At 50.1% G+C, this 141,006-nt stretch overlaps 4 protein-coding genes across 5 annotated transcripts; 2 read left to right on the top strand and 2 right to left on the bottom strand.

Annotated features, from left to right (window-relative positions):
• Nucleotides 1–9,342: 9,342 nt before the first annotated feature.
• On the bottom strand, nt 9,343–19,848 carry USB1 (U6 snRNA biogenesis phosphodiesterase 1). Of its 2 annotated transcripts, XM_047078496.1 has the most exons (7): nt 19,694–19,848; nt 18,676–18,842; nt 16,428–16,611; nt 13,685–13,738; nt 12,782–12,887; nt 11,481–11,564; nt 9,343–10,436 (listed from the first exon to the last, which is right to left on the bottom strand). In XM_047078496.1, exons 1-7 carry the CDS (start codon nt 19,795–19,797, stop codon nt 10,332–10,334), a joined length of 804 nt encoding a protein of 267 aa, XP_046934452.1. In that variant the 5' UTR covers nt 19,798–19,848; the 3' UTR covers nt 9,343–10,331. The 2 variants fall into 2 exon arrangements, 1 of the variants encoding a protein (XP_046934452.1); XR_006961867.1 differs by lacking the exons at nt 9,343–10,436; nt 11,481–11,564 and adding an exon at nt 14,602–14,938 and having other exon boundaries at nt 12,849–12,887.
• A 702-nt stretch (nt 19,849–20,550) lies between these two features.
• On the top strand, nt 20,551–24,994 carry ZNF319 (zinc finger protein 319). The gene is made up of 2 exons (XM_047078494.1): nt 20,551–20,865; nt 22,862–24,994. The coding sequence occupies exon 2, from the start codon at nt 23,114–23,116 to the stop codon at nt 24,869–24,871; it is 1,758 nt and encodes a 585-aa protein (XP_046934450.1). The 5' UTR covers nt 20,551–20,865; nt 22,862–23,113; the 3' UTR covers nt 24,872–24,994.
• A 9,122-nt stretch (nt 24,995–34,116) lies between these two features.
• TEPP (testis, prostate and placenta expressed) lies at nt 34,117–40,374 on the bottom strand. The gene is given in 7 exon segments (XM_047079337.1): nt 34,117–34,231; nt 35,368–35,400; nt 35,778–35,926; nt 36,034–36,095; nt 36,533–36,707; nt 36,973–37,034; nt 40,150–40,374. Coding segments are annotated over 7 exon segments (735 nt in total). The 5' UTR covers nt 40,373–40,374; the 3' UTR covers nt 34,117–34,200.
• A 5,310-nt stretch (nt 40,375–45,684) lies between these two features.
• Nucleotides 45,685–112,081, top strand: CNGB1 (cyclic nucleotide gated channel subunit beta 1; the record flags this gene model as incomplete). The annotated part of the gene is made up of 33 exons (XM_047079247.1): nt 45,685–45,876; nt 48,227–48,405; nt 50,475–50,532; nt 50,831–50,903; nt 51,726–51,846; nt 51,951–51,993; nt 52,192–52,228; nt 53,849–53,924; nt 54,214–54,253; nt 54,609–54,792; nt 56,307–56,382; nt 57,937–57,973; nt 63,748–63,910; nt 64,839–64,922; nt 70,710–70,797; nt 71,491–71,527; nt 77,501–77,660; nt 80,611–80,718; nt 82,832–82,989; nt 84,040–84,198; nt 85,169–85,377; nt 86,344–86,394; nt 86,657–86,743; nt 88,674–88,738; nt 89,576–89,698; nt 94,754–94,895; nt 95,629–95,788; nt 97,483–97,580; nt 97,680–97,763; nt 100,807–100,925; nt 101,161–101,307; nt 108,347–108,563; nt 111,629–112,081. Coding segments are annotated over exons 2-33 (3,828 nt in total), but the record flags the coding sequence as incomplete, so codon positions are not given.
• Nucleotides 112,082–141,006: the final 28,925 nt, after the last annotated feature.

Raw genomic sequence — 141,006 nt, 5'->3', positions numbered from 1 at the left:
GGAGGTTATGTTGGACTCAGTGATGGCTAGGTAAGTGTGACAATGAATGTACATTCTCAGAAAGGGGCCCGTGATAAAACTACAATGGAGGGGCGCCTGGGTGGCGCAGTCGGTTAAGCGTCCGACTTCAGCCAGGTCACGATCTCGCGGTCCGTGAGTTCGAGCCCCGCGTCAGGCTCTGGGCTGATGGCTCAGAGCCTGGAGCCTGCTTCCGATTCTGTGTCTCCCTCTCTCTCTGCCCCTCCCCCGTTCATGCTCTGTCTCTCTCTGTCCCAAAAATAAATAAACATTGAAAAAAAAATTAAAAAAAAAAAACTACAATGGAAAGGACAGGACCCTTGTGAGGATAGACTGGAGCAGGTGTGGGGTTTTCTCAGAATGCCTAGTTGCAAGGTTTAAAATGGTGGCGGGGGAGGGGCACCTGGGTGACTCAGTCAGTAAGCTTCAGACTCTTGGTTTCCTCTGGGGTGATGGGCTAGGGTCATGATGATGCCAGGCCCTGCGTCAGCCTGGGGCCTGCTTGGAATTCTCTCTCTAGCCCTCTCTCTGTGCTCCTCCCCTGTTCACGCTCTCTCTCCCTCAAAATAAATACGTAGACAAACTTTAAAAAAATTTTTTTTTTTAAATTGCCACACCTTTATGGTTTTTCTAGGCTTATGTTTCTGGCCGTTGAGGTAAGGGGCAAGTGCTTGGTCAAAATAAAAGCCAAACAGTCCAAACCACTGTTTGTCTACTATATCCTGTATTTTGTCCCTTTCCATGTGAGCTGTGTTGTTTAAACCACACACAATGATTTGAGAGATAAACTTGGGGCCTGTGGAGCAGACGTCTTGGTATTTCCAAAGTCCACCTGAATGGCTAAAATATCCAACTCTTCCCCATCCAATTCTTTCTGAGTCTGAAGCTATCCTTTGGGTCATGTGGATTTCTTTTATGATTTCCTTAGGAGTCATCCTAAAATAGTTTTCTCTCTCACAAGGGAAGGTGAATAATCCTACCAGGGATCTAGGTGCTCAAAGAGGATACAAGGGTGTAATCCCAAGGCCTGGAGACTGCTTGGATTTCTTGGGTGGTCAGGGAGGGGACTGCTGATTTAGCATACTCATCAGTCAATCTATTTCCTTAGGTCTCCTCTGAATTTTCTGTACAGTGTCCCTCAGTTTTTACCATAGTAATCTGCTGGGATAATAACAATGCCTCTAGGGGTGCCTGGGTGGCTCAGTCGGTAAGCGTCAGCCTTCAGCTCAGGTCATGATCTCATGGTTTGTGAGTTTGAGCCCTGTGTCAGGCTCTGTGCCAACAGCTCAGAGCCTGGAGCCTGCTTCAGATTCTGTGTCTCCCTCTCTCTCTCTGCCCCTCCCCTGCTTGCTCTGTGTCTCTCTCTCTCACTCTTAAAAACAAATAAACATTAAAAAAAACCAACCTAAAAAACAATGCCTTTAGAAGTCCTGCTATTTGGGGTCCATTTTTGACTGGGGTATTGGCTGCTGTCAGGAGTCCTGTCTGTTTTGCATACCTGAATCATGTATTACCCCAAGGGCATAGCAGCCATAAGTATATGTTAACCTTTATTCCTTCTGCCTTATGCAAGCCACAGTAAGAGCAATTAACTCAGCAACCTGGGCTGATCTGACATTTGGCAGGGCTCAGTATTCTAGAGGTTTATGTTGATCAGTGATGGCATATCCAGACTGGAAGGCCACATCCTCCTTCCAGAGGTAGGAGCTATCGAAATGAAGAGTAAGGTCAATGTGTGTGGGGGGCGGGGATGGGCGGGGGGGTGGGGGGTTCTGATTAATCTCACCTAGGATGGGACCAGGGACTGGTGTTAAAGACACCATCTTGAGGCATCTCATTAGTGGGTAAGGGAAGAAAGGTGGCAGGGTTTTTGGTGATGTGAGAGAGAGAGAATAGTAAGATTTCATAAGAGGTAAGTCAAGATGCAGAAAAGTACTATGTGTTTTCATCAAGCAATAGGGTCTGTGCAGTAGGAGGAACATGTATGTCGAGCAGATGAGCTAATGCTAAATCAGAGGTAGGTCGGACAAACTTGATGGTTGTAGCCACGACTCATAGGCAAGGTGGATATGTCTTAGTCACTGGGTCGAGGTCTTCCATGGCCATTATGCTTTTTGGACAACACTCTGAGAGCATGGCCCTTTTGTTCATGCACAAAGAAAATGGCAGGGAGTAATTGGTAAGCCTAAAGGTGGGAAATGAAAGTAGAGAGAGAATCCTCAAGGTTTTCAAAAGCATCTTTGGATAGGGGGCCCCAGACTTCTGGGTCTGAGGATGACTCCTTAGTCATGACATAGAAGGGTGAGGCAATCATAGAGAAGGTAGGTATATCTGCATGCTACAATATCCCACAAGACCCAAAATCCCTATCAGTTGTCGTCCTCTTTCAGGGAGAGGAAAATGTCGCATAGGGGAGCCTTGGTCTGTGAAGATAGTTTTTACCCTACAGCTGAAACACCATGACCCAGATGTCAGACACACAAAGAGCATAGCTGAAGTTTGTCTTTAGCCACTTTGTGGCCCTTTCTTGCTAATGCCTTAAGAAGATAGCTGTCAGAAACGTCGTCATAACTGTCATTCTACTCTTAGCACCACATTGTGGCCCTTTCTTGATAATGCCTTAAGAAGGTAACTGTCAGAACGTCGAAGGAAGATATCTACATGCTGGATTAAGGTGGAGTCTTCTGGGAATTTTAGTTCCCTCAAACTGCCATGTGGGGTGTGTGAGAAGTACTAGGAGCCTCCGCAAAGCCTTGGGGCACAACCGTCCAGGTACATTGGTGGTTATTTCCCGGGTGAAGGCACACAAGTATCGGATTCCTTACGAAGGGGAATTCTAAACAAGGCGGAACACAAATTGAAGACTGAAATATTAGGGGTTGGAAGGAATAGCAGACAGGATAGTGTTAGGATTAGGAACCAAGACAAATCTGGGTTTAACTGTTTTATTGACAGATCTTGGATCTTGGGCCGATAGTTTTGCCTATTTGGTTTGTTTGTTTGTTTGTTTGTTTTTAATGGCCCAAATGGGAGTATTACATGGATTAGAAGTGGGGATTAGAAGTTTTTTTTTGTCTAATAAACCTTGGATTATTGGGTGGGGACCCTCAAGTCCTTCTAGCTCTAAGTGATATTGAGGAATCCTGGGGAGGGGCATGGAAAGATCTATTTCTACTTTAAGGGGTTCTGTATCTATATGCGTCCCTATTAGTGGAGTTTTGTGGGGTTTTTTGGTTTTTGTTTTCATTTTTTTCCATAAAGAAGAAGGAATCCTGTCTAATAGTTGATTTAAATAGTCAGTGACATAGGTATTAGTTGAAGGGAGCAAAGGACCCCAGGGAAGTCAGACACAGCTATTAGGGGACATAGACGTGAAGGGGAGGAGTCAGGGAGCTGTAGGAGGAGTCCTTCCAGCGCAGGATAAACTTTTATATCCCACCTCATGAGAAGATTCCTTCCTAACAGCCTTCCGCGGCCGCAGAACTGAGAAGAAAGTAATGCTGAGCTTTAAGAGGTCTCATGGAAATATTAAGGGGTTGAGACAGAGGCAGTTTATGAGGTAAATTATCAAAACTCACCACTGGTAAAGTTTGGTGACTCCGAGGAAGGGGGGCAGGGGGCAATGTGGTGCTAAGGGTAGAATGTGTTGCCATGGGGGGGTCAATGAGAAGTGTGGTGGGTGTCCTTTAACGTGGAGGGTTATTTCTCCTTGTGAGTTTGGTGGCAGTTGAGGGCACTGGACGAGAGTCCAGCATTTTCTGGTGAGGAAGGGACTTCGGCTTTTTCCCTCCTCTTGAAGCCTGACACTCCCAGACCCAACATCCTTTTTTCTTACAGTTTCAGCAAGCGTTTTGATCAAAGGGAGATCCTGATTTCAGAATTTGCTGTAGATTAAAAATTTCAGGTCCTCCTGGCTGTTTTAACTGCAATACCATAAGCTTGCTTTCTGGATTTCCCAGTGTTTTTGAACTAGTATGTTCTTAATACTGGGCTAATGTCTGGCACTTACACACGTCTGCCTTTTACCAGTTAATATTATTTTTCTGGAATGTGTAATGGAGCTCTAGTCTGAGACCATTTCCAAAGCTTGTGGCCGGAGCTGAGGCTGTTTGGAAAGGCGGGTCCAGCCCCGAGTGCTCTTTCCATGTTGTCTCTGATTGATGGTGATCATTAGGCACATTGAGTTTCTTTGTTTATAACTTTGAATACATGACCAATCAGTTTTGGTGAGAGAGACCTGAGGGGTGGCTTCTAGTAATTTTTCTTTCCTCATTTTCTAATGGGAATTAGGGGTAGTCTGAGACCCTTGATGACCTTCAGGTAGGGTGTTCCTTTGGCCTTTCCAAACCGAGGGGTGGCATCCCCCAGGCCAAAAGATAGGTGGATAAGTTGATGTAAACCAGGGAATCTGGAGAGCGTGCTCCCAGAACAGTCCTAAAGTATTCAACACATCTTTTCCTTTTCTTTTGGGAATTAAGAGAGTCCTTGACGATGACAGATGACATGTTAATTCTGAGATAAAGGTTTAAATTGGTTGCACCCTGCCTTCCTCCGTAAGAGATGGGGGTGCACCTTACAGTTACAGGGCGTTGAAGGACTGGGGTGGTCTTGGTGAAGAACATTTTGGGAGAGCATGACGGATATGAAGGAGAACTAGGAGGGGAAAATGGGGGTGCTGTGAGGAGTTCTAGGGGGTTTACCGAATCAGAACAAATTTTCTGAAGACATTGTTTAAGAAGTTCTATGGTTTGAATGAGGTTTGAATCACTTTGTTCTGTTCAGCTTCATACAAGTGAACAAAGCAGACCATTGTGCATCAGAGACTTTTGTTCCTTTTTGCCCTAGGGCTCCCCTTAGGTGGACTAATTTGGTCCTATCCCAAGAGCCCCCCAGAGGGCCCATTGTAGCTCAAGAGAGTTTTTAGTAAAGTTTTGCTAATGAGAAAGAAAGTGGACAGTATTCCGCTGTACAAGCATATAGTCAGCAGGAGTTTGAGGAGAGGTTTCAGTTGGTTGAAAAGCTCCCATATTCTTCTTCTTCTTCTTCTTTTTTTTTTTAAACATTTATTCATTTTTTTTGAGAGAGAGAGAGAGAGAGAGCAGGCATTTGGGGGCAGAGAGACACACACACACACACACACACACACACAGAATCCGCAGGCTCCAGGCTCTGAGCTGTCAGCACAGAGCCTGATGTGGGGCTTGAACTCACAAACCGTGAGATCGTGGCCTGAGCCAAAGTCGACTGCTCAGCTGAGTCACCCAGGCGCCCCTTCTTCTTCTTTTTTTTTTTTAATGTTTGTTTATTTATTTTTAGAGAGGGAGAGAAAGCATGAGTGAGGGAGGGGTAGAGAGAGAAGCAGAGACAGAGTCCCAAGCAGGCTCTGTGCTGTCAGTGCAGAGCCCAACGCAGGGCTTGATCCCACAAACTGTGAGATCATGACCTGAGCCAAAACCGAGTTGGATGCTTAACTGACTGGGCCACCCAGCTGCCCCAAAAGCTCCTATGTTCTTGATTAATGAACTTTATACTTATGAACAGAAATCCCTGGGATTCTAACCCAGCCTCTGTTCCTTACAGAATCTAGCCTTTTATAATCAGAAAGGCCTAGGACTCACCCAGCCTCTGTTTACCCAGGACTCTAACCCAGCTTCTTACAAACAGCTGCTTGGTTGGGACTCTGACCCAGCTTCTAGAGTTTATTCAGAATCCTGAGAATCAAAATCTGGCCTCCCCCTTCATGGGACGTTTATCTGGAGTGGTGGATTCTAGAGTAGGATTCATCATTGAATACCCAAACCAGCAAACAGACTGGAGACGAAAGGTCTCTGTGTGTACCACGAAGCCTAGTTGTCATGTCTAAGAGTCCAGTGGTAGTTCAGATTTGGGTCACAGCGCCAAAAACCATTAAAGAGAAACAGAATTGGATAGAAGTTAAAGCAGTGAAGATAGATTTTACTGAAAAACAAACAGACAAACAAAACCAACAAAACAAACTATTGCAATAGGGGAAGAGACTTCAGTGTAGACCTGGGCTCAATTCCCAATACAACCAGAACAAGGCAGAATTTATAACCAAAGAGCAAGTGGGGAGGGGGGCATTGGTGGATGGAAAATTACTAAAAGGAGACATTAAGTCTGTGGTGGGTTCTGGCTGAGGCAGGCCAAGCCAAGATCAGATATCACCTGGGGGCGGGGGGGTAGTGGGGATGGGGAGTTTGATCAGATTATCAAGGGTGGGGATTTCTCACTAAACTGATTTTGCAGGTTTCTTGCTAAAACTAGATTCTAGCAGGAAGTACACATAAAGGCCTTAGTTCTTCAGGGAAAAGGCTGGGACAATTGTGTCCATTTCTACTCCCTTTTCTATGGGATCCCTCCTTTGAGAAATGGATTTCTAAATGGTTTTAAAAGTTGAAGTATAGTTAATGACACAATGTTATATTAGCTTCAGGTGTAGAAATTCAGGTGTAGTGATTCAACAGGTCTATACATGTACTATGTTCTAAATTTCTAAAGTTTTTACTCTGAAATGTATAGTGGTTGTCAGAAATGGACAACAGGCTTATTCTTGGTTTAACTGAATGCATTGCAATCTTTCACTGTATTTATTGCCAATCAACCAATTAAAAAAGAAGGGTTGGAGGGGCACCTGGCTGGCTCAGTAGATAGAGCATGCAACTCACATTGTAAGTTCAAGCCTCATGTTGGGTGTAGAGATTACTTAAAAAAAAAAATCTTTAAAAAAATAAAAGAGTTTGAGTTTAGGAAGTTCTTAGTAAAGAGAGGGGCCCAAGAACCATCTTAGAAGCCAGACAGCTTGGTCATTGTTTTTTCTCTGTTGGAGGTTCCTCTCTTGGGGTAAATCCTACTTAAGGAGGAGGCATCCCTTGTGACTAGACCTTGAAGCTCCTGATATTTGGATTCTGGCCCCTACGGGCACCTCTGGGCTTCCAGGTGGGTTTGTCCATCTATCCATGACATGGGTCTGTGGTTCTGTCAGATATGGCCAGCACCCAAGGCCTGAGGGGACTGGCAGGACAGACCCATGTGGGCCCTAGCCTTCAGTCACCCAGCTTTTTTTTCTTTTTTTTAATGTTTATTTTTGAGAGAGAGAGAGACAGAGTGTGAGCAGATGAGGGGCAGAGAGAGACACACATATATAATCCAAAGCAGGCTCCAGGCTCTGAGCTGTCAGCACAGAGCCTGATGCAGAGCTTGAACTCACCAACCAACAAGATCATGACCTGAGCTGAAGTTGGATGCTTAACCAACAGAGCCACCCAGGCACCCCCAGTCACCCAGCTTTAAACATTACCCACGTTTTGCTAATATCATTTCATCTAGAACCTCCCCCTACTCCTTTTGTTTTCTTGGAAACTTTTGAATTAAAGCACAGACATGTGGTTTCATAGCACAGTTTCACTCTGAGACCCTGAGGTGCTGTGAGGGTCTCAAACAGCTGGGGATTAGAAGCCAGGCCTGGGGGCTGCCCAAGCACTAATTTACCAGGCAATCTTCAGCGAGCTGTTTCCCCTCTTTGGGTTTGCCTCCTCGTTTGTACAAGGAAGGTTCTGGCTCAGGTAGTGGCTGTGGTCCCTCAAAAAGGCAAGGAGCTGTGGGTTGGAACAAGGCCCAGGCCCCCCCACCCCCAACCCCACCCACCGTGGGCCCTTCAGGCTCCTGGTACCAAGACAAGGAATAAACAAACAAGCCGAGGTAATTTCCCTCTTCCTTGGAAACAAAGCTGGGGTGGTCTGGAGAGGCGTGTGGAGAGAGCCAAGAGTGCCAGGTGGAAATGGGCCAAGGAGGCCTCGATGATCACTTCCCTGCCCTGCAGGGAACATCTGAGGACACCGAGGCCAGATGTGTTGATTTTGCACTCTCTCTGGTGTGATAAAAGCCCCATCAAGAGCAATCTCTCTATTCCGAGCCAGCCTGGGGAGGGGTGGCCCCCGGCCTGTGCTGGTCTCGTCTTCTGTCTTCGAAGCACATCTCCTCTTATGGAAGAGCCCCAGCTGCTTCTGCACTGTCAGCGGAGCGCTGGTGAGCAGGCGGCTCCAGCAGGCACACTCAGTGTCTGGGCTCCCGCCAAGCCCCTGACGCCCAGCCTTCTTCTGCCCAGCCTCCTGCCCGGCCTGCCGACCCTCCCCCCTCAGTGAGTCTCCTACTTCCTTCCTCTGCCACCACCTGCCATTCCCCACTGAAGAGCCCTTTATTGATCTTGGCCCATTTCTCAAAGTTGCCCTACTGTAATTCCATCCGGGCCACATCCTCCCCTGGGACCAGCCCAGCCAGTCCTCTTGGGTTTGTTAATGGTGGTGGGGCTCTCCTGGGGAGAGCCAGTGCCCAAGATGGGGGAAAATCAGGTGGTCTGTGCCCACAGAGCCTGCCTTGAAAGAGGCTGGCTTCCACGTTGAAATCGGAACGTGCAGGAAACCGGGTGACTCTGCTTGCACTTCCCAGTCTGACAAGGGCGAAGTCGGGAGTGGGGATCCTGCTCTGCACACCCTGCTTGCCCCCTCACCCTAAGCATCCAGACACAGAGCCGGTAGCGGTAAGTGCTGTCTGCACAGCAAATTCGCTGTGTTCCTTGCATGCCAGGAAGATGCCTGGCTGCTTCTGCCTCTCCAGTGTGACCTCAAAATCCAGCACTGACTGAGCAGTCGGAGTTGAATCAGCAGATCAGTGCAGTGGGGTTGGGGAATCACAGGATGGGATTTCCTGCGTGTCTGGGCACTGAGGGGGAACTTGCCTTGGAAAGTCCGGAGGTGCAGGAGGCAGAGCGGGAGCCAGAGTAACAGGTCCCCTTGCCTCAGGCCTGGGGTGGTGGTGGCGGGGGGCGTGGGGGGGGGGGGCAGCGGGTTGTGTGCACAGGGAGAGCAGTCCTGACCAGGAGCCCCAGGGCAGGATCGAGGTCAGGGTGGACCAGCGGTAAGATATTTAACCTGTTTCTCTTGTCCAAGTGGAAGAGTCATTCCTCCCCATCTTACTTTTCCGGGTTGTCACTGGGAGAACAGATGACATGACCCTAGAAAGGGCTGCATTAACAGCAGTGTCAGGTCTGAATGTCACTGACGAGGGGTGGCCGCCCCCACCTCAGGCCAAGCCCTGGGCCGGATGTGGTTTGTGCTACTCGTAGGCCCAGCAGGCCGGGTGACCCCACTGTCCTGAGGCTCTGTCAATGCCTCTCACAGCCACCACCTTAGCAGTCATAACGGATTTCCAAGAGTCCCTCCACACCGTGAAGCAGGCTGGGGAAGGTGGGGGCAGAGGAAAGTCCTCTTTTCACCTAGTTGAACAGAAGCAGTCCCAGACAAAAGCCAAAATTAAAATTGCAATTTTCATTTGTCGAACATAATTTAAGACTACCACATAAAAATATCTCTTTATCCATCACCAAAGATCCAGGTGACAACCAGGGAGGACTGGCCTTTTGCTCTGGTGAAGGCTTGATGAAAAATAAAGGCCCTGGGTGCCCCCTGACCCCACCTCCACGGCCCCCTCGGAACGCCTGCAGCCCACAGCAGGCAGCTGAAGGCAGCGGAAAGAGAACTTTGGGGGAAGGCGCCTCTCTGCCTCTTTGGGAAAGCTGATGAGAAGCCAGAGGTCACAGAGCGTTGGAGGCCTGGCTTAGAGCCACCAGCCAGGCCAAAATGAAACATCTGCTCACGTCTCCCCAGGCACCTGGCTGGGGGCGAGTGGGAGGCAGGAATGGAGAAAACCGATGTAGAACCACAAATTAGCACTCTGTACCTTGGCCCTGAAATGCCCTCTGCTGGCACAGGAGGGGTGAGACTAAAAATAAATAAATAAATAAAAGTGACACGCTTCGAGGAGGGAGGGTGACAGACCCATTCGAGCACCTGTGTCTAGCTTGAGTGGGGAAGAGCCAGGACATGATGGTTTTAAAAGCCCTGGTGGCGGCCAAGGGCATCAAAATCCAAACAGCTGAAGGGGGAAGGGTGTGGGAGAGGGGCCATTTGTTGGAGGGGCTGCAGTGGGGATTCCGGCTGAGTCTGGGCGGGCTCATCGGGTCACCCTACTTTCTTTTGTGCGGGGCAGGTCCACAGACCTAGAACTAGGAGGCCCAGGCTGCCCTCTACTGGTGGTTCCTGACAATGACCACACGTACCAGCGCTGGACCTGTGACCCAGAAGGGCCAGGAGAGAACCAGCCCCCAGGGACCCGGGCACCCAGAGACCGCGGCCAGGCCCCCCCAGTGGGAGGCTGGGAGCGTCCCCATGGACTGGAGCAGCCTCTTCCATCTCCACCCAGCCTGCAGAGGGGCCTGGGACGAGGGCCTCTGGTGCTCACTTCAAAGGCATCGAGAAGAACTTGTGCCCAGACTTGCAGCGGACCTGCTCGGCGTGCACACGCAGCACCATCTCGGAGTCTTCAAACTCGTCCACAATGGTCTTCCACCGGGAGCCGAGAAAAGACAGTCACGTTAAAGGGAACCAGGGACCCAGAGGGCACTGGAAGCCAGACCAGCCTACTCAAATCCTTCAGAGGTTGGGCCCGGTGGAGGGAGACTGAGGGCCGTGCAGGCTCTAGGCTCTGCGCTTCGGTAATCTTGTGAGGTCAGTCCTATCGCCCCAACTTGGCACAGGAGGCAAAGGGTGCTCAGAGCCCCGGATTACGAACCCAGTAGAACTGGAATTGGGGTCGGATCTGCTGGAGCCTGAAACCAGGGCTGTTTGCCCCCACAGCATGATTAGGCCAAGGGCAGAGGTGGCTGCTTGACGATGGCCCAGGGGCTGTATCCCTCCTGCACATGCTTTGTTTGGCTTGCGACATGTTTTTTTTAAAAAAAATACACATTAGTTCCACATAAAAATCTGGACTTCTGGCCTCCCTTGAAAAACAAGTGCTAGCAACACTATGTCCGCATTCCCACACGACAGCCCTTCCCCGCTCTCTCCTCTGCCGGAGGTGGTGTATCAGCAACTCTGAAGGCACCGACGGCAAAGTGAGATACATCACCTACTTATCAAAATACGAAAGCTCCCCGGGTGGACGTTCCCTACGCCTGGCACGTTTCACTCATTTCCAACACGAGCCAGGCCCCTGTGGGCACCCAAGCCCTTGGCCTCTGGGTGAGGGGCAAGGACTTCGGGAGAGGCTTCTGGCATTCTCTCAGACCAGTGTTCTAGGGTCGTGCTTCTCAAATTTTAACGTGCACGCAAATGCCTAGACATCTTGTTCAAAGGCAATTCTGATTTCTTAGGTCTGGGTTGGGGCCAGAGAGTCTGGATTGCTAACCGGCTCCCAGGTGCTACAGCCACGGGACTGCCCTTCAAGCAGCAAGGAAAGGTGAGGAGGCCCCCTCCCCAGTCAGCTATTTCTAGGGATTCTGGTTTGCATGCCTAACCCTCAGGGCCCGTCAGCTCCCCTGCCACTCCCGGCACGCATCCCGTCACCCTCTCAGCACCCTCTGTGCTCCCGTAGCGGTAATTCACCTGCAGCTCCCGCAGGCACTGCCCTTCCAGCTGGAGACGCGCGTCACCCACACACCAGGCCAGACTGATGTGGAAGGAGGGGTCCTGTGGAGGAATAGCAGGGAGTAGGCGGTCACCCGGATGCCTTGGCAGGTCCAGACGTGACCGTAGGTCTGTCACAGTGTTGTCACAGGATCCCTGCTGGATCCCTGGCCTGCTTCATGAGAGACCAGACCCTCAGTGTTGATCCCAAGCACCCTCTGCTGATAGAGAAAACAGCCCGGGGCTGGCGCTTGCTATGGGCTGAATTGTGTCCCTCCCCCCCCCGCCCAAGTCATATGTTGAAGCCTTAACCCCCAATGTAATGGCATTTGGAGGTGGGGCCTTTGGGAGATAATTAGGTTTAGAGGAGGGTATCAAAATGAGGTGCTCATGATGGGGTTCATGCCTGTGTGAGAGCAGAAAGCTGGCTTCCTCTCTTTCCTTTGTATGAGGACAAAGGGAGCAGACAGCTGTCTGCAAGTTGGGAAGAGAGTCCACGCCAGAAATGGACCATTATGGCACCTTGATCGTGAACTTCTAGGCTCCAGAATTGTGAGAAAATAAATTTCTGTTGTTTAAACCACTCCATCTACAGTGTTTTGTTATGGTGACCTCAGCTGACTAAGACAGTCCTGTTCTGAGAGGCTTTCCTTTACACAGAGTCATTAGATCTGGGACATGGAAGAGAACGCAGGCTCCAGCTCTTTTTTCTGTCTAAAGATTTCAATAGGTGACATACTTTCTAAGATGAAATGACAAAAACTAAAATGTCTAAAGTTATAACTAATAATCTCCACTGACACTCATGCTCCTATACGTCAGGATGGTTTTAAAAGACTGTATCAAACCCTTCAAAAACCTGATACTCCATTTGGAGTTCAAGTACCCCTGGAGGGCACAGGGCGAGGGGCAGGAAGGCCTGTGAAGCTACAACTCTTCCTGGTGTGTCAGTTTTACTAAAAAAAATTTGGGAGAATTACTACTTCTTAAAAAATAGATAAACACGGATCCATATGGAGTACAATGGGTAAGTCTTGTGCATATCTGAGATATAACAAAGAGTTGTAAGAAATGTTGGACTTTCCATGGGCTGCACCTGATTACACCTCAGACCCCTCAACCGCCCCCGAGGTGTGTCCCCTGAAGACTGGCATTCGGGACACTTCACATGGGCCAGTTCTGGAGGGCTTGCTTCAGTTTGCCTCCAACAAGGGCTTCTTTAAGGATGGTTTTATTCCAGTTCTAGGTGGGCTGGTGGAGAAGAAAAGGCTGTTTGTTACCTGGTAGAAAGTGGTGAGGTCAAATTCCTCCATGACTCTGTCTACCTCTGAAACCAGGTCCAGGAACTGGGCGTGCCCTGAGGTGACCTCGAGCCCAACAAACGTCCTGGGGAAGGCAGAAGTGGAGACAACACGGGCATGAGATGCAGCCTCTGAGAACATAAACCATCCCCGCTGGGGCAGAGGACGTGAGAGAAAGCAGTTAGGTCGGGGCCACAGGTTCTTGCCCCATCTCCTGGCTGGCTCTTTCCTCTGTCTGTAACCCTACCCCAGGGTCTCACAACCCTTCAGGACCGCCTTCATCTCCCCCTGCCATGTCTACAACCCCCAAGCTTCTGTGGCCCTGCTCTCCGCCATCGCATCACTCCTGAGTCTGGACCCTTGGCTCTTGGGTGCCAGCTACCCTCCCCTCAGCTCTCAACATGCTCTCATCTTTAAAAACCCTCCTGTGAGCCTATATCTTCAGCCACCCCCCTCCTGGCCTCAGTAAAACTTATTAGTTGACTTGCCTACTGTCACTATCTCTAATCCATTACCTCCCAGCTTCAACCCACTCCACCACTTACGGAACACGGTTGGCTCATTCAAGCTTCATGACTGCCCACTGATGGATGTATCAAGGACAGGCGTGTGACAGTGTGGAAATGAGAGGTCACGGAGGTGAAGGTACGAGCTAAACGTTCAACTGGAGACAGAGCTGGGCAGGGGCCCAGGTTTTCTTCCAGTGGCAGGCTTTTGTTCACTTTACCAAGATGTTTTTCTCTACCTCTGTCCCTCCCCCCACGTTCCTCTAGTTATTTTTCTTAATGAAAGGTTCAGATTTGGGAACAGATGCTTTTATAGTCATAGAGTTGGTTAAAGCATAAACAAAGAAAAAATTGGGGCAGACAAGGCCAGACCCACCTTGTTTTCTCTTGGTTGGTATAAATCTTTACCCGGTTGGCAATAAAGAAGAATCTGGAATTTAGAAGAGGAAAGACCACATTTCAGAAAGAATAATTTTAAAAAATCAGAAAAAATTTGTATTTAAAAAAGAGGATTTTGAAAATACAGTTAATTCATTTCACACTTCATTTTGTTACCCTATTATACAGATGATATAACTGAACACTAAAATATTAGAGCAAGATAAGACCTTACATAATCACCCAGTTAAAGTTAACACATAGCTTCACTCAGATGCTAGCAAAAATTTTATCTTATTTATTTTTAAAAGATTTTAATTTTTTTTTTTAATTTGAGAGAGAGAGCATGCATGCAAGTAGGGGAGAGGGGCAGAGAGAGAGAGAGAGAAAGAGAGAGAGAGGGACAGAATCCCAAGCAGGTTCCACTCTCAGCATGGACCCCAACTCGGAGCTTGGTCCCACCACTCTGGGATCATGACCTGAGCTGAAATCCAGAGTTGGATGTTCAACTGACTGTGCCACGCGGGCGCCCTTAAGATTTTATTTTTAAGTAATCTCTACATCCAATGTGGGGCTCGAACTCACAACCCTGAGATCAAGAGTCAACTGAGCCAGTGAGGCACCCCAATATATCTTTTTGAAATTATCAAATATATTTTATTTATTTATTATTATTAAAAAATTTTTAATGTTTATTTATTTTTATTTTTGAGAGAGAGGGAGAGAGAGAGAAATACACAGGATCTGGAGTGGGCTCTGCGATGACAGCAGAGAGCCTAATGTGCAGCTTGAACTCACTACCCATGAGATCATGACCTGAGCCGAAGTCTGACGCTTAACAGACTGAGCCACCCAGGTACTCCTTTTTTATTTCTTTAAAGTAATCTCTACACTCAACATGAGGCTTGAACTCACACGAAGTAGGAAACGCCATGCACCAGCAGGTGAGCATCAGGGGGAGCCAACTCCGTGATCTAGGCGCTATTCTCTGGTCCCAAAATGAGCAAGAGGATAACGTACATCTGTGCCCCCTCAGGGACCATTATCTCCTGTAATGGCCCTTGGGTCAAGTTTCCAGAGGTCCCAGAAAGGGAGTTGTCCAGTCAAAGAACCACCGCATGCAGGGAAGCCCAGGGCCACGGCTTCTTGCCAGAAGTTTCGTTCATTCACAGTCTTCACAGCCCAGATGCAGGGTGCCAACAGGTCATTTTTACCACGAGTAACATGGCCCCAAACACAGCTGACATTCCACCTTTATCCAGAGAACAGAGCTGGAAGCAGGGGAACGGAAGCATTCTCACGGAGAAGGGGAAAGGGTTTTGTTAACTGTACTCACAAATGGAGAGCATGTTAGCCAAGTCGGACCAATCAAAGTCATTCCCGTGACTTTTGCTGAAGCCATTAGAAAAAAGGGCTGTCTCCCCAGGCTGGTAGACCAGCAGCCCCAATTTGCCGGTAGCCTTCTTTGCCTTTGTGAGAATGAAGCCCAACGTGGAGAGGGCCTGAGCTAAGAGATGGTGACAGTCAGGTGCCATCTGACATCTGCTGGTCACCCCAATCCACGCATACATGAAGCCAGCACTATTTTCAGCTTTTTACTTATAACAGCCTATAAATTCCCCCTCCCCCTCCAGTTTAAGCCACTTTGGGTTGGATTTCTGGTACCTGTGACCAAGAGAGTAGTGACTAATATACATATTGCTCAATAAATTTGGTGGCGACAATAAAAAAGGTCAGGGGAGGGAGTCGAATGAGGCAGAGAGAGGAGTTTTAGTTCTGATTCTCAGGCTAACCTCCTCCCTTCCTCTTCTGGCCCTCAGAAAGGGCTGAACCAAATGGGCAGTTCCCTACCTGGGCAGAGTGCATCTATGGACTCCCTGGGCCTAAGGCCTCCTGCACTGTGGGAGTGAGGCTTGCGCTAGAAGATTTCTGTGCTTCTCTCGTCCATCTACACAACGAGGCTTTTGGTTAACACCTCATTTAAGAAAGGCTCTGCAAATAAAACCACCACTTGGATGGCTTCTTAGGCTCCTTCCAGAACCAACATTTAGAGGATCCCTCTCTCCTCCTGTTCATTGGCTCAGCAAACATCCACTTGATGCCTACAGTCAGCAGAGCACCTGGAGGAGAGATGCAGGGGATTCAGAGAGAAGTCGCATTCCTGGGCCTGTGGGCGCTTGGCTCCATAGAGGGAAATGGACATGACAATGACTGGGTATGAATGAAATAAGCACAAGGGTATGCGCCGCCACAGCATGGGATGATCCCTGGGACTGAGGAACTCTGGGGGAGACGCCAAATCGCGGAGCCCCAGTGAAGGAGCAGGGCTTTGAGCTGCCCAAGGGTAGGAGGAAAGGCTCTCTGGTAACAAGAGGAGAGAGATATGAAAAGGTGAGGAAGAAAACGTCTTAGGCTGGCAGACAAAACCGGAGGCAGGGTTCAGTTCTGATCCTTCGCCAAGTGCCATGCTGCTCACAGGTCCCCTTGGAGGCAGCCACTACCGCTCCTGTGACCTGCCCACAGGTAAGGACTCGAGTTTTCCAGAACTTAGGTCACATGCCCAAGGTTGCTCACGATGAGGCATATGGCAGGCGGCTCCAGGAGATGTGCAGCGTTCTAACCTCTACGTCTGGCCTGCCGGCTGGGGTAGTACCCCCCACACCTGCCCCCCCGCAGGAGCTGAGGACAGGAAGAGGAGCGTGGAGAGGAGGTGAGAGGCAGATGAAACACTGGGCACTCACCCCTGGAAGGAGGCCATGCGGTCTTTCAGAGCCTGCACGAAGGGGAGGATCCAGTGATGCCGCAGAACCACGCTCTGGGACAGGCTGAGGTGGAACGCCTCCATCCGAACCAGCCGGGGGACGTAAGTCTGTGCGCGGGGCAGCAACATGTCGAGCAGTTCCAGGAACTCCTCCTTGGCTTCATCTGGAGGGAAGAGCGGATAGGGTGGGCCATTCTCTTAGCCAGGGTGGTGTGACTGAATGAAGAATCCCAGAAGGCAGAGGAAGGCCTTTGTTACTCTGCGTTTTAGGAGGAAATGACTTTGAGAGCAGCTTAGCTGTATGTATTTTAATAAAACTTTAATATAATTTAATGGTTAAGGAAGTAATACACATATGCCCACTGTAAAGAATTTAAGTGAAAAAGGAAATATGCAGGGGTGCCTGGGTGGCTCAGTCGGTTAAGTGGTAGACTTAATTTTGGCTCAGGTCACAATCTCACAGTTTGTGAGTTCGAGCCCCGCATTGGGCTCTGTGCTGACAGCTCAGAACCTGGAGCCTGCTTCGGATTCTGTGTCTCCCTCTCTCTTTGTCCCTCCCCCACTCATGCTCTCTCTCTCTCTCAAAAATACACAAATATTAAAAATAACTAAATTACAAATATGTATGTTACAAAATTGTGTGTTGTAAAATGTACACTCTCAAGAACAGAAATTTTATTTTATTTATTTAAAGCATTTTTCTTTCTTTTTTAGTAATCTCAATGAGGGGCTTGAACTCACAACCCCAAGATTGAGCTGCGTGCTCTTCTGACAGAGCCAGCCAGGTGCCCCAAGGACAGAAATTTTAAGAGATGAGAAAAAAAGGAATATGTAAAGAGGTTCTAATATTTTTCTTCCAAATGGATCATCTTGACCTCTCCCCCAAGGGGAATATACCCCACTTTCAAGATCACTACCCTAGGTATCCAGACTGCCAAACCTGGATGCCTATCTCCCCAGGCTTTAATTTTATTTTAAATGCTTATTTTTGAGAGAGAGAGAGAGAGAGAGAATGAGCAGGGAGAGAGGGAGAGAGAGAATCCCAAGAAGGCTCTGCACTGTCAACATAGAGCCCAACGCAGGGCTCGAACTCATGAACTGTGAGATCATGACCTGAGCCGAAGTTGATGCCTAACCAACTGAGCCACCCAGGGGCCCCTCCCCAGCCTTTTCTCAGTGTATGTACTAATGTATGTATTTTATTTGTTGAAAAGATGACAGTGTACCATTCAAACTGTTCTTCCACTGGCTTTCTTCATATAACATGATATGCTGGATGGCCTTCCTCTCAGCGCAGAGGGCAAGCTCATGATTACAGCCCCATAGTTAATCCATAATCACAAACAGCACTTTTTATCAAGCCTCCTATTAGATGTTTAGAATCTCCTGATAAACACTTGGAATGCTCCTAATTTTTCACAAAGACAAACATCACTACAATGACCACCATTGTATGTTCACTTTTTTTTTTAAATCAAATGTATGACTAGAGCTGCATGGTTAACAGTCTGCTCACACCCAGTACGTTACTCGATTTGTCCAAATGGCCTGCTGAGTAGGCAGTATAGGAATCATTCTCATTCTGTGGATGGGGAAATGGAGGTTCTAAGAGTTGACCTGATCTAATGCAAAATACTAAGAGCCATCACTTACTCTGTGTATGGTGCTAAGAGCCTGACATAAACGATCTGATTCAATCTTCACAAAAGTCCTAGGAGATACGTGTTCCCCATTTTAGAGATGAGGAAACTGAGGTTCTAAGAAGTCCAATAACTTACTAATGGGTACCCAGAGCAGTGGGTAGTAAAGCAAGGTCTGACTCCAAAGCCTGGGCATTTTTTGCCTGCCATTCACTCATGAGGGCTGGGAGGAGAGGGGGACTTGACCCCAGCACATCTAGGGCCCTCTTAGAAATAAACTGCCAGCTGCAGCCACACTCTGGGATGGCCTTCACACTCTGTCCTAGACCTTCCCTTGGTCACCTCCTCATGAGTGAGAAAACATACCCAGGGTTAATAAAAAATATTTCAGGCAATGAATTTGAAACTGAAACCAAGTTTACAGAAAAATTCCCCAATTCTTGAAACTTGTTCTCTCTCTGCTAAGTCCATCTCTCTCCTACCATCAATGTCAGAGGTTTCTGGTTTCTTCCTTCTGGTTGGGGCCAGCTTCCTCCCATCAAGAGGCACCTATCAGTCTCAGCCACTCGTCTTTTACACGCTACTCACACGGCACATAGACGTGGGTGGCCCAGTTGCCCCGCTCGTGGGGGAACGTGCGCACCCGGCCCCCATGTTTTGCACTGTCATCTTCAGGCCCCTCCTCGGTGCCCAGGAACATGTGCAGCACACTGTCAGGTACTGGCAACCTCTGGCTGGGAAGGGGGCTCTGGGCACTGCAAGAGAAAAAAGGAAAACGAGCACATTTATCCTCCTAGAATTCTCTACTGCTGTACATATAAAAGTTGTAACCCCTTATACGGGATGACTGTGTGCACCTACTTCCCACCAGGTGCTGTAAGCAGCTTCCAGATAACCACAGAGCTCTTTCCCCAGGGCTGTCTCACGGGTCGCTCACCAACCCCAGGAGGCGGACTTTAGCTGGGAGCATGGTTTCCATGGGAGACAAGTGGGCAGGCAGCAGTGTGTGGTTCAGAGGTCACATTCCCTAACTGGACAAGACTGAACTGCAGTAGCACTTCTTAGCTTTGGGGTCTTGAACAGGTCATGTGCACTGTGTGGGCCTCAGTTTCCTCATCGGTGAAGTGTACCTGATAAAGCTATCGTGACATCAACCCAGATACTGCTTGAAAGGCGCTCTTCAAAGCACCAGGCATGGCACTTGAGAACTGAACCTCCACGAAATAAAGGCTTCGACGGTTTTGTTCACTGCCGAATGTTCCAGTCCCGAGCCTGGCCCCGAGCGGGTGCTCAATGAGTATTTACTGGATGAATGAAAACACTCTCCGAATGAGGAAACAGACCCAGGGGTGGTGTTGTGGTGCACCCCAGAGGCGGTGGCTGGACCCGAGCGCATGTTACCTGCCTCCTAATCTTGGCCTAGCCAGGAGGGGGCACTCTGGGGCTTTGTCCAGGGCTGTCCACTGGATCCTCCTTTCCCGCTGCTTCTCTTGTCCTATCCTGGAGAGCCGCCCCGCACCATCGCCCCTTCTCCCCAGACGCTCGGGTCCCGTCGGGGTGTCGCGCTAACCAGCACCCTCCCCCAAAAGACTTCTTCGCTCCTTACCGAGGGCAGCTTCCAGCCCCCGGCTGCGCCTGGGCCCCGGCCTTGGCCTCATCCTCATCCTCCGAGCTGCTGCTGCTGTAGCCCACCAGGGGCGCCGCACTCATTGGGCCTCCTCCAAGACCAGAGGCCGACTCAGAGATCACTCGCACCCGGAATTCCGCTGCGCCGGAAGTGCCCTCCAGGGGCGGGGGCCGGGTTAGCACCGCCTCGGGGCGGGGCCTGGAGGGGCGGGGTCCGGCGGGACTCGGGCGAGACTCTACCACCGACACCACGCTGCCTGCCCGATTGCAGCGCCTGGACCGCTACCTGGAGCCTCCCGGAACCCCACCCCCAGCCTTCGTGTGCCCATTTCACAGATCGCTCTGGGCCCTGACCTCTCTGTCCGTTGCTCTGTCTGCAGCCATCCGCGACCAGACCTCCCAGCCACGGACGGCCCCTGGGTCAGCGGTCAGTGCCCTAGATCCAACGGAGATGGGATCAGAAGTCCGGGAGCGCCCTCCTCAAGCGGGTCCAAAGGCCGAGCTCCAGGGACCCGTCCCCTAAGAGCAAGCTGAGCAGTCAGTGGCGGGTCAGTTCCAGAAGATCAGAGGGTCTAGGAGGCCTCTCTTCTCAGGTGCTGGCGTCGGGCCCCCGGTCGGGCCGCTGGAGCCTCCTTCCCCTGAGGCCAAACAGGTTGGTCGGAAGAGAGCGCCCTCCCTGGGTCGGCTGAGGATTGCCGACCGGGTAACTGGAGAGCCACCTCGCACGCCTGACTGTCCGACCCAGCCTGGCCGCGGGGTCCCCAGCAGGGGGCGGCCTCGCTCCGCGCCGCCCGCTCCTCCCGCAGCCGCCGCCGCCCCGGCTGCCGCTCCTCCCCCGGCCCCGCCTCCCTGGCCCCCGCGCCGCCCGCCTGTCCGCCGGTCTCTGCAAGGCCGTCGGTCCGTCCGTCCGCCCTCCCGGCGCTCCTCCGCCCTGGCCCCGCTATCCCGGCCGCGCACATCGCTTCCTCGGTCCCGGCCACCGCTAGCTGGTTCCCCGCCCCCGGGCCGGCCGCCGCCGCCGCTACTCGAGGCCGGGGATTGGCAGTGCGCGTAGGCCGCGCCGCCGCGGCTGGAGCCGGAATAAAGGGGCAGCCGAGAGAGCAGCCGGACGCCACTCGCCCCGCGCCTGACCCCGCGGGCGGCCTGGAGCAGGTGAGCTGCCGGGGCGCCTGGGGCTGCGTCTGGGGGCTACTCCCGTGCCCGCCGCACCCCTTTCCCAGCCAGTCCGCCCGCCCCCCCCTACTTCCCCCCCACCTCCGGCCCGACCCGGCGGCCTCCTGGGCCTCTGGGCGCGTTGCTACTAACCGGGCCCAGTCTGCGGCCCTGGGGCCTTCCTCGGGCTCAATCGCCCTCGGGGCCGGCGCTCTGGCCGTAGCGGCCTGGCCATTCTCGGTGAGGGCTGACAGGAGGCAGCCCAGCTGGGCGGGTAGCAGTGCCCGCGGTGGGGAGGTGATCGCCTTTCATTCGGTTTCCCAGGGAGGAGGAAGGGCTGGCTTGGGACGCAGGTGGGGGGCCTCCCTTTGCCTCCTTTACACTCGTCTCTCATCTTTGCGGAATTATCAGGCCTCCCCGCTGTACCTTCCTGGAAAGGGCAGGGGTGGGCAGTGCAGCTGGGGGCCCAGGACCGGGGATCCTGGTTCTGGCAGCCATTCATAACGGAAAAATAAAATCATCTGGGTTGGCGCATCCGGACCTAGACTGCGCTCAAAGTAGCCCCACTCCCCACTTTCCTGGGGGAGGCTTCCTACCTGCTTGCTCATGCAACCTGCTGCGTCGACCCGGAGCAGCGACTCCTTTCCTTCTTTCCTTCCCGGAAGATGCTGTGGATGACAGTTTTTCCCCTGATTCTTATGTTTCTTTGGCAGAACAGTTAGCAGCAGGGCTGGCCTGTGAAGGCATTCCCCCCCCCCCTTTTTTTTCTACTCTTTCCCTCAGGAGAAAACTTAGAAACTTTTTGATGTTTGAGGCAGAGGAGCTGAAAACCTGAAAGTGGGTTGCCTGTAATTCTAAAAGTTCTTCCCTCTCACTGTTGTTACCTTATGCTGCCACAAAGTGGTGAGTTAGAGATTTGCCTGGGCTGGGTGGTCTTTACCTTCCATTGATAACCCAAAATGTTATGTACTTGGAGCAAGGAAACAGGGCTGTCTCTGGAAAGGTTGTCTTTTCCAGGTTGTCCTGGAGAGAGGAGAAATGCTCTGTGGTTAGCATGCTACTTCCCACATTGTAGAGGCAAACTTCTAATTGCTTACCTTTTCCTCTAGGCCTTGGTATTGTCAGATTCAGAGGATTCAGGAGTTTTTTGGTGCTCAGGCAGATAACTAGAGTAGGGGCATGTTCTGTGGAGACCTCCAGGCTGGGTGGGTCTACAGCCCTATCATCTACCCCCCATCTTACAGTGGCTAAGGTCTCTGCCAGGCCAACCAGACTGTTGTATGGAGAAAGAACAGGCATATGGTCAGGATAGAGGGCCTGGGGAATACTTGAGAGGGATGTGGTTCGGTCCCTCACAAAAGAAGGTTTTTGAGATGCTCCTCGGTTCCTGTAGCTGTTTTAAATAGTGACTGTGAGGCTGTTTGCTTTGGGCCCTCAGATCTGGGAGGCCTGGTTCTCTGTTCCGGCAGGCTATTATCTTGAGCACCAATGTCCTGGGTTGAGATTGAGGGCTCTCAGGAGCTGGAAGGCCTCAGGGAGTCCTGCACCAGTGCGTCTCTGTTTTTATCTAATATATTGGGCTTCCAAGTAAGAATCTATTTGCAAAAAAAAAAAAAAAAAAAAAAATAGAAAAAGTTATGCTGCTAAAATTATTTTGGCTTAACAGGTCAGTCTTCCCCTCCCTCTTCCTTTGGAGCATGAGCAGAATTTATGACTTCTTGTATTATGGGAAGATCATCCCAGCCCCTTATCTGTGAGACAGCTGACTGAAGAGGGCTGGTCATAGGCTGGGGAGCTGGGAGGCTCTCTGCTGGAGGAGCTGAGCTGCCAGCAGACTTCTGTGGACTTGTGTGAAGAGAGCACATCTTCCAGCCCTGAACCTCTATCCCTTCCCTGATGTGGCAGTGGTGTGGCAAATGCAGGCAGAACAGGGAGAGGGCCCAGGGACCAGCTGTGTATCTCTGCCTTGAGCTCACGATTTTTCTCTTCTCTACAGAACCAATCATCGGGGAAGGGCAGAGCCTTTCTGGCATTGCTGGCATCCTGCCTCGAAGAGCCCCCTGTCCTGCAGGCAGAGCCTTGTAATCTATCTTGGTTAATGACTTGGGCGGTCTGACCAGTCCCTCTTCCGTGCCTTGTCTGAGGTTTTTGTCCATACCTGATCCTAGGCAGCTTCTGTCTGGGTTGGATCACCTTAAGTGGGAAACTGAAGCCATTACTCTCCAAACCCTGTTTCATCCTCCCAAGCATGTCGGAAAGCTGGCAGCAGCCACCACAGACGCAGCCACAGCAGCCTCAGCCACCACAGCCTCAGCACCATGCAGAACCGCCGCCGGCCCTGGCTGAGCACGCACTGCCCCCAGGCTCAGCTGAGAACCCCTTGGGCTGTGCTGTCTATGGCATCCTCCTGCAGCCCGACCCGGGCCTCCAGCCCCCGCAGCACGCGCCCCTGCAGGCAGCTGGTGAGCCGGGCCCCAAGTGTGGTGTGTGCGGTCACGACCTGGCACACCTGTCCAGCCCGCATGAGCACCAGTGCCTGGCGGGCCACGACCGCTCGTTTCAGTGCACGCAGTGCCTCAAGATTTTCCATCAGGCTACCGACCTGCTGGAACATCAGTGCGTGCAGGCCGAACAGAAGCCTTTTGTCTGTGGTGTCTGCAAGATGGGCTTCTCGCTGCTCACCTCGCTGGCACAGCACCACAGCGCACACAGCGGCACCGGTGGCCTCGTGAAATGTTCCATCTGCGAGAAGACCTACAAGCCCGCCGAGGCCGCTGAGCCCGCAGCCACCGCTGCGTCTGCGCTGCCCCCGGCAGCCGCGCCGCCCGCCGTGGCTCCCGCCGAACAGGCCGACAAGCCCTACAGCTGCTCCATCTGCCAGAAGCCCTTCAAGCACCTGTCGGAGCTGTCGCGGCACGAGCGAATCCACACGGGCGAGAAGCCGTACAAGTGCACGCTGTGCGATAAGAGCTTCAGCCAGTCGTCCCACCTGGTGCACCACAAGCGCACGCACAGCTCCGAGCGGCCCTACAAGTGCGCGGTGTGCGAGAAGACCTTCAAGCACCGCTCCCACCTGGTGCGCCACATGTACGCACACTCGGGCGAGCATCACCTGTTCCGCTGCAACGTGTGCGAGCTGCACTTCAAGGAGTCCTCGGAGCTGCTGCAGCACCCGTGCACGCCGAGCGGGGAGCGGCCCTTCCGCTGTGGCGAGTGCCAGAAGGCCTTCAAGCGGCCGTCGGACCTGCGGCAGCACGAGCGCACGCACAGCGCGGAGCGTCCCTTCAAGTGCGATCTGTGCCCGATGGGCTTCAAGCAGCAGTACGCGCTGATGCGGCACCGGCGCACACACAAGACGGAGGAGCCCTTCAAGTGCGGCCTGTGCGAGAAGGGCTTCGGGCAGCCCAGCCACCTGCTCTACCACCAGCACGTGCACACCCTCGAGACCCTCTTCAAGTGCCCCGTGTGCCAGAAGGGCTTCGACCAGTCGGCCGAGCTGCTGCGGCACAAGTGCCTGCCGGGCGCGGCCGAGCGGCCCTTCAAGTGCCCCGTGTGCAACAAGGCTTATAAGCGGGCGTCGGCCCTGCAGAAGCACCAGCTGGCCCACTGCTCGGCAGCCGAGAAGCCTCTGCGCTGCACTCTGTGCGAGCGCCGCTTCTTCTCATCCTCGGAGTTCGTGCAGCACCGCTGTGACCCAGCCCGCGAGAAGCCACTCAAGTGCCCGGACTGCGAGAAGCGCTTCAAGTACGCGTCAGACCTGCAGCGGCACCGGCGGGTGCACACGGGAGAGAAGCCCTACAAGTGCCCCAATTGTGATAAGGCCTTCAAGCAGCGGGAGCATCTCAACAAGCACCAGGGTGTGCACGCCCGCGAGCAGCAGTTCAAGTGTGTGTGGTGCGGCGAGCGCTTCCTGGACGTGGCCCTACTGCAGGAGCACAGCGCGCAGCACAGCGCGGCGGCTGCGGCTGCGGAGGGCGCCTACCAGGTAGCCGCCTGCCTGCCCTGAGTGCGCGCCTTGGCCCCCATCCTGTCCCCGCCCAGACTCCTCGCATTGAGCCCTCTACCTGGCCCGTGGTCTGAGGCCCTGGGCCTTGAGTGACCCTGAGGACAGATGGCACTGGGCAGCCAGGGGGTGGGGGTGGGGGAGTGGGGACCTGGAAGTGGGGGAGCCAGATTGCTGGGGCTGGTCCTGATCCCACAAACCTCTTTCCCATTACAAGATTCCTTTTCTTGAGAGCCATCGGCCTCTCTTGTCTCTGGCGGCCTGGGACCAGGCTGGAAGTCAAGTGGCCTGTCTCTACCCTGCGGAGGGATTGGTGCCAGCCCAACCTTCCCAAACTTTTCAGCCTAATTAGAAACCAGATAGTTCCTAGGAAGGAGGATGGCCATCGTAGGGCCTGGGAGAAGGGCCAGACCCCATAGGTGGGTTGGATGTAGGGCATCCTCCTTCAAGTTGCTGTTTGAGGGAGAAGGCCAGCTTTGTGATATGGTCCTGGGGACCAGGAGGTGAGCCACAGGCCTGTTGGTCTGCTCCAGCTAGGGGTGATGTGCCCTTCTGGTTTCTGATCGTGAGACATAACAGGAGGGCTGCACGTCTGTGAGCTGGGTCTGCCTGGAGAGAACTGGCCCGGCCCAAAGGGAGGAGGCAGAGAAGTTCTCCTGTGACACATTCAGCCAGGGACAGTGCCATCCACAGGGAAAGGAGGAAAGGCAGCTTTTGTACTGAGGGCTAATCCTGCTGTTCGAGAAGTGCCCCTTCCTACCTTTGCAGCATAGTTCCAAGCTCTGGGGAATGTGTTCTCGGCCAGACAGGACCGCTGATGTGAAAGGAGGGGATTGTTAGACCACCTTGGTGCCTGGGAGGAAGCAGGGCCAAGTGCATGATCTTACCAGTGGATGCAGACAAGTGTCCTCCCCCTTGAAGGTGTGAACCAAAGTGTCAAGGGCATAGCCCCAATCAGCTTGCCTTTGCTCTGCTTCTGGGCCAAGACCAGGCCTGGGCACCGAGGGTGGGGGAGGTGAAAGGACTCTGATCCCACAGTGCTCTCCCAGCCCGTGGGCACCCTCCCCATCAGTCTGGCTGTTGGCCTGGACCCCAGGGGTCTTGCACTGCCAAGATGCCCTGGACAACATCCAGTGACTTCCAAATCCAGAGCATTCCCTCAGGGGTCCTCCTGGGGTCCCTCTAGGTCTCTGGCTGACCACCAGGGGTCAAGGGTGTCTGGGGCAATAGGGAGCAGGCTGGGGAAGAGGGTTAAGGGAACCAGTAGGTGGCTGGAGTCGACTGAGATCGCTGGCCAGCGATCTCCTCCCCTCCTTGGGAAGCCCAGAGGACTTTTATTATCAAAATGATTCTTTTGAACCCGGCTGTGCCCCTGTGCTCTACCAGCCTTCCTCCTTGGGTGTGGGTTTTGAAAGACTTTAATCAGTGCTTGCACCAAGGGCCCAGAGGAGCAGAGAGGCCCCCTTGTCTCACTGTCACCTTGAGAAGGCTGAAGAGCCCACATCTGCCTCTTCTATGAGACTGGGCTCCCTTCCTGTGCCTGCGGAGAGGGGCCGTTCCTTCCCCTCGGTGCTGGCTCTCCGTCACAATGCCTCAAAAGACATGGAACCCAGGCCGACCACAGGCCCAACTGCTCATTTTCCCCCCTTTCCTTTTGCTTTCTAAAAGCAGTTGTTATACTGTTCATAACATTGTATAGTTTAATTTCATGTCATTTTGGATCTTCTATTAAAATGTGAAAATTTGGATTTTTAAAAAGAATGACTCCATTTTAGATAGCCCCTTTTGATGTTAATATATAGTGAGTCCAATGTATGCTTTAGAAGTAAAGACATTGACCATCACAGACCAAAGCACTGCTTATTCTGGTCATTCTCCCACTGGGGGATGATGGGGCATGGAGAGGGAGAGAGAGGTGTGCAGGCCTGGGTGGTAGGCTTGGGGCTGCGACATAAGGCTGGGTTTGAATCCCAAGTTTTGAATGCTCTGGTCACACAGCTTTGGGCAAGTCACTATACCTCTTTGGGACTCAGTTGTTGCATCTGCAAAATAGGGAGGTAACCCTTGCCTTGCTCAGTTGCAGTGAGAATGAAAGGGCCTCACGTGTGGAGGCCCTGGTGGGCAAGCCGTGAAGGTGCTCACCAGGGCCCCAGGGAATAGGCCTGCAGCCTCTTGGCCTCCCCAGGGGTCTAACTGCAGCTCCTGCAAAGGGAGCTGGGCTGTGAGGGACGGGCAGCTTGTGGATGGTCAGAAGCCAGAAACCTGGCCTAGGAAGCAGGAGCGCTTGCTCAGCCCCAGGGGAAAACCAGGGCTTGCCTGGGGCAGCAGTGGCCCCAGGCAGATGCCCTGCCCCAGAGGGTTGCCTGCTCTCACCCTACTTGTACTCACCCTGTCACATGGCCATCTGCATGTCCATGTCCCCTCTCGGCCTTCCAACCCACCTTTCTTCTGTTCCCCTGCCCCAGTGTCCCAGTGGGCCAGCTGTGACTTGGCTCCTTCCATTTCTCAAGGGCAGGGGTAGAAGGGAGAGAGGGAGAAAGCCTGCCCAGGTCTGGGCATCTGAGAGCCAGTGGAGGGTGGCTAGCTGGGTGGCCAAACACCCTGCCCTGGAGGTGGGGGTGGTGAGGGCACAAAGTCAAGAGGACAAGGAGCTGCCCGGGCCACAGGGGGCTCAAAACTGTGTGCAGAAGTCTTAGTAGAAAGGCCAAGAGGAACCTCAGATGTGACCCAGAACTAACACTCCCCTTGTCCCCTCTTTGTGTGCCCATGGGAGGACCTCCCTTGAGGAGCCATGTGGCCCTTCCTGCAGGTGTCCACCTGTCAGCAAGAGGACACCCAGGCCCCTTGTCTCTGTGTCAGGTTTGAAGCCTGGCTTCCTTTCTAGCTGAGTGACCTTAGGCAAAACCCACCCACGTCGCAGAGACACATGCAGTGCAGAAAGCACTGGCATGTGTTTGGTGCTTAATAGCTTCAGGTTGCCCTTCCTGAATGGAGTGGTCTTCATGTGCCTTGGGGCAGGAGGAAACCTGGCTGGCTATAGCTGAGCTCATGTGGGGCCTATGATGACGTTCTCTTCTTCTGTCCCCACCCCCACCTCTTCACACAAAACAGCCGGTCTCCTAAGGCTCCCACCTGGCCCTCAGCCTCAGGGCTCCAGCCTGTGTCAAAACCAGGGCATTGAATGGAGCCTGGGAGCCTGAGTGTATGTCCAGGTTCAAGTCCTAGTCTTTTGATAAAAAGTGATCCCAGGCGTTTGTTGACTGCCCCTCCTGGGGCCCCAAATCCCCATCTGAAACAGAGGTCTTGACTCTGATCTCTGAGGGTCCTTGGAGATCTGACACTCTGATTCTGGGAAGGTGATAGAATCAACCCGTGTCCTCTTTTCCTCTGCCTGCCTCTCCTGGCCTCCAGCCTGCTGTCCTGCTGCCTCAGCCTTGCTTCAGTCATAAGTGACAGAGACAGCATAGACTGGCGTAAGCAACTGCCCACTGCAGCTGACCGCACCTCCCACCTACCTGCCCAGGAGCCCCACAGCCCCCTGTGTCCCATAGCTGATGTGAGCCTCCCTCTTGTAGAGCATACCGTTTTCGGGAGGGCACTCCTGACATTGTGACTAGCTGTGTAAACCAGCACTACCTCCTTTAGTCTCTGGGCAGTCATTCCCTTTGCCCCAACCACTGACAGGATAGGAAGAGGGTGGTTGCTTGGGGTGAGAGGTGACACCTGGATGACAGAGCTGAGAGGAACAAGAGGGAGAGGCTGACATAAACCCCCCATTTTGGAATTAGTACCACCCCACCCCCCACCCCCTCCTGGGGACAGACGTGCTGCACTGGTGGGGTGGGGCAGGGGTGGTGGCATTCTCCCAGGTCCTAGAAGTCATTGCCAGGGCAGGCTGGGCCCTCAAAGATGACTTTCGTAGGAAGCCTGTCATCTCAATAGCTTTGTCACTCTCCCACTGTGTGGCTGGCTGTGGGCTTGGCCCTGCACAGGGGTCGGGGGGGGGGGGGGGAGGACCCTGCTCTCTGGGGGTGGAGCCTGTGCTCGCAAGCCATGGTGGCAGTGGTGTGGTGTTGTGGTGAAGAGCACCACAGTCAGACCTGGCTAGAGTCCCGCTCTGCCACTCAGCAGCAACAAAGCATTGGGCAGGTGGTGGGACTTCTCAAGCCTCATTTTCCTCATCGGTGAAATGGAGCCAGATGCTGCTGTCCTCTGGGTGTAGGGTGAGGGCACAGTGAAATGGCCTATGTGGAGGGTTTGGCATGTAGCGGCCACTCAGGAAAGCAGAACAGTGGGAGGCCAGAGGCCGAAGGGAGCTGGCCTAACTCTTCCATCTGAATGTCAGGGCTCTCCCCACCCCTACACACCATGCCACTCATAAGACCCTTTTCTTCTGCCGGCTGGTCACAGCCTCATATCATCTCCATGAGATGGGCAGGGCGCACTTGAGTATGCCCTTTGGGCTGACCCCTGAGATCCCAAAGCCATGCATTTGGTGATGAGAGAGGCCTGGAATTGTGGGGTCTGGCCTGGTGGGGAACAGATAGAGAGGCTGGGACAGCCCTCGGCTCTGAACTTCATAAGCCTCGAGCTCTGGCCGCTGAAGCCTGGGGCTCTGGTTCCAACCCACTCTTTGTGGGCCAGGAAGCCAGGCACAATGGCTGGGATTGGTGCCGGCACCCGGTCTGGCCAGGGCAGCAGGAAAGCTCTTCACCATCCGGCAGAGGGGGCGGCCAGCCCTCTGATGGGCCCTTGACTCCCAAAGGGATTAAAGCTGCTGTGTTCTGTCTCCCCATCCGTGCAGAAGCAGCTCCATAAAGAGCCTAGGCCTCCTCAGACGCCTTTGTGGAAACCTCTGTCTCCAGTCCTCCGTCCTGACTTTCTACCTCCCCACCTCGTTCCCTCCTCTGGAGCAGGCCTCAGCCAGGACCATGGGCTGTTCAGGCTTTGGACGTTTGCCCGGGGCCTCCCACCCTGGGCCAGGCTCGCCTGTGATAAGTTCCACATCCCATCCTCAAACGGGTGCTTTCTTTGTTCCTTGAAGGTCACGGCTCCAGGAAAAGCCTTGGCCGCTATTGATTTTCACAAATCTACCAAGATTCCAGGCCCAGAATGCCCAGTCCTCCTCAGGGCCCTGAAAAGGAGGTCAAGGGAAGGGGTGAGAATAGGGGGTGCGCTCGGGGTCTCCCCCTTCGCTGTGTGTGTGCAGCCCCAAACCTAGGTCTGCATTCCTGCCTCTGTTCATCCACAAGCATTACCAGTACCGGCAGCTTGCTGGGCACTGAGAGGGTGCTGCAGGGCATGAAACTGAAACTTCAGATGAGGGACTTTTGAGGTTTTCATGTATCAAACGGTAGGGTCAGAAATGTCAGAGCTGCTGACTTTTAGCACAAAATATCATATGTGAGTCCTCCCTGACCCTTGATCCATCCCCATTGCCCGCCCCAGGCCCTGGGTGAGGATGTGTATTGTGTTACTTTGTAATAAACACAACTATTACTTTGTAGTAATTGTTTCATTTAGTCCAGATCTGACTGTTGGTGTTGGGGGGCCCCAGGCCCCATTCCTGAGCCCCGTGTTCACTCAGAGAAAAGGAGCCACCAAGTGCAGTATTTCCTTAGAACCAACTGTGGGCCAGAGGCTAGGAGTCAGTCCCCCCAAAATAGCTACCGTCAGGTCCTCACCTGGAGGGAGCCCTGCTTGGGAGAAATGGTAGGATTTGGTTAGGAAGAAGTGCAGAAAGCATTTCAGGTAGGATGAAGGCTTTGAACAAAGGGCAGACAAGAGCCTGCTGTGTTCAGAACAGCAAGGAGTCTGGTGGTGGGGGGGTTGTGTTGGAGTAATGCCTTGAGGCCCAGGGCCAGGGAGGTGGGCTGGGGACTGGCCAAAAGACCTGCAGGTGGGGCCATGGAAGCTGGACAGTCTCCAGGGCAGAGGCTAACGTGATTGATTTTTAAATTATTGCTTTCCCAACAGAAATTATTTAAAAAAATTTTTTAATGTTTTATTTATTTTTGAGACAGAGAGAGACAGAACGTGAGCAGGGGAGGGGCAGAGACAGAGCGAGACACAGAATCCAAAGCAGGCTCCAAGCTCTGAGCTGTCAGCACAGAGCCCAATGCGGGGCTTGAACCCACAAACCGTGAGATCATGGCCTGAGCTGAAGTCGGATGCTTAACCGACTGAGCCACCCAGGTGCCCCTAACATGATCTATTGATGAGTAAAGAGCCTCCTGAGGCTGAGAGGGCTTTGAGGCCAGGGCACAGTGGCCCCAGGTTGGGTAGGAATGGGGCTTTTCCCATCTCTTGGCCTCTGGATGGGGTTAACAAATGTGTTCACCCCCAGGAAGCCCCCTCTGGTTTCTTCCCCACTCTTGGCTTGTATCTCTCTCATCGCAGAAAGGCGGTAGAATGTGGTGGCTGCAGGCTCGAGGGTCAGGGATGCTGGCTTCAATTTCCAGCTCTGCCAGTCACCAGCAGTGTGAACTTGGGCCAGTCATTTAACCTCCCTGAGTCCATTTCGTCATTCATAACACGGGTTTAAAATTACCCATCTCATGGTGTCTGCAAAGTGCTTACTTCATACATTATTTCGTGCTTAAAAACTAGAAAGTGCGGGGGTACCTGGCTGGCTCAGTCAGAAGAGTGTTTGGCTCTTGATCTTGGGGTCCTGAGTCTGAGCCCCATGTTGGGCATAGAGATTACTTAAAAAATAAATAAATAAACTTAAAAAAATAGAAAGTGCATAGCGAATCAGACTCGTTGATGCTCATCTCCTCTGTATTTTCTTCATTCTTGGGCACATGTTTTTATGCCTATGGAATCAGGATTCAGTGTATACCTGGTGGGCAAGAACCAAATTAAACTGCTGGTGTGGGTTACCATTCACAGTGTCTTGGGCTTGAGGAACGTGGCCTAGGTGTGCCCACATTCTCACCTTCTGCTTTCAGGTTTGAATCAGCTGGGCCTGCCTTCCTCCTACTAGGACTGGAAGCACCTCATAGGCAGGGATGGCATCTGGTCTGTGTCTTTCCCACACCCAGCACTGGGTGAGACAAGGCCTCAAATATCTGCTGGGCCAAATTCCTGGAGGGCCTTGCCCAGTCATTCAGTGTCAAGGAAGCAGGGCCAGGAAAAAACCCCCAGGGACTTGATTCTCACTGGAATACTGAAGCATGCCCTCTGGCTGTCCCAAGACCCACACAGGGCAGGACTGTTGTGATGTGAGCTTTGGGCAAATCTATCCATTCTCGGAGCTGTCATGCTGGGGGTGGCACTCAGGGCTGCAGAATGTGGCTCTGACACCTCACGAGGTTCTGCCTGTGGCTTCCCAAGGTTCAAGCCAGGTGGACTGCCCTTTGGGCTTGGAGGAAAGGGTTTCTTCCTGCATGAAATGGCAGGAGGCTGGGTGCCTTCTGAATAGGCCCTCAAGGAGGCAGGGACTCTGTGATCTGCTTACTTCTTCCTGTCTGCTCCTCCCCATGTTCCGGCTCTGTTGTCAGCAGAACCCCACACATGAGGACAGACAGACACCACGGTTCCTTACCTCGGTATAAGGATAGTACCCATCACCTCCACCCCTAAAAGAAATTTAAAAAAGCCTACTGTCTGTAAGGCAGCCTCTGTCTGCATTATCAGACAACAACACAACTCATCTCCTTGTTTTTTACCCGAGATTGAATAAAAGACTTCCCATTCTGGGAAATAATTTATTCTACAAATCTTGAGTGCAAACTATACATGAATACCGTGTCAAATACTGGGACTTTCTTTGAGTCCTGAGCCCTGGGTTTGGCTAGAGGTGAATGACTTCCTGATCCGGGCCTCAGTTTTCCCATCTGTGATATGGGATAGCGTTGGTTCTGGTCGCTTTGCAGAGTGTTTATAGGGCATGAGGTCTGGAGGAGATAAATGAGCCACATGGCATTGTGTTCTGAATAGTGTAATATAGGCTCCAGAAATAAGAGGTTGGTAGTAGTCTTTAAATTCCTTCCACATGAGGGGTGCCTGGGTGGCTCAGTCGGTTGAGCATCCGACTTCGGCTCAGGTCATGATCTCACAGTCTGTGAGTTCGAGCCCCGCATCGGGCTCTGTGCTGACAGCTCGGAGCCTGGAGCCTCCTTCTGATCCTGTGTCTCCCTCTCTCTCTGCCCCTCCCCCACTCATGCTCTGTCTCTCTCACTCTCAAAAATGAATAAATGTTAAAAAAAAAATTAAAAAAAAAATTCCTTCCACATGAGACCTGGCCTGTATGCAGTAGGTGCTCAGTAAATATTAGTGGAAGGAGATGGGGAGGGTGTAAGTAACCTAACCTTTGTGGACGCTGACTCTCCAGAAAATCAGATGACAACAAGGAGCCTCTCCATGAGAAAATGTATATGTGGGTGGACACATCATTTTGTTCACGATCTCACAAGGTTCGTGGATCCCTGAGGTTCCAGATCCTAGCAGCAGAGTCTTGTTCAAACAGTCTTTGAGCTGGGTGGCTATTTACCTGATTGGGATCTGTCCTTGCACACTGCCCACCAAGTGGGATGTGGATGGGGTATCTAGAAGGTCTGGGAGCTCAACATTTATCCTGGCTCTCTAACCATGCCAGAGACACTCTTCCTTAACCCCTTTGAGTTCGGTTATCCTGGCCCTGGCCCAGGACTGCCTATGGCTGGCCCCAGGACATCGTGCTTTCCTCTCTGTAGTTTGGATAGAGGAGGGCTAGTCCTAAAGCTCTGTGGATAGAGCAGACAATGCTTGCTCTACACCCAGAGGCTGCCTCTAGGCCACCAGAGCCTGCCAGGCCCAGAGAAGCCCCCCCCCCCCCCCAGAGTATATTGGTATGGTGGAAGCTTTTGAGAGAGGTGTCTAACAATCCCTTTTGACCTGGGCCCAAGTTCAGCATCTGAAGTGGAGGGAGCCTGGTTGTGAGGCTGCAAGCAGGGGATGGGGCATAGGGAAAACCCATTTTGCAGGCAGCCTGTCTCTATACCTCACCCCTGGCTGAGCCCTGGGGCTTAGACTCTGACTCTCTACCTGGGGTCATGAGACAGCTTTCTCCAGCCTCCCACCACTCCTCAGGAGTTGGCAGGAGACATGTAAAGGTAGGACATCATCATCCTGAGGTACTGACCCCTCTCCCAGTCCGTACAACACACACACACACACACACACACACACACACACACGTGCCTGGTTCCTTCCTCGGGGAGCATTAGGTTTATTTCCAGTCCGGCTGAACTCTTAGGGAGATGGGTGGTGCCACCATACCCGCTCTGTCCTGCTGGAGAACCGGAGATGGCACAGCCCAGCAGCCTGAGGACTGGCTTCCTTTTCACAGATTAATGCCAGGGGGTCAGGTAGTTGACACTGCTGTGGAGAGAAACAGGGGTGAGGCAGGAGCCTCCAGGGTGTCCTGGAAAGTCAGGCTGTCCTTCTCTAGGCTTTTCCCCCAAACCCACCACCCTGTCCTCGAGGCTCTGAAAATACACCTTCCATCCTGCCTTTCTATGGCTCAAGAGCCTTCAATGGCTCCCTGTTTCCTTTTATTTATATATTTTCGGTGACTCTGCTTGACTTTCAAGCCCCCCCCTCCTCCGCTTTCACTTTGCCTCATCTTTTGTTTCCCATTGATTACAAATAATGTACTGCTTTGCTCATTTTTCAAACATTTAGTGCACCTGCTCTAGCAGGCACTATGTAGCAGTAAGAAATCAGAAAGCATTCCCTTGTGTGTGCACAGGGTGGGTGAGAGAAGGCAAGCTCTCCAACGATAAGTATAATGCCATAGTCTGCATGCTGTCAGATATGCGTGCACATGTGGTGAGCGACCCAAGGGGGTTTAAGCTAGAGGGGAGAGGCAGGGGATCAGCAAAGACTTCAAGAAGGATGGAACATCTAGGCTGGGCTTTCAAGGGTGGGGAGGAATTTTCCAGGCAGAGAGGGAAGGATTATCTAGGCCCAGCAACAGCAGCAGCAAAGGTGTGGAGTGCCTGGTTGTGTTGGTCCTTTGGATGATACCCAGGAGTCTGGTACTGCTGCCGTGGAGGGAAGGGGGCTGGGTAGGTGGGAGATGACCAAATGATGAAGATGCCTGAATACCTTGCACACTCCTGCTGGGAACATGAGCCTCAGCCCTTACCACCTATCCACATCCTGGAAGGCAAACTCTCAGTTCTTTCCATCATGTGTCTTACGTGCCTGTTTAGTCTTCCAGCCGCTTTCCTCCCTGGTAAGCCCTCCTCCTTTTGGCCTAGTCTGAGCCAAATCTGGTGAGACAGGCACCCTGCTCCCCCCCATCTCCCAGCAGGCCATCCTTTTGCCTGGCGAGGATCTCTTAGGAGGGAGGCAACTCAGTCCCCCAATATCACCCAGGAGGTACCAATCCCTTGGTGCGAGGCCCTGTGGGTGCAGTGGGGTCTGAGAACCCCCAGAGTCCAGAGGCTGCCGAGGCACAGCCCCGACGGGCGAGTGGCTAGGTGCGAGCAGGGGCGGGGTCACTCCCCTACCTGTAGATTGAGCCAAAGCATCGGTAAGCATTCCTGCGAAAAACGGAGGAGGAAGGTGAGCCCGAGGTGGGGAAGGGCGACCCTATCCAGGAACCTCACTCCCATCTCCAGAAGCGCCATCCCACCAGAAGGATTACTAAAGTCCACCCTCGTCCCACCTAAGGCCTCCACTCCGAAAGGGTGGGGTTGCCAGGGGGGACTGGGCGACAGGGTGTTCCGTTTGATAGGAATTAAACACCCATTCATTTTGAAACTGCAATTTTTTGGAGGTGTATTGGAGCCCAGCAGTTCTTCCCAGGTCTCACAGTTTCAAGAGTCACTAACTGTACTCTGAAGAAGACGGCCATGTACTCTGAGGCCCATCCTCCTTCCCTGAGGTATGGGGTCCTGGGGCCTGTGCCGTCACTTACAGGGTGTCGAAAGGCAGGGGCTTCTGTCCGTAGCGGTCCAGGCTGGGGTTCTGGTTGAGACAGTACTGGCGCAGGGCCAGAGGAATGGGGGGTCCGTGAATCTAGGGGGACACTGACCCCCGCCCCCGCCCCGCACATTGCCCTGGGGACTGGGAAACCCTGCCTGGGCGTCCTTTCCCCTCCCCGACCCCCGTGTTAGCCTCTCCTTCCCCACCCCCTGGTCCCCAGGGACAGGTCAGCGCGCAGCCCTCCTTACCCGCCAGTTCTGGGTCACCTCGGGCTTCAAGTACCGCACCGCGTAGCCACTGAAACTCTCCACTGCGGAGAGACCGCCCATCTGCAGCCCCCAGCCCGCCGCGGACAAACTCCGCCCCCGCTCTTACCTGAGCCCGCCCCTAGATCAAACCACACCCACACACTTGTTATTTGAGCCAGTCCCGCCTCCCCTGCCCCTCCAGAACAAGCCCCGCCTCCAAACCCTGCTCCAAGGGCCCCAGAACTAGCCCCGCGCGCAGCCTCCGCCCCAATGGCGTCCTCTGGCGTGGACCTGGCCCCTGCCTCCTCCACAAGACGAACCCCACCTCCCTGTCCCTCAGCCCATTTCGGTCCCGCTCACTCTCTGTGCCCAGCTGCTCCTCAGCTTCCCCGCTGTCCTTGCCACAGCCCACCTGATGCCGCCCCCCTCAGCCCCCAGCCGCAGTTGGCTTCCCGGGTCTCTCCCGCCTTATGGCATCCTCCGCGCCCAGTAGACTGACCCCTCTTGTTCAGGCAGGGCAACTTGAACTCGCCAGCCGAGGACACGAAGCGGGACCAGTCCTCAATGGCGCGAGTGAAACAAGGCCAGTCCACCCGGTTGATGCCTGGCGCGATGGGTACCAGCTTTCCCTCATGACACCTGTTTCGGAGTCTCCTGCCGGTTTCGGTGATGTCCTGCCGGGCGATAGGAGTCAGGGCTGCGTGGTAGGTGCCGAAGCCTGGGGGGCGACCCAGACCGCCCCATAGACAGGAGCTGATAACTTGGCCCATCTGACCCATGGGCCTGGTGGAGGGCCTTGAAGCCCCTAAAGGAGATGGGAAGGGGGAAGGGCCACAAGCAGGCAGCTGGAGAACCAGAGGTACTTGGGGCTGGGCACAGGCAGGGCCTTCACACCGTCTCCCCTGAGCAAACCCAGGGCCAGAAGCAAAGGACACTCACCAAGCACTGCAGAGGTTTATTGGGGACACCGAAAAGTGTGAAGTAGGCGTTGTCAAAGTCATCTGAAGAAGAAAAAGGAGGGAAGAGGTAGGTGTCTCCTCTACTTTGGACCCGAGTCCTACTTCTGGGAATTTATCCCACATTACAGGTACACAACTGGGAAATGATATGAGTAAAAGATCTACCCATTTCAACATTGTTCATAAGAGAAAATGGCCGGGAATAGCTCAAGTGTCTCATTCAAGGACTTGTTAAATACACTCTGATACATCCTCGCTATGCAGCTACTTAAAATAAACAGGAAATTCTCGATACAAGACCTCCAAGGTGCAGAAGAGTATATGCTGTATGCTACTTTTTGCTTTAAAGCGTAAAACTGAGGAGATTGGAGGCAGAGAAGAATATACATTCAGGTCATCACCTTAACCATGTCATCAAACTTGGCATCACGAATAGCAGGATAACAACATTATGTGCCTCCTGCTGAAGCACTATGGCAAGCATGCAAGATTCTGGCCAGCGATGTTTTACCTGGTTAATCAAGCCTCCCCATCCAGCTTCTCGTTGACAGAAAATAGTCAAGGTAAACAACACCCTAAGGAAACAATCACTCGCATTCACAATGTAGGACTGTCTATCATGTAACTATTTTGAACTCTAAAAAGTCGATATGAGGGAAAAATGGAAAGTGGGCAGACTATTTCAGACTGAAACTAAAGATATGTAACACCCAGTTGCAATGCACAATCCTAGATTGCAGTCTGGTTCCAGAAGGAATTTTATTTTATTTTATTTTATTTTATTTTATTTTATTTTATTTTATTTTATTTTATTTTATTTTATTTTATTTTATTTTATTGTTTTTCTTTGTTTTTTTTTTGTTTTTTTAAAATTTTTTTTTAACGTTTATTTATTTTTGAGACAGAGAGAGACAGAGCATGAACGGGGGAGGGTCAGAGAGAGGGAGACACAGAATCTGAAACAGGCTCCAGGCTCTGAGCTGTCAGCACAGAGCCCGACGCGGGGCTCGAACTCATGGACCGCGAGATCATGACCTGAGCCGAAGTCGGCTGCTTAACCGACTGAGCCACCCAGGCGCCCCTTGTTTTGTTTTTTTGAGAGAGAAAGAGCACGTGGGGAAGGGCAGAGAGAGGGAGAAAGAGAATCCCAAGCAGGCTCCAGGCTGCAAGCACAGAGCTAGATGGGGCTCAAAGTCACGAAACTGTGAGATCATGAGCAGAAACGAAGAGTTGGACGCTCAACCAACACCCAGGTGCCCCCAAAAGGATTTTAAAGCTATGAGATATCTTTAGGGGTCATTTGGGACATTTAAATATAGACCACATATTATGTGTTAGGGAATTATTGTTAACTTTCCTAGATGTGATAATGGTATTGTGTCACAGAGGAGGCTGTTAGCAGTGGGAGCTGCTTGCTGAAGAGTGTGGGAGAGTGTGAGTGTGTGTGTGTGTTAGAGAGAGAAGAGTCAAATATGGTAATACAGTACCCGAAGCAGGTGGAAGGCAACCGGTGTCCATAGTATTATCCTTCCAACTTTTCTCTATGTTTGAATACACTCATAGTAAAAAGTTAGGGAGCAGAAGTATATATATTTGTATTTGCATTAATAAACAATGGAAGGATACATTAGGAACTAGATGGACACCTGTAAATCAGCAGAGGTGGAGAGTGGAGGCGGCGAGGTGTTAAAACGTACATTATTACAGCATTTTGAATTTTGAAGCTGTGACTTGATTACTTTTATTAAAAGCATATACTTGCCATAAAATACATATCTAAATCAAGAGCGTTCCCTAAAAATGTAAATTGCTGGTTTCCAAGAGCCTTCCCACGCAGCAGTTAGTGGGAGCCCCGTGGCTGCTCCCTCATAGAGGGACAGGTGGGGGGACCCCACTTCACCTTTCATCCCTCCCTCCTCCCCACCTCCCCACCCACCTCTGGCATGTCCCATCTTGGTCCCTGCAGGGCTCTGCATGGGACCTCTGGAGGTCTCCATGCAGTCTCTGACACCCTCACCTCACCTGTCACCTCAGCTGCAACCTGGGCCTCATTCCAGACTCCCTGCTCTTGCTCGGCACCCACTCTGTTACCAAATCCTGTTACTTTATCTCCTAAATACCTTCCCAAACCCTCTCATGTGGCCAAGACACTGTCACTCCTTCCTGAAGACTGTGTTCCCTCCCGGTGTCTTAACACCCACCCCCCTTATCCACCTCTGGTCCCTCTGGGCCATCCTCCACCCCCTCCCCACCCCCAGAATGCTCAGACTTCTTTTCTGCTTCAGGTCTTCAGAGGTTCCTCTTTCTCTCCCAAGTCCAGACCCCTGAGCTTAGCAACAGGGCCCTTTCTGAGCTGTGCCCTTCTCCCCTCCCCAGCTCCTACTGTGATCACCAACTTTACCCTTTGGCTCAACCACCCCCCCCCCCACCAAGTTCACCCAACACCTCCTGCAGCTTTTCTTTTCCAGGCCCCTGTACATGCTGTTCCCTCTAGCTAGGACACCTTTGCTTCCCCGCCGCCGCAGCTCAGTGTCAGGCACCAAGCAAGTGCTTAATAAATGTGTGGAAATGAATGTGTATTCCTGCATCCATGCATGCATTCATTCATTCATTCATTCATTCACAGGCACCCCCACCTCCACACCCAAGCCGCTCAATGGATGAAGACTTACTCCTTGGGCCTATGTGGCCTTTTCACCCCAAAGACGCTCAGGTCCTCCTCCCATTCACGGTAAGCGTGAGGAGGCTGTTCCTCTTTTCCATCTGGAGAGCAGGTTGGGCAGAAGCTGTCATTATTGCTTTTATTATCACTCCTACTACTGCGACAACTGACTTCTGCACAGCTCTCTCTCTCTGAATAACAACCGCCACATTATTGTTGCGCACGTACTATGTGCCGGGCACTACGTTAAGTGCTTCTCTTGGCTTGTTTTAATCTCACGATAACCTTGCGAGGCAGGCGCTGTTATCATCCCCATTTTCCTGATAGGGAAGCAGAGGCTCAGACCTAAGCAGGGCTGGGACTAGCCCTTTTAACGCTTTCATGTGCCACCGACGGCCTTGCCCTCTACCAGGGCTCTCCTTGAAACCCTCCACCCACTCCTTTCCCAAAGGCCCAGAAGGGCCGCGGACACCAGCGGCAGCCAGGTGGCCTGACCTTTGCGGCAGTAGGTGGTGGACCGGCAGTGCTCGTCCGAAAGACAGGCCCTGACAGAGTCCATGTCCATGCGGCGCAGGCTGGGCAGGGCCGGGTGGTACAGCTGTCGCTTCACGCCCGCCAGCTGGTTGCGCGTCCGCACCACCGGCAGCGAGATGGCCGGGGACGCGTACACGTGGGTGGAGCCGTCCTCCCAGGGCACCAGGTCGACGATGCGGGCCATGGCTGGGGAGCAGAGACACCCCGACCAAACACTCTCCTGTGGGGTAGCGCGACCTTGGCCAGTGCGGATTTGTCTACTCGCCCAACGGTTATGGACGATGTACCCTTGGCTAGGAGCTCCCCATGTGGTGTCAGGGACACCCGGACTCACGCACGCATGCGCAAACACACGACGTGCTCAGGGCTCTGGCAGGTGAGCACAGGGTGTGTGTGGTTGGGAACGGTCTAAAAGAGGAGGCGTAAGAGTCTTCTATTCTTAAGTAATGATCAGGAAGAAGCAGCAGCAAGTGGGTTCAGAATTTAGCTCAGTCTGCCTCTGGGTAGCTAATTATGGACTTCTGGCCTTAGCTAAAGTGCCTGGCATTTACTCAAAATTCTACAGGGAGACATAGGAAAGTTTTAAATAAGGGGAGAGGCATGAACTACAAGAGATATGAACTACAAAAGCATTGCTGGTTACTCAGTGCCTCCCTTTAAAGAGCGGCTATTCCCACAGCCTTTCGGTCATTTAAACGTTAGGAGAATTTGTTTTCTTCCTGACCCAGTTAGTTACAGGTGCGAGAGGGAGGTGGGCGGTAAGTGGGTAGGAGGAGCGAGGACCTTGGACCATGGAGGAGCAGGGAGAGGGCAAGGTGACTGGCCTGAGGAAGCTGTCTCAGGGGGTAGGCCTGCATGGGGAGGATGGGGAATGGGGCGGGGAGAAGTGGGGGGGGAAGGGACACACTGCTCCTCACCCACCGACAGTGGCTACCTTGTCTGCAGGGCACAGGCCCCAGATGCACAGGCCTATGAGGGTTTTCTGCTCTTCTGACTACTCAGTGGGGAGAAGAGGCAGGAAGATGGGCTGGCCTCAGAGCCTTATACAGTAGGAGCACAAAGGAACATTCTGCAGAGACAATGCCCACTGCAGCCTGATTGTGAGGACGCCTGCTCCTCGGCAACCCTGGCAACTGTAGGCTCTGAGGAGAGGAGCCAGCTAGCAAGGGTGCTGTGAACTGGCCCCCGCTTTCAGCTTTCCTGAAGGTTGCTGTCTCCCAAGCCTTAGCACAAGCCAGGCATGTTGAGAAATGTCCGAAAGGAAGTGGGCTCCCTGGAGGCAGCCATACCAGGGCTAGCCAGGGCAAGCTGTGTGATCCTGGACTAGTCGCTGTCTCTCTCTAGGTCTCAAGGCTCTTTGTTAGGCAAGACCCTAGGTCCTGCCATGCAGGGCGACTGTGGGCTCTCCTGGAAACCTGAGGGCACTGCCCTGCCTGCCTGCCAGCCCTTGGGTCTCCAAGGGTGGCGATTAGCAGTGGCCAGTATCCAGGGTCAGCATAAAGGGATCAGGGAGAGTGGTGGCCTCAGCAGGAGAGGGATTAGCAGGTGATATTCTAGCCCTGGCCCACTGGAGTCCTGCAGCCTCCCTCCCTCCTTCCCAGGAAACAGAGGTCATGAGTGCCTAAGCCCAGCACCTGAAAGCCCCGGGGCCTGCCCACCATCCTGGTCACAACCATTGGTGATGGACCCCACATGTGAGGAAACCCTGGGGAGAGTCTGACTTGTTTGCCTGTATTGGCATATGCCCCACATACACCTGTCCAGGTGCTGAGAGTGACAGGTCCAGAGACCCCTCCTGTGAGGTTCACGCAGGATTTGGCTCCCTACCTGCTCCACCTCCAGGGCTCCATACAGCCCCCAGACAGCATCCCCCAAGCCCTACTCCTCAGAGAAGACTTTCCCGGAGTTGAGTCTACTCACCACCCCACCTCCAGTTTATTTTTCTTTTAACGTTATAAAATATAAAAAAATACAGAGAATGCATAAATATAGAATGTAACTAATAATTTATAAAGCGAGAGCTCGTATACTATTATTCAGGTCAAGACAAGAGGTACTACTTTGCAAAACTGATTAGCAGTTTCTTAAAACATGAAACATAAAATTACCATATAACAGCAATTTTACCCCTAGGAATCTTCCCAAGAGAACTGAAAATATATAGGTCCAGGGAAAAACTTACATGCAAATGTTCACAGCAGCATTATTTCAAACAGCTAATAAGTGCAACAACCCAAGAGTCCATTGACTAGTGAGTAAATAAATTCCACCATGGAATACTCAAGAATTAAAAATTATTATTGTTTATTAAATTTTTTTATTGTTTATTTATTTTTGAGAGAGAGAAAGAGATACAGAGCATAAGCAGGGAAGGGGCAGAGAGAGGGAGACACAGAATCTGAAGCAGGCTCCAGGCTCTGAGCTATCAGCACAGACACCGACACGGGTCTTGAACCTGTGAACCATGAGATCATGGCCTGCACCGAAGTCAGACGCTTAACCGACTCAGGGCCCCCCAAATTTAAAAAAAATTTAAGTTTATTTGCTTCTTTTGAGAGAGACAGAGACAGTGTGAGTGGGGGAGGGGCAGAGAGAGAGGCAGAGAGAGAGAACCCCAAACAGGCTGCATGCCACCAGCACAAAGCCCAATGCAGGGCTTGAACTCATGAAACCGTAAGATCATGACCTGAGCCGAAACCAAGACAGATGCTTAACCAACTGAGCCACTCAGGCACCCCGGAATACTCAAGAATTAAAAAGAAATGAGGTATTGATATATGCTCCCATGTGGAAGATCCTCAAAGACATTTTGCTAAATGAAAGAAGTCCGACAAAAGACCAGTCTGCTTGTTGTATGATCCATTTATATAAAATGTCCAAAAAAGGCCAATTTTAGGGGACAGAAAGCTGATTAGTGGCTGTCGGGAGCTGTGGCTAAGTATGGGGAGTGATTCCCATGAAGCATGAAGGGTCTCATTGGGACAACAACGGCAATGTTCTAGAACTGGATGGTGCAGGTTGCAAAGCTCAGTCAATTTACTAAAAATCGTTGAGCTGTACAGTTAAAATGGGAAAATTTTATGGCTTATAAATTATACCTCAGTAAAGTTGTTTTAAAAAATTGATGCCAGCTAAAGAAAGCAAGAAATGATGCCAGCCCCTAGAAGCTTCCACCTGCTCCTCCCCAGTTCCAACCCCCTGCAAGAGGTAACCGCTCTCTGGCTGCATAACGTCACCACATGACTGCTGCTTTTCTTTTTCCTCTTACTACCTACGTGTGCAGCCATAGACAAGACAGGCTCATTTTGCCCCTTTTGAACTTTGTATATATGGACATTGGGGTCTTTTGAGCCTGGCTTCTTTCCCTCCATACATATATGCACATGAGGGTCATCCAAACTGGTGTGTGGCCAAAGTTTGCTCATGTTCCTCGCCCTAGAACCCCTTACTCTTCCCCCAGTCACATCTGGCTTTGCCCACTCCCCAGGGGCTCTGCTGCCTCCAGGTTGCTCAGCCCAGGGAGGAGGGCACAGACCAAGCCTCACTCATGCAGGGTCCCGTGCCATTACTCCTCCCCCAGTGCCTCACTCCCCTTGGCTTGCAGCATGCTCGCTTTCTGCTCTCCCATGTGCCAGAGGGCTCCAGGGGCCATCTTTGTCCCCTTCTCTTCTTTAGTTGCATTGAATTTCCCAGGGGTTCTGAATCTGGCTTGTGGCTTTACACAGCATGTAGAAGCTGAGCTCATGAGTCCAACATTTCTTTTCTTTTTTTAATTTTTAAAGTTGATTTATTTATTTTGAGAGAGACAGAGACAGCATGAGCAGGGGAGGGTCAGAGAGAGGGAGAGAGAGAATCCCAAGCAGGCTCTGCACTGTCAGTGCTGAGCCTGACGTGGGGCTCCAACTCACTGACTGTGAGATCGTGACCTGAGCAGAAACCGAGAGTCAGATGTTTAACTGACCGAGCCACCCAGGTGCCCCTAACATTTCTATCTCCCCAAACTCCAGACACACACGCACAGCCCTCGCCAGCTACTGCACATTTCTACTTGGACGTCTCTCAGACATCTTACCAAAGTAAAGTTCATGATTTCCCCTCCCCTCCAAACCCTTCCTCCCACCTCCCAGCTCCAGGCTTCCTCTTTTGGGTAAGTGGCACCACCTGCCACCCAGTTGCCCGAGCTGCACCCTCAACACCTCCCTTTTCCTCCCCCTCCCCTTTCTCTCTGCCTCTGCCACCCACCAGCCCAAGCCGTGTCACCTCTGCATGGGCCTCCATCCAGCTAGAGGCGAGGGTGAATATCACCGATCTCACTAGCCATTGCTTGGAGGCCGGGCAGAGTTGAAGAACTTGCTGTCCCCAGCCAGGGCCTGGCCAGAGGTGCTGTGGGAGGAGCCCTTATCCCCTGCAGCCTGGCATATTTATGGAGGACACACAGGGGCCACCTTGAGCTCCGTTATTGCTGTTGGTCCTCGCTGGCAGAAAGAACATCCTCCCATGCCAGCCACCTTGGGGAGTTGCATAACAGGGGCCATGCACGAGGCTCTGGGGAGGAGTGATCGCATGGGACTGTGTGTGAGTGAGGCTTGGTCTGTGGCTCCCTCCCTGGGCTGAGCAACCTGGAGGCAGCGGAGCCCCTGGGGAGTGGGCAAAGTCAGATGTGCCTGGGAGAAGAGAAGGGGGTTCTAGGGCAAGGAAAATAAACAAACTTTGGCCATACACCAGTGTGGATGACCCTCATGTGCATATATATGGAGGGAAAGAAGCCAGGGGTCATCCGGTCATAGAATGATTTGTTGCTCTGCAGGCTCCTGACCAGTGCACATGCTCACCGCACATCAGCTGGACAGGTGGTGCCTGGCCCCTGTTCAAAATCATCATGGGCTTTCCTGGTCCGTCCACTAAAACCCAAAGTCCTTACCATGGTTTACGGGCCCTATGTGATCTGTCCTGGCCGACCTCGATCTCCTCTCCCACCGCTCTTCATTATACCCACTAACCCTCCGACCCCTCCCTGTTCCTTGGGTGCATCCAGGCTCATTCCAGCCTCAGGACTTTACCCTTGCAGTGTCTTCTGTCTGGAACACGGTCCATTCAGCTCTTGCTTTTCATGGCTTGGCCCAAATCTCCCCCTCTGGATGGAGGCCTGCCTGCCCTCCTCCCACTGACACACTCGTGTCTCTGCCCTGCTTGTGCACACTGCTGGGCACACAGGAGGAGCTCAGGAGATGGTGTGGGTGACCTAGTCCCCATCCCTTGCTGGCTACCCCTCTCCTCTACTCTCACCCAGTTCTTGTCATCTCACTGAGCCCTTCTTCACTGGGCTGCCGTCCCTGTCTCCCTGAAGATCTCTGTCTCCCTGCTAGGGCCGGACCTCAGTTCGTGGGGCTAGCTCACACGCAGTCAGCCATCCCTCAGTCCTTGGATTCTTCCTGAAGGCCCAGCTCTGGGACCATGGCCGACCGGACAGAGCCCAAGGCAGGGGCTACTGAGGTCCTGCCAAGCTGCAGAAGACTCTGGCCCAGAGAGACTCTGCCTGAGTCCTGGATCTGAAGCTGGAGGGCTGGGGTGTGCCTCCTGCCACTGCTGACTGACAGTTGACAAGCCTCTGCCACCTAGAGTTTCCTAGGATCACATGGGGACATCAAGCTGTTATTCTCCCACCGGCCACCCTGTGGCTTGGTCAAGGTATGTGGCAAACTGGGCCCCTGGAACCTGGGGAGGTCCCCTGGTGACTCATGGTGTCCCAAGCAATTCCACATGGGGCTCCTTCCCTGGGACCTAGATCCCTGCTGGCCCCTGGAGGGTTGCTGCTGGCTGCCTGGGCCTGGAGCTCCTGTCTTCCACCACCACCTCCCCACCCCTGTTCGGCCCCTGCTAATCCTTTGCACACGGCACCACTGCTGCCTATTAATCCCCCCTGTGTCTGAGAGACCGGCCGCAAGTGTCAGGGACAAGGCAATTCCTGGCTCGTGGTTGGCATCTGAGCAGGTAACTTGGGATGAGGTGGTAGCTGGGTGTGGGGCCTGGTAGGACCCCCCATGCTCTCCTTCTAGCAAGGCATCTAGACTTGGAGAATAGGGCAAGGCAGGAAAACTGGGCTTCCCTCTCTGCCTGTGGGACTCAAACCTTAGTGAATCTTCAGAGGCAGCTTATGACATGCAGATTCCAGGTCCCGCAGAGGGTTTAGAGGGGCATAGGAACCTGTATTTTCCCTAGCTTTCCAGAAGATTCTGAAAAGCTGGTGATCCCAGCATCATAGTTACCCTGGGCTCTGAAGTCACCCTTCCCACCTTAGCCTCCCTTATCAATGTGGAATCAGCAGGGCCATGCAAATATTTCCATCCTGGAGGAAATGACTGGGTCTGAGGGAAGAAGAAAAATTGGGAGTGGGGAGAGCTTCCCTAATCATTTCCAGGAGGTTCAGAAACAAACTGGGAAAAGGTTTGCAGGACTGGCCTGCAGAAGCCAACCCTGGGCAAATGTCAATAGCACCGGAGGTGGATGTGAGACACCTGGAGTCCAGTGGACCTGAATGTAACTTGGCTTGGCTGCTTACCGGCTGGGTCACTTTGGGCAAGTCTACTCCTCTCTCTGTGCCTCTGTTTCCTGAGCTACAAAGTGGTAACAATTATTTTCCTGAGGCTGGTGGCAGGCAGGGAGAACGAGGATGAATGTGATCAAGGGTGGAAGACACGTAGCTCAGTCTTGCCTCATGGGGCTGGCTGGGGCTGGCTGGGGTTGGGGGAATCCTCCATCCTAAACACATGGCCTTGGGCTCTACCAACCCTGGAAATCACTGTGTCTGTGTCCCCACCCAACAAGGAAATGGAAGGCCGGAGAGGTTCATGTCTGGCTCAGGTTCACCTTTTTGGAGGCTGAGTCAGGGATCTGATTTCCCACCCTGAGCTCTGCCCCTGTAGCACAGCCTCTCCCAGGACAGCTGGTGCTGAGGCCAGAGCGGGGGCAGAAGTCGGGGCTGTGAGCAGAGCGCAGGAGGCACAGCCAAGGGGCTGTGGGGAACGGGCACTGGGGCATGGATCCTGGGCCTTGTGCCTGTCCTTTTCATCCTGGGGCCAGTGTCCTTGGCAGAGGAGGGACAGAGAAGCACTCTATCATGTTGGGCATCTCCCCAGAAGGGCCCTTTCAAGGGTGGGAGTTTGCACCTACTGCCCTGTGTGGTGCCCCTGGGCCAGGCCATCCTGCGGGATTTAGTCATAAGAGCGGAGGCCTCCCATTCCCAGAAGATAAATGTTGCCAGAAACTGTACCCATAGAAGGTAGGGCTGAAATATCACAGTAAATCTTGAAAAAGGGATTTAATTGTCATTTTATCTTAAAATTGTTTGAATCATGAAAACAGGTTAATTTTTATGTTAAAGCATTTTCTGTTCATATGCTATTCACAATGTAGTTTTAAAAATCCATGTTGGGATCATGCTGAATGTGATATTCTACAATTACTGTTCTTGCTTGACACCAAATAATAGTCATAGCCATTTGTTAAGTGCTCAGTGTGTGCCTGCCATGTTCTCACCAGTTTATTTTATCCTCACAATGATCTCCACGAGATAGGTACTGTAACATCCCCATTTTACAGACAAGCAAACTGAGGCACAGAGAGTTTAACTGATTTGTTCATTCCTGGAGTCCAGAGTATGTACATTTTTCCATATTAGTTCAAACTGATCCACCTTTTTTATGGCTCCATGGTATTCCATTATCAGATGTATTGTAATTTATTTAATATGCGTTCCTCTTATAGGTGAACATTTAGGAACTTTCTAATAACCAGATCCCTACAGGTAAATATTTGGGTGTTTTTCATCTTTTGCTATGACACTGTTGTGACCAAGCTCTTTATACACGTTTTTGGCCTCAGTATCTCTATCAGGTGAATACCTGGAGGAATAATTTGCAAAAATGTTTTTAAAGATGAATGAGAGAAAAGGGAAATGTGTGACCCACCTAAGTGGCGCCCAAATGGTGGGAGCAGCAGTGGACACTCTGGGGAGGCCTAAGGACTCTGTCTCCTACAGGCATCAGGATGTGGAGCTGGGTCCAGAGGGTGCTGCCTCAGCCCCCAGGGACCTCCCAGAAGACAAAGATGGAGGAGGAGGAGGAGGAGGGGGCAGAACCAGAACCGGAGGCAGAGCTGGAACCAGAGCCGGCGCCTAAAACAGCCCCGAAGGAGGCCGAGCTAGGGGACGAATCCCTGGTAAGAAGCTGCAGCCATGCTGGCCTTATGGCTCCGGAATTCCCAGCTTGGGTCAGCTGCCCCCCCCGGGGACCTTCTACGAGGGGACTCGAGCGCATCCAAACTTGCCAGTTCTGCATCCCATCCGTTCAGGAGCCTGATGACAACTAGTTCAGAAGCTCAGTTAAAAAGATTTGATTTAGCATCTAATGGATGCCAGGCCTGTGCACTGTGCTAGGAGCGTAATGGTGAATAAGACGTTGCCCCTGGGGGTCAGCAGACAAGTACCAGCCAGGTCATTCTACCAGGAGACAGAGGTGATGAGAGAATTTGGGGAGCTCCAACACTGGATTCAGCTCTCCCCTCCCAGGAGGGCCAAGTGAGTATATCAGACAGAAGTATGCGAGCTCAGAGGAGGGAGAGAATCATCTTAACTTTGGAGAGTGGAAGCTGGTGGGGTTTGCTCCTAGACACAGAGGGTGAGCCCACTTGTGACTGGAGATGGTGAGGCGGGGCGTGCCTCGTAGAGGAAGGGCTTGTCCTGGGCAGCACGGGGTACATACAGGAAACAGTGACCACCCAGGTAGAGAGTTTGTGTGCATATGTGTTTGCACGTGCACACATGTATGTACACATATGTGCATGCCCTGTGTCCTTAGTGGTATGTCTGTGCATACATATGTATTAGCAAATTGTGTGCACACAAACACACGCATGTATTTACATGTATTTGTATGCACACGTGTATGTCACATGCCTTGGTGTGTCTGTAGGGTGTGTGGGGCATGCTATAAGTGTATGAGTGTGTACATGTATATGTTTCTGAGTTTGTGAATGTATTCATGTGTTTGTGTATGCACGTTTGTGTTTCTGTGCATGCATGTGTGTATGAACATATTTGTATGTAGCTGCATGTTTGTATACATACATATTTTATACATCTGTGCATGCAGGCTCATGTGTGAGTGTTCAGATGCAGACCTTTGTATGTGTAGGCATACATGCATATGTGTGTGCACACACGTTTATTCATCTATGTGTGTATTTGATTGTGTGTTGATGTACATTTGAAATAATGTGTTTGTGAATATGTGTTTGTATGTCAGTGCATGTGTATGCGTGTAGATGCCCCTGCTTATGGAACTGAGCTTATATATATGTGCATGTATGTATACACAAGTATCTGTGTCTGTGTATATATGCAAATGTATGGGAGTGTGCATATGCATGTGTTTGTGTGTCTGTACACTTGCAGGCATTTGCATGTGTGCATGTCTGCATGCACGCACATGTATATATGAATATTTTGCATGTGCCTCTATGCACATGCATGTGTATTGGGGCATGTATACATATGCAAATGTATATGCACATGTGCTTTGTGTCTTGCATATACACGTGCATGTATGAGCAGATCCACTTATCTGTGCATGTGTATGCACACACCGCTGTGTTACTGCACGTGTACCTATTTGTGCTCATGTATGTATGCACCTAACTGCACATATATGGACATTTATGTGAGCTCATACATTTACATGTATAATGAGTGTGTGTGTGTGTGTGTGTGTGTGTGTGTGTGTGTGTGTGTGCATGTCTGTACATGCACATATGTGCACGCAGAACTAGGAGCTGCAACTACAGAGGCAGATGAGAGGCAGATGGCAAATGCTGAACTGCTACCCAGCTGCTCCAGGGGAATGGCAGGTTTGGCCCCCCCAGGAGAGGGTTAGCTGGTGGGGGGTCCTCTCCCCTCCCTCTCCCCTTCAGTTTGCCTCAAGGCTTCATAACTGTCTCCAGTGTTCCTCTCTGTTCTCAGGCCACTGGAGTGGGGCAGCTTCCTGGGGAAGGTGATAGGCTTGGGGCTACCTTGGTGGGGGGCACCTTGGATGTGGGACCCGTGGTGTTGTGAGGGAGGAAGTGTCCCAAGTAGAGGGTGAAGTTGCTGGGATTTACAGGGACGAATGTGAGAATAGAGCTGTTTGGTCCTGTGGGGTGAGGGGGTCCTTAGTGGGTGGGGTGAGGGCTGCCCCTACCTGAACCAGGCTGGTCTCCCTGAGGGCTTACGTGGTCCTGTTTGAACCTTCCAGCCACCGGAGGAGCCATTTGAGGGGGAGGAAGTGGCTGCAGCTGAGCCAGGCCCTCAGGGTAAGTGCTGGAAGCCCAGGCTGGCAGGGCCAGCAGCAGGGAGGAGAATGTTCTCTCTCAGGGCTTTGCAGAGTTCATAGGCCGGCAGGCCCATTTCACAGATGAAGAAACTGAGGCTCAGAGAAGTTGAGGATCGGGCTCCTGGGGGACTTTTTAGCTGAGCTGAGCTGGAACCCTGGCCTTCTGACTCCCTTGGGGTTCTCCTCTTTTCCCTACCTCTGACTTGACCTCCTTCACAGGGTAGACCTCCCTAGGTACTCTGAGGCTCCAGATCTAAGTATGGGGAATTCTTTTCCAGAAACCCAGGAGGCTGCCCCTACTCCACCCACATCCCTCCAAGCCCAGGTTGCTGTGGTTCCCGAAGTGAACAGGTACCACACCACCTTTCCCTCTCCTCGGGGCCAGCCCCCACTCCCCAAAAAAACCAGGGAGCCACTTGGGGGTGGGGACCAGCACTGTCTCAGGTCTCCACTCATTCGCTGGCAACTGCCCAGAACATCTTGGGAACTGGCTGAAGGGATCCTCAGGCAGAGGCAAGGATCTCCTGGGCCAAATGGGCAATGTGACCAAGAGAAACAGAGAATAGGGGCTGGAGCAATCTCAGTGCTTGGGAGAAATGCAGATCCAGTGTGGCCAGGGCTTCTGATTTTCCCAATGAAGCCAGAAATCCAGACTTTCATGTAAAATCTCCAAGTTGGCTCATTTTAGACCATCAGTGCTTATCCAAGTGAGCATATCTTTTGGGGGGGTGGGGGGAGCAGCTAGCCTCAGGCAGTGAGTCTGTGACCCTCATATTTAGGCTGCCCAGTCTCAGCCACAAGGAAAACACCCCACAGGAAATCCTCAACCCTTCTGACCCTTCTGGAGCACATGACGTATGCCTAGTGTAGGATGGGACCCCCTGGAGCCAGGCTAAGCAGGAAGCAGGATACTAGAACTTGGCTGCTTTGGACCAAGCATCTGATGGGAGTGGGCTCAGGATGGTACTGTGCATACCTGCCTTGCCAAGGTTTGGTGTCTGCCATTTTCCAGAGTTGGATGCAAGCCTTGGGGGAAGGTGACATATCTGAAGCCTCACAGTGGGGAGATAGACATTTGGGATTCAACCCAAGTTCTTTAGGACACCAGAGAGTGCCACTCGGATTAGGGAGGGGCCGGGGACCTGAGGGCAAACTCGGATCTTTGTCCCTCAGCACTCCCAGTGGCTGGGTGCTGACCTGGCTCAAGAAAGGCATGGAGAAAGTTGTCCCACAGCCGGTCCTCAGCAGCGGGCCAGCCCAGACCACTGCTGCTGGCTTGGAAGGCCCCACCCAGGTACTTGTGGGGGTGGGAGCTGAGGTGGTTTTGGTGGGGAAGGGCAGGGTGGGAGGCCATTGGGTCTGGTCTCTCTGCCCTCACGTGTCTGTCTGTCCTGGCAGGCAGGAGCACAGATCCCTGGGCAACGCAGCAATGGGAGCTCAGGTAAGGCCAGGAGGCAGGATGGCTTTTTGGGGGTGGGACTAGCGGAGCTCGGGCTGGATCTTGCCCCTGTGGAGAGCTCACAGGCTGGGAACTCTCATCTGTCTGGCTCTGGATTCCAACCCTGGTTTGAGTGAGGCTGACCAGGAGACGGGGTCTGGGCAGGTCTCTTGCTGCTGACCACCTTCCTTTCTTCTGCAGATGGACTCGATGTGGCCCCTGGGGCCCAGGACACTGGGTAAGTCCCCATCCCTGAGCAATGGTTGGGCCCCTGAACCTCATCTATAGTGTGTGTGGTTGGGGGAGCTGTGTGCCCAAACCTGAGGACCTTGTGTTCAGGACCACATCACCTCAGTGTGTGACCTTGGACTTGCCTCTCATCTCTTCCGGACCTCACTTTTCTCATTCTTAAAATGGAGCCAAAGGGACCTGTGCTTCCCATGGTTTTTTGTGCTGATTTCTGGGAGATGCTCTGGTGGGAGGCCATGGGGAGAAGTCATGGATGAGTTCCTCATAGATGGGCTCGTGTATGTGGGCATTGTATGGAGCCCAGGGGCAGGGCTGGGACCACTGTGGGGGACATAGGGGTACCTAGGTTGGCCTCACAGTCGGCAATAGCGTTGTACTTCTTCGACTTGACCAAGGTGGGTGGCTGTCTTGTTATTAAGGGTGGGTGAGGACTATGGCAAACAGGGGAGGCCATGTCCTTCTCTAAGAGGGCCCCGGTCAGCTCCCATTGCCTCTGTCTGGCAGGAGTTCAGGCCCAGTGTGACCAGATTCTCCAGTTTTTTAGGAGAAGCTAGAAATTTAGGGTTTTATGGAATACTTAAATTTTAGATGTTGCCAACTAACTGAAAAGTTTTCAGAATACTATGGGCCCCCCAGATAAGCCTGGAACCTCCAGTTTGCAATCTCTGCTGGGGACCCGGAGTCATGTATTCACCTTCATTCACCCCATTCATTCATTCCTTCCCTTGCTCATTTGTTAGACTGCTAGGTTCTTGAGTGCAGGGACTTTTGTCTGGTCACTGCTGAACCCTGGTGCCTGGCACAGGGCCTGCCATAAGGAGGGGACTCAGCATGGAGGGGATGAATGAATGAATGTATGTGATTGCATTCATTCATTCATTCATTCATTGTTCCAGTCACTGTGGTCTATTTCTTTTTGTCCCCTGGAGGCTGCCCAGATCAGGGGTCCCCAGGGGCCACTCGGCTGACTCATGAGACCAGTAAAGCAATTTAGGATGAAGTCCCCCAGAGGACTTGCCAGCTTTCTTTTGGGGCCATACCTGGGGGGATGGGATCCCCTGGGAACGTGGGTTCCCCCTGAAGAGGGAGGGGCTGCCTGGAGGCCAGATGGATCTGGGACCCATTTGCCCCAGGGCTAGCTATATAATTTGTGGGGCCCAATGCAAAATGAAAATGCAGGACTCCTTTAAAAAAATCACTAAGAGTTTAAGATTGTGACAACCGCATGAATATCAAAAGTGGGCCCTTATAAGTATGGGGCCCTGTGTGACTGCACTGCTCACAGACCCATGAAGCCAGACCTATCTGTCCCAGGCACAGGGAGTCCCCCATGCTGCGTTCAGGTCCCCAGGCAGCTGCTGTTTCTCACCCGGGGCCCAGGTGGCCAAGGCTGGGCCTGCTGTTCCAGGCCTGGTGCAGCCATGGGTCAGAATTTGGGGCTGGCAGAAGTTGCCCCACTACCTGAGACCCTTCTAGAGTGTACAATACAAGGTCCCCACTGTGCAGAATGGGATCAGAGGTGAGGAAGGACTGGTTGAAGCCTGGGATTCCAACAGACATTCAGGTCAGGGTGATTAGGTTGCTCCACTGATCCCTGTCCCCTTTGCAGGCCTGGGCCCTGGCTGCTCAGGTGGCTTGAGCAGAATCTGGAGAAAGTGCTGCCTCAGCCCCCCCAGAGCTCCAAGGTAAGTGGAGGAAAAAGGGGGAGCAGGCAGATGACCACCTGGGAGGGTTTCTGGGTCCCAGAAAGGATGTGTGTAGTCCAGCAGGCTATCCCCAACCCCTGGGACACGTAGAGGGAGTGCTGTCCTCCCTGGAGGGTTCTCCTTGATGGAGAGGAGTGACTGCAAAACAGCAAGCAGATTCGTGGGGAAGGAGGGGGCCCCCTGCTGCCTGCCCTGGGCACCACTGGCTGGGGAGGGAGTGCACAGGGCTCACTTTGCTCTGTGACCTCACTCCCTGTCTCTGATCTAGGACTGGGGAGATGAGCCTGCAGATGCTGCCTTGGGCCCAGGTACAGGGAGGGGACTGGGGAGGGCTGGGCTGGGGGTGCCACTGGGGCCTGAGGGATCCTGGGGGAGGACCTTAGCCCTCACCAAGGCCAGGGAGGGGTTCAGGGCTTGTGGGGGCTGGGCTGTTGTGGTGGGCCTTGGAACCCCTCCCCAGTGCAGGCTGGGAAGCCAGTGGTGTGGGACCGTCCTGTGAGGTCTTGACAAGCCCCTTGAGCTTCCTGGGCCTCAGTGCCCTGTCTAATGAGAGGCATAATTGGAGTGGTTCCAAAGGGCTCCTTACTCAGTCCTGTTGGTGCCTGGGATCTGGTCCCCTGTGCCCATGAGGGATTGCATGGAGCCCTGCTTTGTCATCTTTAGACTCCTGCTCTGCCTGCTGCTTAGAGCCCCCAGGACCCCCTTTGGAAAGGGAGCCCATGCTGCAGGCCCCGGAGAGCCCCAACATGCCCACTGCTGGCCCCCTGGAGCCCAAGGAAGAGCCAACTTCAGAGCCCCAGGCCACCTTCCATGCTTCCTCCTTGCCGCCTGCTGGGGACCCTGCCAGGTGAGCCCCCCAAATGTCATGCCTTCCATGGGGAGCAGGATCAGTGCTTTGCCCCAGCCCAACATCCAACACTTCACTGAACATTGTTTGTTTGGTTTTTGTTTTGATAGAGAGAGAGAGAGAGAGAGAGAGAGAGAGAGAAAGAGAGTGTGAGCAGGGGAGAGGGGCAGAGGGGGAGAGAGAGAGAGAGAGAGAGAGAGGATTTTTTTTAAATGTTTATTTATTTTTGAGAGAAAGACAGAGCATGAGTGGGGGAAGAGCAGAGAGAGAGGGAGACACAGAATCCGAAGCAGGCTCCAGGATCTGAGCTGTCAGCACAGAGCCTGATGCGGGGCTCAAACCCATGAACCGTGAGATCATGACCTGAGCCAAAGTCAGACGCTTAACCAACTGAGCCACCCAGGAGCCCCAAGAGAGACAGGATCTTAAGCAGTCTCCATGCTCAGCACAGAGCCCAACACAGAGCTTGACCCCATGACCTGAGCTGAAATCAGGAGTCTGATGCTCAACCGACTGAGCCACCCAGGTGCCCCCAGACTAGTTTTTTAAATTTTCAAAGTTACCCATGCACTGGGGAGAAAATTTAAAGGGGTTTCTGGGGTCTCTTCCCATCAACAGCTCTCTGCCATTCAACACATTTTCTACCCACAAACAAGCTGGGAGGACATTTCCCCTTCAAACCAACACACGGACCAGACAACAGCAAACTGCATACCCTGTTCTGCATTTTGCTTTCTTCACCAAAAAGTGCATCTTAGGGGCACCTGGGTGGCTCAGTTGGTTAAGTGGTTCAGGTCGTGATCTCAACGTCTGTGGGTTTGAGCCCTGAGTCGGGCCCTGTGCTGACAGCTCAGAGCCTGGAGCCTGCTTCGGATACTGTGTCTCCTTCTCTCTCTGCCCCTCCCCTTCTCGAGTCTCTCTGCCTCTCTCTCTCTCTCTCTCTCTCTCTCTCTCTCTCTCTCTCTCTCTCTCGTAAAAATAAAGAAACATTAAAAAGTTAAAGACAAAAAACACATAAAAAGTATCTTAGAGGTGGTTTTATCTGGATTGGTCTGCTTCACTCTTTCAACTGTTTCGGAGTACTCTATTATAGGGTGGTACCAGCTTTTACATAGCTTGTTTCTACTCTTTCACTGCAATCAGTGGCTTGTACAAGCATCAGTTCACTCACATGCAAGTAAATCTGTAGGGCAAATCTGAGAACCTGGCATCGCTGAGCCGAAGGATGCATGCATTTAAAATCGGGATATGTGTTGCCAAATGCTCCTGCCCTGGCAGTGTGTGAGACACCTGCATGCACTTCCGGGGTGGGGGTGGCAGAGTGGGTGCTGAGCTACCTGCTGGGGTCTGAGCGGTACCCAGAGGGAGGAGGGCAATAGTCTTTGGGGCTAGAGACCTGGTTCTGGTCTGCCTTCTGGTGGGCTTGCTGTCTGCCTTGGGAGGGACCTGACTCTGGTCTCAGTTTCCCCGTGAGCCCCACCACTTAGACATGGCCTGCTTTCTCCCATTTGCAGGTTGATGGCTTGGCTCCGGCACAGGCTGGAGATGGCCCTGCCGCAACCCGTGCTCCATGGGAAGGCTGGTGAGCAGGTCTGTGCTGGGCTGGGGGCGGGGCCCTAGGGAGTGGTGGGAGGGGCCTTGCTGAGGCAAGGACTGATAGGCTGGGGGCGGAGCTCAGGCAAGGATCTATAGTTTGAGGGCGGGGCACCGAAGGCACGGAAGGCACCGAAGGAAGAAGGGAGGCTGCGGTGAAGGCCCGGGGAGACAGCCTGTCTATCTAGTCAGCTCACGTTTATTCCACACACTTTCCCTGAGGGGCTGCGGCCACGGGGCTGAGAAGTGCTGGCCCAGCATGCCAACCAGGAGGCCATAATCAGTGGAGGAGATGCTTCCATGGAAGGAGCAGAGAGGATGTGGGGTACAGGGGAGGACCCCCACCACTGCCCCCCAGCATGAAGGAAGGCTTTCTGGTGGAGGTGGCTTGCAAGCTGAAACCTAGGGAGAGGTAGCATGGGGGTGGTGTAGGAAGAGCCCTTCGGACAGAGGATCAGCAGGTGCAAAGGACCAGAGACAAGAGAGGCCAGGAATGTTCTGGAAAGAAGTGGGGCTTGGGGCTTATAGGAAGCCAGAGAGCCCTGTGTGCATTTCTGAAAACCTAGGACTCTAGCATGGATGGGTGGAGGGAGCAAGTCCTCTGTCACCTCTTCTTCCCCCTCTCCAAGAACCTGGCACCTGGTCCTTCTCTCTTGGGGACAACTGTATATCTTTTTTTAAGCTTTATTTGTTGACTGGTTTTTTGTTTTTTGTTTTTTTAAATGTTTATTTATCTATTTTGAGAGAGAGAGAGCATGTGTGGGAGGGGTAGAGGGAGAGGGAGAGAGAAAATCCCAAGCAGGTTCCATGATGTCAGCACAGAGCCCAACATGGGGCTCCATTCCATGAACCGTGAGATCATGACCTGAGCAGAGATCAAGAGTCAGACGGCTTAACCGGTTGAGCCACCTGACAATTGTCACCTGGAACTGGGAGGCGAGAGGCCTGGTCCCAGTCCTGGCTTCGGTAGGAGGTGGGCAGAAATCCTCAGGGCCCCCTTCCCTGCAGGCCGAGCCTGCAGGCTCTGTGTCCATGTGGCCTCTGCGGGTGGCTGAGGAAACACAGCTTTGGAGTTTTCCAAGAGGATGAAAAGGGCCTGGTGGCAGGAACATTCTGTGGTGAAGATGCCCCCACAGAAAGGAGGGGCCCCCTCGAGTACGGGGCTGGGGCAGGGGAAGGTGTGGTGCTTTGGGGAGAGGCCTCTCCTGCAGACACAGCTTTGACACAACCCTCCGGGGAGGGCTGGGAGGAGGTTTTCCCTACATGGAGAGTGGAGAGTGGAAGGTAGGCCGCTCAGGCAGGGGGCCCAGCCTGGGCAAAGGAGCTGAGGTGGGACCAAGTGGTGACTCAGGGAGGACAGTGCCTGGAGCACTGGGCGAGCTCTGAGAAAGGAGGGGGGGAAGCAGACCAGAGAGGAGCCGGGAGCCATGGGACCTTCTGTGGGAGTCCTGATAGGGGTGAGGAAAGCCCTCTTGCCCCTGTGTGTGCCGGGAGGGGTGGTGGAAGCAGGGAGGCCGGTGAGGAGGACACGGCATTTTTCTCCCCATGCAGGAACCTGATTCCCCTGTGGCGTGTGACGTGCAGACCGGTAAGTGACACCTTAGTGGGTCCTCGTGTGTGTCTCCGGGAGGGTTGCTTGGTCTGAGTGCACAGTGGGGTGGTTGCTGGCCAGGCCTGAACTTACTTGGGGGCTATGTTTGGGGCCTCCTGACCTGGAGCTGAGAGAGCCCATGTCCTGCAGGCCTCATCTCAGGTCAGCCCGGCCAGGTAGCCAGAGCCTGGCCCAGGGCCCCATGGTGGCTGGGGAGAGACGTGGTGGGGACCTGGCTTGCCTTCCAGTTTCTACCCAGAGAAAACAGTTGTGAGGCTGAGTCGGATGGATCCCCTTCCTCTGGGAACACCTAAAGAGAGCTCCCCACTTCCCCCTGGGCCAGTGGGTTTGGCTAGGCAGAGTCCCGGTGGAGGGATGAGGGGAGAGGCATGGGGTCTCCCTGGAGGAACTAGATCCCATAAACTCCAGCTCCAGTGAGGCAGGAGGGTTCCCCTTACCTATGGGTGGGGAGGGTGGGGAGGTGTGTGCTGCCTTTTATCCCAGCCCTGCACTAGTACTGAGGGATCGACTGAGGCTAGGAGGAGAAGGCCAGGGTCCAAAATCTGTTCTTCCTCCATTTCATGGCCTCGGGACAAGCGTGTGGTGTACAGGGCATTCATTCATTCATTCATTCATTCATAAAGGTCATGGAAGGCCTGCTATGTACCAGGCCTGTGATAAGTTCTAGAGGTGAGCAAAGCAGAGTTGAGGGCCAGTGGATGGTGGCCCTATTCCACCCTGGACACAGGCCCTCAGACCATGGTGGGGTCCCTAGGACCCATGTCCTAGGCTAGAAAACCCTAATTCTGCCAGGCTGATGGTGGTCTTTATGAGCACCCTGAGGGTGAGGATGGCCACCATAGCCTGGAGCACGGACAGACCAGTTGACCATGCAGCGGAGTCTGGCAGAGTCTGGCAGAGTGGCCACGGGAGGAGATGGGATTTGTATAACGGTGACAATGTTGTAAGGGGTAGGCTTCAGAGCAGGGTTTGCTCAGCCTCGTGGAGTCTGTGCAGAGCAGGGACCCCCATGGCTGTTGGGGCTGACAGAGGTACAGGGATTTGCCCAAGGTCACAGAGCAAGTTGTCACAGAGCGGCGACTAGCATCCGCTGGGCCTGGCAGCAGTTGTCAAGGTTAAAGGAACAGAAAATTCCTGGAGCACAGCTTCCAGAGTGGAGAGCTCTGAAGACGGAGCCCCTGGCCCTGTCTCCTCCTCCTCTCTGCTCCTCTGGAGGAGGCAGGGTGCTCAGCTGGCTGTGGACAGGACCTCCCCGTGAACCCGGAGTGTGTGGCTTGTGGGTGGGCACTGGGGCAGCGGGGCCAGGAGCCCAGTGTGTTAGCTCCCCAGGTTCTGACAGAACAAAGGACCACAAACTGGGTGCCTTTGAACAGCAGAAATGTGTTCTCTCACAGTTCAGGGTCCAGAAGCCCCAGCTTGAAGTGCTGGGGGGTCGGCTCCTCCTGGTGCTCTAGGGAGAAACCATCCCATATCTCTCTCCTGGCTTCTGGTGGCTGCTGGCAGTCCTCCGGGTCCCTTGGCTGCTAGCTGGCCTCCAATCTCTGCCTTTTCCTCCGTGTCTGTCAGATCTTCTCTCCTTCCTCTTATAAAGACACCAGTCATGGATTTAAGGCCCGCCCTAAATCCACGATGAGCTCATCTTGAGATCCTTAACTAATGACATCTGCAAAGATCCTATTTCCAAATGAGGTCACATTCACAGGTTGTAGGGATCAGGACTGAATATATGTTTCGGAGGGACACGATTCAACCCACTCTATGGGGTGACCCTAAGGGGCTGGGGCAGGAGTTCCCTCTCCTGCTGCCAGCTCTACCCCCTGCCTCCCTGCCCTTTCATTCATTCATTCACGCACCTGCTCATTCATTCCCTCCGCCTGCCCACCCAGCCACCCACCCTTCTGTCTTGTTTCAGGCGTGGCGGCAGCGGGGGGCCTCTGAAACAAGAGAGAAGGGATCCTGGGAGAGCGCAGATGGACAAACGGACGGATGGATGGAAGGAGACAAGGGTGCCCTGAAGACCTGCAGGGGAGGGGGAAGAGGTGGCTGTTGACCCCATGCCCTCCTTGAACAGTGACCCCCTGCCGCTCCCCACACTCCCAGGCTAGGTGAAGGGAGCCAGTCCCACAGCTGCTTCTCTGAGACCAAAGTCGGCGCCTTTCCACGGAAGCAAGAAGGGCAGCCAAGGGCAGCCTGTGGGACTCAGGCTAGACAGCAGGAGATTTTCCCACCAGAAGACTGTGGGGAAGCCCATGGAGGACTCTCTTTGAGAGGTCGCCTGCACAGCGTGGTGCCTGACACACAGGCGGTGCCCCAGTGGGACACAGTTTCTCCCAGAAGAGGATCCCCTTAGGCTAGGCTGTGTTCTCTCCCTCGAAGAGTTTGGGGTCCAGCAGTGGACAATGGCACATGACTTCGGTGACATTAAAAAGCATAAATTAGCACATCAAAGCTGCAATTGCATGATATCTTTGCTTCAGATGAAGCTAAAATGAGTACTTAGGTTTGAAAAGTGGTTGACTTAATGTGGCCCATGGTACTGGGGTAGCAGGAAGGAGGAGTTTGCCAGGGATCCTGATCCCCAGCTGGCCCACAGATGTCTGTGTTTGGGGCAAGGAGTGATTTTAAATATTAGAATTAGTTGCCAACATCTAAAAACAAGGTGGCTTTGCATTGGATAAGTCTGGCTTCTCTATAGCAATTATAATAGACCCATGCTGTGCTTCTGAGGACACTCCTGAGGGCAGGCAGCACATGCCCCCCCTTCACCTATAATACCATCTCCCTGGCTACCTAAGCCTTTGACTTTGAGACCCTTCAGGTCCCCAGTTGGCAGTGAGGGGAGGACAACCCAGGAGAGGGAATAAAGTGAGCAAATGGCTGGAGGTGGGAGAGGGAGAGTGTTGGGTACCTCAGCAAATCCCGAGTTTTTGATGCAGAAGTTAAAGCCAGAAAAACTGGGGCCTGGGATGCCTGGATGGCTCAGTCGGTTAAGCATCCAACTCTTGGTTTCAGCTCAGGTCATGCTCTCACGGTTTGTGAGATTGAGCCCCAAGTCAGGCTCTGTGCTGACAGCTCAGAGCCTGCTTGGGATTCTGTCTTTCTCTCTCTGTCTCTCTCTCTGCTCCTCCCCCATATACATGTGCTCTCTCTCTCAAAATAAATAAATAAACATTGGGGAAAAAAAAAAGGGTAGGGCCTGATCTTACAGGACTAGGCTATAGACAATGGGGAACCACTGAAGGTGGTTGAGCAGGGGAATGACTTCACAAAGACTACCCTGAGGCTGAGCAAGCATTGGAGGCAGAGAAAGCAATGGAATCAGGGTTCTTGAGCTTTGGGCCACATCCAAAGCATCTAGGACCAGGCATGCCAGGGAGGATAAGCCAGAACTTGGGCTTTTCCGGCAACCCAGGGTCTGGTGCGGGCCTTGACCTAGAATTTATGCCTCCCGCCTCCCTGTTTGCTGATCTTGGAAATAGGAGCTCCTTCCTCAGATGAAATTGATGACCTTCACTCCTGGAGCCAGAACCCCATTCAGTTGCCCTGAGGGACATCCTAGGCTGGCAGAGAATGCTGGCCAGGAGGTGGCGGGACAATGAGGGACTCCAGGAGCAAAGTTTCAGCCCCAGATGGAGCAGGAGTTTCCGTATGAGCTTGATCACCCACAGTGCTTCAGTGGCCCCATCTGGACCCAGGGGCAGGGCCCTGAAAAAGCCAGGGAGCTCTGACTCCGATGCCTAACGAGAGGGTCTCAGGGCTCCACCAGCCCTGCAGGGAGCTCTGCCACTGGATCTGTGTGGCCGAGTACCCCGTGCCTGCCCTTCCCCTCTGGTACCCTGGCCACCAGCCTCTTCTCAGAGCCGTAGAATCTCTGGCTGTAAAATGGGGATTGTATAGGGCATGGCTCAGTGGCCTGGCCCAGAAATGAAAGGAGGAAAAGCTTGTAAAATGCTTCCTCACTAAACAGTATCTAAAAAGAAAGCGAGGATGTAAACAAAGACGGCATCAACTCTTCAGGACACCAAAGGCTGGGGTCATGCAGTGCCCAGCACAGAGAGGCCACCCATGCCAGGAGGCACTCAGGGGCATGTTTCTCGCCTGGGGTAGCACACCAGGGAATCGGGAGTCAGGGGACCTGGCAATGCCTCTGACATCCTTTGTGGCCTTGGGCAAGTCATTAGCCTCTCTGAGCTGGCTCTGTGCTTTATGAAATGGCGAGAGTACTATTGCCACCATGCTGTCACCATGCAGGGTTGCTGTGAAAGCTAATGAACTCACGAGCCAGGGGATGTTTGTTCTGTCTCCCGTATGCCATTTGGGGACTTGTACCCCAAGTGGCTGCTCAGGGCAGAGATGCTACACTGTTACTGGATGGCAGTCTAGAATGACACGTGTGACATGTCCCACCACTGGATTCGGGGCCACGCTTGGATGAGCCTTCCCGGTCAAACCCCAGGGGTGTTTGTAGGGCTGGAGGGGCCAGGACCCGCGTGGAAAAGCCTAGTTCAGGATGCGTGTAGGGGATTTCCCTGGAGGGCAGGTGGGTGCCTCTGTGTGAGGCAGGATAATGTCTATACCTGGGAACCAGGAGGCAGGAGCAGGGGAAGACAGCTCTTGGAAAGCGGACATCCCTGTGCCTGGCACATGGGACATACCTTGTGACAGAAGCTGTGAACTTGTGTCTCAGTTTGCTCATCTGTAAATGAGGAAACAACATGAAAGAAGGAAAATAAAATGGGGGGGGGTAACAATTATTCCCACCTCAAAAGGTTGGTTTGAGACTAATTGAGTTAATCCATGTATGTCATTAAGCACAGGGCTAGGAACATATAAGTGCTCGATAAATGTAGCTGCCATTATATTATTATTATTTTTTCTACACCGTGAGCAATACTTTCCAAAGTCACAGGATAAGACTTCAGACCAACTCCCATTTAAAGTCACTATTCATAATTTCATGCTTGGCTTAAGGATCACCAAGATCCTGGAGCTTTTTGGGAACACCTGATATCTAGACAATCTCCTCTCTTCTCCCCTTCCTCTTGACTACGGGGGACTTAGGTTCCTGATGGGAGTCCCCTGCACCCACTTCCGCCGAGCTCACAGCCCCACACTGTTTGCACTGTCAGGGACCTGAGTACGTGGAGAAATGGTGAAAATGACAGATCCTATCTGAAGGTGGGACCATCTCTGCCAGAAGGTCAATCCCCGCAGAAGCTGGAGCCTCTAGGCCCAGGAGGGAAGGACTGCTAGAAATGGGTGCTGAGGTTATGAGCATTTGGTATGCTGTCACCAGTGGGCGGCATCTAGAGAACACGCAGGAGGCAAGCTCTCTCTGTGTTCCTCTGGACATGTCGGGTCACCTTGCACCTGGATGTGCCAAGGCAGACCCCAAGCTTGGATCTTCCGTATCTCCTATGATGCTGTGGTTAGAAGCGTTATTTCTGCTTCTGCACAAACCTCCAAGAACGGGGGCCCTAAGGAGACACAAAAGCTAACTGTAATTGAAGCTCTATCTCAAAAGGAAAAAAAGGGGGGAAATGACCGGAAGGAAACAGGGTGAACGATCATGGGCTTCAGCCTGTCACTTTAGCACTGATCTGGCTGCTAATGGTCCTGTGGATAATGGTGCTGTTTCTGCTGCTTGGCTGAGAGCTGGCCCATGGCTGGTGATGGCCAAGGCCCCCTGTGTCGTCCCTGGGACTCAGAAGCCCAAGCCCACTCTCCCCTGTGCCCTGTGTCCCCTGCAGTCTGCATCCTCCCTGGAGGCCAAGAGGAGCCCGATCTCGTCCTAGAAGAGGTTGACCCTCACTGGGAGGAGGACGAGTATCAGGACCGGGGAACCAGTCCGCAGGGCTCAGAGGCAGCTCCAGCTTATGAAGAGGAGAATGAGGCCATGGAGGAGATGCCCAGGTGGGAACCAGAGAAGGCCCTGGAACAAATGATCATTTGGAAAGATAACAGGCACATGGTACAGAATCCCAAAGCTATCAAAGGACATAGAACAGGAGCCAAACCTGCCTCTACTCCTTCCTCCTCCTCCTTCCCCCAGACATCCAGTCCTCTCCCTGTGAATAGAGACAGTAGCTGCCAGTTTCTTCTGTGCTGGTCCAGGGAGCATCTGAGCATTTACAGGCATGATTCCTTTTTTTTTTTTTTTTTTTTTTTTCCACACAAGATAGCATATCACACGCACCTACGTATCTGCAACTTGCTCTATTCATTCAACAATATACCTTGAGGTGTTTCCACCTTCAGTGCATAGAGATCATCCACAGATTGTTTTTTAACAACCGCGTAGTATTCTATTGTGTGGATGTGCCAGGATTTATATACATTTGTGATTGCGAAATTTTGTTATTGTAAACAATTTTGCAACAAACACTCTTGCACATGCACGTGAATAGGCCTGCAGGATAAATTTGCAGAAGGGGGGCTGCAGGGTCATTGGGCATGGGAATGGGTACCTAGGGTAGTGATTACCCACTTGCCCTCCGTAGGGACATAATGATCTTTGTTCCCTCTAGCGATCTTGGTGATAACCCCTCAAGCTGTCAGGTCCTCAGGCCCATGACATACATTGTAAAGGTGGGGAAACTGAGGCCCAGAGAGGCTCAGAGGCTGACCCAGGGTTGCCACTAGGATGGTGGAGGCTGGGCCAGGCCCCTCATGCCGTGGAGAGGCCTTGCTGCTAGAGGGAGCCTGAGGTTGCTCAAGTGGGGTTCCCCAGGTCAAGTCTTGGTTGAGATTTTGGGGTCTGGTTTCAGGGGTCATGGGACCTGAGGTGGACTGGGGGTGGGGCTGCAAGTGGGCTCACCTCCTGCTTCTGACCTCAACTCAGGGAGCTGCCCCAGATTCAAGAGGAGAGAGAAGATGAGGAGGAAGATGGAGAGGAAGAGGAAGAAGAGGAGGAGGAGGAGCCTAAGTAAGGCACTTGTGTGTTCTCAGCCTCCCCACAAGGGATGGCCCAGGGAGGTGTTACAGTGTGGGACAGGGGGGCTTTCAGGGTGGGGGAGCTCCTTCCTTTGTTCTGTGCTGTGTGCTGCTGCGTACTGACCAGGGAGGCTGGGGAAGCTGGGGTTCCCCCCCCAGCACTCATAATGACCCGAGACTCATATTGCCCACCCCTTAACACCCTCCCAGATGCTTATACACACACACACACACACACACCAGAACACAGCCTCCTCGGGGTGGGGGGGGGGTTGTTGTGCTCACTCCCATGTCCCTAGATCCTACAACAGTGCCTGCTACAGCAGGCACCAAATAAATGTCGGCTGAACGCGTGGATGGATGAGTGAATGGGCCCATGCGGGAGGCTCACAGCCCCTGTAATTAACCAAACCAAGGCATAGGGCTGTGTCCCCCTCCACACCGTCCATGACGGTCCCATGGGTGCCTTTGAAGGCTGTTCTGGATTCTGCTCTTCTGCCCATTAATGGTTGATTCTCCACCCACATCCATAAAGATTTCAACAGGAACACATAGAGAAGTCAGTTAAAAGAAAGGAGATCAGAAACCACTAACAGTTATAATCATCAAACTACATCTTAATTATTGAAACCACTGACAATCATTCTGTGACACGATAGAGGTGCTAATTAGCACAGTGGCAATCATATCATAATATATAAATTCATCAAACTGACATGCTGTATGCCTAAAGTTCACACAATGTTATATGTCAAACGTATTTCAATAATTAAAGACTGAGAGGAAGGTGTTCAGCAGTGCGGGACAGATGGGGAGGGGGGTGCGTGGGGAGATGAACAGCAAGCAGGCAGTTGGGCCTGAGCGTGGAGTCGGGGGTGAGAGGTTGGAGATGGAACGTCGGGAGTCTGGTCATGTGGACGGAACCGGAAACCGCGGGGCTGGAGGAGATGCTGGGGGAGCCAGTGTGGACAGAGGAGAGGCCCAAAGGCCAGAGCAGAGCCAGGGAGATTCGAGGAAACAGAAGCGCCTGGGGAGGAAGTGCCCGTGAGGAGGAGGGGGTACCAATGAAGAGAGTGGGGGACAAGAAGAGTGTCCTGGGGGTTTCGAACAGGGGGGAGTGGTTTGCTGCCTCAAAAGCAGCCTGCATGTCGGGGGGACAGTGACACTGCAGCTGGTGGACATGGTGGGGAGATGATGCTTCAGAGGCCGGGGGCCAGATTGTGAAGACCTGGGACTTGCTTTCTCAGGAGCAATGGGGAGCCATTGAAGGTTGCTGAGCGGGGAAATCCAGACGTGATCTGGCAGCTGCACTGTGGGGAGACTGAGGCAGGGAGAGCCGTGAGGAGGCTGTCATCATGGGGCAGGCCAGACTGATTGCATCTGTGCCTTGCATTATTCCCTGTCCCTGTCGCTCCGCTCTCTGTGGTGCCCCCTGGCCCACACCCTTCTTCGCTGACTTGTCCCTCTGGCCCTGGCCTGAGGCACGGGCTCTGCTTCTCCTGGCAGAGTGACCTGGGCAAGTGCACACTGCACAGAGCTTCTGCCTCCGCGTCTGTGGAACGGGGATACTAACACCTCTGCGAAGCGGTCACGGGCCAGCTGTGTATGGGGCATATTAGGACCTTGGTCGCAGTGAGTGCGCCATCAAAGGTCATTGATGTTCTCATCCCCACGGAGGGTTACTTTCAGTCCCAGTCGGGAAATAGTTATACCACGAGACAACACAGGACTTCAGGGCTGGAGGCCTGCTCCGTGTCATCTGCTTTTAGTCCACCTATCCCTTGTTCACATGGAATTTTTTCATCCTTGGCAGGAGACCACATGGCTACTTGTTTGCCTCCAGTGATGGAGAGCTCATGACCTCTTGAAGGCTGTCCATTCCATCCATATACACCTCTGATTATGAGATGATTTCTTCCACCAAAAATAAACGTGCCTCCCTATGGTTTCTGTAATGTGGTCCACATTCTGCCCTCTGGGCCCCCCAGAGCCAGGCTGCTCTCACTGACCTGCGATAGCCCGTCTCCTGGGTGAAGACTTAGGTGCCGCCTAGCTTTGTTAGTGCTGGTTTTTTAGTGCTGATGGTGGGGAGTTGTCCCCCGACTAAACCTGTGTGCCCAACACGGAGGCCTGAAAACCCCTTTATATGCCACTGCTCCTGAACTGAAATACCCCCCAAACACCAGTGATTTCGTGTGCTCGCACACATGCACTAACTACATGCATGTTCTCAGTGCACGGTACACGCAGGTACATGCACACGTATCTGCACATACACACCTACACGGACACAGACACACGGGCTGGGCTGGGCACACACTTATATGTGCGGGTATGCACACAGTCATACCCACACACAGCCTGCATACGTGCACAAACACATTCAGCACACTTGTTCACGTGTCCACATGCACAGGCACATTGGTACATGCTTGCACATAGGCACGCTGTGCCCTGTGTGCACGCTCATGCACACAAACACACGTGTACAGTTACCCACAAGTGCCGCACACACCTACATATTCATACAAATGTTTACCCAGAGTTTCAAACTCAGGGGACTTTTGGGCTCCGGGGCCCTAGGCAGGGACGCGGGCACTGGGTGAGAGAGCTGAGTGATCCCAGGGCCAGGACCAGAGGGTGTCAGGCGTGGGCAAGTGGACTCGGCTGTCACTGACTGGGGAAGGATGCTCTTGGCCAGCTTTGCAGAGGCACAGGGGTTACTGATGACGTGCGCGCGGGCCCTGGTAACAGGCAGATGGTCGCCTAGCGACCTGGTCTCTGCAGGCAACAGCTCGGCTTTTCCTAGCAACCGCAGCCTTTTGGTCCCCACCTGCCCTCCCTGGGGGCATTTCTGCAGAGTTCCCCACCGCCTGCACACTCCCTCAATCTGATTAGAAGCAGGAAGGATCAGTAGCTCATCTGCTACCCGAGGCACACTGGCTCCAGAGCTGGCCTGGCAGGCTCGGGGGCTGGACCGGGGCTCTCCAAGTTGTCTACCTGTGGGCACCCGACATGGGGCTTGGGATGAATACCATCGCCCCCAGCTGAACTCCTGCGTCATGGGCATTCTTATCGGCCAAGACAGCGAGACCCAAGTAGGTGGCTGCTTTGTCCTAAGGGCTCCCCTTCTTTCTTTCAGGGTGGGGGTGCCTGGTGAAGACCTTAGCTTAGGGGCATAGCCTGCCGGGAGACTTGGGGGAGGAGGAGCAGGATGGGCAACTCTTGGCTACTCCCTGCACTTTTAACTTGGATAGCTGGGTGGGGAGGTTCTCCGGGATGCCCACCTCAGTGAGTCTGTGTGATCCTCCACTTGGAAATCTCTGGGATTTAGGAAGTTTCTAGAAGTTGATGGCCTGCTCCTTCTGGGATGGGCAAGAGGGGGCCTTGCGCACATTGCTGACCGGGAACAACATGGCTTTGGGTACATAGCTCCCAAACAACCCCTGGTGGTCCTGACAGGGCCACAGTAGGGCTCATTAGGTATCTTGATAGCTGGAGATGTTTGTACAAGATGCTCCCCAATCCACGTGGGTGATTCATAACCCTGCAGGACGCTCCCTTCTCTAGTGTTAGTAGCAATCATGGCAAGAACAATCATGGCAGCAGCTGCCATTTGAGTAACACTTGTTTGCTATGCCAGAGTCTGGGCACCTATTATTAATCCCATTTCACAGATGGGAGAACTGGGGCTCGGAGACAGTACCCTGTATGTCCAGGGGTGCACTGCCGGCAAGGGCAGAGTTGGTACCGAAGCAAACACTTGGTGGCCCAAACGAGGGGAATTGCTCGTTGGTGTTGATAGATGGAGGACCAGGAACAACACCAGATATGGGAAGTCTTTTCTGACTTTCATGAGACTCTCACTGGCCCTCCTGACCTTGCTCAAATCTGTCAGGCCGTGCAGCCTGGGCAATTCCTCCCTATTTGACAGATAAGCAAACAGAGGCAGCCCGAGGGCTTCCCAGTGATGTGTTCAAGGCCATACAGTGATTTTCTGGCCTGATTCTGGAATGAGAAAGACCTCACTGGACTGTGGTAGTTCACTTCCGGGGCCTCTGTGTTCCGAGAACTGGGAAGGGCGTAGTTCCCACCATACTTTTAGGGGCCTTCAAGCGCATTTTAATTTTTTAAAAAATCAGACACCAAAATGAACTTTTCAATGGAAGAGAATGTTTGAACATATGAATCTTCATATAAATGCAGTCACAGAATATAATTTTTATTTTACTTTTAAGGAGGAAGGCACCCACAAAACCTTAAAGTGCCCAGGCCCCGTGAAAGTCATCATGTGCCTTGCTTTTGTGACTCAAATCTCTTTAAGAAAATCTGTTTCTTCCTGGGCAGAGTGGGTAGTATGATCCTGACAGTTGAGGCCCCTTTTGATGGAAAGAGCTATGTAATGAAGGGAAATGAAGTAAGTTGGGTTCAGATCTCAGGACCCTGGACTTATTCCTCCGTGTCACACGGGGCAGAGGCAGGCAACCAAGTATTACGGACATGGCCTTGAGGGTCAGAGACACTTGTGTTTTATCCAGGCTTGCCTTGTGCCAGCTGTGTGACCATGGACAGGCCATCTACCCACTCTGTGCCTTTGATTGCTAAGCTAGGACCAGTCACAACCCCGGCCTCTCAGGGTTGTTTGGGTGAGGATATGGGGAGCGACAGCCCATGGGGGCTGCTGTGACAATGTGATTGCTGACTGATTCCTGCTGCGGTCTCCAAACCGACTGGGGCTGCACTTCTGTCCCCACCTCCTCACCCACTTCAGGAGGGCTGAGGCTTGGCCCTCTGGGGAGAAGGTAGTGAATCCAGGTTTTCTGGATGCCAGAGAGAACACCCTCTGTGAGCCCTCGCTGACAGAGGTTGGGTAGGGTGGGCCACTAGGAACCAGGATCCAATTCTAACTACAAAAGTCACATCGGCTCCTGGTTCTGAGTCACCATTTTAACCCAGAGGCTGCACACAGGCATCCAAGGGTCCAGTTTCGCTTGTAGACAAGCTCTTTTATCTATATATTGCTATGAATATATTAATTTGGATTAATTATCAGCACTTGAAGATTGGAGATTCTACCTTTAAAACATGTAGTTCAGGCTCCTCTTGAAAATCAGAAGATTTTTCTAAGCCAAGTGGGGTTGCTGACTCAGATGAGCACAGATTCTCTAACCATAGCCCTCTCTGCACCCCTGGCCCCTGTCACCCATGTACACCTGGAGCCTGGGCCAGGGACCCCTGAAACCTTCAGCAGCGGTAGTGTGGCTCTGATCTCATGGCATGGAAAGAACCAGGGCCCGCATTCGAGGTTTGTGTGGTATAAGACAATCTGCAGTGTGATTTTGGCCGGGTCACATTACCTCTCTGGGCCTCACTTTTCTCGTACTCCCTGCCCTGCCTGCGTCACCAAAGTTTCCTGGAGACTCACAGAGGGGAAATGCCTTTGTGCCCTTTGGTCACACCCACCCAGAAGACAGTTCCTCAAACCATCCACCCCGCTTTTCCTTGTACGTGCTATTCCCCCTTCCTGGACCCCCTTCCCTATTCCTCATGGTCAACTCATCATCCCTGAGGTCCAGCTCAGAGGCTACCTCCTCCAGGCAGGCCTCCTTCCTAGGCAGAACTGTGTTCAGCCTGTCCCGTGTGGGGAGCCTCATGAGGGTGAGGACCTATTCTTGGACATCTTTGTGTACCAGCTCCCAACACAGGGCCTGGCTCTCAGCAGGGCTCAGGAAATGTCTGACACTCCTAACGCTAGCCCTTTCCTCCCCCTCGGTCGCAGCGTCCTGCTGGATAGCTGTCTGGTGGCACAGGCTGGCGAGCACCCGAGCGGAGTAGGCAGGACCCAGCCCCAGGAGGCCGCCCACCAGGTATGGAGCCACACCAGGCCGGGTACCCAACTACCTCTGAAGCCTGGGTGGGCATCAGCAGAAGGGGCTGGGGCTTTGTCTACTTTGTTTACAGGCGGAGTTTCAGCTGGCGAGGTGCCCGCTGGACCGGGGAGCAGGGTGGTGGGTACGGAAGGCCTTGCTTATGCCGGAGGTCAGTGGTATCAGGAAGGGCCTGGGGTGACGGGCCCGTGGGTGGGGAGCAGCTGGACCTGGACACCGAAGTCCTCACATGGTTGTGTGACCCTGGACAAGTCACCTCCCCACTCTGGGACTCAATGGCCACCTTTGTAAAATGGGGTTAACATCCCCTCCCCGGGGTGTCGCACACAGTTGTATACTGTGGAGTGCAGCACCCAGGTGGGGAGTGCTGTTGGTGGCTGCTTTAGTTGTTTGGGCCCACCTGCACAGGGCTGCGTGAGAAGGCCCCCTGTTATAAGTCACCGATCCAGGTGTTGGGGCCCAGGGCTCCTGTATGTCCTACTCTCCACACAGTAGAGGGCACCTCCCGGGATGCCCCAGAAGGTGGGGTGGCAGGGCCTGATGGGTCAGGCAGGGTAAGGAGGGGAATCAGGGCCCATGAAGACTCTTGAATACAGATCTCCCAACAGGGTCTGGGAGGGCCGGGAGGAAGGTTGATGGTCACAGCTTCTGTTTCCACTTCCCTGTTTGCAGGAGCCACAGGAGGAGGCCGTGGCTGCCAGCCCAGAAGGTAGGTGTGTGGTGGGGGTGGGGCGCACAGAATGTTGAGGACACTTTCAGGCTGGGGACAGCCTGGCCAAGGGCACCCATCCCTTCTCCCTCCATCCCTACACCTGTCTCACCTCAGGCCACATTAGCAGAATTTGGTGATGTACTCCAAAGGCCCAAGGGCGTTGCCGGAGGCTCCCAGGACTCCAGGAGGCCTGTGGAAACCCCGCTCCTAGTCAAGCCCTCCTGCCACCCCTCGCTGGGAATGCAGCTCTCTGAACTGCCATCTAAAGAGGGTTTGGCAGCAACGGAGCATGTCTGAGTGGGAATCGGGACCCAGGCTTGCTAAGGGCCCATCCTAGACTCCACGTGTCTTGATGAGCTTTTCTTTCCCGCTAAGATTCCCAGGCTGTACCCAGCACTTTGCTATTATTTACCATCCCCACCCCAAGCCTGGGAACTCCAGGGAGGGTGGGGCAGAGTGTAGAGGACCCGAGGATAGCCAGGCTGGGGAGCCCAGGGCAGATGGACATGGAGCCCTGGCCTCATAAGGCTCCGTGTTTCTTAAGCCAGCCTGTGAGGTAGACAGACCATTTTACAGATGAGAAAACTGAGGCTCCAAGTGCTCAGGACGTGGCTGAGGGACCACTCAGACCTGCGTTTCACTCTTGGCTCCTCCCTCTTCCTTGCCGTGTGACCCGGAGCCAGGTGTGTGACCTCTCTTAATTGTGGCTCCAAGTCAAGAAAGACAGGGCAATAATAGTACCCACCTCACAGGGCATTTGGGCAGAGTAAGGCGGACAGTGTGTCGAAGGTCCCCAACACCGTGGCTGGCACTGAGGCAGGTGGCCATAACGGGGACCATGATGCTTGTGTCCCAGGCAGCCAGTGACTGACACGGGACTGGACACAGGTGTCCCAAACTTGCTCCCCACCTGGTCTTTGAAAAACTTCTTCTATTAACTTCAACACATTATCCGTAGGAAACCTACTAAGTCTGCAGCCCACGTGGATGAATAAGACCAGGGTCACCCGGGTGCAGACTCAGGTTCTGTGGGGCTTGTTCCGCCCCCTCCCCCCGGTCATCTGGAAGTAGGTGGCCTGGGAACCACACTCTGAGAAACACTGAGGCATGGACATCTGTCTGCCGCTACTCATAAGTGTGGACCTGGAACCGGCAGCTTTGGAGTCACGAGGAAGCTGGTTAGAAATACAGAATCCCAGGCTTCACCCCAGACCTGCTGAACCAGAATCTGTGTTATAACAAGATCCCTGGTGGTTTGTTTGCACATCAGTGTTTGAGAGGCAATAGCCTTGAGCCCTGGTTCTCAAACCTGTCTGCACATCAAAATCATTTGGAGAGATTTTAAAAATCAGACATTTCCAAATGTCCCCAAGTGATTCCAATGTGAGGCCCAGGAGAAGTTCCTGCTTCTGGTTGGAAGTGAAATTCATTGAGCTCCAGAGTTTCTTTGGGATAGAAAATCCTACTGGGCCAAGAATGTTTGGCCAGTCCAGGAGGTCTGTATTCTTTGATTTTAACTTTTTCCGTCTGAGGTGGGAAATGCTACTGGTGGTTGGTTAACAGAGAGAGATAAGAAGTTGGGGGGGGGGCTTGTCACTGTCCCTTAGAACTGTCACGTAGACCAGCCACATGACTTGATGATGTTTTCGACGTTGGGTCCAGGGACACGAATGATGTTCTAGGCTTTCGGTGTAGCTGCTACCAGTGCGGGCGGGCACCGGGCTGGTGTGAGTTGGCACTGGAGGGTAGGAGCCTACCTACGTGCCTTCTCTGACCCTGTGTTCGTTGTTGCAGTGCCCGGGGTCCCACATCTGCCTAAGCCCCTCTGGCCCCAGCACCATGGCTAAACCAAGGCAGGATGTGGAGCTGAATCTCCTGGTCCAGGACCAGCCACCTGGTCAGATGGCCCCAGGGCTTGCTCCCCCTACCCTGGCGGAGCACCTCCCCAATGTGCCCAGCTACCGCCCCTCAATCACCCGCATCCCTGTCCTCATCACCCGGAGGACGGCCTTGTCCAACTCCAGCTTCGCCAAGGAGACCAGGAGATCCATCCGTCGCCTAGGTAGCGTGATCTCGTGCAGCCAGCATGCTTGTGCCCGTGATGTGTGCTTCCGCATGGCTTGGGCTATTTCCTGCATGGGTGCCATGATCAAGGTGTGGGACTACCAGTTCAATTCATGGAAAACTACCCTCTTTTCCTGTTGATCATTGCCTTCATCTTGCTTTGTGGTGACTGAAGGGGTATTTAGTCCCCTTATCTCTGTGCCTAAAATCCCACAATTAGCAATTCATTTCTTTGGGTTAAACTTTGCATTCTGTAGATCATCATGTATTTTTTTTTTTACAGGTAGTCAATCACAGCCTAGTTTAAACAAGTTACTAAGATCTCTAGGCCAGGAGACCTGAGTAGAGGAAGAGAATAAATTGAGGGGGATGGGGCATAAAAGGAATGTGGGGGCCCATTTCAGACAGAATTCTACTGAGCTTGAGGATTTTCTGGGAGCTGGACTTTCTGAGGGTTGTTGATATCTGCCTAGCAAATTCCATTTCAGGAAAGGAGAGGCCCCCAGGTGTCTGCAGGCAGACCGGGAGGAGAGGCATCCTTAGGGGCCAGCAAAGAAGGAGGGCCTGTCTGGATCTGTTTAATTGTGATGAGGTTCCTGCAATGGCCTTTGGGCTGGGCTCCCGTGGCTTGCTTCCTGATGACAGAGTACTCAGGGACGTCCTGGCGCCTCTGGACCAACCCCTGTCACTTTCTGCCTTAACTCAAGCCAGACCTGCCCACTTTCCCTTTTCATTTGTTTATTTTTGGATGATACTGTGCAAGGGCACCTATGAGGTCAGTAGACAGGTAGAACTGGACATTTCATGAGACTAGATCCACCACTGTCCCTCTCTCTTCCTGGCTTGTGATGGACAGAGAGTGGAGGTGAGGTGGCACGCAGATCATCCCCACCGCCAGGGATGACACCCCCCAGGAAAGACCGACATCTACTCACTCCAAACCATCCCCCATCTTTCCCCCACCCCCGACGGATCCCTTCTCAATGTTTGCTATATTCTGTGCCAATTCTACTTTTATTGGCTTGATAATTTTCTTGCAGTGGATTCATTTTTTAAAAATTTAATTAAGTCTATTTAATCAGGAACCTTTACATTACTATTCCAATGGGAAACCAGCACTGCTTGCCATCAATAGAAGGTGTAAATAGAAATAACCACGAGTGACCTGAAAACAGAGTCGTGTTGATAGTTGTAGTCGATAGATCTGTGGGCTGAGGGCTCACAGCTGAGGCCCACTCTCTTTGCCGCAGACGGGAGTTAGGATGTGTCAGAGAGGGGTTAAGGCCATGGGAGCCCCAATCTGAGACTTCCTGTCTGTGCATTCAGGATCTCGAGAGTATTGAAATGGGAGGGATGTCTTCATTCTCCATTTCCTCTGCCTCGTCTGTGCCATCCCAAGTCATCTTGTGTCCTCCCTGGTCCCTGGGAGCCCCAAACTTGGGGAAATAGTCCCCCCTGACACGTTGGAACAGTGGACTGATCCAGCTGTGGTGAGACCTGCGATGATTTTAGATGCTGCAGACAAGACATGGCAGGGTGTAGCAAGAACATTATTCCCATCTCAATGATGCTGCTTGGCACGGGGTGGGGTTTTGTTTAAACAGAGGCCTGTATGTGTGTGCTGGTCACCGACCTCAGGAGGAAGTAAGAATCTAAGAGCTAGAGCCAGGCTGCCTGGGTCCAAATCCTGGCTCGGCAGCGGGTTTCTTAACCTCTCTGTGCTTCGGTATATCCACAAAGTGGGGATGGTGATAACAAGGGCCTCCCAGAATGGCCAGGAAGGAGAAAAGAATTAATGTATATAAAGCAGTGGGGCACCTGGGTGGCTCAGTGGGTTAAGCATCTGACTCTTGATTTTGGCTCAGGCCATGATTTCACGGTTCGTGGGTTTGAGCCCTGCATCAGGCCCTGTGCTGACAGTGTGGAGCCTGCTTGGGATTCTCTCTCTCCCCACCTCTCTCTGTTCCTCCCCTACTTGTGCTCTCTCTCTCTCTTTCTCAAAATAAATAAATAAACTTACATATATATATATATATATATATATATATACGTATATATGTACATATATACATATATAAACACTAAGAGTTTACTAGAACAAATGCCTGGCAGGCACATAGGAAGAGCTTCATAGTAAATATTACTCTTCTCTACACCAATTTAATCATACTATATTATTCTTTCTATTTTTAAATAATATTATTCTATAAAAATGAAACACTAAGGTTAGGGGTTTCCCCTCCTTTCCCGGGGCCCACTGAGGGTGCAGAGTCCTTCTCAGGGTGAGGCAGGGGTAGGGGAGCATCTGCCCCTCCCACGCTCCCCAAGACAGCGTTGCGGATGCCCAGACCAGGGCACTTTCTGCGGCCCAGGTGCCATGCTGGAGGCAATCTGGGGCCCTCATCATCCCTGACAGACTGCCCTGGTCCTGGCTGCCCCCCATACCTTGCCCCATGCCCAGCTCACCTCTAGAGGTCTGCAGGGAAGCAGGGCGAGGCCTCTCCTCGTGCTCTCTTCTGCTTTCCATAGCCTGGAGTATCTCTTGTTAGTCTGGCAAAACTTCTTCCTTGAGTTTTTAAAAACTTCTTCATTCTGGCTCATCCTCTTCCTCTGAGGGCTTCATTTAAGGCTTTAGTGGAACAAGTGCCAACTGTCTTGCTTAGGTCCCCTCCGCCAAATTTGGGGCACCTGGGTGGCTCAGTTGGTTGAGCATCTGACTTTGGCTCATGATCTCATCGTTCGTGAGTTTGAGCCCTGCATCGGGCTCACTGCTGTCAGCACAAACCTGCTTTGTATCCTCCGTCCCCCTCTCTCTCTGCCCCTCCCCTGCTCATGCATGCACTCTTTCTCTCTCCCAAAAATCAATAAACATTAAAAAAGAAAGAATAGGTTCTGTCTGCCAAATTCCACAAGTGCTGGCTTTTCCCATGGTGGCCATTTAAAAAGAAAGTCATCCAAGCGTTTCGACATGCAACCTCTCTCCACTTTGGGTGGTATGCACCTGCCTTGCTGGTGCCCAGGCTTGTGGGGCTGCCATTGAGTGGTCCGACCCAGGGGTGGTGGGGAAGGGACACACCATCTCAGCCCCTCAGCATCCTCTGGGCTTCACCTCAGGTAGACCTGTCCTCACAGTCTCCGGGTGGGTGATGAAGCCTGAGGTAGGGCCACACCCAGACTGGACAGGGAGGACCGGTTCTGGGGATGTGAGACATGGCACGAGGCCTCTCAGAGGTCAGGAGAGGGGTTGGGGTGCTGAATTTCAGGGGCTCCTGGCCTGTACAGAAACAAGGAAATACCAAAACGGATTTCCAAACAGGGGTAGCATACACTATAAGGACAAACTGTTATCCTTGATTGTAAGGAATTTCCAAACATCTCCATTTGAGGCCCTTCAAGAGTGTGAGGCCATGTGCCTTTATCACCCCTACCTTGGGATGGGGAAACTGAAGCCCAGGAGGGGAAGCAGCTGAGGCTGTGCTAGGCCAAGCCCTGGGACTTGGGCTCTCCTGGCCTCCCCATGCCCTCTCTGGGTGCCGCCACCCAACTCCCCGCCCCCCAGCCTCCCCACCAAACCCCAGGTCCTCGATGCTTTCTAAGCAGTCTGAGCTTTGGAGAGCTGGACTCCAGGCAGCGCTCAAGAGCTTCTGTGCCTTCTATGGTGTCCTGGCTTCTTTTGCAGCTGCTGGGCTGGTGTTTGGGGTGGCCAAGGCCCTCAGAGGCCCCTGGGCTCTGCATTCTTGGACCCCCTGCATGGAGCTCTCCTGTGGGCCCTGTTGGGAGGTGAGGCTGCCAGAGGCCCCTCCAAACGTGCTTTCTGTGCCTTTATTCAAGAACACAGCAAGGCCCTTGGGACCTGGCTCTCTCTCTCTCTCTCTCTCTGACTGTCTTCTCCTTCTTCTCTCCAAGTGCCTGCCACAGAAGAGCACCCGGAAGTGCAGGTGGAAGATGCCGATACTGACGGCCACCCCGTCATCTTGGAGAACCCTCCCTCACCTGAGCTGCCGCCACCTTCTCCTGCCAAATCGGACACCCTTACGGTCCCGGGATCTGCCGCAGGGACGCAAAGGTCACCTTTTATGCTTCGCTTGGGCTTTTCACTGCACTGTGCCATCTGTCCATTTGGCAGATGGGGAGACTGAGGCCAGAGTGGGAAAGCAGCGGGCACAAAGTCACTCAGCGAGTTGGTGTCAGAACTAGGACTATGGCCCCACTTCTGGGTCCTAATCCCTGGCTTCGGACTCTATAAAGAGTTCTCCAAGGAAGTCCTCTCCCAAGTACCCTCAACTGTAAGTTAGAGGGGGTAATTAATGTAACAAGGCTAATTTCCACCCCCTCGTTTTAGTATCAAAATGATAGAATGGACATACCAAAACACGCTAGAAAAACAAGTATCCATAGTACGACTGCACTAGAAGGTGATTTCATTTTGCTTCCTTCTCTTCCATATCTTGTTTGTGGGCCCGTGCTTTTGCGTGGTTTCATCTGAAGGGGTGATTTGGATCACATCTCATTTGAGACCACGTCTCATTTAGTAACCCCTTTTCCATAGTGTTAGGCTGTCTCCCTAGCACTCATTTATGGTTACTATGTGACATTCCTCCTGCTCCTTGTGCCAGAACAGACTTAACAAATACCTCTTGTTAGGTACTGCCCGTATGGGGCTCTGAACATCTATGTGGGCTTCTTCTCTGTGTCCTGGGGCTCCTTTCTCAAAAGTGGGAATCCTGGTCAAAGTTGCGCACGTCTTTATGCTTCTTGATAGAAATTTGTTGCATGATTAGAGTTGGTTTTGAACAACCTGAGCCAGGTAACTGAGAGAGGTCTTGCATTCAGCTGTAGGCAAACTGTGAAGTGCAGTACAGTGCTTTGTGAACAACTGCATTTAAGCTACAGGGGGCTGCCCGTGCTTCTCCTGCAGTGGTTAGATTGGGAGACAGTTCCTTTTTCTTGGTTAATCTTGCTCTCACCCATGGGTCCTTGAGTAAATTTCTCAGCTAAGGTAAAAACCTGCCATAAGAAAGATGGCTAGATGTGACCAATTGAGGGCTCTCTGATTTTAATGTAAAGAAAAGAGTCACGATCTCATAACGCCTTGGAACACAGCTCACCATCCTATCAATCCTCATGTTTCATTCATTGAGCCACGTGCAGAACACAGATAGCAGAAGAAATAGAGCCAACATTGTTGCAGACATGTGGTCTACCTCCCTCTGTTCCCTTTATACAAACTGGATTGGGGGTTGGATACCTGGGAACAGAGAGGGGACTAGGCTCACTTGGGGATAGAATCTAAGCCCCCTGCCTTCTGTTTATGAGCTGGGCCTGTGAGGCTCCTCTTGTCCCTATCATTCACTCACTCACTCAATCATTCATTCACAAACATTTACTGAACATCTTTATGAGTCAGACTCTGTTCTGGGTTTTGGGGATGCATCAAGGAGAAGCCTGACCGGGGCCTGCTATCATGGAGCTGACATTCTGCTGGGGCTGAGATAGACAATTAACAGGGAATTGAATAAACAAACAAGATCCAGAGAGCACTAAATTGAATATGACTGCAAGAAACCAGGGGAGTCTCTGCCTGAGTTGGCCCCGAGAGGGGAGAATTCTGATACCTGACTTGAGAGGCCAGTGGGGCTGCCTCTGGTCAAGGGTGGAATGAGCATTGTGCAACCAACAGGCACCAAAAAGCCATGGAAACCACAGACCCTGCCGGAGGGGCGCACAGGCAAGGCCCTGCCTCACAGCTTAGTCTTGGTTTGGGGTGAGTCCCAGCTCACCACTTACCGATGTGAGGCTTAAGGCAAGCCATGTAACATTCCTAGTTCTCCATGTTCCTACCATAAGGTGGGGATAAGCGTACCACCTGTCTACTAGATTGCTGGAAGAATTCAATAAGCTGACTCATGCCAGGTGCTGTGCACAAGGCAGGACTGGGGGAGCCTGAGATCCACACTCTGGGGTCTTGTGCAGCATGTGCTCTCCTGGGCACAGGAGAACTGAATTTGGGTCCCACCTGTGCAAATTCTGGCCTTTGTCTTATCGGGTGTGAATTTTAATTAGAGTGTGAAAGAGGTGAATCCATGAGTGTTGTCATCCTCAGTGAGCTGGCAGAAGGTAATGGGATAGTTTCAGAGCCTTCTGAAATAAAGGCAAGTACTGCACACCCCTCCGTCCGTATCCCTCTAGAAGCCTCTGGAATCTGAGTTGCAGTGGTTGAGGATGGGAAGAATGACAGGTAGATTCAAACCCAGACACCATCAGCCGGGACTCCAGTGGCTCCAAATGCAGTGCCCTGTGGCAAACTTGGACTGAATGACAGGGGGGCCCGGGGACGATTTAGTCTTCCTTCCTCAGACAGGGAGCCTGGAGCCTGGGGCTCGCTCCAGGTCACTCCATGGGCTGGAGACCAGACTCCATGGACCATGGATGTTTACTGTTCTGGCTGGTGACCCAGCTGCGAAGGGAGGGAGGTGGGGCTTCCAGGAGAGTTAAGGCCTTCTCTGGCAGCTGAAAAGGTGGTATGAGAGAGAACGCCGGGGATGTGCTGGGGACACTGTGACTGTCGACTGGAATGGGAGGGCAGAAGAACATTTAAGCTGAGGCCCCACTGAGTGCTAAGTATCTCATTGAGTTGGGTAGATCTAGTCCCATTTTACAGAGGGGGAAACTGAGGTGGTTCAGAGAGTTTAAGTAACTTGCTGAGGTCACACACTGGTAGGAGGCAGGACTGGGAGGCAAGCTCGGGTTTGCCTGATACCAAGTCAGTGTTGTTACTTTTACACTAGGCCATTGAACAGATGCGGGGACTGAGGTGCAGAGAGTGGCTGCTCCCCTCTCCTCTCCCTTTTTGTCTCCCTGCAGGCAAGTGGGGACACTTTGGCAGCACCAACCACCTCCTCCCCATTCCATTCCCAGGGTTGAGCTCTGGGTGATCTGCAGGGGTCAAAGTCGGTCACTTCCCCCTGTGACCCCTGCCCTTGCCGAAGGCCCCTTCCATTTCCGTGTCCTTGCAGGAAGGGGCCGCCCTCCCAGGATGATGAGGCTGAAGAGCTCAAGGCACTGTCGCCAGCTGAGTCTCCCATGGTCGCCTGGTCAGACCCGTCCAGTCCGCAGGGCACTGAGTGAGTCCGGGGTTTCAGAGAGTTGGAAGTCTGGGTGGGGATGAGCAAGCAAGAGGAAGTGAGTATGGACATTTTTAAAACCCTCCACGATAGCTTTGCCAGTGGCTTCCGAGCAGTAAGACAGGGCTGGGTCTCCTGTCCTGGCTGCTCCTGGCTGGCCTAAGACTTCGGGAAAATCTGCAGAATGCACTCGGACTCTGGTCCCAGCTGTGTTCACAGCCAGCAGTACCCAGAGAGGCAGGTGTCTCTGCACAGACACCTCATTGTAAAGGAGAGGTTGGCTGCTGGCAGGAAACCCCTGAGAGGGTTAGCAGGTACAGCAAGGACCACAGGGACCTCCAGGAGTCTGAACACAAGGAGCTTGTTAAAAATACAGATTCCCAGACCCTGGCCAGACCTGCTGGATCAGAACCTCAGACAGTGTGCCCTGGGGGATTCACATCTTCACAAGCCTCCAGGTGATTTGGATGCACTGACCTGTGGGACAATGTTTAGAGGCCATGGTAAGGGCATTGGGACCTGGATCTCTGACATCTAACTATTTCAAGGACTGGGACGATGGGAGATGTTTTCCTGAAGAATCTGAGTTGTCTAGTTGATGGTGAGTACCCTGGTCCCAGGCTCTGGCCTGGAATCTCCAGCCTGTCCCACCACAGCTCCTGGAAAGGCCACAGGAGGCACTGGGCTTCTCTTCCAGCCTTTTTTTTTTTTTCCACCCACAATTTTATGGAGTTGGTTTCACAGAGTTGTGGAAAGTTCAGAAAAGTTAAAGAAGCAGGAAAAAAAACCCCAAACCTCATCCAGAGTTCAGTGGTCCATTTTAGTATGGAGTCACATCTTACGCAGTAGGGTAGGGGTAGGGTTAGAGTTTAGTATCAGAAAACAAGGCAGAAACCAGGTATAATAATAAAAATTACTCTTGAGGTCTCTTAAGAAGTTCAATGTGGAGATCCATGTATTAGCTAGGTAGGCTAAGCTGCTGTAACAAATAGACCCTACAGATTCAGTGGCATAAGTAACAAGATGTCTCAGAAATCATAATCATGTCACTAGACACATGTTTCAGGTCAGTGGACCTGAAACCCCCATGCAGTCATTTAGGGACCCTGCCGACAGCAGTTTTGCCACCTTCATGTGGCTTCCAAGACCCTGCTGGTCACCCCTAGAAGGAGAGAGCACCACACAAGAGGTCCAGGAGACCCATGTAGTATGTGCATCACATCCCCCCGATGGGAGCTCGCCTGGCCACACGTGGGAAATGCAGTCCCTGGCCGGGTGTCTACGTTCCAGCGACTACTCTCCATGGGAGAGAGCAGATGTTGGCAAGCAACCAGTGTCTCCACCATACCTGCATGCTGTCTATTGTCAGGACCCTCACACTGCCTGTCTCCAGCCTGCTTCCTCCAGGGAGCACAAGGGGAGTAGCTGGCTTGAGTTCTGGGGCCTCAGTGTATGAAAACAAATAGAGGTGAAAACACTCGTATTACAGTCAACTCAGCAAGATGGTCACAGTGAGGCTACAGCCGATTCACAGCCTGTCTCAACTCAGCCAGGGTGCTTGCCTCACCCGATCACCCGAGGGGGGCGTCAGGCAGACTCGCTCACATTCATTCCCTCTCTGCCTGTCTCTCTGTCTCTCTTGCTGCAAGTGCATACAGTTTAAATTCCTGTAAATTAAAAGGATATCTAATGTATCTGCACCATTTTTTCTGCCAATATTTCCTACGCCTAAAAAAGTAGCCCTGTCCCCTCTTTGATCTGTCCCAGACACGAATCTCATGTGAGCCCCAAACTGGTTAACAGCCCTGACCTGAGTTCTAAGAGTTTCCCCCTCAATCACAAATGGAATCAAACTTTTCTCAGAACTGCTCATCTGAGGCAGACCCTGCGTGGTACGTTCTCTAGAAGCTGGGCACTTGGGGGGTAGCACCAGACTGAATTTCCTCCCCGGAGCCATTAAAGTGGATTCGATGTTTCTGATGTCATAGGGAAGCTGGGGGCAGTCTTTACCTCCTCCAGGCCAGGTGGGATACAGATGCTGTTCAGTTCTCGCCCAGAGGCACAGGGGTCCCGTCCCGTTCAGCCCACTCAGCTTTGGGTGGTGTTTCCACAGTGGCCAGGACCGCGCAACCTCCACGGCCAGCCAGAACAGCGCCATCATCAACGACCGGCTCCAGGAGCTGGTGAAGCTTTTCAAGGAGCGGACAGAGAAGGTGAAGGAGAAGCTCATCGACCCCGATGTCACGTCTGATGAGGAGAGCCCCAAGCCCTGTGAGTCCAGAGCTGGGATGGCTCACTCAGCCAGAAACAGGCCCCTCTTGTAAACTCATGGTGAGGGTGGCCCCAGGGAATGGTTGGGCTGCTCAAGAGAAGCCCAGATCCCCACTGTCTGGAATTTTGAGTCCTTATATACAGGTTTAGCTATGTACCCAGGGGAGGGAGTAAGGTCACAGTTCTGTCCGATGATCCAGTTGTACTTGGCTCCCCTCCCACAGGGCAAGTACCTTCACTGCCCCTTTCCCATTGGTAGGCAGGTGGTTCAGCCTGGGATGCATCTCATGGCCTTATACTCAGATAGTGTCCACAACCCACTCTGGAACAAGTCTTCTTTTTCAGAGGCCCCAGCTGCAGTATTCTCTTGGGGCTACCTGAAAGTTTCCTGTTTTCAAGATTTCAGGAGGAGTGAGAACTCTCTTGCCAGGGAGGTTTCCCAGGTCTTCCAAAAGGAGGACTGTGCCTCAAAACTCAGGGTGCCAATGATGGACCTCACAGGGCCTGACTCCAGTCCAAATGCTAGAAAGGCACATTGCACTTAACAAAAGTCAATCCCTGGGTCACCAATGACATTACCTTCGATGCATAGGGAGACTTGGCCTCATTCAGTGTCTGGTTTCAGAGATGTAAGAGCTGAGGTTCCTGCTCTGAAAAACCCAGAGCAAGATTTCTCTAGTCTCTGGCTCCGGGTGGCAGGAGGCTGGGGGTATTAAATGCCCCCAACCCTCCAGAGGGACCCAAGGGGGTCTAAACACAGATGCCTAGACACCTGGTGGAAACATCCAGCCTGCCCAGAAACACCTCATTCTGGGCAGCTCCTGGGAGGCAGTTCCAGACTGGTAGCTGGTAAGAGAGTCTGGGCGGGTGCCCAGGGTGCCCTGATCAGGAGCTGTGCAGTTTGTTGCACGCGGAGCTGACAGCAGGCTGTGGGGTGGGGACAGGGTCCCCTCGGCTCCAGTCCCGGAGTCTGTGGTTGGGAGCTTTCTCTCTGCATCCTCTGCCTGAGCCTCAGGGCTGGGGTAGATGGTCAGTGGTGTCATTGCACAGCTCCAGCCAAGAAAGCCCCAGAGTCGGCCCCGGCGGTAAAACCCACCGAAGCGGGACAGGCGGAGGAAGAGGAACACTATTGTGACATGCTCTGCTGCAAGTTCAAGCGCCGCCCCTGGAGGACGTACAAGTTTCCCCAGAGCATTGACCCGCTGACCAGTGAGTCTTGGGTGTGCCCGGGAACTGCCACCACGTACTGTGTGAGGGCAGGAGAACAGGAGGGAGGAGGGGGGGAGGGACAAGGGCAAGGGCAGGCCAGAAACAAACAAAAAGCCCCTGAAATAGGAACCTACGATCACACCCACCTTACAGACAAGGAGACTGAGGCACAACTAATTAGTGGCAGACCCAGGAGCCCTGACTCTTAGCCAAGTCTACTCTCTACTTTGCTCTTGCTGGCTCCTTCTTGGAGCTGCTGCTCTAAGCAGAGAAGGGCAGAAGTTCCTCTGACATCTAAAGTGACTTCCCCTCACTTCCCTTTCAGCCCATGTGCTATTCCTCAGGAATGACAACCCTTCCTGTGGCGCAGCACTTTACAGTTTACAAAGAGTCTCCTGGCCTTTCTTAGCTGAGTTCCCTGGAGAGGCAGGCAGGTGCCTGAGACAGACTTTCCCAAGGTCACACAAGAAGTCCTGTGGGCGCAGGACTCCAACCCTGGTGTCCACTGGGCCTCTAAAGTGACCGGGTGACCTACGGTATCTATCCATCCATCCATCCATCCATCCACCTGTTCATGTGTCCATGTGTCCATCTTCTATGCATTATTTACTATGGTGTATTTACAAGCAGAAAATACATTTTTGGAAATTTTTCAACAAGAATGAGAGCAAAAGTATTTTCTAGTTAGCTGCCTATTATGAAATAATGCCCCTATAGTCCCCCTTCCCCCTCACTGAGTACTCTGATTTATTAGGGCCTAGCAGTGATTTATGTTTAAATCAAAATAGTTTTACACACATACACACACACACACACACACACACACACACACACCAGTTACAGAAGCACCACATCTAGTACTTGTGAGAATATACAAGTGGAAAGGGAGAAGTCCCACCCTGAACCTACTGTGAGGAGCCCTTCTCCAACTGACATTCTAGCACGTTCCTGCCCCCTCACTCCCCTGCAGACCTGATGTACATCCTGTGGCTGTTCTTCGTGGTGCTGGCGTGGAATTGGAACTGCTGGCTGATTCCTGTGCGCTGGGCCTTCCCCTACCAGACGCCAAACAACATCCACCTCTGGTTGGCGATGGATTATCTGTGTGACCTCATCTACTTCCTGGACATCACCGTGTTCCAGCTGCGCCTGCAGTTTGTCAGAGGGGGAGACATCATTGTGAGTCCCGGGCAGGTGGAGGGGGCGGCCGGGGCCTCAGGAGAAGGCCTGCCCCCTGCTGCTGTGGTAGACGAGATAGATGAACAAGATCTCAGAAACGTCCACCCATGCTTGTTCAAATCACATGCTTCAAATACTGCTCATGGGTGAAGTGGTTACTGGACCACCCGATAGAATTAAAGATGGAGAAGCGGACCAGAAAATGACCTTCAGGTGGACCTGGTTCAGATCCCAGCTCTACCACAACCAGCTGAAGCACCCCTCTGAGCCTCAGTTTCCTCATCTGTAAAATGGGGGTAGTAACTGTTCCCACCCCATAGCGTTGCTGTGAGGGTGGATTGAGATGATGTACGCAGATTGCTCAGAGCCTAGAACTGCTGGCAAATGACATTTCCTGGGGGTCCTGCAAAGAGCATGCCGTCTGAACCTGCTTGAGACCCTGTGCGCTGGCGCAGGCCCCATTACCGGGGAGGAAACTGAGTCCCGATTCTGACTTGGCGAAGGCAGGGGGCCCAGTCCCTGTCTCCCTGTGCAGGTCACTTTCCAAAACGCCACACTGGTGGTGCCTGCTCCTCTGTGTGCAGGCAGGTTAGGGTTGTGTCTCTTAAACGATTTAGAGGAAAAAGAATTCCATGGGCAGTCTTTTTCCAGGCCTGATCCAAGCAGTTGCCAGTTTCTCGGTAAACAGGGTTGCAAATGGTCCAGTTAGGACCAACATGCTAAGACAATAAGCCTGATACTGACTTTCCAGCTAGGAAATGGGAGTCTAGCTGGGTGACCTTGGACAACTCCCTCCTTCTGGGAGCCTCCACCTCCCTACCTGCAGACGCCGAGGCTTTCACGGGAGCTCCCAGCGGCTTCTCTGAGAGGAAAGCTGGAGGCTCTGCAGGCATTTCCAAGCTGCTCCCATGGGGTCAGAGATTAAGGTCTCAGGCCATTTCATGGTCAACATTCCATTTCTTTCAGACGGACAAGAAGGAGATGCGCAATAACTACCTGAAATCTCGTCGCTTTAAGGTATGTGCCAGGAGTGCAGATCCCAGTGGGTCTTGGAAGGTGGTTTCTGGGGGCCCTGGATGCTTTGGGGCTTGTGTGACGCGATTCCCACCAGGATCGCTCAGGGCAGGCAAATGGGCTTGGTGGCGGAGTGCTCTCCGTCCCTTCCTGGGGCAGTCTGACCTCACCTTCCCACTGAAGGTAGAGACCCTGTCACTCACCTAGCCCCAAACCCTGGGGCTGCCTGTTTTATACACCCTGTGCTGTCCCACTGGGATTGCAGATGGACGTGCTCTGCCTCCTGCCCTTGGACTTTCTCTACTTGAAGTTCGGTGTGAATTCCCTCCTGCGCTTGCCCCGCTGTTTGAAGGTAGGCTTCCCATCCAAGGCCTTCAGCCCCTCCGTGCTCTGCGCCGGCACTGACGTCTTAATGTCTGCCCTGAGCGGCACCAGGGAGGGGGCTGGGGGTCGGGGGAGGAAACCAGGGTGGTCCGAGGGGAGATGGGAATTTCCTTACAATGGTTAGAGCTTCTTAGTTGTGCTGCGTGTTAGGTATTGTTGTGGAACTTTAGAAGTACTTACGCCTCAACCCCATGAGGTGAGTGTTGTTAGTACCAGTATTTCACCAGAGAGGTTACATAACTTGCTGTAGGTCACACAGGTAGGAAGGAATGGCGTCCGGGTTCGAACCCAGGCAGCCTATCTCCACCATCTATGCTTTCAGTAATTACAGAAACACAACAGAGGAACTTCCGCTTTATGAGGGCCTGCATCTGAAAGATGGGAGCACTGAAGCTTGAAAAGCTTGAGTGACTTGCCCAAGGGCACAGGAGCCAGGAAGTGCCCAGGGTGGGTTTGGATCTGCAGCCCTATACCTGTTTCCTTGGTTGTTGCTCAGGGTCATTACAGCCGTCCCTCCCGCCACTGGGGCAAAGGGCCCTGTGTCCCAGTGAAGGTGACACAAGGTAAAGTAGAGACCTGGTCGCTGTCCTTTAATGTGACCGGGGTAGACAGTCAGAGCACTTGGGATCCCCAACTGGGTTTTCCTGGCAGACCCATTAAATTCAGCTCTCTCCTTACGTGATACTATGGCCTCTTCCCCAAAACAGTAATGAGGGAATTTACAGAAGAGGCAAACACAATGACCTCAATAACTTGGAACAGGGCAGAGGAAAATAGGAAGCGTGCAAGTCCTCTGATGAAAAGAAAGCACATCTTGCTGGGATCGAGCACGGATGCCGCTACTGAGCTTCCCGGCTGCCAAGAGGCAGGAGGAAAGTGGAAGTGGCACCAGTCCTCGCTGACACATGCCAGCCCCCTGGGGCTGCAGAGGCAGGTTGCTTTAGAGCTCGACACCAGAGCAAGGAAGGCTGGATCCACAAGTCAAGTTTTCCTCCACATGTGGCAGCGGGATCCATCCCTGGGTTCGCACGGTGGTTGTGAGTGTGCGTCACTCGGCTGCCTGATGTTTACCACGACTGCGGACAAAACTCTGAGCCTAAAGGGAGAGAGATCCAAGCCCACAGCCCCCTGCATCCAGTGCAGACTCCAGAGGGACACTGGAATGACCACCCGGAGGATGACCAGCACATCCCTCAGGGAATTTCCCTCACTGCCATTTTCCAATGTCAAACAACATGTGTGCAGTGTAGCGTAAGGGAGGGAGCTTGCGGCTTTGAGTATGATCTGGGTTCAAATCCTGACTGTCACCCAGCAGCTGTGTGCTTTGGCCCGGTGGCTCAACTTCTCTAAGTACCAACTTCCTCTCTGTAAAAGGAGAATGACAACACATACCAATAAGTAAAAAAGGTGATGCATATAAAGTGCGGTCGTCGAAGGTGCTCAGTAAAGAAGAGCAGTTACTATTACACTTTTATTGTTATAAACAAGTCTTTGAAGGATCTAAGTCAGGGGCGTTAGAGATGCTGTTTCTTTATAAAATGTCTTCCTTTATAGGTAAATGTTGAAAACAGGGTCCTTAACCTGAGATGCGTGTATCCCTAAAAATTTCATGGCAGGCTTCAGAAGTCTGGGAGTCCCCTGACCCCCATGCAGACTGTGAGAGCATGACTGGGTGTGATTTCTAGGGGAAGAGGGGCTATTGTTTCCAGCAAACTGGTACATGGAGTTCTTCACCCCCACCCCTCAAAGGGCTGAGGACCCCTGGTTTTGAATGCTCACTCTCTGCCCTCCTCTGGGGGGGGTGCTGCAGAGACAGCCCTCTGTTCTGGGGAACAGACCAGGAGAGTAAAGGGCCACCCCCACACACGGGCTGTCCTGATGTTTTGCCTTCTTCCCAGTACATGGCCTTCTTCGAGTTTAACAGCCGCCTGGAATCCATCCTCAGCAAAGCCTACATTTACAGGTGAGATGCCCTACACACACACACACACACACACACACACACACGACACAGGCCATTTGCAGCAACTATAGAGCTAGGCATTCTCTACCCACATTTCTTCTCCTTTCAAGCCCCCCTAGCTGTGCAGGCCCCAGCACTACCGGAAGCCAGGCCTTTTCCTGGCCCTTCTCTGAAGGGATGTTTGTTTTTTTTTTTTTTTTTTAGAGAACCAGGAATGTCCCGTTTCCCCCAATTGTGAGGAGGGCACACGTAGGTTCAGATGCATGGCTCACCCGTGTTTCCAGGGAGCTGGGCCTCATTTTGGTCTCAGCTCAGGGAACTGAGCCCTGAAATCTAGCTCAAACATGGGGGAATGGTGGCCACCTCTTGGATGTCTGAGAACGGGGCACAAGACCGGCCAGGCCACGCTCAGGGACAAAGCTTCCCCACATTGCTCACGGAGTGGCACTTCTCTGCACACATCTGTCCCTTCTCTGCCCCTCTCCAAGGGTACATCCCCATCTGGTCCTTCACTCCCCCAGAACTGTCTACACATGGAATTCGGGGTCATTCCAGCCCCTGGCCTTGACAGCTGGCTGTTCACACACCACCGGCCTTAGCTGGCGCAGTCTCAAAAGACCATCCGCTTGGTGCAGTCTGGCCACTGGCTGGGTCCCCGCAGCCAGATGTTCATCCTGTCAGGCAGTGGGGCAGGGCTGTGAAGCTCCAACAGGGCGATGTCTGAGGTGGGCGTTGGGGGAGGTGAAGGTGGACTTGTTCCCAGCAGTCCTACCCTTGGGGTGAGGTGTCATGGCCGCCCTTCCTGCCACTGTGTTCATGCTTTTCCTTCTTTCACAGGGTGATCAGGACCACGGCTTACCTGCTCTACAGTCTGCATTTGAACTCATGTCTGTATTACTGGGCGTCAGCCTATCAGGGCATCGGCTCCACTCACTGGGTTTACGATGGCGTGGGAAACGGGTGAGCCACAGTCTTCTTCCTGGGCTGTAATTCACAGTCCTAAGGAGTCCCGGAAGGGAGTCCCATCGCCACCATGTTACTGAGGCCACCTTGCTCCCAAGCCACCATTGACATGATAAAGCTTGAGGACCATGTCTCTGTGTCCTCACTGAGCTAACATTTCCTGAGCACCTGCCACGGGCCGGGCAGAGGTGAGCACAGACGTGAACAAGGCTTGCTAGAAAGATCCTTTCAGCCTCCCAAAGTGTAGTAGAGTTGGCAAATTTACTTCACATGTGCATCTACCCTTCTACCCCATGGTCACGTCCAAGTGGGAAGGAGGCCAGAGCACACTTCTCAACATTGCTTCCTGGCTAATCACCAGCCGTGCAGAAGCTGGCACACAAGGCGAACCTTCCTGCCAATCCAGAGAGCTGCCTTACATTGTGGGACGTGCTCAAATAATGATGATGGCAACGGTACTGCTACTAATAATAGCGACAAGCACTTAGAACAGACAACACTTACTAGGTACTGTTTGAAGTACTTAACCTAGCAATTCACTTAATCCTTCCAGTAATCTTCCAGGACATGAGGTAGGTACCGTCGTCATCTCTGTTTCACAGATGAGGTAACAGACGTGAAATGATCTCCCAAGGTCACACAGTGGCTTCATAAGTTCAAGAGCTGGGATTTTAACCCCGGCAGCGTGGCGACAGTCTACACTGGCGTACCATCTGCCCGGTGCTGGAGAGGTGTGGAGAAGGTGGCATGGGACAGTCAATTACAAAAAGTTAAGTTTGATTTTGGCCTCGGTAGATGGAGAGAAGGGACAGAGAACCCCTGGGGGAGGGAGCGGCCCATAGAAAGGCGTGGAGGTGCAGAATGGTGGCATCAGGGCACTGGGAGCCATCTTGTGTGGTAGAGAGGATGGTCCAATACTGTGGCCACTAGCCACATGGGGCCACCAACTACTTGAAACGCGGTGTGACAGATGTGAATTACACGCAGGTTCGGAGGACGTGAAGAAAAAGTCAACTGCCTTATTGCTAATGTCTAAAATACTGGTTATGTGTCAAATATTGATTTTGATATTTTGGGTTGACTAAAAAACATTACTGAAATTAATTTCACCTGTTTCTTTTTACTTAGCAAAAAAGTAGCAACTAGAAAATTTTAAACTACATTTATGTGGGTCGCATCATATTTTTATTGGATGGTGTGGTTCTAGGCAATGGAGAACCAGTAGAGAGTTCTTTTTTGCTGTTCTTTGTTTCATATATCTTTATTCTGACTATAAAAGAAAGATCAGGGAGCGCCTGGGTGGCTCAGTCGGTTAAGTGTCTGACTCTTGATCTCAGCTCTGGTCTTAGTCTCAGGTTTGTGGGTTCAAGCCCCATGTTGGGCTCCGTGCTGGGCATGAAGCCTACTTAAAAAGAAAGAAAGATCAGGAACATACTTTACTATATTTCTTTGATTCTAAGATTCAGTTAATTATATGATACAATATTGAGTCAACACAGCCTTTTGGAAAAAAAGAAATATTACAATAAATATACACATATTGTAAGATACATCCTAATTTTAGAAATGTGAAAATGTGGAAAAGTATGTAGCCCACAGGGATATGCATTATATCATGCATATTTGCCCATCACTGAATTGTTTTCAAGCCACTGTCTACACCTGCCCCCCACTGCCCCTCTGTACAGAGAGGCCAGCATCCCTTCAACCATTCCATCATCACTGGGTGTGGAAGGTGTTTCCATTTCTTCTGTCTGACACGTGATATTGCAGTGTGCATCTTTGTATATGAATCTTTGTCCTCTGGCCTGATTGTTTCCTCACACTGAATTCCTAAGGGGGGATGGCAGGGCCAAGGATATGAACATTTTTAAGATTAAAAAAATTATTATTATTTTAATTAGTACACTATGTTTTTAGAGCAATTCTAGGTTTACTGAAGAGCCGATGGGAAAGTACAGGGAGTTCCCATATGCTGCCACATTTTTTTAATGCTTAAAAAATTATTTTTTTTTTATTTTGGGGACAGGGAGGTGCAGAGAGAGAGAGAGAGAGAGAGACAGAGAGAGAGAGAGAAAGAGGGAAACAGAGAATCCCAAGCAGGCTCCACACTGCCAGCACAGAGCCTGACGTGGGGCTCGAACTCACAAATGGTGAGATATGGCCTGAGCTGAAGTCAAGAGTTGGACGCTTAACGGAGTGAGCCACCCAGGCGCCCCTGCCACATTTTCAAAGGTCGGATGGATATGGAAAGCTAGCCCAGTTACCCTCTCACCTCTTGCCTCAAAACCTTTTAAGCAGGGGGATGACAAGACCCTGGGGGATCTCAGAAAGGGGACTCTGCTGGTTTTGGCGGAGGTGGGGACAGACATAGAAGACAGGAGCAGAGGAGCCAGTTAGGGGGAGCAACAAAAGGCCCAGACAAAGGGTTTCTGTGATCGAGAGAAGGGAGGGCAGTGTGGGAAGGAAACCAGAAGCACGCGAGGTCCAGACCAGGGGAGTGAGCCTGGAGATCCAGGGCACAGGCTTTAGGGACAGGAGGCCAGGGTAGGAAGAATAGAAGCTGTTCATTGAAATTAGCTCAGTGACCTTGGCTGAGGCCCTTCCTTTTTCAGAGACTCAGTTTCTCCTCTACAACATGAGGATAGTCTTGTATTCAGATTTCTTGTGAGGAATAATAAACTAATGTGTGTAACACGTCCAGCTCATGCCTGGATGGGAGTCAGTGACCACCTCCTGGCTACACTCATTCTTATGGGGAAGCCGGCATACCAGGAAAGGGGTTCCCAACCTGGGATCCAGAGATATAAGGGGGTCCCACTCCCAACCCTGGAAATTGGAGCCCAGTTTTGAGAACTTGCTGGCTTCCCTAAGGAGAAGATTGCTAGCTTTCCATATCTATCCATCAAAGGGGTTTGTGCCCCAACAAACTTAAACCCAAGTCCCAGGAGCAGGCCTGGCAGGCCCATCATGGGCAGGCCCAGGATGGAATGGCAAGCAGGGAGGGGGAGGGCAGGGGACAGCTGTCTGGGACTCCCTTCTGCAGGGACCTTGGAAGGGGCACACTGTCTTGGCCACACTACTCTTCTCCAAACGAAATCCTACAGGGAACCCCCATTATGTGCCACAAAACCACAAATGGTAAAGGATTCCTCCAGAAGTCCAATATCATGGGTAATAATCACTTTCAAAATAGTGACCATTTGTTGAGTGTCTGCTGTGAGCCAGGGGCTTGAGGACCCAAGTTCCCACAGAGCTGGGTCCTTTATCCTGCTCTGCTTCTGCCTGGCCTAGAGCATGTAGGGGTCCCCACAGGACACAAGGACTTCAGGGAGGCCTCAGAAGTGCCAGGGCAACAGAAGATTCCTCCAATCAGATAGAGTGTGGGGAAAGCTCTGGGGACGTTGCTCATGTTGCCTTTCTGTCGGGTGGCCTGGCAGCCCCCCGCCCTCCCCCCCGCCCCCAGCTCCCAGCCAGAGGTCAGCTGTGTCTGTGCTTATGGCTGCGCCCTCTGGTGGCTGGGACCAGTATGATGGGGGACTTAACAGGGGAGGCCTGTGTTGTCCTGGGATCTCTGTGTAGGGGCGGGGGGGGGGGGGGGGGGAGGTGAGGAGCAGGGCTGCCCAGAGCCCTGCCCCAGGCCTTGTAGCTAGTAGTCAGAGGCAGAGCACCACCCCCCAACTTCCCAACAACCACTGCTTCCCCCTCCCTGTGCTCATTGCACGATTTCTTGCCTGCCCCCACCAGGGGGTGAGTTTCTTGAGGACACAGGCGAGCCTGTTCCCCACTGCAGGCATGTGGCAGGCACCAGGCACCAGTAACAGTGAAGGCTGTGGTAGCTGACGTGTACTGACAGCCCGTCAGTTCTAGCACCTCATTTCGTCCTCACGATCACCCTGTGAAGGATGTTTCACTGCCATCATGCCCATTTTAGGAGAAAGAAGCTGAGGCTTGCTGAGACTGAGTAATTTGTCCGCATCACGCAGCTAGGAAGTGGCAGAGCTGGGTTCGAGCTGGGCCAGTCCAGCTCCAGGGCCCGTGTTCTAACTATGACTCTGCATAATTAGCTGGTGAATGGAGCTCAGGGGAGGACCCGTTTGGGACCATCCTCAGGCTGGATTATCTGCTAGCCAGATCATGTTCTTGATTGTGGAGCTGTGCAGGGACCTTGAAAGTGTGCATGTGTCAGGACACGGGAGCCAGGGCAGGCTCTGGATGCCCTGGTAGGAAGACAGGAAAGCCAGCTGGGATTGCCCTGTATTTAAGCTCTGTTGACTTCACCCATTGCTGACCCCTGGGAAGGCATAGCCTGAAGGCGTGAACAGGTATATGAGGGACTCTTATTTCTTTGTGATAATGAGATCAGCTTGGGGCATCTCCTATTCCTTTTACCACCAAGTGGGACCCCATCACCCATACCTCCCTTCCCTGGATCATGTGCCTGTGTAGAGTGATTACCAACAGTGGGGTGACAGCTCAGAGAAACAGATGGCAACCTGAGTTCTGATTCCAGCTCCAGACCTTGCCAGCTGGTGACCCTGAGTGTTTCCTTTCCCTTCTGGGGCCTCAGTTTCCCTGTCTGGAAAATGGATGGACAAGGGAGAGGGTCAGAAAAGATAGCCCTCAAGGTATCTTCCAAGTATGATGTTGCTCTTGCTTTCCATGAACCAACATGGTGGGATGGCCAAGGGAAGTTGGTGGAACTTGAAAGAATATTGAGGGAGCCCAGGCATCAGGAGTCAGAAGACCCTGGTCTATCCTCCTGCCAAGTGTTTTGAGCAGTCTCCCAGAGCCTCAGTTTCCACATCCGTAAATGGGGGTGATAACATGCCCCTTCAGGGTTGGGGCAGAGCCACGACCCAGCAAGACAGCATCTGTGAACACACTCCAGAAAGTGCAGAGCACTCTATGCATGTGCGGCTGTTTTCCTTGCACTTAGAAGGTGTAAAGGGTTTCCTTTTTTGCACAATGCACATCTGTCAGAGCAGGACACCCAGGCTCAGCACGGTGGGGCCTTTGCTGACCGCGGTCCCCTTCTTCTTCTCTCTCCAGCTACATTCGCTGTTACTACTGGGCTGTGAAGACCCTCATCACTATTGGTGGGCTGCCTGACCCCAAGACACTCTTCGAAATTATCTTCCAGGGGCTGAACTATTTCACCGGTGTCTTTGCTTTCTCTGTGATGATCGGACAGGTACCTGGGTCCCTGGTCTGGCTTGCCATGCACTTGCCTGCGGGGCCCGTCTCCTTCCCACTGCTGCCACAGATGTCACCATCTGTGGCCATTTCTTTTGAACTAAGCCCGGGAAAGAGCACAGGACCTCGAGTCAGGAGGCTGGAGCCCTGGGGCCTGCCGGGTGAAGAGGATGGTGCAGAGGTCTGGGTCTGATTCTTCTCTGCCGTTGCTTCCATTTGAAATGTCAGTCCCTTTGGGGTGTCTTTGGAGAGCTGGGCCGAATGGCTTTCTGCAAAGCCTGGGGATTTGGGCTGTTCCCTTGGAGAGAAACCTTGAGAGTATCTATTATGCTGGGGGTGCATCTCATGTTCTAATCAGCACATGGGGCCGCAATCAGCCGGCCTCAAAATTGCCTCTAGGGGCCCTGCCCTGCAGGGCAGTACACTGAGTTATTTCCTCCAGTAAGTTCAAAGTGGCCTCTGGCACCAAGGGGCCATGTCATACCAGAATCAGCCCAGCCCAGCGAGGCATCTCCTCCTGGTGGGGCCCCAGGGGCCCTCACGTCCCATGTCCACCCTGGAGGTGGAGTTTCCCTTGTCAGACAGTCCCCTGTCTCTGTGTATAGACATGGGTCTCCCTGTCTCCTGATCCCCCTTCCTCAAGCACCCCTGGTCAGTGTAGAGCAAACATGCTCATGACCCATGTCCCCAGAGCCCCACTCTGATCCTTGACTTTTCCTCCCCGGCCCTAGATGAGAGACGTGGTGGGGGCCGCCACTGCAGGGCAGACCTACTACCGCAGCTGCATGGACAGCACAGTGAAGTACATGAACTTCTACAAGATCCCCAGGTCCGTACAGAACCGTGTCAAGACCTGGTACGAATACACCTGGCAGTCCCAAGGCATGCTGGGTAAGACCAGTGCCCCAGCTGCCAGGCAGCTACCCCCTGGCCACCTCCTCCCGGGGCCCTGCCTTTTTGGTCCCAACCTTTGACCCTGTGTCCCTGAGGTCCTGAACACTTACTTGAGAGGGGCCTAGGGAGGCCTGTGAGGTGCCCCAGGCTGGGCCGTCGAGAGAGCCCTGAAGACTTGAGAGCCATGTCTTCTGGATGCCCTGCCCCCTCACTTCACCTGCCTTGAAATACATCCCCATCAGAGATGGAAGTACAGTTGAAATCAGGAGAGAAGGAAGACCCCCTCTCGCTTTCTCTTTCCATATACACACATACACATATATTGTTTGTCAACTTTTTGATGTTATGCTTTCCTTCTGAAATTATTTGGCTACAACCATGCATTTCATTCACCACTGTTTCTGCCTTCTTGTCAGAAGAACTGGGGTGTGCCCAGGAATTTTTGCAAAGTGGGAGAACCTTAACCTGTATGTTGTTTTCAAATGTAGTGAAGTTTTTGTGAATTCTAAACGGAACCCTTCATAAAATTTGAATATGCTATTTATATGTTGATTTATTTACAATTATGTTTTTTCCAGTTTCTTGTTTATCTTTGGAAGCTACTAATTTTGTTTTCAGAGCATAAACATCATTTTGGAGCCCTCTGACAAGCCTGTGGGCCACTGACTGTGTGCCTTAGAGCCCCCTCAACTCTCTCAGCTAATTAAGGAGCCCCCCACTGCTTCCATGGGCTTCCCTCTGGCCTTGAAGAAGCTACACCTCAACTCCAAGCTCTCCTGAGCTGAAGGTGTTGTCAAATCTGTGAGCGTAGAATCTTCATTAGCATCTGTTGCTACTGTACTCACTCTACACAAGGCACATTCACATGCATGGCCTCGTCTGTGCCAGTGATGGACTTGTGACATCTGAATCATTGCCCTCTTTCACAAGGGCGCACATTAAGGACCAGAGAGGGCTCTGACATGCCCAGGGTCATAGAGATCAGCTCTTGAGCCCATAAATAATTGTGGTGGAGTAGAAGGGAATCGGGATTGGGGTCAGGTTGTGCCTTTCTTGTCCCCAGTACCGACATTTATTCTGTGCCAGGCTCCCCACTGAGCACTGCAGACCCATCATGGGGAGAAATAGACAGGGCCCCTGCTCTCCTGGGACTGGCCTTGGAGCCCCACGGCCTGTGTGGGATCTGATTCCATCCCCGTGGGCTGCGAGCAAGTCACTGCCCTCCTGAACCTCCCTTTCTGTAAGGTGGGGGTTATAGTAGTGGGCACCTCTTGCATTGCTGGGAGATTTAATAAAACCATCTCTGTAAAGCTCTGTAAAACAGTGTTTGAAATACCTTAGTTCTTGCTAACATTCTTAGAGCATGAGGAGGACAGACTAGTATTAACAAACCATTGCAATAAAGAGTGTGATCAGCGTTGCAGCACAGAGACTGCTAACATAATAGTGGGTGGGGGAATCTCAAGAGAAGGCTTCTTGGAGGAGTACTGGGTTCTGAAGGATGAGTGGAAGTTAACTACGGGGGTGTTTCCTGCAGAGGGAATAGCATCCAAAAAGCCCAGAGAGGGTACTCTCCCAGTATAGAATGGTTCTAGATAGCAGAGGAATGGTGTGGCTGGGGTCCCATGTGGGGGGAGTGGGGGGTAGAGGCCTGGATGTGTCTCTGACCATTGCCAGGGTCTCCTTTGCAGATGAGTCAGAACTGATGGTGCAGCTTCCGGACAAGATGCGGTTAGACCTCGCCATCGATGTGAACTATAACATTGTCAGTAAAGTGGCTCTCTTCCAGGTATGGCCCACCTAGCGCCCTCATCCCCAGGGTTCTGGGAAGCCCCAAGCCCCCACCCTCCTCTAAACGGGCATTCTTTCCCCCTCCTCCTGGGGACAGGGCTGTGACCGACAGTTGATCTTTGACATGCTGAAGAGGCTTCGTTCTGTCGTCTACCTGCCCAATGACTATGTGTGCAAGAAGGTGAGTGGCCCGAGGCAGCTGCAAGGCAGTCTGGGATTTACAGCGCATCTCCCTGCTAGGAGCTGTGCTGAAGGGGGTGCCTCTGAAGGCCCAGGGGGTTTGCAAGCCCAGGGAGAGCAGAATTGCTGGGGAGGGACAGGGACTATAGCACCAGTGAGCTGACCCCAGGGCTCCTGGGTTGTTTGGCATTGAACTCAGGTGTGCCTCAGGCTTTGCTCCTTTTGACACAGGACCAGGGGAATCAGGACGAGGAACCCCACTTTCCAGAAAAGGAAAGTGACCAACCTAACGAGAAGTAGGTCCTTGACTGTGTAGATGAAACTGCTCCCAGGGTCTTGGTCTTCCTTTCAGAAAAATGGGGCAGCAGAAGGGCTGGGATAGGTCAGAGGTTGCAAACTGATGGCCTTTGCATAGCAGCCAGCCCATTCGTTGTTTTGTGGGTTTTTTTTCCTAATCCTAAAAAAATGTTGAAATAGTCCCCAACCTTTAAAAACTTGAAGGTTTTGGGGTGCCTGGGTGGCTCAGTTTTATGAGCATCCAACTTCAGCTCAGGTCATGATCTCACAGTTCGTGGGTTCAGGCCCTGCATCAGGCTCTGTGTTGACAGCTCAGAGCCTGGAGCCTGCTTCGGATTCTGTGTCTCCCTCTCTCTCTCTGCCCCTCCCCCACTAGCACTCTGTCTCTGTCTCTCTCTCTCTCTCTCAAAAATAAATAAACATTAAAACATTTTTTTTAATTTGAAGCTTTGCATAGAAAGTCAGATTTCTGGCTGAAAACAGAAAAAAATCTGTTAGCACTGAGCCCTACTTTCCCAAATAGCAAGAGTCCCCTGAAGGGGAACATTGCCCTCCCTCCTGATGCCACAGGCCCCACCCCTCCCCGCTGCCCCATACCAGGCTCCCCTCACTCCTTAAACCACCCCTCTGATCCTGGAAAACATTTGGATTTGAACCCAGGGCTCCACATGTCTAGGGCTTCTGCTTCCATTCTTCAAGGTGAGACCAAGGTCACCTGGTGAGTGAGTGGTTAAGGTGGAAGGACAGAAACTCAGGTTTGAGTCCTCTTGTTCCCAAGCTGTCAAGACAATGTGTGTACAGGGGTGAAAAAAAAAAGCCCAAGCAACCCCTGTAAGCCTCAGGAAACCAGCCCAAGAAGGCCCCCATCTCCAAGTTGTATGCTGTGCAGCAGTGAAGTTTCTGGAAGCAGAGAGCCCAGGGAAATGGGGAAACAGTGTTACAGCTGGTTGAGAATTTAGAGAGGCAGCCCTAGAGGCCAAGGGGTTTGGGAGCAATAGAGTGATTTGTCTGATGCTGGAGCTGCTTCCTAGCCGTGCAGCCTTGGGGCACTGGCTTCCCCTCTCTGACTCTCTCTCTTCTCATGGGTAAAGTAGGGATGTTGAGGGTACCGCCTCATGGGATGGTTGTGCAAATTGAGTAAGTTGTGCCTACAGAGTTTGGCACCGTGCTGGCACAGAGGAGGTACCATTGCTGCTGTTATTATCCTTGAGGGTAATGTAGAATTTACTGCAAATAAGGAAGCGTCAGCCAGGTGGTTGGAGTCGGCAGGTGGAAGTGAGCCCTTGATGAGCAAGTGCGAATGGCACCCTCTGCTGTCCAGTTTTACTCCGCGATAATTTCTCTGAGACACCCCTGGGGCACCCCCCCCTCACCGCCCCCCCAAACAGGGCTGGTTAGTTAGGTGAGGGTGAGCTCTTTAGACCCTTCAGTCCGTGTCAAATTGAACATAGAAACAGGGAAATGAAACTTCCCGTTTGTTAAGAAGCTCATGCATGCGTGAGATGTCCAGGAAACGTTTGTCAAATGAATCAGAAGTGTAATCGATTTACCTGCCCTTGATCTCTGTCCTTTCAGGTGTGACTCACAGGAAGTAGGGGTCTGTTGGGGGCATGAGGATCAGAAGGTGCATAACAGACGGGGTTTCTGATGGCAGTCCAAAGCAAGCTATTCATTCATCATTTGTTTTAATTTGGGGTTAAGACCATTGAAATAGTTTGCTACAGCTTCTGTAACAAAGGACCAGAGATTGGGTGGCTTAAACAACAGAAATGTATTGTGTCACCATCCTGGAGGCTGGAAGTCCAAGATTAAGGTGTCGGTAGGGGTTGGTTCCTTCTCAAGGCTGTGAGGAAAGGATCCGCTCCTCTCTCCTTGGCTTATAGATGGCTCTCCCCTCCCTGGGTCACTTCATGTTGTCTTCTCTGTATGCCTGTCTCTGTCCAAATGTCCCCTCTATAAGAACACCAGTCATGTTGGGTGAGGGACTCACCCAACTCCAGTTCGGCCTCATCTTAATTTAACTAATTATATCTGCAATGACCCTCTTTCCAAAGAAGGTCATATTCTGAGCAACTGGGGTTAGGACTTCACCAAGTGAGTTTGGGAGGGACACAGTTTACCCCACAACAACCATAAAGTCTGGAATCAGACCGCCTGGGTTCAAATCCCTGCTCTCCCCTGGCCTAGCTTTGTGCCCTCAGGCAAAGAGTTCGTATCCCAGAGCTGTTGGGGATTAAGCAGGCTCAGACACATATAACACTTAGAACAGTGGCTCGCACAGACGAACATTGTACAAGGGCCAGACAACATGACTGATGTTGTTCTCATTCCTATTTCAATCAGCCAATGCTTACCAAGCTCCTGAAGTGGTATGTGCTCGGCACAGGTATCAGCTTATTGTATGAGCCACTGTTGGACTTTCCATGCCTCTGGGCCCTCCACTGGAGTGTATCAATGGGAGTTTGCAGAATGCATTGCACCTGCACCTCCTAGCTTACCTCAAATTTTGCTTTCCATCACACCACTAACTCCCCATATAACCCTGTCAGGCAGGTTCGGGGTGGCCGCTCTCCCCAATCCACAGATGGGGAGACTGAGGCCCCAGAGGGGAAGCGACCAAGTTGGTGGTGGGGCTGGATGCCGGCTCACATTCCTCTGTGCTGTGCCACCAGCCTCTGGGCCCAGCCCTGCTGCCTTTATGGTCATTTTGGGAAAGGACAGAGGGGCTCACCCTTTCTCTGTTTCAGGGGGAGATAGGCCGAGAGATGTACATCATCCAGGCAGGACAGGTGCAAGTCTTGGGTGGCCCTGATGGGAAGGCCGTGCTGGTGACGCTGAAGGCTGGATCTGTGTTTGGAGAAATAAGGTCAGAGGGACGCTGGGGTGAAATGAGGAGACGTGGGCCCCAGCTGGAGGGGCGGGTGGCCAGCGGGTGGGACTTCGTCCTCAAGGGCTGTGGATGCTGACATATGCAGGGTCGGCCCCGGCTCTCCGCCGTGTGGGGCCGCCACCATGCTCCAGGCAAGAGGTAGAGAGGAGCACTTTAGTGGGATCACAGCCACAGCCTGCCACATCTCACCTCCCTCCCTTTTCTGCCCCAGCTTGCTGGCTGTTGGTGGCGGGAATCGTCGCACCGCCAATGTGGTCGCCCACGGGTTCACCAACCTCTTCATTCTGGATAAGAAGGACCTGAATGAAATTTTGGTGCATTATCCCGAGTCTCAGAAGTTACTCCGGAAGAAGGCCAGGTACATTAGTTTTATTTTAAAAAGTCTGTATACACTTCAGTGTGCATTTTGTAAAGACTAAAACTTTCGCTTATATAACCGTTGTACCTTTATCAAAATCAGGAAATTCAGTATTGAAACGATGCTATTATCTCATCCCTAATCCATCTTCAAATTTGATTAATTGTCCCAGTCGTGCCTTTTATGGCCTTTCCTATCTTCTTTTCTATTCCTGAATCCAGTGGAGGACCACCTGTTCATTACACTGCCTCGTATCTGCAGTCTCCTTCGATCTGGGTTCGTTCCTCAGCCTTTTTCCATCTTTAGTGACTTCGAAGAGGACAGGCCAGTTATTTTGTAGAATGTCTCTTCATTTAGATTCAGCTGATGTTCTGATATTTTCTCATGATTACCTTCAGGTTCTGCATTAGGGCAGAAATTACTCAAAAGTGATGTTGTGGGGGCGCCTGGCTGGCTGGGTCAGTAGAGGATGTGTCTCTTGTTGTTGTTCGAGCCTCATGTTGGTTGTAGAACTTACTTTATTATTTTTTTTAATTTTTTTTACGTTTATTTATTTTTGAGACAGAGAGAGACAGAGCATGAACGGGGGAGGGTCAGAGAGAGAGGGAGACACAGAATCTGAAACAGGCTCCAGGCTCTGAGCTGTCAGCACAGAGCCCGATGCAGGGCTTGAACTCACGAACTGCGAGATCATGACCTGAGCCAAAGTCAGATGCCCAACCGACTGAGCCACCCAGGCGCCCCAACCTTACTTTATTTTATTTATTTATTTATTTTTAAATTTTTTTTTAACATTTATTTATTTTTGAGACAGAGAGAGACAGAGCATGAACGGGGGAGGGGCAGAGAGAGAGGGAGACACAGAATCGGAAGCAGGCTCCAGGCTCTGGGCCATCAGCCCAGAGCCCAATGCGGGGCTCGAACTCACGGACCGCGAGATCGTGACCTGAGTTGAAGTCGGATGCCCAACCGACAGAGCCACCCAGGCGCCCCGCCCCGAGCTTACTTTAAAAAAAAAAAAAGGGATGTTGTATTCTTCTTAGTGCAGCATATCGAGAGGCATGAGATGCTGGTTTCTCCCAGTATTATTGATTATTTTCCTTTCCATCACTTGGTTAATTAAGCCTTCTGGACTCTAAAGTTAACATTTTTCTCTTTGAAATTGATAAGTAATTAGTGGGGAGTCACTCTGAGGCTATCTGGACCTCCTGTTCCCCATCAAGCCTTCACTTGCTACTTCCAGTGCCCATTGAGGGTTCTTGCTAAATCAGTGATTGCCGCAGTGGTTGCCAAATGGTAATTTTCTGACTCCTACGTATTGTGCCTTCTACGTTTATTAGTGAGCATTCTACTTTAAGGAAGAGCTTTCTCTTCCTTCCCATTTATTGGTTTATTCATTTATCTATATCAATATGGATTTGTTTTGTTCCATAAATATCATGTTACAGTCATTGTTTTGGTGTCAAATTGCACTAAATTTGGCCAGCAGGCGCCTCTTCAGGCTTGCTCTTGTGACTCTTTGTAACGTCCCCAACACGTTTTAGCACTTTCTTGCTAAGAGCCACAATAAGATGCTCTGGGGTCATCTTGTGCTTTCCCTGCCACATCCCTGGAAATGGCCATTTGATTCCTTGTAGATGGAAATGGTTTTTAGAAACCAATATTTGAGCACTCCATGTGCTCATTGCTACTGGGGTGCTACTAGGCTCTGAAGTGGGCAGAGCTGGGAAATACACCCATATGCAAATATACATAAATAAGTGTAGGAGCACCTGGGTGGCTCAGTCAGTTGAGCGTCCGACTTCAGCTCAGGTCATGATCTCATGGTTCATGAGTTCGAGTCCCACATCAGTCTCGCTGCTGTCAGTGTGGAGTCTGCTAGGATTCTCTCTTTCCCTCTCTCTCTCTCTCTGCCCCTCCCCTACTTGTGTTCTCTCTCTCTCTCTCTCTCTCTCTCTCAAAAATAAAACAGTAAACATTAAAAAAATAAGTGTATCTATATATGTGTATATATCAACATCTATTTTGCTGTCTGTATCTGTGTCTGTACCTAACGATTTCAGTCCAACACCATGGCAATCCTTCTAATCTGTTCCTTTCCCATATTTGGTAAATTTCTTCTCCAACCCTGAGAAATTTAGCTCTCTTTACCCTCATAACATTAACTCCTTTGTTCAGTCCTACCATATAGAGAAAGCAGTTTCAGAATTGCTCTCCCATACCACTGGGGTGGGGGCTGGGGAGAAGCCTTCTCAGCAGAATTCAACATTTGGTACATTTCCTTTGGTCTTTAGCCTGAGTGTCTACGATGTAAGTGTTGTGTTCAGAGTTATTTGGATTCATTTCTTTTTTCTCCCTTTAGTGTGGGTGTTCTGTTCATGTGAAATACACCCAGGTTTGCATCCCATTTTTTATGATTCCTCTCACCCCCAATCCTTGTTGATTTTTTGTTGTTTTGAATATGTCAAACATGAATATGGCACCCAAAGTCATAATGCAACAAAATGGGATGCCCGGAGACTGTCCCAGCTACCCCCCAACCGGTTGCCCCTATACAAACCCAGGCTCATTAGCTTCTGCTGCTTCCTCAATGTGTTTCCTTCTGCAGAAATGGGCAGATGGGTGAATATTTTCTTTTCTTTTCTGTCTCACACAAAAGGTAGCATACTGTAGACTTTCTTTTGCACTATGCTTTTTTTCACATGACAACAAATCCTGAGAAGCCTTCTCTATCAGGCCATAGACCCATCTGCATTCCTCTGATGCTTGCAGACCATTTCTATGAATGGGCGTTTAGGCCATTTCCAATATTTTACAATTCTCAACAGTGCTGCATGGAACCACCTCATGTATCTGTGTTTTGTACTGTTGAAGAATAGGTAAGTTTTTAGAAAAGAAGTTTTTTTTATTTTTGTTTGTTTTCAAACCCTTCAGATCAGGTTTTGAGTTGAGTGATGGAGGCAGCAGGGTGTGGTAGAAAATCCACAACAGGCTTGGGAAGTTACAGGGCTCAAACCCTGTCCGTGTGAGGTACTGGATGTGTGGTTTTAGAGAAGTTACTCAACTTCTCGGGTCTCAGTTTTCTGCAGTTCTATAAAATAAGGGTAATCCCCTCTACTGTGTTGTTGGGAAGATTAAATAAAATAGTGTGTATGAATGTCTCCAGCAAGGTACCTGGCATGTGGGAGAGCTCAGTGAACATTAATAATGGTTCCTCTTTATCCATTAAATCCTCTCTATAATTTTCTCATTGGATAAAGCCTTTTCAAATCTATATATCTGGTTTTGCCTCCCTTGCCTTTTATCATATATTCCTATTTTCTACCTCATTCTATGAAATGACACCATAAATAAACTGCCTCCATTCACAGCACACAATAATGTATTGAGTACATAGTTCTAGGCCCTGGGGACACAGCAGGGACCAAATAAAGCTTGAATTCTAATAGGGGAGACCAACAATGGAGAAATGAATGGTTATGTGATATCCCCAGCTGGGCACAGGGCTGTGAGGGGACACAAACCACATCGAGGAGACAGAAGTGATGGAGGGAGTTACTTGAGATAAGTTGGCCAGGAAAAACCATTCTGAGGAAAGTGGTATTTCAGCCGGGACCTGCACAGAATAAAAGCATGAGCAGGACTGCTTGCAGAGAAGAGCATTCCAGCCAGAGGGAACAGCATGTGCAAAGGCTCTGCGGAGGAGCAAGCTCAGTGTGTGCGTGGACCAGCAAGAAAATAAGAGTAGCTTGATATCGGATGGGAGAAGTCAAGGGGATGAGCTTGGGTAGGGCCTCGCAGGTGACGCCTTGCAGTGGCTTTGGGTTTTATTCTGAGGGAGATGGCAGCTGTGTGGGGTTTTACACAGACAAATGATTTGACATGACTTAAGTTTTAAGAAAACCCCTTCGGCACCCCCAGGTGAATGGAGGCTGTGTTGATGTTGGCCCATAATACATGCAGGATGCTGGGGTCCCCTGAGGAAGGAGGCCACCCTGTAACCCAGCTTCCCTGTTTGCTCTTAGGGAAGCCACTGGGCCCTTCCAAAGGCCGGTCTATCTGAACTTCTCCCACAAAATTTGCCCATTTCCTCCTGCTCTCCCGAGGAACAGGGAAATATAGCCAATCCTCATTAGTCGCGTATTTGCGATTCTGTGTTTGCAATTCGCCTACTCACTAAAATTTATTTGTAACCCCGAAATCAGCACTCACGGGCATTCCCAGTAATCCGTGGATGTGTGCAGAGCAGTGAAAACTTTGAGTTGCCCGAAGTGCACGTCCTGGGCAGAAGATGAACAAGGTGATGCTCTGCTTTATTGTTTCAGCTCGTAAGCGTCTGAACACTTGGAAGCAAGCGTCCTTTTGTGGTCTGTTTAGTGCCACCTTTTTCACATTTTTGTGATCCTTATTGGTGATTTTGCTATTTAAAATGGCCCCTAAGTGTAGTGCTGAGGTGCTGTCTGTGTTCCCAAGGGCAAGAAGGCTGGGATGGGCCTTACAGAGGAAACACGTGGGTTAGACAAGCTTCGTTGAGGCATGACTTTCAGAGATGTTCGTCGTGAGTTCAATGGTAATGAATCAACTGTGTATTACATAAGATGTCTGTAAACAGAAACACACACAAATATTGATCAGTTGATGAAAATGTTGTCATGAGAGGCTCGCAGAAACCTAAGCCTGTGTTTGCCCCAGAAACAATGACTCGGTGTTCACTAATTCGGTGTTTGCAGGGGCTCTACAGAGCGACACTACCAGGAATAGTGAGAATCGACTGTTTATGTCGGAGAGCGGGCTCCAGGTCCCCCTACCCTGCCTTCTTCCCCCAGCAAGAGGAGCAAGGCCCAAGAAAGCCACCCATTTCTTTGGCTAGGTTAGGTGAGGGTGTGGCAAATCAACTAGCATCCCGCAGAGGCTCCTGACCACGTGTGGTGAGCCTGTGCCTGGCACTGGAGGAGGCCGAGGGGCTGAGGTGCTGGCCCGGGGTGGGGAGCAGCCAGAGAAAGGAGGTGCCGATGGGCCTTGCAGCACAGAGGCCCTGGGACCAGAGCTGTGGCATGATTCATCAGAGAGGTGGTTTTCTGGAAAGGCAAGCTTGAGGACAGAGGCAGAGGATCATGTGGGAGCTCTGCCCATCAAAGGAAAAGACACGATCTGAGAGCCACAGAGCCTGGGGACGTCTGAGTTGGTGACAGCCACGTGTGGGATTCTGTCTAAACTACCTGCTTTACAGATGGAGGACCGGAGGCCCCGAATAAGTGAAGTGCTCAGCTCTCTGGCTTGGCCGCTCCAAGAAATGGGGCAAAAAGGTCTCATGCATGCTACTTTCTCCAGGGATGAATGTGCGATCCTACTTATAGGAAAATGCGTCATCGGAAAATGAGGCTGAATTTCCTTAATCTGGCAATGTCCCAGAAGCCAGCTCAGTGTCTCAAAAGAGAGACAGCCCCTTAGCAATCAGAAAAAGTCCCATAGATAGTTCTTTTGTGTCATTTTTGTACCACGCCGAGCCTTCCCACAGACTGTCATGCTGTGAGTTATGGACTAAATGACACAGGTGACAGTGCCAGGCATGGAGAGGCCGCTGATGAATTATCATGTTTGTGTTCTCCTGGGGGAGTCCCAGCCGGAAAATGCAAGTCTTGGGCAATTAATATCAATATGCACAATTTAAATCCATTGCCTCTGATTAGATAAGCAGCCAGTAATGGCCTCATTTTTAAACAAACAAGTTTTGCTGGAGCCCTGGTGAATGAATTTGCCAATTAGGAGTCTAGGCCCACTAGACTGCAGACACAATTCATTTGTTCTTGAGCCAAACCACTCATCACATATCTGTAGCGTGAAATATTCCTTATCAAAGGCTGGGGCTCTGTTCGATGGAAGATCGTCTCCTTATTTAGAGAGCAGGGTGGCAAACTGCATTTAAATCTGGGTTTTAATTCTGCCCCTGTGATTTCCTCACTGTGTGACCTTGGGAAAATTACTTACCCCTCTGGCCTTGCATATCTTTATTTGAAATGAGGGAGAAAAATAGGGCCTACCTGTGAGGATTCTGTGAGATTTAAATGACAGAATGTGTATCAGTTATCTGTTGTTACGTAATGATATTACCACACACTGAGTAGCTTTTAAAACCACACGTATTGATTACCTCAGAGTTTCCGTGGGTCAGAAGTCTGGGGTGGCTTTGGTGGGTCTGCTGCAAGGCTGTAATCAAGGTGCGGGCCAGAGCTGAGTCCCATCTCAAATGTCCCCTGGGGAAGGACCTGCTTCCAAGGTCACATGCTGGTGAGCCGACTTCAGTGTCTTGTGGTTGTAGGACTGGGGGTCTCACTTCCCAGCTAATTGTCGGCCGGAAGCTGCCCTTGGTTCTTGCCACGTGGGCCTCCCCCAACATGGCCACTTGCTTCATCAAAGCCAGTGAGGGAGAGTCTCCTTGCAAGACAGAGATCACAGTCCCATGTGACATATTCACAAAGGTGGTATCTGATCGCCCTTGCTGTATTCTGCTGGTTGAAAGCAAGTCACATGTCCCACTCACCCCTCAAGGGGAGGGAACACCAGGGAGGGGGATCTCAGGGGCCACTGAAGAGGGTCTGTAAAGGACTGAGCATAGCACCTGACACATACAGACACTCAGTAAGTGTTGACAGAGGTGATGGTGAGGATGGCAAAATGACAGCGAAGCAAAAGGAAGAGAAGGGAAAGGCTTTGGGTCTTTTTTCAGCGGAGCATCCTATTTCTGAGTCCATATGTTATAGTATCATTCAGTATTTCCCGTGTGACCTCAGAAAAGTTCTTGACCCCTCTGAGCCTGCATCCCTCCTCTATAAGGTACAGACAATAAACCCACGTCGTCCCGGTTGCTCCCATCACTGACTGAGATGCGACGCATAAAGCACTTCGCGCCGTGCTTACTCACAGTTCGCCGGCCAAAACCACCACCGCCACACCACAACCCCAGTGGATTCTACGTGAATGATGCTTTCTTCTCTCCCAGAGCATGCTTGTGATGTTCACGGGCGCTGCTTTCTTTCAGGCGCATGCTAAGAAATAACAACAAGCCCAAGGAGAAGAGCGTGTTCATCCTTCCTCCCCGGGCAGGCACCCCCAAGCTGTTCAACGCCGCCCTGGCCATAGCAGGAAAGATGGGCGCCAAGGGGGCAAAAGCCGGCAAGCTTGCCCACCTGAGGGCCCGGCTCAAGGAACTGGCTGCGCTGGAGGCAGCAGCGAGGCAGCAGGAGTTGCTGGAACAGGTAACGCGGTTGGTTCCCCAGCCTCCCTGTCCATTTCAGCCTCGTGCCAGAGAGAGGGCCAGGGTGCCTCAGAGAGCGGGGAAATCTCTCCCCTTCTTCACATCAGTCAGGACTCATTTGGTTGCAAGTGACAGAAATGCAAGTCACGGTGCCAGCTCACGTTAGCTTAAAAAAACAGGGAATTGATGGGGGTCAGGTAGCTGGGCAGTTCAGGCAAGGCTGGATCCAGGAGTTCAGACGATGCCCAGGGGACTGGTTTTGCCATTCTGTCATTCCTGCTTTCCTCAGGGACGGCGTCCCATCACAAGGGCACTAGGGTTACATCCTTCTGGTTTAGCAACTCCCAACAGAAAGTCCCTCTTTCCCCATGATTCCAGCAAAAGTCCCAGGGCTCACTGTCACTGGACAGAATCGGATCGCGTGCCACTTCCCCAGCCACTGACTGTGGTGGTGTGGAGAGACCAGGCTCCCCTGCCTGGGCTGAGGGGGGCAACCCTCCTACGGGAAGTCCTCCTGCACTTGCAGAGGTAGGAGCAGTGGGTGTGGGCAGGGAATGTCCCTCCCCAGATGGCAGTGATGTCCTCATATTTTATATTTGTGTCTGTGACACTTGAAAAGATTTGAAGAGAAAAAACTCTGCAGCAGGCACAGTGCCAACTGTCCTACCCGCCCCAGTCCTCAGAAATCTGAAGGGAATTTTAAAATTAGTTCTGGGACTCTTTTCTGTGACTAATGCCAAAAATGCCAATTAGAATGATTGCACTAATTATGACTATTCATGACTGTCCTTTAGGGAGGCTGTTGGGAAGGAGGCCGTGGTTAGGTAGCAGCTCCGTGGCAGGGAGGGGACTGCAGTCCACATGACAGAATTCAAAGGGGGCACCTGGGTGGCTCAATCGGTTAAGCGTCTGACTTCAGCTCAGGTCATGATCTCGCAGTTTGTGGGTTCCAGCCCCGCATCGGACTCACTGCTGTCAGCGCAGAGCCTGCTTTGGATCTTCTGTTTCCCCTCCCTCTTTGCCCCTCCCCCACTTGCGTTCTCTTTCTCAAAAATAAATAAATCTTGGGCAGGGGGCGGGGGGGGGTGCGCGGCAGGAAACGAGCCTAGTGAACTTAGTCTCAATCCAGGCTGGTGTCAGAGTCTGGGGGACCTGTCCAGAGATCACTTGATATCTGGAGTCTGGGAGTTGACATCAAAGCTCCCTGGGGTTCCAGTATCTTCTCAAGATACAGCCACCCAGGGCCTCAGACTGAGGACAGATATGATTGCCTGGCTCACAAACTGTCAGAGTCAAGGTCGAACCAGCAAGTTGGGGTCCTTAGTGCCGGCTGCTGCGTGGGACTGAGCAGACGTGAGCTCCAAGGCTCTTCTCAGTACAGTGAAAGGCTTTATCTGAAATGGGGCTTATTGCTACTGAATATTAGCTCTTTACCCAGGCAACTTGGAGATGTGAATTAAATTTGCATGAGAATTCTAATAAAAGTCAATTTTAGAACAATCAGGGCAGAATGGCAGAGTGCAAGGAGCTCTTAAATAATAATCCAAAGATTCGGGTCTAAATCCCAGTTCTGTCACCACCAGGTCTGTGATCCGGGGAAGTTCCTCAAGCTTTCTGAGATGCATATTACTCATGGTTGCCACATGGCATTGTATGGATGAAGCAGGATACCTTGGATGTCTTTTTTTTTTAATATTTGTTTATTTTTGAGAGAGAAAGAGAGAGAGCATGAGTGGGAGAGGGGCAGAGGGAGAGGGGGACAGAGGATCTGAAGCAGACTCCAAGCTGTCAGCATGGACCCTGATGCAGGGCTCGAACCCACAAACCATGAGATCATGACCAGAGCTGAAGTCGGATGCTTAACTGACTGAGCCACCCAGGTGCCCCTTGGATAAAAGTATAAGGCATTTTGAACATGGCGAAGCACTTGACCAACCTTCCCACGATTCTTCTGGATCCATTCACAGCAGGATGCTTCAGGAAGCCCCATCAGGGCACCATCTTGCCCTGGAAGAGTGTTGTCAGAGTTTAGGGCAGATAGGGGAAGGTGGAACAGGTGTACCAAAACATGCAGGAACACTGAGACAGAGGGAGTGGTTTGTCCCCAGAGCTGCCTTGGGTTCTTGGAGTGGGGTTCCCTACCCCACTTCCCTTCCTTCAACACCCTATGACCTGAGCAAACTTCAGACATCTCTGTTCCTCACGAGCATGCTGACCGCCTTCACTTTAATTCACATGTGGGTCTTGCATAGCTGTGGACCATTCAGGCCCCCTTTTCTGGGGGCCACTCTCTCCCATTTATTTTCATGCAGAGATGGGTCAGACAGGGCAGGTGGGGTCACGAGTATCCATGAAGGCTTGGGTTTTTACTGATACACAGACCGTGGCCAGTGTCCATAGGAACCGCAAAGGCTGGGGTTGGAAGTACCCACCAAGTCCCCAAGTATGGGGGCTGAGCCCAGCCTAATGCCAGTGGTATCCTGCCCATTCTTCTCCCAGGGGAGGAGAGGTCTCAACCTTTGAGACCTTCCAGAAAGGGGGACAGCCCACAGCTACTTCTGCCATCTCAGCCTTTTACCTTGTTTGCTTAGAATTTGTCTCATTCACCTAGGAGCACCCAGCCCTGGTAACTGGACAGTGGACAGGGCCACTGGTAAGTGGACAGGGCCGCCGGCTCAGCTTTGCAAAGGCTTGGTGGTTCTCCTTCTTGGTCTCAGCCTCTCCTCCCTCAATGGCTCAGGGGCAGGCTTGAACCTGCAGCTCCACTCTGGCTTCTAGCCCTGCCCATCAACAGAGACCCAAAATATCCCCAAGACCTTCCGCTAAGTCCAGCCAGGACTTTTTAATTCCTAAACTTCACCATAATATACTCTGTGTCTACCAAATAATCCTGATGCCTTCCATCCCCCCACTTCTCATCCATTATATTGAACCCCTGAGTGCTCTGCCATTCTCCTCCTTGGGGGTATGAGGAAGGGGAACAGGGAGGTGTGCAAGACCCCTCTAAGACCCCTCCAAGAAATGTCCGATGTTCTTTCCCTCACCAATCACCCTTTCTGGTTTCAGGCCAAGAGCTCGCAAGACACTGCGGGAGAGGCGGGATCCGCCGCCCCAGACCAGCCAGCACCGCCAGAGCCCCCAGCCCACAGCTCTCCGCCACCTGCCTCCCCTGAGAGGCCCGAGGAAGGCAGGGAAGGGGCGGCTGGGCCGGAGGAGCACTCGGTGCAGATCCGCATGAGCCCAGGCCCAGATCCCGGTGAACAGATCCTGTTGGTGGAGATCCCGGAGGAGAAGGAGATCCCCGAGGAGGAGGAGATCCCGGAGGAGAAGGAGATCCCGGAGGAGAAGAAGGAGATCCCGGAGGAGAAGAAGGAGATCCCGGAGGAGAAGAAGGAGATCCCGGAGGAGAAGGAGATCCCCGAAGAGGAGGAGATCCCGGAGGAGAAGGAGATCTCGGAGGAGAAGAAGGAGATCCCGGAGGAGAAGAAGGAGATCCCCGAGGAGAAGAAGGAGATCCCCGAGGAGAAGAAGGAGACCCCGGAGGAGAAGAAGGAGATCCCAGAGGAGAAGCAGGAGGCCGAGTGAGGCTGCCGCCAGCGAGCCACTTCCGGCAGGTGCAGGCGCGTCCCGAGCAACGCGCCCCTCTCCTACAGGCCCAGACTCCCGGACTCAGTAGCGTCTGTCATTCTGGCCCAGCGGGCTTCTGCCAAGGCTGGTTTTGAAGTCAACAAATGTCGTTAGTGTCCCTGAGTTCCCACCATCACCTGAGAACCCTACATCTTCCGACTGTTATTTTTAAAAACAAAATTCTTTTCTATTTAAAAAGTTTGTGGGGAAAGGCTAGGCAGAATGGGACTCCAACCCTCCGGGAAGCTTTGTTGGAGACTAAAGGGTTATTGAATGTTTGGGTTTCAATCTCCCACATTTCAAGGATAGAAAACCTGCCAGCAGGTGGGAAGCCTGGCTGGCTCAGTGGGTACAACATGGGACCCTTGATCTCAAGGTTGTGAGTTCAAGCCCCACATTGGGTGTAGAGATTAAAACAAAAACAGCTTGTCAGCAGAAGGGTAGTTATGCTCTGCTGCTCATTTGGCTAAATGGGAACTGTGGCTCACCTGACCTGATTAGGGACAGGATGCCCATTAGGGTAGTTAAGCATGGATCTGTCCCCGGGTTGCATTCAGTTCTGAGTCCGATGTCTTCACCTAGTTCTGGTCTGCAGGGATTCATGCTTGCTTACTTTAACACCCTTGCCATAGAGATGATGGTGGCAACTTCCATTAATCCTGGAAGACAAAATTACAGCTGACACCACTGAAGTTCCTGATGCTTCCCCAGATCAAGTCAAATCATGTTGCTTTAATGATTCAAAATAAAAGGGGGGGAGGTGGGATGGGGAGGAGTCCTCAGTCACTGAATATTGGGAGGATTTCATTTGCATATCTAATGGCTCTTGGGGGAGTGGGTGATTAAACACAAAAACCCGTCCTGGGCCATTTGTTTCCACCAGCAACAATGAACACAAAAAGCCCCGGAATTCCAATAGGTACTGCCCATTTTATATAAAATTGCAGGACATTGTGAACTGCTGAAGAGGCCTTTGAGGGCTTACAAATGTGTGTATTTGTCTATGGGCCTAAAACCAGAACATTCATTTCCCCTGTGAAAAAAATGAAACAATATGGGAGTTCTCAGCCTGGTCTAAACACTTCCAAATCCCAGGGTAACAAACAGATTTCTCTAGTTGATGACATACCATGTGATCTGAGTAATCACATTGTATATAGTGATGAGCAGCATTATTTTAGCCTTTTAAAAAGCTTTTATTAATTTATTTTAATAAAATTTTATGGGTATGAAAGGCTACCTAGTTAAAATGATCCCTCCTACCCCTGGTGCCCAACCTCCCTGGTCCCCTTCCTGGAAGCAACCACTATTATCAATTTCTCATGCTCTTCCTTTTTTTTTTCTTTCACAAATAATAACATACTAGAGCTGCTGTTGTTTTTCATTTGATTTATTCTGAAGATTCTTTCTTCTTACTATATAGAGGGGATGCTTATTTTTCATGCCTACAATCTAGTCCATTGTCTGCAAGTATCATAACATTTAACGGCTCTCCAATTGACAGGCATTTGCCATGTTTTCAATCTTATGCTGTTAAGAAATAGTGCTGTAATTAAAAAAATCATATACATAACTTCACTGGGAAACACTGTTTTTAAATAGGGGAAATCTGGAGGTTTGGGCTAATTTTTGCTTTACCATCCCCAATTATCATATTCATATTTACACTACATATTCTGTTTTCTTTCTTTTTTGAGAGAGAGAGAGAGAGAGACAGAGCGTGAGCGATGAAGGGGCAGAAAGAGAGGGAGACACAGAATCCGAAGCAGGCTCCAGGCTCTGAGCTGTCAGCACAGAGCCCAATGCAGGGCTCAGATCCACAAACCAAGAGCTTGTGACCTGAGCCCAACTCGGATGCTTAACCAACTGAGCCACCCAGGTGCCCCCGCACTTCATGTTCTAAATCCAAGCATAGAGAATGCTTCCATTTTTAGCAAGTATTTCAGATATATCAATCAAGTCAGTGTATTACCCTTCAGTAGATGGCAAAATGTTTTGAAGGCACCTTCACTGTGAGATCCTATTTTATAAGGAATCTTTTTTTATATGAACATACTCATTATTTTAGATATCAACTCTTGAATGTATACTGCTTATTATATAAAGTGAGAGATTCTTGAGGTTTTCCAAGAATTGTCCTGGAAAGAAAATTGATTTCTTTTCTTTTTCTTTTTCTTTTTTTAATTTACATCCAACTTAGCATAGAGTGCAACAGTGATTTCAGGGGTAGATTCCTTAATGTCCCTTACCCATTTAGCCCATCCCCCCTGCCACAACCCCCTCAGTAACTGTTTGTTCTCCATATTTAAAAGTCTCTTATGTTTTGTCCCCCTCCCTGTTTTTATATTATTTTTGCTTCCCTTCCCTTGTGTTCATCTGTTCTGGTCTTAAAGTCCTCATGAGTGAAGTCATATGATATTTGTCTTTCTCTGACTCATTTCGATTAACATAATACCTTCTAGTTCCATCCATGTAGTTGCAAATGGCAAGATTTCATTCTTTTTGATTGCCGAGCAGTACTCTATTGTATATATATACATCTTCTTTATCCATTCATCCATCGTTGGACATTTGGGCTTTTTCCATACTTTGGCTATTGTTGATAGTGCTGCTATAAACATTGGATGCATGTGCCCCTTCAAAACAGCATACCTGTATCCCTTGGATAAATACATAGTAGTGCAATTACTGGGTCATAGGGTAGTTCTATTTTTAATTTTTTGAGGAACCTCCATACTGTTTTCCAGAGTGGCTGCACCAGTTTGCATTCCCACCAGCAGTACAAAAGAGATCCTCTTTCTCTGCAACCTCGCCAACATCTGTTGTTGCCCAAGTTGTTAATGTTAGCCATTCTGACAGGTGTGAGGTGGTATCTCATTGTGGTTTTCATTTGTATTTCCCTGATGATGAGTGATGTTGAGCATTTTTTCATGTGTCGGTTGGCCATCTGGATGTCTTCTTTGGAGAAATGTCTATTCATGTCTTTTGCCCTTTTCTTCACTGGATTATTTGTTTTTTGGGTGTTGAGTTTGATAAGTTCTTTATAGATTTTGGATACTAACCCTTTATCTGCTATGTTGTTTGCAAATATCTTCTCCCATTCCATCGGTTGCCAAAAGTTTTGCTGATTGTTTCCTTCACCGTCCAGAAGCTTTTTATTTTGATGAGGTCCCAGTAGTTCATTTTTGCTTTTGTTTCCATTGCCTTTGGAGACGTGTTGAGTAAGAAGTTGCTGCAGCCAAGATCAAAGAGGTTGTTGCTTGCTTTCTCCTCGAGGATTTTGAAGGCTTCCTGTCTTTCATTTAGGTCTCTCATCCATTTTGAGTTTATTTTTGTGTATGGTGTAAGAAAGTGGTCCAAGTTCATTCTTCTGCATGTTGCTGTCCAGTTTTCCCAGCACCACTGGCTGAAGAGATTGCCTTTATTGCACTGGATATTCTTTCCTGCTTTATCAAAGATTAGTTGGCCATACTTTGTGGGTCCATTTCTGGGTTCTCTATTCTGTTCCATTGATCTGAGTGTCTGTTTTTGTGCCAGTACCATACTGTCTTGATGATTACAGCTTTGTAGTATAGCTTGAAGTCCAGGATGGTGATGCCTCCTGCTTTGGTTTTCTTTTTCAAGATTGCTTTGGCTATTCGGGGTCTTTTCTGGTTCCATACAAATTTTAGGATTGTTTGTTCTAGCTCTGTGAAGAATGCTGGTGTTATTTAAAAAAATTTTTTTAATGTTTATTTATTTTTGAGAGAGAGAGAGAGAGACAGATTCAGAGTGGGGGAGGGACAGAGAGAGAGACACACAGAATCTGAAGCAGGCTCCAAGCTCTGAGCTGTCAGCACAAAGCCTGACACGGGGCTTGAACTCACGAACCGTGAGATCATGACCTGAGCCGAAGTCAGACGCTTAACCGGCTGAGCCAGCCAGGTGCCCCATGGTGTTATTTTGATAGATACTGCATTGAATATGTAGATTGCTTTGGGTAATACTGACATTTTAACAATATTTGTTCTTCCTATCCAGAAACATGGAATATTTTCCCATTTGTTGGTGTCTTCTTCAATTTCTTTCATAAGCTTTCTATAGTTTTCAGTGTATAGATTTTTCACCTCTTTTGTTAGATTTATTCCTAGGTATTTTTTGGTGCAATTGTAAATGGGATCGATTCCTTGATTTCTCTTTCTGTTGCTTCATTATTGATGTGTAGGAATGCAACAGATTTCTGTGCATTGATTTTATATCCTGCCACTTTGCTGAATTCATGGATCAGTTCTAGTAGTTTTTTGGTGGAATCTTTTGGGTTTTCCATATAGAGTATCATGTCATCTGCGAAGAGTGAAAGTTTGACCTCCTCCTGGCTGATTTGGATGCCTTTTATTTCTTTGTGTTGTCTGATTGCTGAGCCTAAGACTTCCAATACTGTGTTGAATAACAGTTTTGAGAGTGGACATCCCTGTCTTGTTCCTGACCTTATGGGGAAAGGTCTTGGTTTTTCCCCATTGAGGATGATATTAGTGTTGGGTCTTTCATATATGGCTTGTATGATCTCGAGGTATGATCCTTCTATCTCTACTTTCTTAAGGATTTTTATCAAGAAAGGATGCTGTATTTTGTCAAACACTTTCTCTGCATCTATTGAGAGGATCATATGGTTCTTGTCCTTTCTTTTATTGATGTGATGAATCCCATTAATTGTTTTGTGGATATTGAACCAGCCCTGCATCCCAGGTATAAATTCCACTTGGTCGTGGTGAATAATTTTTTTAATGTGTTGTTGGCTAATATCTTGTTGAGGGTTTTTGCATCCATGTTCATCAGGGAAATTGGTCTATAGTTCTCCTTTTTAGTGATGTCTTTGTCTGGTTCTGGAATCAAGGTAATGCTGGCTTCATAGAAAGAGTTTGGAAGTTTTCCCTCCATTTCTATTTTGTGGAACAGCTTCAAGAGAATAGATGTTAACTCTTCCTTAAATGTTTGGTAGAATTCCCCTGGAAAGCCATCTGGCCCTGGACTCTTGTTTTTTGGGAGATTTTTGATTACTAATTTGATTTCTTTACTGATGATGGGTCTGTTCAAATTTTCTATTTTTTCCTGTTTTAGTTTTGGTAGTGTATATGTTTGTATGAATTTGTTCATTTCTTCCAGATTGCCCATTTTATTGGTGTATAATTATTCATAACATTCTCTTATTATTGTTTCTATTTCTGCTGTGTTGGTTGTGATCTCCCCTCTTCCATTCTTGATTTTGTTTATTTGGGTCCTTTCTTTTTTTTCTTTTTGATCAAACTGGCTAATAGTTTATCAATTTTGAAAATTCTTTCAAAGAACCAGCTTCTGGTTTCATTGATCTGTTCTACTGTTTTTTGTTTGTTTGTTTGTTTGTTTTTGTTGTTGTTTGTTTTTGGTTTTGATAGCATTGATTTCTGCTCTAATCTTTATTATTTCCTGCCTTCTGCTGGTTTGGGGTTTTATTTGCTGTTCTTTTTCCAGCTCATTAAAGTGTAAGATTAGGTTGTGTTTCTGAGAACTTTCTTCCTTCTTTAGGAAGGCCTGGATTGCTATATACTTCCCTCTTATGACCACCTTTGCTGCGTCCCAGAGGTTTTGGGCTGGGGTGTTATCACTTTAATTGGCTTCCATGTACTTTTTAATTTCCTCTTTAACTTCTTGGTTAGCCCATTCATTCTTTAATAGGATGTTCTTTAGTCTCCAAGTATTTGTTATCTTTCCATTTTTTCTTGTGGTTGATTTCGAGTTTCATAGTGTTGTGGTCTGAAAATATGAACGGTATGATCTCAATCTTTTTGTATTTGTTGAGGGCTGATTTGTGTCCTGGTATGTGATCTATTCTGGAGAACATTTCATGTGCACTGGAGAAGAATGTATGTTCTGCTGCTTTAGGATGAAATGTTCTGAATATATCTGTTAAGTCCATCTGCTCCAGTGTGTCATTCAAAGCCATTGTTTCCTTGTTGATTTTTCTGATTAGATGATCTGTCCATTGTTGTAAGTGGGGTGTTGAGGTCCCCTACTATTATGGTATTCTTATCAATGTTTGAGTTTCTTTATGTTTGTGATTAATTGATTTATATATTTGGGTTATTCCACATTTGGAACATAAATGTTTACAATTGTTAGGTCTTCTTGGTGGATAGACCCCTTGATTATGATATAATGCCCTTCTGCATCTCTTGGTACAGTCTTTATTTTAAAGTCGAGATTGTCTGATATACGTATGGCTACTCTGGCTTTCTTTTGGTGTCCATTAGCATGAAAGATGGTTCTCCATCCCCTTACTTTCAATCTGAAGGTGTCTTTAGGTCTAAAGTGGGTCTCTTGTAAACAACATATAGATGGGGTCTTGTTTTCTTATCTATTCTGTTACCCTATGTCTTTTGATTGGAGCATTTAGTCCATTGATGTTTAGAGTGAGTACTGGAAGATATGAATTTATTGTCATTATGTTTCTTGTCGAGTTGGAGTTTCTGGTGGTGTTCTCTGGTCCTTTCTAGTCTTTGTTGCTTTTGGTCTTTATTTATTTGTTTTTTATTTTCATCTTTTCTCCCCGCAGAGAGTCCTCCTTAAAATTTCTTGCAGGGCTGATTTAGTGGTCACAAACTCCTTTAATTTTTGTTTGGGAAACTTTTTATCTCTCCTTCTATTTTGAATGACAGCCTTGCTGGATAAAGAATTCTTGGCTGCATATTTTTCTGATTCAGCACATTGAATATATCCTGCCACTCCTTTCTGGCTTGCCAAGTTTCTGTGGATAGGTCTGCCACACACCTGACCTGTCCTCTCTTGTAGCTTAAGGACTGTTTTTCCCTTGCTGCTTTCATGATTCTTTCCTTACCTGAGTATTTTGTGAATTTGACTATGATATGCCTTGTTGATGGTCGGTTTTTGTTGAATCTAATGGGATACAACACTAGATGAATGTGCTCTCTGGATTTTGATGTCTGTGTCTTTCCCCAGGTTAGGAAAGTTTTCAGCTATGATTTGCTCACATAACCCTTCTACCCCCTTTTCTCTCTCTTCATCTTCTGAGACCCCTATGATTCTGATGTTGTTCCTTTTTAATGAGTCACTGATTTCTCTAATTCTTAAATCATGCTCTTTTGCCTTAATCTCCCTTTTTTTTCTGCTTCATTGTTCTCCATAAGTTTGTCCTCTGTATCGCTGATTGCTCTGCCTCATCCATCCTTGCCACCATGGCATCCATTTGAAATTGCAGCTCAGTTATACCATTTTTTATTTCATCCTGGCTAGCTTTTACTTCTTTTATATCCACAGAAAGGGATTCGAATCTATTTTCGACTCCAGCTAGTCTTCTTATTATCATGATTCTAAATTCTGGTTCAGACATCTTGCTTGCATCTGTGTTAGTTAAGTCCCTGGCTGTCGTGTCTTCCTGCCCTTTCTTTTTCGGTGAATTCCTTCATTTCATCATTTTGAAGGGAGAAAAGGAATTAATGAGGTAAAAACATTTTTTTAATTAAAATAAAAAAATTAAACTTAACAAACTGAAAACAACACACACACACACACACACACACACACACACACACACTAAAATTAAATAAATTATGGTAGATCCTAGGTGTGTTTTGGTCTGGGTGTTGAAAGGAGCTTGATTAGAGAAAAAAAGGGAAAGAAAAAAAGGAAATCCTTTGAAAATTTGAAAAAATGAATACACTGCAATAGAAATAAAATGAAACGATGGAAGTAAAATAGAATTTGAAAAAATTTACACAAAAGTAAAATATATAGTAGAAAAAAATAAAAATATTTTTAGTAAAAATTGAAAATAAAAATAAAGTTTTTCTCTTTCTGTATTCAAGAAAAAGAAACGAAAAAGAGAAAAAAAAGAAAAGAAAAGAGAAAATTGAATAGATGGACCAGCGAACAGACTGAAATACGATTGAACTTACTTTGTTTTCCCCTAGAAGTCAAACTATGAATCTCTTTACAGTCCGCAAACTAAGCAGGCAGAGAGACTAGTGTTCCTGAAGACCGAGGTTGGCTCCGTTGGGCGGAGCTTGGTGTAATGGCTCCGTTCTCCACTAGATGGCGCTGCTTAGTTTACTGGGGTGGATTGTGGTGGTGCTTGTCGGTGCGTATGCGCATGCGCGGGATTGGTGACCATGGCGGCACCCAGGTACCCATTCTCTAGGATTGGAACTCTTTTCTACCCAATAAGCAATCCCGCACCCATCCTTTGTCTCTGGCTTCCATCCACTCCCCACTTTTACACTGTCCATGACCAAGCTGTCAGGTTCCCAGGCAGTACCTCCCTCCTGAGTTTTATCTCAGATGCGACTGTGTTTCCTGACCCCTTGTTTCTGAGGGACTGTGGTTTGACTTGCTCTGCCCCTCTGCGGGAGGGTCTCACGGAGAGACGGCCGGGTGTGGGTCTGGAACGTTTGTGGGTCTGTGCTGCCACTGATGCCCAGACTGCGGCCCCGCCCCAGAAAAAGTTCACGCGATCGCGTAGCAGCAGCGTTTCAGGGGTTGTGGCAAATCACAACATGCATCTGGCACCAGGCTTCACCCCCAACGACCTTGTTCCAGCACCAGCGAATGTGGTTGTTCTCCGGGGTCCGCTGACACCTTTGCCTGTGGGGGCGGGGGCCACACAGCCTCTACCCAATGTCCTGCCAGCAGGGGAACCACCACTCCCCATGTGGCCCGAGGACCGCCCAGACTTCACTCTGCTCCTGGGGACTCGCCCTTCCCACCAGAGCACCGCCAGGTATCAGCTGTGGAGTTTCCGACTCTGCGCTCCCCCTGTTACAGAGTCTTAGTGGAATTGAAACCCTCTCCTTTTTCCTTTCTCTCTTTTTAGTTCAGTCCCTGCAGCTGTTTCCACTTTTCCACTTTCTCTCCAGCTGCTTTTGGGGGGGTGCTTTTCCCATATTCCACCCTCCCCCCCCCCCCACCCCACCGCCATCTCCTACCTCTCTCTGCAAGCAAAAACAACTCCCTACCCTCCATGGCTTCTCTCTCCCCCAGTTCACCTCTCCGCGCCGTGTACCTGCTGAGTTCTGTGGTTCAGGTTGTGCAGATTGTTGTGTTAATCCTCAAATCAGCTTTCTAGGTGTGCAGGATGGGTGTTGATCTGGCTGTACTTCATGGACGCAAAAAAAAAAAAAAAATTGATTTTGAAATGAGATTAGCAGTGTCTTAATTTAACTGTGATATTTCATTAAACTTGACCCTTTCACAAAAGTTGGATATTAAATAAATTGAATTTGAGGCTAGCATTATTCTCCAAGCAGAATTAGACTGGGTGATTGCCAAGGTGTGGATGGCATAGCTCAGAATATTGTAATTCTGCAGCTGAAACAGAATCTTTATTTATGTGTGTTGAATCTCTACTAATTTAAAATGTCTCAGCGTTCCCTGTACTGTGGTAGAAAATGAATAGCAAGCTATTTTTTTTAACTATATAAATATTTTAAATAAAATTAAAACCAAGAGGCTGTTTAAAATTCCATTATCAAAATATATTTGTCTACCTGGAGTATTTTCATCTGTTTTCTTAGCAAACATGAACACTGCCTTTAAACTCCAGCTTTTATCCTATTATAGTGCATTTTAATTAAAGTATTTAGACAAATGTTCCGGGCTCGTGGGTTCCTTTCAGAAACTGTGTGACAGACCCTTTTGTGAGGAAAACTAAGTTTATTTCCTGGCTCAGACTCCCTAGCTTATTTGTGATTGACATCCTTGGAGCTATCATCCACCCTGCATTCCTGTTTGTGGAGGGATATCCTTGGACACACCTGTCCATGGACCCTAGGACTCTAAGACCTTGAAAAACAGTCTGGTCAAACCTACTGCTTACAATGACCCCAACTCCATTAGACTTGTCCAGTCCCATGGAGTGCTGATAAACGTGGACTCTGGATTCAGACTGCCCAGCTTCCAATCCTAGCTTGACCATGTACCACAGATGACCTGGAACTCTCTGAGCCCCAGCAACCTCATCTAGAAGACGGAGATAATACATTACACTGCACGGGGTCATGCTGATGATCAAATAACACACAGCAGTGCCAGGTCTGAATGGGCACGTGGGGTGAAGCTGGCTTGCCACCCCCCCTTCCTCTGCTGCAGGTGGGATACAGTGGAAGCTCCCTGAGAACTTGTGTTCCCTGAATTCTGTCCAGGGTTATACACCCAGAAGAGGTGTGATCACCTCTTCCTTTGTTCTTTAACTGAGAGTTTGTACAAATGCCTGGACATATGTTAATTATACCAATACAAATCACAGTCCTCCCCACCGTCCACGAATGTATTTAATCCAGTTTCATACAAACACAGACCCTAGGGGCACCTGAGTGGCTCAGTCGTTCAGCATCTGACTTTGGCTCAGGTCAGGCTCTCATGGTTTGTGAGTTTGAGTCCCACATTTGATGAGCTCGAGCCCCGCTTTGGGTGAGCCCCACTTCTCTCTCTCCCCCTGCCCCTCCTGGGATTCTCTCTCTCTCTCTCTCTCTCTGTGCCCCTTGTACACTTGTACCCTCTCTCTCTCTCTCTCTCTCTCTCTCTCAAAAACAAAAACAAAAACAAAAACAGAAAAATAGACCCTAAAACACCACACCTCAGGCTTGCTCTCCTAGGATGATGGACGCTTCCATTCTGGGCTAGGCCCAAGGCAGGCCTTATGGTTGTGTGACCCGCACAGTCACACACGGCCCCATGTTCAGAAGTGTCTCATGTTTGTTTAATGATCTTCTACCCACCATCTTGAAATTCATAACAGTTTTTGAATAAGGCATCCCACATTTTTATTTTTACTGGGTCACCCAAATTATAGAGCCTGTCCTTGCTAGGCTAGAGTACCTCCTGATATCTGAAAAGGCCAATGGGAGAGAGAGGGAGAGATGTGTCCTTTTTGTACTCAGCTTTCCTCCCCCTTCTCCCAGCCATAGGGTCCTGCTCCTTTTTGAAACAGTACCCTTCACTCATGCCTTCTGACTCAAACATGGTGACCAGAGCTATGTTGGCTGCCTTTCCAGGGAAGATGAATCCTGAGAGTTACTGCCCCTTCCTTCTTGCTAACAGAACTCTGATTTAGTTTTGTGCAGCAATATGCCAAGCCCCAGGAGATGAAGCCCTGGTGTAAGCCAATCACTGCTCTTCTCATCACTTATGCCAGCTACTCACTTTCCCAGCCTTCCTTGTGGCTAGAGGTGGCCATGTGACCCAGTTCCAACCAAAGGATTATAAAGGGAAGCGTGATGGGAGGCTTCCTTAATAAAAAGGAGCACACCCTACTTCTGCTATTTATCTTTCTTTCTGCTTGCAATATTGGGGAAAGAATACATTTGGAGCTGCAGCAGCCATTTTGTGATGGAATGGCCAAAGAATCAGAGATGTAGACTGTGACTTGATCGACAACCACAAACCACTCATCTCCAGAACACTTGTTACATGAGGCAATGAAATAGCTTTATTATTAAGCCATTCTTAGTCATGATCTCTTATCTGCAGCTGAAAACATCCAGCTAAGAGGGCAATGAGACGGTGAGGAAGAGAGAGAAAACAGAAACAGGTGCATCATGGTCCCGACACCCTGACTGCACACACCCTTTGTTCCCGTTGCTCAGATCCCTGTTACTGTCGTGTTCCTGTCCTTCCTGGCCTGGTCTTCAGCTTTTCCTTAATTACATGGGCTACCTTGTGCATTTTGAATAAATTCACCTCAGCCTTAAGTCAGCCAGAGCTAGATTCCATTGCTCACAATGAAAGAAACCTCCCCGATGCAGACAAAAATACTTTGGGGAGTTGTCTGGATGTTAAAAATTCAAGATCTAGGCCACCCACCCTGGGTGTGATTCTTTGGTCCAGTACAGGCCCTTGTGGTTTCTAAGTTCAAGCACCAGGAAGAGACCTTCAGAGGAGGGAACGGAGGAGAGAGGAGGCTGTTTTGACCAAGATCAAATTCAAATGCTTCTCTGTGGATGGGAGACCCACTGGGAGGCAGTGATTTACCCCACAAGGAGAACTTGGGTATTAAGGTCCATTTCCCACAGGTTCCTCCCAGCTCTCCTGTCCTGCAGAAGGAAGCAGCAACAGCGATCCTTGAGACAATCCCTCCTCGATAACAACACTTCAGACTGGTCTGCCTCTGCCTGCTGTGTTTTGTGAGTAAGACTAAAAACACAGTTGATTGTGTTCCCCCTTGTTGGAAGAGCCTTCTCCTTCAATTAGTTTTGTCCTCTGTGCTGCTGTGAGGTGATCAGGCCGGGAATTAGTAAACCCAAATTAGAGATGAGGAAGGGATTTATCCTCAGGGAATCCGCAGCCCTGGGCTGGAGGCAGAAACAGTGAAAAGACCCCAGAGGCCACTATCCCGCCTCTGTGACAGACGTTCAGTGCCACCTCAGCTGGGTAACTTTCATTCATTAAATGAGTATTTCTAAAAATTCTTTCTATGTGCTGAGCGCTATCCTATCATTTTCTGAGCTTTAGGAGTTCTATCTCCAAGCTGGGAGAGAGAAAACAATCCCTCAGGGTGGTCGTGAGAGGATTCAGTGCATGTTTGCTGAGCTCACTGTACCCATATTGCCTTGGTTTGCTCGGGCCGCCATGACAAAGCACAGACTGACTGGCTTAAATGACAGATATTTATTTTCTCGTAGTTCTGGAGACAGGAATACCCAAGATCGCAGGTTTGGTTTCTGGTGACAGCTGCCTTCCTGGCTTGCAGATGGCCGCTCTCGCACTGTCCTTGCAAAGCCTTTCTTCTGTGCGCATGGAAAGACAGCTTGAGTTCTCTGCTATCTCTACTTATAAGGGCACCACCCCTATTGGCTCAAGGCCCCACCCTTATGACCTCATTAGCCTTAATTATTTCCTCAGAGGTCTCATCTCCAAACACAGCCACACTGGGGGGTTAGGCCTTTACATGGATTGGTGGGGGGACACCTTCGGTCCATAACACATAAGGTATGGGGGTCAACATTTCCCGGATTCAGTATCTGAGCACGGTCTCCAACATCCCTTCAGAAATGAAAAGAAAGGTCTATGTGGCCTTTTAAATTTATTCATTCAGGGGCGCCTAGGTGGCTCAGTCTGTTAAGCGTCTGATTCTTGGTTTTGGCTCAAATCATGATCTCACACTTGGTGAGATCGAACCTGGCGTTGGGCTCTGTGCTGACAGTGTGGAGCCTGCTTGGGATTCTCTGTCTCTCTCTTCTCTCTGCCCCTCCCCTGCTTGCTCACACACACGCTCTCAAAAATAAACTTTAACAAATAAATAAATTTATTCCTTCAATGGACATGAGTTGCTGGTATCTCCCAAGAGGTCACTGTCATCATGGTAGAGTGTCAAATTTAGCAGATGAAAACACAGGATGCCCAGTTGAATTTCAGTTTCAGATGAAGAATGAATGGAGGTTGGTTGGTTTGTTTGTTTTTAAAGCATACGTATGGCCTATGCAATGTTTGGGATATGCTTATGCTATTAATTATTTGTTATTTATCCCAAATTCACATTTGATTGGGTGTCCTGTATCTCACCTAGCACCTCCACTCAGCGCAGACCAATTGCACCACAAAGGGCTGCAGCCTCTATTGTTGACCTTGGCCCTGAGGCATTCTGGGCACCTCCCAGCCTAGAAAGGCAGGACTAGGTTTGTGATTGGACATATTACTCCCTCCCTTCTCCTGAGCTGGTTGTAATTGGTGGATGAGGAGGGAAAAGATCCACCGCAGTCTAATAACCCAGTCTGTCAGTGTTTGGTTTTTAATGTTCATTGTTATTAATTTTATCCTGAATGCACACATACAAGGTGTTCTGGATCTGAGACAGATTTCTTATTAACCGTTTTAAAATAAGAAATAAGTATATCACCACCACCCCCAGTTCCTCCAGAACTTACCTCTCACCAGGGGTCAAATGTCCTGTGCCAGGAAAAGTAATGGTTCTCGCTCATAAAGAGGAAGGAGATAGCTCTCACCTCCCTTCTTGAAAGACTCTCCTTGGATACTTAATGGGTCTGAAACCTAAATCCAACCCTTTGGTGTGTAAATAATCTCTCCAGGAGCTAGACCACCTCCAATGTCTCTGCTTTTCCCACCTTGTAGATTCTCCAAGTTCTCAGACTTCATTCCTTTTGATGTAAATACCTACCTATAGATGTAGCACTGCAGTCTTCCTGTGCCTTGGGGCTTAACCTAGGGCCCTAGGTCCAGCTGGAGCCATTTGGCCCTTTCCCTGAGATAAGAGGGACTTTCCCATCCTCTTAGAAGAGCAATCAACTAGATTAATGACTACAGATCTAATTATCAAGGCATGTGAAGGGCCCCAGGAGGCGAGGGCTTTTACCAGAGCATTAGCACCGGGAAATCCAGGAAAGTTGTATTTCCCCATAATCAATGTGTACAGAAACGTGCGTATAGACTGCTGTGGTCAACCCCCCCTTTCACATTCCCAAGTTTCTGAGACCAAAGTGTTTTTTGCTCCTTAAAGAAAGGGACAAAAGAATTCAATGTGTTTCCAAATGAGTCCAAAAGAATAATTCAGATAAGACTGCAAACTTCCATAGATAAGCCTAAGGTTTTTAAAAGCAAGAGGTTTTAAAATCAGGTTTGCCTCATTTCTACAGAGGAAAATATATTGATGACTCTGGGCAAATTTCTAATGAACAGCACTTAGCAGGAAAGAAAGCTGCTGGGAAGGAGTATGAGCCACAAAAGTTTGTACCAAAAAATAATATTCTGCATTTTATCGGAAACCATGTTTATCTGAAAGGGTAGAACTGAAGACACAGATAGATCCCCTTTTAAATTACCCCTTTGGAACATTGCATGACAACAATGGAGAAGAGATTTTGGAAGACAGGGAGATCAAACAACTTTGTATGATCCAGATTTGAATTAACCTGGGGTAATCCTTCCAGCTATGAGTAATGCCCCTGGAGACAGTAAACCGAAACAAGGAATAATGCTTGCTGAATCACAGAATTTCACAGACTTGCTTACAAGGAAATCAAAGGGCACCCACCTGCCGGAAACAGCAGGAGCCTAACCATACATGCCCAAGGTTGCTAACATGAGAGAAATACGAATATTTCTCTTAAATTGTCAGCAAATGCTGGGACAGTGAATAACACAACCAGAAACAGCACTCAGTGCTCGGGTGCTTTGGGATTGAGAGTGGTTCTCCTTGGCATTTCTTTTTGGTGTTTGTAGAGTATCTAGTAGAACGGTACGTTGCTCTCTTAGAGCAGCAAAATGAAACAATGAAGTGGTCAGCTCTAGAGACGTTGTGGGTTTCTCTAATGTTTTATTTCATCATGAACTTCAGTTTCTGCTGAATGCGTGTTTAAATCTCTTCATCCTCCCTGCGTTTGTAAGCTGGATATTTGCGGTATCTTCGATGAGCTTTCTTCTTTTCTTCAAAAATATTTTTTCTTTTCTTTTTTTTTTTTTTTAAATTTTTTTTTCAACGTTTATTTATTTTTGGGACAGAGAGAGACAGAGCATGAACGGGGGAGGGGCAGAGAGAGAGGGAGACACAGAATCGGAAGCAGGCTCCAGGCTCTGAGCCATCAGCCCAGAGCCCGACGCGGGGCTCGAACTCACGGACCGTGAGATCGTGACCTGGCTGAAGTCGGACGCTTAACCGACTGCGCCACCCAGGCGCCCCAATATTTTTTCTTTTTTTAAATGTTTATTTATTTATTTTGAGAGAGAGTGCATGTGCTTGTGAGCTGAGGAGGGAGAGAGAGAGAATCCCAAACAGGCTCCGCACTGTCAGCGCAGAGCCCAACACAGGGCTCGAGCTCACAAACCGAACCATGAGATTATGACCTGAGCCGAAATCAAGAGTCTTAACCAATGGAGCCACCCAGGTGCCCCCACAGTTTGCTTTCTTCCTCGTATTCGGTCGAGGATTTTATTACTGAGCCTAGACTCACTCTCCTCAAGGCCATTAGAATGTGAATGCCATCCACAACGTTCCTATGTTGCAATTGGTTCTTTATTGGGTTTTTGACCTTTAGTCTTGATGTTGCTCGAATTTGGTATTTATAGGACCTCGATGTCCCTGCTTCATCCTAGTCCTCAAGTCCTGGCTGGTCCAGCCTCCACCAGCCCTGGAAACGCCATCCTGCATTTACTTTCCATGAGATGCTGTGTCTAGCTATTTTGGCTCTAGGCTTCTATTCCCTTTCTTATTATTTAAGAACATTTTAGATTTTTATAGTTAGGGAAATTATATGTGATACTCTAGTCCTTGTTTCTTTTGAGGTCTACAGTATATATATATATATATATATATATATATATATATATCCCCAGACATTGAGACAATGTGTTTTTTGCTTTCCTTCTTTTATTGGGGTCCCAGCACGGCATTTGGTGATTTCCTTTATTTACATTGTGGAACACGCTGAGGTAGTCCACTGTTTTATAACTTTGGGAACATTGGTCTTCATAATACCCTTGAAATTTATTTTATCCAGACAGTTATGTAATTTTTCAAGAATATTGTCTATCTAGGAGAGCCTGGCTGACTCGGTCGGTAGAGCAGGTGACTCTTGATCTTGGGGTTGTAAGTTTGAGCCCCATGTTGGGTACAGAGATCACTTAAAAATAAAATCTTTTAGGGAAAAAAAAAAGAATATTGTCCATCCAGAGGCTCAGAGTTGCCCATAATTCTGCTCATTTATAATCTCAGGGCTCCGATTCCTCCATTGAATGGATCCCAACCACATAAAAGCACATGCAAAATTGACTTTCAAAGCATACAGCCTTAATTTTAACGGATACTCTGTCTTTGACTTACTAAAGCAGAATAATTTCATTTAAGGACTTGATTTTTTTTTTTTCCTCCCAAGCAACTCTATTCTTGCCAGGCTTTAACTCCAGGCAGAATGGAGACAAAAATGAATGTTGTTTATATTGATCTATACATTGATGTAAATGGTTAGGTAGCAGTTCAGCCGACAGAAGTGAAAAAAATAGGAAGACGAAAACCACACTCCATCATATGACGCACATTGTTTGAACAAAAGAAATTATTTCTATTGGATTAGGTAGTTCAATTATCTACTTTCATGTAACTTTCTTTATTATTAACCAAACCCAAAACGAAACACTAGGTACGTCTGGTAGGTGCACAAAGCTTGTAAACCAGAAGTGCTTGGGCAGCCAGGATAAGAAGTGGCATTTTTCAGGCTGAGCCTTTGTCATATGATAACCGCTGATCGAGTTGACAGGTCCATTAATCAAGGGACACTTACATCCAGCAAGCTGAAAAGACTGGCCTGAATTGTTGAGTATTCATTACAGGAAAGATAACTCTTATAAAAACCTCTAAGCAGAGCACACTTATCAACAAAAAAGAGGTAATGACTGTGACATCGATAGATACACAGTTTCCAAATGGAATTTCGGGAGGAAAAAAAATGGGGGAGTTTGGAGACTAAAGAAAGAACACATTTACATTTCAATGGGTGCCAGTCCAGAAGGTAATTTTTCACAAGAACCTAATATATTTTAAGTCCCCATGAAATTAATTGCAGGGGTTTCCCTTAGTTGGATTTTATTATGAAGCTGATGACTTTGCATTGAGCTAGTGGACCTTCTCCCCAAGTGCTTTGGTGACCTATTTGAGCATTGTTAGAATTTAAATTTTTTGTTTATTTTGAGTTTGTTTTTCAAGGCTGTACCTGTGAAACTCTTTTTGAATTTGTCAGGTAAAACTGAGCTGATCCAAATAGAACATATGGTCTTTTATGTAACTGTATTAGATATAAAAGAGATACCTCTAATAAGCTTACAGGTTGAGGCATATATTCAATGGCAGGTAAAATGTAAAAATCAGGCACAGACCTGCCTCCTGAGTCCATCATTCATAACTGCTACATTCTTTTATGTTGTTAATGCCTGAACCAACTGCACCCGGCCAGTCATTCTCTTTCTTCAAAGCTGCCTCCGAATCCGGCCCATTTCATTCTGATTCCAGTCAGAAAAGGGCCAAGTCGTTTTCTGGTTGCAGTTTTTGCCTTTTCCAGACACTTCTAGATTACACATTTCCCAAGACAGAAAGCAGAGGTGATATGCCCTAGCAGGGCCCACTTCCCCCTTTGCACCGGTGTGCACATACGTTCTTGTCAATGCAAGTGGCCTTGGTTTTGGTTTGGAAGATACGGTCCCTACAGTGGAATGGTCTGGTTTCAGTGTTATACTACATGTGTTTCTGGGGTCGTGCAATAATAATTACTGCATATCAGTGATGTAAGTAGGTGTCAGCCAGTAAGCAGCTAGTGGGAACAGGTTTATAGAGTCGTGCACTCTGCAGATGTAGATTACTTTTTTTTCGAATGTGATTATGCTCTACAATGGGATCTGCCTTCAGAGACAGTTTATACATAGGACCGGTCAGTCTTGCTCCCCACTCAAAGTCCCTTCTTCCCTCAAGTGTCTGTAAAGCAGCCACCCTTTTAAATGTTTGCTTTGCCCAGAAGGTGGTCTCAGGAGCACGGCTCCTGGGGACAGATCATACAGCAAAGACACCGCATCATTCTCCTTCAGTTTTCGATTAAAAAAAAACCAAAAAACAAAAACCTGTGTTTATTTGTTCCGTTGGTTGGTTGAGTCTTGCTTTTGGCAACCAGAAAGTAATTTAGAAAGCAAAGATCAGGTTGATAAAATGTTTTGGTGAGTTTTAAGGGGATGTGCCCACGAGCATTCCATAAGCACTAAAGTTTTTGATATTGTTTTCCTTCTCCCAGAATTGTCTTTAATATTTTCTATATTGCTAGTCAACCATATTTGGATTTTTTTTAACGTTTATTTATTTTTGAGAGACAGAGAGATAGAGTATGAACAGGGGAGGGGCAGAAGAAGAGGGAGACACAGAATCTGAAGCAGGCTCCAGGCTGTAAGCTATCAGCACAGAGCCTGACATGGGGCTCGAACTTGTGAACAGCAAGAACATGAACTGAGCTGTGGTCAGACACTTAACCGACTGAGCCACCCAGGTGCCCTGACATGTTTGGGTTTTTAACATTTCTTTCTTCTTCTTTTTTTTAAAGACTTTCTTTTAAAGTTTATTTATTTTTGAGAGAGAGAGAGAGAACTCAAATGGGGAAGGGGTAGAGAGAGAGAGAGAGGGGAAGAGAGAGAATTGAAAGCAGGCTCCACACCACCAGTGCAGAGCCTGATGCAGGGCTTGAACTCATGAACCGTGAGATCATGACCTGAGCCAAAGTCTGAGGCTTAACCAACTGAGCCACCCAGGCACCCGGGATTTTTAACATTTCTTTCATCCCACTCTGGTGAAGGTTAAAAAAAAAAAAAAAAAGACATTTGAAAAGACATATATACTCTTAATGAAATAATTTGTGCTTTTATTGGGTTTTCAGAGTTCTACACCATTGGTTCCTCAAAAGTACATTTCCTCCCAAGGAAAAGAGTTAATCGGGACAAGCGGTAACTTAAAAAAGGAACAAGTGGACCACGGCACACAGGTGTTGTTTTCTTGACTTTTTCATGTTTTAAGGATCCTAGTTGGCTGTTTCTTACATGTTCTGAGATTTACTCATTAAGCCATCACCAACAGAAAGGACTCTGAGTCACCCAAGTTGGGCCTCTCGGCTAACTTCACATTTGACCTAATTTTTTGCTGCTTTATAAAATAATTAAGCTCAGGGTTTCCTTCTTGAGCCTACAGTCGGTCCCCATTCCCCAGCCTTTCTCCCCATTGCTACTGGAGCTCTTTATCACTAGATGGTGCTAAGACTCGGGTTATAGCTGCCAGGACTTAGGAGAACAGTTGTTCTGGAGCCCGGCCAGCTGTAATTGGAGAACTGGAAGATTCCTTTAAAGCTCCTTCTGGCAGCACTTTTGTTTCACGAGTGAGGAAATAGAAACTCCGTGAAAATAAGTAATTTGCCAGAGTCCCCTCCACTTCTCCCCTTCTGTTGCTACTTCATTTTGTTTGTTTGTTTCTTGTTTGTTAACAGCTCCCATGTAAACTCATTGCCAGAGAAGGAGCCCGGGAACGAATGTAATTCAGAGAGAGACATGGTCAGATTCAATTCGCAGAAGGAGCATTCTGGCATCTGCAGGGTACCGTTAATTCATTCATTCATTCACTCATTCATACATCTACAAAGCAGCTATTGAATACTTACCTTTTGGTTTTTGTTTTTTTAATTTTATTTTGAGAGAGAGTTGTTGGTGGGTGGTGGAGAATTCTAAGCAGGTTCCACGCCAAGCGTGCAGCCTGACTTGGGGCATGATCCCATGACCCTGGGATCGTGACCTGAGCTGAAATCAAGAGTTGGATGCTTAATTAAGCCAACCAGGCACCCCTGGATACTTACCTTTTGTTTTGCACAATGCTAGGCACTGGGAATTTAAAAAAAATTAGACAAGGGTTCTATGAATTCATATTCTCTTAAGAAATACAGAAATGGAAAAAAAATCACACCCTAAATCAAAGATGCTATAAAAGAGGTGATTATAGTATGCTTTGGTCACTTGGAGGAATGTGCAAGCAGCTGCTTGAGGAGCTGAAAGGGAAGATTTGGGGGAGATAATGTTAGAGGCTGAAGGACACAAGGGCTTGTAGGCTGAGAAATGGGAGGCAGGGAAGAGAGCATGGGGGAAGGTGGCTTGCTGGGGAACTGCAGGCTGTGGCTGAGCCCAAAGGGCAGGGGCAAAGCTGTGGCGGGCAATCCTGGAAGCAGGGAACAGACTCTGAAGCCCTCATCCAAGGTGATTCGGGTTGTAACCAATATCTTTAGAGGCTTGTTACAGGTCTCGTGCTTGATTTACTTACGAAGCATTGATGAAATTAATTTTTAATTAAATGCACATATTACTTGGATGACACCTTTGAAATATTTTTAAAATGCAATTTAATCGCATTCCAAATTAAAGAACAGAAAATCCTCCCATAGAGCGCTCCCCCCATAAAAGGATAAGAGGATGGAGAACCCCTGTTCCCCCACCTCCCCCAGCACTGCCTGATAAGAATTAGGGAGAAACAGACCTCCCCTGGCCCCCTTTGTCATCTCCTTCCTCTTCTGGAACATGCTACTGATGTTTTCCTCTTAGCTGTCCAAGTCTGCTTCCACCAGAACTTTTCTCTTCTGGCTACCACCACTGATGACTGAAGACATTATTTCTCTCTCCTGGACCCACCACGACCAAGACCAGCCGGAAGTGGCCCACCTTGTGGGTTGCAGGACCTTTTCTTGTAGCTGGAGGGACAGGACTTTTGGGGCCATTGACGGGGGCTGCTCTGGGTAGGCTCTGAGCTGCCACTTTCCCCTGGAGGGGCTTGTCTTTTTAAGAATCTCCAAGTCCAGAGCCATCCTGTATTCCCTTTGTCCTACTCAAGCACTAATTATATTTGTTACTACTGTGAACATCACTCAAATTAAACGTCCTGTGAATGGAATTACATTTCAAATGTGTCCTGGGGGTGAGGATGGGGGTGGGAGGGGCTGTGGGTGGAAAGAGGAGAAGCAGAGGCCTGGATAAAATGAAGACCCTTGAGGGGCGCCTGGGTGGCTGTTGGTTAAGTTTCTGACTTCGGCTCAGGTCATGATCTCATGGTTTGTGAGTTCAAGCTCCGTGACGGCTCTGTGCTGACAGCTCACAGCCTGGAGCCTGCTTCAGATTGTGTCTTCCTCTCTCTCTTCCCCTCCCCCACTCATACTCTGTCTCTCTCTCTCTCTCTCTCTCAAAATAAACATTTAAAATTTTTTTTAAAAATGAGGACCCTTAAAATGTTCTAAGCACACGATAATTTCTTTGTTTCATTTGCATAGATTTCCAAGTTCGGTGTTTCCTTTAAGAGGTAATAAAAGTTCCTATTTATCGAAGGCTTACTCCCTTACCAGTGTCAGGCATTTTTAGCATTTTGTCTCTAATCCTCAGGGATCCTCCCCTGCCAAGAAAGTTCACCTCAGCTCCTCTCTTTGGCTCCCTACCATACCCTCAGAGCCTCACTCTGAGCCAGCACATTATGGGGGCTCAGTGAAGGTCTGCCCCCATTGACTGTCCTCATTACAAAGGAAGAAATTCAACTCACTTGTGGGCCCCATTTCTTCATTCACACGTGCATTAACTAAGCACAGTAAAACCCTGGACTGCAAGTAACTTGTTCTGCGAGTGTTCCGCAAGATGGGCAAACATTTCTAATACATTCTAACTTGATAAACGAGCGATATCTTGCAATACGAGTGTCACCGAACATCACATCCTCACAACTAGCCAATGGTTCTCTCTCTCACTCGAGATTGTGGGTGATTGTCATTGCAATGTCACATTTCTGCAAAATCCTCAAAAGGAGGCAAAAGCAAGTGTCATTGCATAGGTTCCCTGTTAAAATTGCACGAAAAGAAAAAGATTCCTTTGAGCCAACAGATAGCAGTGATTCCGTTAATGATGGTGGAAGTCGTCCTACACAATAACCCTCCTCTCTCTTGTCTCCCTCACACCAGCCACGAACGTTTTCCAAGGTAAGTGCAGGCTAATTTGTTTATTTTTCTTTAGATTTTGTATTTTCTTTATTATTTTGTATTATATGACAGTATTGTAATCATTTTCATATGGATATTTTTGGGTTGCAGGATGAATTGTCTGAGTTTCCATTATTTCTTATGGGGAAATCCGCTTTGACATACAAGCACTTTGGATTACAAGCGTGTTTCCGGAACAAATTACGCTTGCAAACCAAGGTTTTACTGTACTTAGTTTAGAAAGAGGTTAAGGGAAACGTCTCTGAGGTGACCTGTGAGGAACAACAGAAGAGTTCCCGGACACAGGCAGCCCGAGATAGCCCAGCCCACCAGGATTTGCACCCCGAAGCTCATCCTCACTCTTTGATGGTCCTTACACACTCCCGTACTGCCATTCCCTGAGCTGGAGACGACTTTGCCTGTAGGAAAAGGTTATGTTGCTCACATTGTACCCTTGTGCCCGCCCTGCTCCCTTTGTACCATGGTGAACGTGCCACATCACCAGCGACTGCTGGGGAAGTGCCAGCTCCCTGGACCACGGTTCTTCCTGCCACTGGTGATGTCTCCTTGAGAGCTTCCAGGGATGCTCTTCGCCCCAGTCGACCCTGTGGGATCTAGGAGACCGACAAGTTAGTCATCGGAGGAATCAGAGGGAAGGACGTTGAGATGAATTGATCATGGTGATGAGTGCAAACACATAAGTTAATTTCATTCGTATGCCCAGTTTGATTTTCTACCCTTCACTCTGCCCTTAGGTGATTTCCTTGGTAGGCATGAGGAGCCCTTCATCTGCCGCACTCGTGGTTTACTTGTTTGCGTGTTTGTTGTTTTGTAGGTCACGTATTTTGAAATAAAACCGGTAGTTCAGGGTATTTAGTTACCTACACATTCCCCGCCCCCCCGCCCCCATTCTCACTGTCTATCACTCAGGGTGTGGAAGGGGAACGGTGTGGGGGAATTTGGTGTGGGGGAATTTCTAAGGCCAGTGTAGACAACATAATCTTGGGGTCTGTAGCAGCTCGGTAGGGATGAATGAGCCCCCTGGGGGAGCTTCTGAAAGCTTGGGGTGAGAACAGTTATAATTAGTGTATCTCTTTCACTACTGCCCTTTTTATTCCTAACTAAAGTCAGCATGCCATTTTAACTGCTCTGCCGAACTTTTCTCAAATTTGGAAGTGGAAGCAGGGAAAATAAGCAGAGAGCACACATTAGTGAACTATTTTTGGCGTGTGGAAAATAAGTGTCTTTAGTGAAGACATTTCTGGAAAGGCTTGGTCTCTCCTCTCTGAATCTTTTTGCCCACCCCAGTAAAAGTGGTAGGTAGGGCAGACATGGTTTGAGAAAATCTAACTCTGAGGTGGCCATGGTCCTATATATTACTTTAAGACCACAAGAATGTGGGGCGCCTGGGTGGCGCAGTCGGTTAAGCGTCCGACTTCAGCCAGGTCATGATCTCGCGGTCCGTGAGTTCGAGCCCCGCGTCAGGCTCTGGGCTGATGGCTCGGAGCCTGGAGCCTGTTTCCGATTCTGTGTCTCCCTCTCTCTCTGCCCCTCCCCCGTTCATGCTCTGTCTCTCTCTGTCCCAAAAATAAATAAAAAACGTTTAAAAAAATTAAAAAAAAAAAAGACTACAAGAATGTAAAGCAAAAGTGTCTGTTTGTTTACCTTCTTTTCCATAAACCCAGAGAATATTTGGTAAAATTTATTTATGCATTTGTCTGTCTTGATACAAATGGACACTAAGTTTGTTTTGAGAATTCAGTTATATATATATATATTTTTTTTTTTTCTTAAAATTTTCAAGGGAGCGAGGGATAAAAAAAAAGGTGTGCTTGTGAATTCGTGAGCAGTAGAAAGTAAGCGGCGTTTAACGACCCACCAGGAGCAGAATAACAGAGAAAGACAATGCCGGCTGCCACGTTGTGCACTCCATTTCTCTACGAGTGGTGCACAAAACTCAACATCACATGTCCGTCTACTATGGGACAGGAAGGAAAAAATAAAAACAAATGAGACAAAAACAATGACAAAACACAAACCTAAAAGCTGTTCAGCTGCTTCTGAACTCTGGGGAAAAGAAAGTTTCATCAAGCGGAAGCGTGCTCTTCATCCTGGGGACATTTTATCGATGGACTTTCGGGTTGCGCAGTGAGGCTCTGAGACCAAACTAAACTACAGTTCTCTGCTTGCTAAGTGTTAAGTTAATTTGAAAAGGCAGAGAAAGGAAATTTTTGTTGGGGTTTGGGGAGGCAGGGGAGGTGGGGTCCAAGGAGACTCTGGGAAGTGAAAAATGAGAGAAGAATCTCAGGAGGCCCAGGCTGAAGTCAGGGGACTGAGAGCAAGGTTCAGAAATACGCTTTCCCAAGGAGGGAGGGCTGGCGTCTCAGGGATGCTGATGCCTGGCCTTCAGGTTCACTCTGTTTCCTGGGGAGGCTGGCAACAACCAGGATAATACGCACTTCCCTCTGGAGTTCCTTGGAAAGACACACGGCACCAGGGAGGGTGGGCCTGCGCCACCCTACCTGGAAAGTAAAGCCTTGACCTATCTTTAGAAAATGGATTTTATGACATATGAAATGTTACTGATATCACTAATACCAAATTCTGGGCTCATTGGTTTCCGTGATGCTGGCCTCATAAAGGTACTTGGGAGGTGTCTCGTGCCTATTTTCTGGAAGAGATTGTGCAGAGCTGGTCTGACATCTTCTCCAAATATTTGGTAGAATTCCCCAGTGAACATCTGGTCCTGAATTTTTGTTTTGTTTGGTTTTGTTTTTCCAGAAGGATTTGACTGTAAATTTAATTTCTTATAACAGATATATAACTGTTTAGTGTGTCCATTTCTTCTTGGGTGAGTGTTGGTAATTTGTGGTTTTAAGGAATTGGTCCATTTCATCTAAGTTGTCAAACTTATGTGAGTAGAGTTGTTTGTAATATTTCCTTAGTATTATCCTTGAAATGTCAGCAGGGGGTCTCATTTCTGATATTGGTGATTTCTGGCTACTCTCTTTTTTCCTTTGTCCATCTGCGTAGAAGTGGATCAGTTTTATTGATCTTTTCAAAAAACTAGCTTTTGGTTTGATTGGCTTTTCTCTATCATTTTTCCAGTTTAAATTTTATTGATTTCTGCTCTTAACTTTATTATTTTCTTGCTTTTGCTTGCTTCAGATTTATTTTATTCTTATCCTTGTTTCTTTAAAAAATTTTTTTTTGTTTTTGAGAGAGGGAGAGACGGAGTCAAGAGCAGGCTCCAGGCTCTGAGCTGTCAGCACAGAGCCTGATGCGAGGCTCAAACCCACAAACTGTGAGATTATGACCTGAGCTGAAGTTGGACACTTAACCGACTGAACCACCCAGGTGCCCCTATTCTTATCCTTATTTCTTAAGGTGGAAGCTTTGCTTTTGGGACTGAGACCTTTTCTAATGTAAACATGTATACATTTGCCTTGAAGCACCTCTTATTTTCATCCCACAAACTTCGAATGTTGCGTTTCCATTTTCGTTCCATTTCAAGTATTTTCTAATTTCTATTGAGACTTCGGTTTTGATTCATGTATTATTTAGAAATGTGTTTAATTTCCAAATACTTAGAGATCTTCCAGATATTTTCTATTGATTTCTAGTTTAATTCCTATATGGTCAGAGAACATACTTTATGGGATTTAAATTCTTTAACAATTATTAAAGTTTGTTTTGTGACCCAGAACACAGTCAATCATGGAGAACCCTCTATGGGCACTTCAAAAGAATGTGTGTTCTACTGTCACTGGGTGGAATATTCCATAAATGTTAATAAGAGTCAGTTGGCTGATGATGATACTCACTTCTATATCCTTGATGATCTTCTTCCAATTGTTCTATTAATTACTGAGAGATGTGTTGAAGTTTCTAACTATAATTTGGGATTTGTCCATTTTTTTCTTTTAGTTCTATCAGTTTTTGCTGCCTGCATTTTGAAGCTCTGATCCCAGGTGCATACGCAGTGAAGATTGTTACATTTTCTTGGTAAGTTGACCCTCTTATCATTATCTAACGTCTGTCTTTTTCCCCGGAAATTTCCTTGCTCTAAATTTGCTTTGTCTGAGATTGCTGTAGCCACTCCAGCTTTCTGTCAGCATGGTATATATTTTTCCATCTTTACGCTTTTAATATGCCTACATCACTATACGTAAAGTAGGTTTCTTACAGGCAGCATAGTTAGATCTTTTTACAATTCCAATTTAACAGTTTCTGTCTTTTAATCCATATGTTTAGACTATCTACATTTAATGTAATTATTGTTATATTTGAATTTAGGTCTACCGTTTTATTATTTGCTTTATATTGTCCTCTCCAGTTTTTGTTTTTCTATTTACCTTTCCTTTTAGGTTATTTGGACATTTTTTTTTGTATACCATTTAAATTTATCTATTGGATGTTTCATTATATTTCTTTGTACAGTTCTCCTATACAAAAAATTTCTTTATTTATATATTAGGGCATGCTAGTTTTAGTTCTATACAAAAAAGTTCTAGATTTTCTATTCAAAGAAATATTCTACAAAAAAATTTTAAACTTTGCACAGTCCACTTAGAATAGATATTCCACCACTTGAAGTGGAATATAAAAATTCTTTTGGCACGTGTGTTTTCTTTACTCTTTCCCACTTGGGCCCATTGGAACTTACGGAACAATTATTGTTCCTAACATGAATGTGCATTGCACCAACCCCCTTGAAGTAAAAATGAACGTGTAAGACTTCTAGTTAAGCATAAGGGCTTGAGCATACGCATCTTTTTCCATCCCTTCCTGAACCTGAATGAAATGATTGTAAAAGGTGTAAAATGTAAAAACCTATAAGGATGGAGATAATAGAAGAGGGCAAACATTGGACAAAAGGTGTCAAGAAATCTGGACTTAGAAAGACCTGGCATGGAGGAGTGGGCTGATGAGGCATCGAACACCAAACAGGGATTAAGTCAAAATCTGACTCTGAACAATGAGACCTCTGGCCTCCTTCTCTCTCAGGTCTCAGAATACTGGCACCCAGGATTATATCCAACCTCTGCAGGAGATGGGACTATGCGCTTGTGGGGAAATTGACCAGCTCAAGAGAAAGGACCTAATAAAACTGACAATCGAGTCTCTCCAGTGAAATGTCCCAGCCATCACCCGTTAGGAAGTCCTCCAACCAGAAGCTCCACGCACACAAACAGCTTCCAATTGCCTTTGTAATACTCCATCTGTAAATATGAACAGAGAGTCAAGAATAATCTAATAGGAAGTCTGGCTGACAAATAGATACCAACACAAAGCAAACAGGAAAAAAGAAAGAGAAAACAGGCAATCCAGATGGCAGGAGACAGAGAAAGAGAAAACCCAAACCCTATAATTAATAGTCCCAGAGAGATGAGACGCAATTGCATGCTTGGAGTGCAATAAATTAATAAATAAATATTCAAAAAACAAGAAAAATCTCTGGGGAATTAAACAAATATGGGGCGCCTGGGTGGCTCAGTTGGTTAAGCATCCAACTCTCTGTTTTGGCTCAGGTCATGATCTCACAGTTTCATGAGTGTGAGCCCCACATCAGGTTCTGTGCTGACAGCATGGAGCCTGCTTGGGATTCTCTCTCTCTGTCTCCCCCGCCCTGCTCATGCTGTTTCTGTCTTAAACTTAAAAAAATACGTGAGGTGGGGGAATCGATAGGTACGTTGGAAGATAGGGTTGAGGAAATTTCTCAGGAGCTGGAACAAGAAGATAGAGATGATACATAGAAGAGAAAAGAAAGGTAGAATCAAATTAGAAATGCCAAAGGGGGATCCAAGGGAATTCCAGAGAAAACCAAGAAACTGGAGGGAAGGAAAATATCAGAGATATAACACAGGAAATTTCCTGAAACCAAAGCATATGAATTTCTAGACTGACAATGTCCTGCTGAGTTCCCAGCACAATGGATGACTCATTCTTTAAAGAAGTCACAAATCTCAGGTGCGTCCTGATATTTTCCCAGTGTGTTTTCCTCAGATGTTCATCGCTAAGTGAAGGAGGAAAAGAAAATTCTCTCTCCCTAAGTAAAGCTTCCCCCTTAAAAAAATTTCCCATTACAAACAAGAGTGAAAGCCTTTGAATTTTGACGTCATGCTGTGAGGATCTTTAAAGGTAACTCTAGCCGACATCTTCTAGTCCAGAAGCATGAATATTGTGTCCTTCCCTTCATAAGACAACAGGTACTAACTGTAGTTTAAAAGGCTATACTGACTTTCAGGTTTTTTTTTTTAAGTTTATTTATTTGGGGAGCGGTGTAGGAGAGGAGCAGAGAGAGAGAGGGAGAGAGAATCCCAA

This window comes from Lynx rufus, unplaced genomic scaffold, assembly GCF_022079265.1.
Source record: "Lynx rufus isolate CCGP_SWC_20201006 ecotype Redwood Valley unplaced genomic scaffold, mLynRuf1.p SCAF_16, whole genome shotgun sequence".
NCBI lineage: Eukaryota > Metazoa > Chordata > Mammalia > Carnivora > Felidae > Lynx > Lynx rufus.
Note: the sequence above shows the minus strand (reverse complement) of the source record. Positions and strands in the feature narration are given on the sequence as shown.

Bases quoted from the DNA above. Each gene is read 5' to 3' on its own strand.
- USB1 (XM_047078496.1), bottom strand. From the start codon at position 19,797: ATGAGTGCGGCGCCCCTGGTGGGCTACAGCAGCAGCAGCTCGGAGGAT. The intron at 13,739-16,427 runs GTGAGTGCCCAG...TCTAAATTCCAG, and splicing joins CGCATGGCCTCCTTCCAGGG to ATTCTTCTTTATTGCCAACC. The intron at 12,888-13,684 runs GTGGGTCTGGCC...TGCCTTCCCCAG, and splicing joins ACCAACCAAGAGAAAACAAG to GACGTTTGTTGGGCTCGAGG.
- ZNF319 (XM_047078494.1), top strand. From the start codon at position 23,114: ATGTCGGAAAGCTGGCAGCAGCCACCACAGACGCAGCCACAGCAGCCT.